Genomic DNA, 142492 nt, shown 5'->3' with positions numbered 1-142492 from the left:
TGTAGAAGGGTGAGGCCAAAATGGCATGACTTGAACACCATCTCGCCGACTAGGGGTTCCTTGAGAAGAGGTTCAAAGGCCTTTCGAGGTACGTGGAGTTCGCCAAAGGGCTTGTAGACGATGGGTTTGACTTTGCCATTATGCTTACATCGAGAAGAACTTCCCAAAGCTCGGCTTGCAGGTGGTTCAAGTGGCTTACAACGAGGCTTGAACCTGTAGCAGAAATTGCTTACAGCAAGTGTACGAGTCAAGTTTTAATATAGATGGTAAGTGAATATCAATATCGTCATCTGGATTGGGTTTCTAGCTCATCAAGTATCACATATACACTAACTCAATTTTATTTAGAGAATCGAATCCGAATGAAAGAATAAAATCAAAGAGAATAAACACGCACTAAAATAAACATAAAACAATGGGGAAAAAGGTCGTAGGGAATTGATTTCACCTATTGGATCTATAAACTAATTAATCAATTACTCAAGATTGAACGAATTATTAATTTCTATAGGCCAAGAACTCTCAAATCTCAACTGCCTCTTCCGATCGCAAGCCAATTCTCCTTACTATTTAATAAACCAATATCCTTATCTAGTTTCTCTAACAAGTAAATGCTTTATTGATAAAGTCTTCTAATGACCTCTAAAAAACTTCTAAATCTCCCGATCTTAAAACCCTTTTAGTTATACATCCCAGTTCTAATTCTAAACAACTTCTCCTGAACGTAAGATTTCAAGTCTAAAATCAATCAATCTATGACCAGTAGATTCAAGGCATTAAGCATAGAGAAGCATAAATAGAACATTCATAAACATTCAATCAAGAAAACTAAACAATCAATGTATAAAGTTCAATAGCTATATCAATCCCTAAGAGAAGAGGTTTAACTTCTCATATTCAATGTAAAACAATAAAATCACAATGAGAAGTCCGTAATAAAACTAGAAAAATCAAGGGAAAGAAGAAGAAATTAAGTTTGGCGTGTCAATTATCCGTCCCCGAAGCGACCTCCACGATCCCGAACCTTGAAAATCTCTTTTCTAAGCTCTCCAATGGTCTCCTTGCCCTCCAAATTGGTCAAAAGAAAGCAAATTGCCAAAAAACCTCTCACAAACTCCTCCCCTCGGTAGTTGCAAAACCCTATTTTTATAAAAATCTATCATGGCAGTGCCATAGCGCTACACTATTTAAAGAATGTGAAATTAAGACTGGAGCGCTGCAGTGCTTTGGGAATAGCGCCATGACGTGTTTCCTCGGGTTTTTGGACTTGATTAAGTGTTGTAATGTCTTCTATTCGCTCAGGCTATGGTTTTACTCTCAATTTGATCAATTTATGTCTCGTTTCCTCTTGATTATTCATTCCTGCAAAAATATATCTTATGTGCATAAATAATGTCATAAAGAAACGAAAACTAACAATTAATTCCAATACAAGTCTAATGAATTGTAGCTCACAAAGTGCGCTATCAGGACTGTCCTCTCTAATGGATCTAAGGCGATTGAGAAGAACGTCCAGAGATACATCAAGAAGCTAGACATTGAGGAAGTTGCCAAGAAGGCTGATGGGACTTTGAGACTTAGGCCTCTGCCTCTTCTTCCATTAATTGCCATTCCATTCCTTTTTTACTGTTTGAATCAAACTTTTAATATCCCAAATTTTCTTGTACCTTAAGGTTTGACACATATATACCTCGGCCTTTTTTTTATCAATGAAGTTTCTTTTTGAAGTTTGTATTGCCTACAAGTATGATCTATTGAATCTTTTCTAACATAATTATTTGGGGCTTAATAGAACTAACTTAATAAGCCAACCTTTGATAATCTAAACTTATTGATAGATTACCAAATTTGATATGGGTAGTTCAAACTTCGAAACTAAATATAGCTCGCGAATTAAAGCGTTGGGTACTTGTTGGCCTCATTTGAGAATAGCTCGATGAGGATTAGCTCCAATACGGTGCTTCGATTGTACTTGTTTTTATTACTCTATGGACTGCAACTCTAAAATTTTAGATAAAAAATAAAAGTTTTATATGAAATTGAATTTGTCAAAATTAAAATTAAAATCTTTTATGTTATATATTTATTTTTTTATGTACAAAAATAAAGAAGGATAAAATAATACCTTTATTTATGTTAAAAAAAACTAAAAATATGAACAAAAAACTAATTTTTATTGTTGTTTGATCGTAATTAAAAGGGTCAAGTTTGGAAAGGTCGAATTGACTGAACCAAAGTACTTGGGACCTACAAAAGAAAGTTAGCACTTCGACGCTTTAGCCAATACATAGTCCAATCTATATTCGAGAGAGAATATATTTCACGTCTTCTATATGAGAGGTGTGACATTCTATTTAAAGAAGCGAGCTCTCGACAACCTAGGACAAAGTCGTCTTGTCGGAAAACATGTCTATTGTCTGTGCTCCCTCAGTTACTATTTAACCTCGACTTGTACCTATCGAAGGTCGATCGGAATATAGAAAACATGGTAGCTCGGACAAGGAGCATTGAGCTGAAGAAACTTGACTTTGTAGAATGATTCTCTAAAGAGCCGTCTCCTAATACAAGTGGCGGCTGATAAATTGCAACAAGTATTTTGAAAATTTATACACAATTCTAGAAAAAAATCAATCCAACCATTTACCAAATATTTATATTCCTAAAGAAATTGGAAACGAAAAATAAAAAATAAAAAACAAGAATGAGAAGAATTAGCAAAATAGGAGAATATTGAAAGCCCAGAAGAAAAGGGCAGAATGTGGGCGTGTGTGTCGCATGGCTGTCGCCATTTTCGAGAAGCGAAAGCCCAGTCCGAGTTCCCCCATGGCCATGAAATCCGTAGACAAATCCAAAGCCGAAGCAATTCAAAGGGTACCCTCTATTTCTCTTTCCCTCTCCTCTCTTTTCCTTTGGGGCTCTCTCAGTCTCTGCTGAGTGCTCACGGCGCGGGAAAAAAAAGCTCTCTTTTTCCCCCAAAACCTCCCTCCCTCCAAAATTAAACCCAACCCATCGCCATCTCTCTCTCTCTAAAACCCTAATTTCCATTTTCCACCACCCCATTTCCTCTATTTCTCCCAACCCATCTCCCCCTTTCCCGGATTGCCGCCGCTTTTGGCTGCCTTTTGTCGCCGGAGGGAGCAGAAGTGGTGGGGCCTTTTGCTCTCTCTCTCTTTGTGTTTCGTTTGTCAATGGCGGCATTACCTCTTGAGCGGCGCCTGAAGCCACCAATTATGGATGGTGAAGACGGAGACGACATCAATATCGATGTCTACAATGCCGGCACTCCGGTTCGGTACCTCTCGCTTGATCATGTCTACTCCACTACGTCTCCGTTCGTCAGTACAAGTGGGTCTTCCAATGTCATGTCCAAGAAGGTCAAGGCCCGGAGGCTTGTGGTGAATCACTTCGACGATCTTAATTTCAAGCCGCCTCGTCTTCTCCATGTCTATTCTCGCCGCCGGAAGAAGCCCCGCCATTCGCCGGTTGAGAACGTCGAATTGGGCCCTGTGAAGTCGGAAGTTCGTGAGATGGATGAGATGGTGAATGGTGATGATGAACATGCAGGCGAGTTCGAAGTTGAGAGGATGTCGCAGAAGAAGAAGAAGAAGAGGGATAAGTTTGGGTGTAATGAGCTTGTTAAATTGGAGGTTGATTCCAGTGTTATTCGTGCGATGAATGGTCCGAGGTTGAGAGACTGCCGCACCCATAACAATAACAGTAGTAATTCTGGACGGAGGAGAAAGCGCAATTCTTCTGGGATGGCTGAGAAGACTATATTCAAATCTCCTTCTAGTAAGAGATGGGTCAGGTACTGCTTTCTGATTTTCAAGCTGTAATTTAAGGCATTGGAGGGAGCAATGGCTTCTTCGGAGCCCAAATGAGTCGTCTTGATTTTTATGTAATTGTTGTTTCCTACTTGGTCTATTGTGTTTACTGGAATATCATTAATTATGAACTCACAGGTTAAGTTTTGAGGATGTCGATCCAAAAGTATATATTGGATTACAATGCAAGGCAAGTCCTGTTTATAATACAGCGTTTGATTTGGATCACCTTTATGGGTTTTAGTTGAAAATAATATGGTTCTTTGGGACCTCACAGATTTATTGGCCATTGGATGCTGATTGGTACAGTGGTCGTGTTGTGGGTTATGATTCAGAGACTAATCGTCATCATGTATGTTCTCACATATTTAATTTTTGGACCTCACAGTGGGTGTTTTGTTTGAAAAAAGTACTTTTTTTTTAACTGTGAATTATGTGTCTTCTCTTGTATTGATCGCACCAGTTGGCTTTTGGTTGTGGTGATCCTACTTATTCTTACACACAAAAATTCGATGTAGATTGAATATGAAGATGGTGACAAAGAAGATTTGATTCTTTCAAATGAGAAAGTCAAATTTTATATTTCTGGGGAAGAGATGCAGTCTTTGAACCTGAGTTTCGGTGTTGATAGTGTAGATAGTGATGCTTATGACTACAATGAAATGCTTGTGTTAGCAGCAAGCTTGGATGACTGCCTGGAACCTGAACCTGGGGATATTGTCTGGGCCAAACTTACTGGTCTGTGCTTCATCTCTTCCCTTCCCCCATTTTTCTTTTCTTTTCCCCATTCTTTTGCATGATTAGGAAGAAATTCTCCATGCACGAAAAATGAAGTAATGTGTGATATTTAAAATTAGGAAAGATAGAGAAGTCATCGTGCTAAGTTTTATTCAGAGGTTGGATTTTGTTCGACATGGGTTTAATTTTTCACATTGTAGCAAATAATGATAATTTGAAATTGAAATATTCATTGCAATTTCTGTTGTATTTAGATCAACTAAAATGCCATAGTTTGGATTGATAGCAAAGCATTATATATAAACAGTTTGGTTCCATTAAATTTTAGTTGTATTGTACCCTCACAAGTCACAAGTACTTCAATGTGATGTTAAATGGTGACATATTTCTTCAATGTGAAGTAGATGTATGCTTGAAATAAGTGGTTTGGCCTTGGAAATGCAAACTTGACACCATATGCATTTATGGTGAAGAAATAAAAATCCACTCATCCAAACATGAGAACTTACAAATATGTTCTTTAATTCTTACAATTAGGAAAAGTGGTATTGACCATGACCCAAGAGTCATAGATATCCAAAAAGGCATATACAAATTAGAGTTCTCAAACTTGGAGGCCTTTGGTAGAGTGGAAGACAGTTATTGTAAATTCATTCCTGTAGAAATTAGAGTTCAAAAGGGAGAAACCACTTTTATCGCCCAAACTGTCACCTTCAATGATTTGAGATTGCTTGTTGGAAGAATGGTTGAAATCCATGGTGGTTCATCAAGGGATGAACTTGTTAGATTTCTTAATCAGAATCAGAATGGTAAGGAAAAATGTCCTTAGTCCAATGGATATTAGAAGGTTGTAGGATTTTAGCTCCATTCCTTGTGTTTCGTAAAAGTACTGATAGGGTGGCTCAAGAAAAAAGAAGACTACGTCTTCAACAGTAAAAAGTAACTTTTGGTTGCAAGGACAATTTGCTCTCTTTGGTGGATGAACTTGGTGATGCAATAGAGGATTTCATGGTTTTGTGCAAGGAGAGCTTACTATAAAGGATGGCCCACAATGCAAAATGAAAACTTGGCTTTGTTCCTTTTCTCCCTAAAATATAGGACTCCTTTATAGGAAAGTCCTGGATTAAAACTTTCTGAAAGAAAGGCAACCGTGATTCCTCTTGGCTCTTCCTCTTCTTTACAAATTTGATCTTGTTACTCTAGATTTTATACAAGAGGACCTAATTTCAACCCCTTCCAGATATGGTGGAGATAGCAAAGATTTTAATGGTGAAGGAGAAAAGCTGTGATAATAATGGTTGAGGACCATTGTGAAAGCTCTCATAGACTCTTTAATGAAGATAACCTTGCTTTAAATGACATTGAAAATTAGAGGTGATCGAATTCACAAATTCAGGGGCAAGACCCAAACTCATCCCTGGTCATTTAGATGGAGGAACAGTTTTCAATGTTGCTTTCCAAATCAAAGTCCCTTGTCCTCTTTAGGGCGAGAGATAATAATTAATTAAAGAACAGTATACTTTATATGGGAAATATAGCCATAAATAGCCTTAAATAAACAAATTTAATACATCAAAATGTCAAGTGAGAAATTTAAAAAAGGGAAGAAAAATTAGAAAACATTAATGTTTTAAAAATAAAAAAATGAACATTAAAAAAACATTTGTACTGTTTTCCCTGAGAAAGAAGAAATAAGGAAATATAAATTATATTAAAAATAAGGAATAGCTAAGAGTCCTCTATTGATGTTAAGAATCCTCTTTTGTGAAAATAAATGACTCTTGGAGTGTAGAAAATCAAGGGGTGGGGCGGGGCTATTTCTGAATGCGTTTGGTATGAAAGCTTGAGAACTTGATTTTATTATTATTCTTTTTAAAATAAGAAATCAAGCTTTAATTGAGATAAAATTAAAGAATATACAAGGTCATACAAAAAACAAGCCTGACAAAAAAGGACCAACCTACAAAAAGGGATCACAATCCAAAAGAATAACACCTTGATAATTACAAAAAGCCTTCATAATTGACACCCATGGAGAGGTGTTAAACTGGAGGGACTAGCATTTCCACAAGGCATTAGGTGCCTGGATAAATACACCACATCCATACAAGGCCCCATTTTTAATCTCAAATTCCCTATTCCCAACCCTCACCTCCAGGGTTTTCAAAATGATATCCCAATTAATCAAGTGAGAACCTCCCCCCTCACCCACCCCCTCTCACAAGAAATCCCTTATGATATTCTCCAAGGCACTGAGATTTTGAACAGGGACATGATGTAATTTGGGATCCCTCTTAACATGGCCGCCTAAATAAGACGTCTTGAATAAGAGTGAGTCTCTCTCCTTGAGAGCCCGATATATTTGCCCATCCATCTTCTCTAAAATCAAAGGATGAACTCAAGGAAGAAAGCTAAATAAATAAATTGCTAAACTAAAATTCAAAAGTGGAAATTGAAATGTTTGGATCATCTTCTGGGATTGTCGGTATGCTTCAGAGATTTGGGATAGATTCTTGGGGACTTTTGGTATGCAGTTGGCTCGTATGAGCTCGTGCAAGCTTATGATGGAGTAGGTGTTGTTCCACTCCTTTTTCATGATAAAGGGGTGTTTTTGTGGTAAGTAGCTTTTTTTTTGCTATTTTATGGAACATTTGGTTGGAGAAAAGTTGGAGAGTGTTTAGTGACATGGAAATCTCCTGGAAGAGGTTTGGCCATTTGGGACTTGGCTAAATTCAATGCCCCCTTTTGGGTTTCTGTCAGCAAGGATTTTAGTAATTATCTCTCATTCTTTTGAACTGGAGCCCTTTTTAATTTGCTTTTCCTTTTTATTTTGGTTTGGGTGCTTTCTAGCTCCTTTTGGCTTGACTTTCCTTCTTTTGTGTTCCCTCTTGTATTATTTCATTTGTTCTCAAGGAAAGTTGTCTTTTTCATAAAAAATTGATAAAGGAAGAAGTATCATAAGTTGAAGAAAGAATAAAATTGTTGGGCTGAAATTGAAGAAGGAAGCAAAATAATTGTTCGAAGAAGGGAAATGAAAGAAATCATTTGGCAAAAACACATACCTACATGCATGTGAGGCGCTTTTGTTGCCAATGAGTGGTAAGGCGATAATAATGCAAAGATGGCGGACTCCTCATTTCTCGTAGTAAAAGTTGTTTTCTTATATAAATTGATAATTCTTATTAAGGGATGATTTATTGAGTTGAATATATTTTTATTACTTCTTTTGTTAGTTAAATGCAGGTCATGCTATGTGGCCAGCAATTATAGTGGATGAATCACTTATTGGTGATCGCAAGGGCTTAAGAAATATTTCAGGAGGAAGAACAGTCCCTGTTCAATTTTTTGGCACACACGACTTTGCCAGGTTTGTGAGATTTCTGGTATAAAATGAACTACATCTGTCTGGTAAAACTTTAAACCAGAAAATGGAGAAAAATTTAGTTTGGAATGCGAATACTGACCAGTTTCTTTATTGTACAGGATTAAAGTTAAACAGGCGATCTCATTTCTCAAAGGTCTTCTTTCTTCTTTCCACCTGAAATGCAAGAAACCACACTTCATTCGGAGCCTAGAAGAGGCAAAAATGTAATGCTATAATTGGTTTGGGTTTTTTATATATATTAAAATGATTGTTGCTCACAAGTCCCCCCATAATTGTTTATCCCAAATGACACTCATACCACTTCCTGAGCTCTCATACCACTTCCTGACTGCTCATTGTTGTTTTCGGATCAGCTCTGTCAAATTTTTGTTACCATGCTAAGTGTATTATCAGACCAACTTTACTGAGTTGGCAGATTACTATCAATATGGTTGTTTCTGCATCCCTGTAATGCAATGTTCAAATAATTACTGGGAAAGTAAATTTTCATAGTAGGGTTCTGTGCATATCTTTTCTCAATTTTAAATTCATCAGCCTCAATATTCTTTACTGACTTATGCGTTGAAGCAGGTATCTTAGTGAGCAGAAACTTCCACCAAGTATGCTACAGTTGCAAAATGGAATTGAAGTGGATGATTCTGCAAGTGCAAGTGGAGAGGAAGAAGTGACAACAGATTCAGGGGAAGAATGCCTAAATGAAGGAGGGATGCCTCGTCCACCCAATGGATATGGATCTTCTCCATTTATTGTTGGGGATTTGGAAATAGTAAGCCTTGGTAAGATTTGAATTGCAATTTTTCCTAATTTATCATTGGATAGTTTAAGATGTTGATTTTCATGCACCCATTTGGGAATAGGCCAGTATAAGATTTGAATTGCTAGTCTTCCTTAGGTTATATAGGTTAATTGCCATGTCAATTTTCTGGAAGTAAGAGAGTGATGCAGGAAAAATGATCAAATTCTTCATTTTTCTTGTGACACATCACACTTAACACACCCTTGAGGTAGATATAGTAACCTTTTGCTGTAACATAACATTAGTATTAATCTTTCTATGAGCAAACATACAAGAACAAACGAAAAAAGTTACTCCCTTTGGTAAGCCATCATAGATCTTTCTATGAGTAGTCACAGCCACAAACACATGTGAGCACCTCATAGAAAAACAAAACCAAACTTCCTTTGGGAATTTTGTTTGCCAATTCATCAATTAAGATAAATGCGTATTTTTATTTTTTGCATTATCATATTTATGAATGTGGTGGCTTTATGGCTAGTCGTCAAAGTATGTGGCATCACAAGGGCTAATTGTATTTTAAGCTTTAGCAAACTATTCAGTAGTTTTCCTCTGAGATTTTTTTTTTGTTCTCAGGGAAGATTGTCAAAGATTCTAAATATTTCCAGAATGATGGGTCTGTATGGCCTGAAGGGTATACAGCTGTGAGGAAATTTTCTTCTTTAACTGGTGGATATTTGAACTTTTGTAATTATTGTTTTTCTCTTGTGGATATTTCCAGTTTATCTTTTGACCGAAATGTTCTCTAACAACATCTTTGTCATCTCTGTTACTTGTTTCCAGATCCCAATGTCCGTACCTTATATAAAATGGAAGTTTTGAGAGACTATGAATCAAAATTTCGACCTTTATTCAGAGTAACGTTGGATAATGGAGAGCAGGTTTGCTAGTTAAATTGTATTGATATACTTGCATTTGCATGTTTAGTCTCTGTTTACTCCATTATGTGATGGCGTCTTTGGTGCTTAAAAGTTGGAACTAAACTTTTACTTTTTCTCTTGCTACCGGATAAATCTGGTTATTTATTTAAATTGGATTTTCACTGTAGAGGTTTTCCAATGGCCTTTTTTCCCATAGAAAAGATGTCAAGGTTACTAATGCAAGCCTTTTCCTCATTTGTCAACTCCTGTGTATTGGTATAGTTTAAAGGATCCTCTCCATCTGCTTGCTGGAATAAAATATACAAAAGGATGAAGAAAATACAACATACTTCTGATGCTTCTACCGAAGGTGGAGGGGAAATTGTATACAAGTCTGGTTCTGACATGTTCGGTTTCTCCAATCCAGATGTTAAGAAACTCATAAAGGTATACATCAATTTGCTTTCCCAATTCAAATTTCTTCCTCTGCCCACTTTTTTTTGGTGTTGCAATTGTATCAATTGGTGCACATGTATAATTTCTGCTTACAATTTCTTTTCCTGCAAAGAAACAATAATTTCTTTGACTGAATAGGATGACAGAGGAGGAACAACACATGCCAAGGAGTTGTAAAGCTCTCAAATTGGCAAAAATATAAATAAAGGGGTATTGGCAAAAAGAATTAGAATGAAAGCTTTAAGACGAGGCTAGACAGACTAGAAGCTTCCATATTTCATGTTCATGTCAGCTTACAGAATAAGGAATAGAAGATTGACAAAAAAGGAATAGGAGATTGATTGCTAGGCTGCATTGATCTATTAGTTAGTATTAGTTGCCAGGCATTAGTCTAGTAGTTGCTCTCTTGGAGCCTTAGTCTATTAGTTGCTTGGCTGCATTAGATTGTGATGAATCTTTATTTGTTTAATTGTGCCTTGTCTCACTCCAGCAATACTTCTGTGCCTCCCTGGAGTGTATCCTGCACTTTGAAATCACTGATTGAAATACACTGTCTTTTTCCTCATAAAAATAAATGTAACTCTTCATGAGGCCACATATGTGGATATATATCTCGGGTGAGGTGGGGGCTGTATCCATCATGTCTGAGAAAAACTTACCGCTCTCTTTTTTTTTGTGCTTGAAATAAACTATGATGTTTCAAAGTAAAATTCCTTTTTCATTTTGACAGGGGATTTCTAAATCTGGACTTTCTTCTTCCAGATCCTTGAGCAAAGTAACCTCTAAAAAATACAAAGATTTTCCCGTTGGGTATAGACCTGTTCGTGTTGATTGGAAGGACCTTGACAAGTGCAGTGTTTGTCATATGGATGAGGTGAGAGCTGGTTTCTAGGCCTCCATATTCATTTAACTCCTTTGCTTTTGTAATAAGTCATTTTATAGAATGAAAAATTTCTTAGCCACAGTAAAGTAACTAGTGGCGTTCTTTTTCTTAAATAGCCTTCTGTAATTTACCTTCATAAATGAAGTGTTCAATTCCCAATCAGTGTGTATTTTGTAGGGTTTGTTTTTTTTTTTGAGGGGGATAAATCAGCTATTGGGAAAAATATTGTATATAAATATTTGCAAATTATTTTGTATTCGTTCTATTATTCTTAGGAGGACATTCATCCTATTCATACCTTCTTTACATATTATTGGGATAAAATAAATTACTCCAGACAAACTTAGTTTTTTGTAAAATTTTGTGGTCGTTGACGGTGAATAGCCTTTAATTGGAGCACTCTTCAGAATTACTTTTGTAATATTCCTTCCTCCCTAAAGCAATTTTTTTGATAGGAAACGGGACTTTAGTATTAATCAAGAAAGAACGTTCAAGAAAAGTGGGATGAGATATCCCTTGAGCCTAGAGGATTACAAAAAAAAATTCTCAATTGGTGTAAATTTGAAAAAAACCATAATTACAAAAAGTCTTAAAGCGCGAACCATCTTGAAGAATGAATTTTGACTAAGTTCCAACAAAAATCGCTAGGCATTCACCCCTTTGAATGTCCTCACGTTCCTTTCAAGCCCCATAGAACGGCCACCACCGCATTAAACCAAAGAATTCTGGAGTTTCCTGAGCAATTTAGATTGGAGGCCATTTGTGTGATCCCTATTTGGCATAGAATCCTTGTCACTATGGCCTCTAGTTTGTTATTTTTGTTTGGGTGTCTATCCTTGTTTCTCATTATGAAAAGGAAAATAGGAAAAGCTGTTACAGGTGAATGATAGCCTTTTTTCTGGGTTGTTTCTCTTCTCCAAACTCACAACCAAAATATGCTCACCTCATCGTCTATAGCATTCCTGTATTTGAAACTTTGTTACCAAAGTCTGCTTAACACACTCCTAATTTACTCTCCTTTGTGCATTAGACCATGCTGTAGAGGTTTTTTTTTTTCTCTTTAAGCAGCCATGCTATTGAGACCGAGTAAAGGGCATGAATGGGTTTTTACCTCCCCTTGACATATATTTTTCAATTCTAAAAAACTGTCTTGTGATTGCCACCGTTAGTGCTGTATAAGTGATTTTCTAATCGAGCTTACCCTTCTTTTCAATAGGAATATGAAAATAACCTCTTCTTGCAGTGCGACAAATGCAGAATGATGGTATGTTACCCTTTTCTTTTCATAATTTTAATTCAAAATCTCATGTAAAGTGGTTTCCATTTAGGTGATTTTTTGCTCCAGGTTGCAATCAAGAATGATTTTGATCCACGAATGCGTTAAATTTAATGAAGTATAAATGTATATGTATAGCCGTAGCAATTAGTTAGAATGTCACATCTTTAATTTCACTGGTTTATGTGGATTGCATTACTTTAGCAGCATTCGTTAAATGAAATTTCTTGCACGGATTATACATCAGCTAGATTTATGAGCTGATCCGTTTCCTAGTTTCCTCTGTTCTGTACCCTTTTAATCTCTCTATCCTGCCTTAAAAAAGATATTTTCTATTTTACTTTTAGATTGTCATATTGAAGTGTAACTGGAAACTGTTAATTTGTTATATGTTAGGTTCATGCTAGGTGCTATGGAGAACTAGAACCGGTTGACGGAGTGTTATGGCTATGCAACTTGTGTCGGCCTGGATCTCCTGATTGTCCCCCACCATGCTGCCTGTGTCCTGTCATAGGTATTTGAATTCATACCATTAAAATATCATTTCTGTATATCATCCTTGTGCTGTATTGAATTGTGAATTTATATTTTCCAGGAGGTGCAATGAAGCCTACAACAGATGGACGCTGGGCTCATCTTGCTTGTGCTATTTGGATACCTGGTTTGTGAGTTTATTCTTAGGAGTTTTAGAGAATTGAAAATTATAATATGTATTTTGACTTTCCACATTCTGCAGAAACGTGTTTATCTGATATCAAGAAAATGGAGCCTATTGACGGTCTTAATAGAATCACTAAGGTACCCTCTCTTAGTTTGTTAACGTACAGATTACTTGGACTTTAGATTTCTGCACCTTTTTCCACTTAGAACATTTTAGCTGACACTTCTTAATGCAAAAGTTGGATGTGCTTTGTTTATTGCCGATGTTAAAAACCTTGATTATGCATTTGATTTATTTTGATATAAAATCGACTCATACATAGTCTTCAAATTTTTTTTTTGGCTTCCACGAATATTAATGCCAAAGAAGGATAAAGTAGTAAAAAATAGACATTCAATTGATTTGAATAATGAAAGCAAAATAATTGCAAAATTTATCTGAAATAGAAGTTCACCTAAAATGGGGAACCATGATACTATCCGAGAGAATTGAAATAGAAGTGGTTATCCTAAAAAATATGTGTACTTCTCTCTAGCCAAAGGTAATGCATGATTTCATAAGATCCTAAGACTACTCGATCATACCTTTGAAAATAAATATGAAAAACTAATCGTGCCCTATAAGCAAGAACTAAAATATTGATGTTGTTGGAGATATCAAGATCTCAATTTTACTGATACATCGATAAAATATTGATATTGACAGATTACAAATATTCCTCATTCCTGAAGGCTGAAATAAAAAAATTTTAAAAATTATTTCAATTAATAAATAAGTGCCATCACCTCCTAAATAAGTTACAAGTCTTATGATTAGTATTTATATTTATATTGATAACAAATTGTTGATATGTTTTATATTTCATTGATGTTATACATGATATTGGAGATACAGATTATCCTTAATATCGATATCGAATCCTTTGATTTATAGATATATTGATGGATATTATATTGACAGATATTTCAATCCTTTCCTATAAACTTCTTAAACCATATTTTCAGTTCATGGGTTCCCCTTGAGCTCTCGTTGAACTCCCTTCATGTTCACTAGACTGTTTGGTACAAATTTGTAGTCACTTTTGATTATTTTTGAGAAGCAGCAAATTGTAAGGTGTATAATGCACATAGAAAATGTATGTAAATGGATGAAGTATGCTTATTGATACGGAAACACTATTATCGAATTGGACGTATTTACATTTTGCTCTTGGTAAAGAACCAGGTGGATGGATATGCACAGTTTGCCTTATGCTCTGTGCTGTATAAATACCTATTATTGTCACTGTAATTTATACCTATTTTGCCGTAAAACGTTTGATCAAGTTGCATGATATATGCTTATTTTATTTTAATTTCGTAATCCTAAAATTCTTATTTGTTTATCCTCTTTTATTATAAATTTTAAAACAGGATCGTTGGAAGCTGTTATGTAGCATCTGTGGGGTCTCTTACGGAGCTTGCATTCAAGTAAGCTTGTTATTAATTTAAGCATGGGTGTGTGTGATAGTTGTGTCTTCCTGATTTGATGGGTGTGTTATAGTTTCTTTTATCTTTATGAAAAAATTATTTCGATATAATTATGTGCTTATGAAGAAGTACCTGATCCCTTCTTTACATTTATCTATATTTTTACTTTAATTGTTTCTTACTTTGTAACAGTGTTCGAACAATACTTGTTATGTAGCATATCATCCTCTTTGTGCACGAGCTGCTGGGCTTTGTGTTGAGGTATATTTTCCATCCATCATGCGTGCATTTGTTGAAGCGTTGTCAGTTATATCTATTTGTTTGATGTATTTTTTTTTCGAAGCTTGAGGAAGATGACAGGCTCCATCTACTTGCTGCGGATGAAGATGAAGAAGATCAGTGCATTCGCTTACTTTCCTTTTGCAAGAAACACAGGCCACCATCTAATGAGCGTTTAATGGCCGAGGACCGTATAGGGCAATCTGGACAACAGTGTTCTAATTATACTCCACCGTGCAATCCATCTGGTTCTGCTCGTACAGGTTTGAACACTTTTCTGTTGAAGCAAATGTGTGATAAGTTGCATGACTGTTGGAGACGGTAGATTTTTTGGACTGCATATGGATAGATTTTTGAGAGTTGAGACTGATGGATATTTTAACGTTAAAGTCAAGGTGACTGGTTTTGCCTCTTTCTCATGTGGTGCTCTTTGAACGAGAGATCAGCTACTATCTTTTTTTGGTTCATAGTAACTGGAAAGCCTTTTGTAATGTAACCTCCTTGGTACGATGGAGATAATCCTCATCCCTCTTTTCTGTAGTTCTATTTATTTAAATCAACTGTCTATTTTTTACATAATGAATGATACTTGTATTGTACTCATGATCGAGCTGGAATACAATAGGTTAGCATGGTCATCATGTTCAATTTAATTCAAAACGAGAAAAAGTAGGAACTCTACTCATCAACCTCAAGTATCAATTAGGGGGATAGTGGTTTGAAAAGATTCCACTGGCTGACCATAAGTTTAGAATAGGTGTCTCATGCATGTACCTCTGCAGTTTATTTCTTTCCCTATATCAGTTACGGTCTATCTGGCAGTATTGAATAGGTTTTGTTAGTTCACATTGAAGTTTTTTACCTTATGGATTGTCCTCTCCTTGGCAGAACCCTATAATTACTTTGGAAGAAGAGGGCGCAAGGCACCTGAAGCCCTTGCTGCTGCATCCTTGAAACGCTTGTTCGTTGAAAATCAGCCTTATATAGTGAGCGGTTATTCCCAACATTTGTTATCAGGGAACTTATTGCCTTCCACTGGAGTCCTAGGCTTGAAGTTTTCTCTTCAGAATTTGAAAACCAGTCAGCTTGATCCTCGAAACATACTTTCTGTGGCTGACAAATACAAATTTATGAGGGAGACCTTCAGGAAGAGACTTGCGTTTGGTAAGGATTAAATTGCAATAACTTTTTTTTTAATAAATTATATTTATCTTAGTGTATTAGTTTCATGTGTCTTTCTTAACCAGGAATGAGCACTAATCATTTAAATCAGGAAGTTTTCATTTCAATTCTTGAACTGATTGTTAGCAATGAGATGAGAAGTAATGAAATATTTTTATTCATGTGATTTTAAAGTAGTCTTTTAGTGGGCTGGTTGTTTCTATGGTTATGAAAGGTTTCAATGGGTTTGCCTTTGATTTTTGAAGGCTCAGTATATTATCATCCTTTCGGAGGCTTTCTATCTTGACCAAGACATGATCTATTATTTTTGAATTGTCACATGTTGTGATAATAGATCTTATAAATAAATGGTTTTCTGTTTGAAATGAAAAGTTTTATGATATTTGTGTTGTGTTCTTTACTAGTTGGGGTTATTTTATTTTTATTTTTATTATTTATTTTTGTAACTACACTGCAATTTTTAGCTCGGCTTTATTATTATAAAGTGCAGCAAGTCTGTTTTAAATTGCATTATTGGCTGAAATATCGATAATTTGAACGCTTGGAGCTTTGAGGTTATGTAAGTCAGGTGAACCTAGCTAGTTGCACTGCCATTTATTTATTTCTCAAGAGAAATCATGGTTATGTTTTTTTAATTATTTTATTATTATTTATTTCTTTAACGATCACACCTTTATGGTTATACAACACATGTTTACATGAGAATGCATTTGACGAATTTTCATATCCATCTGACTGGCTTTATTTCAATTGGAATCACTTTTGGCTCTAGGGAAGTCTGGGATTCATGGATTTGGAATCTTTGCTAAGCATCCGCACAGAGCAGGGGATATGGTAAGAAAATGTTACTCTTAGATTTTTCCTGGCTTCAGTAAGTAAATAAAATTTTATCCCTTCAGGTAATCGAATACTCCGGAGAGATTGTTAGACCTCCCATTGCTGACAGGAGAGAGCGTTTCATATATAATTTATTGGTGGTAAGTTCATTAATAATCATTTATCTGTCTGCTCACCTGTCAATAACTATAGGTTTCTATGTTATTGATTTTTATTTTTTTTATGAGAAGCCAAGCTTTCATGAGATACACGAAAGGAACTACTAGGACATACAAAAAACTAGCACATCGAGAGGAATTCGAACTAACGAAAGACTGCAATCCAAAATAATAAAACTTAATTGATAATTATAAAACAGTTTAAGCCCATAAAGAGGTCAAACGTTTTCTATGTTATTGATTCACAATCATATGTTGTCTTGATCAGTTAATGTTAAGTGGGTTGTTCTTGTTTGTGGGATAATCATCTGTCAACTCTACTCATGCATTTTTCAAATCATATCTTCTTATCTTTGTGTGATCAACTAGATTTTTTGCTTAACCTTATAAAGTAGTAGTTCCTGATGATATAAGATTGGTTGTCATCATAATTTGTTTGGTTTGCTGCCATTTAATTCATGTATAATGGTTTTTCTTTGATTTAGTTGAAGTAGAATAAAATTGTTTTTCACGATAGTATTAGTTTTGTTTCAGCTTTCTTGTAATCCGACTGTAATAGGTGTTCTTGAGTTGTAACATTGTCTAATCAGGCAAGTTTTTCTTAAGGATATTGTGGTTCTTATGATCCACTTATGAGCTGATTTAAGAGAGTAAAATCAAAGGTAGATAGATCTTCTTTTAATTGATTAGGATTTCAAATGGTGATTTGATTTTGGGCTGTGGAATCTTTTGAAAATATAGTTTTAAATTGGTTTTCTGGATGGAAGTGAATTGTGGGTTTGTTGAATTTTGTAAATTTAAGAGCGTTCCTATATGTATCCTTCGTCAGATTTTTGCCTTCTTCCACTGTTTAAAACAGACTTTGAAAAGTTAACTGAGTTCCATTTATTTCAGGGGGCTGGCACTTACATGTTTAGAATTGATGATGAACGAGTAATTGATGCTACAAGGGCCGGAAGCATCGCTCATCTGATCAACCACTCTTGTGAGGTTTGTATTACTTTCTTTAGTTATTTCATTTATTTTTCCTTTTGGCCTTCAAACTTGATCGCATTCTTTATCTTTATGAAATGACCTAATGAATAGATGCCTACAATTACCTTATACCTGCAGTGTTTTTTTGAAGATCGAATGCAAGTAGCCAAGACCCCGGCATGCCGTTTGATAATGGATTTGTTTTTAGTTTTCTATTTTAAAACAAGGGCTTGTTTCTTCCCAATTTCTTTGGCATGTTTTTCACCTGTCTTAAAAACATATTTCACTTTCTTAGCCTCAAAAACAAGTTTTTAAAACTACTTTTTTCCTTTTTCCATTTTAAAAAATTTGGTTTAGATTTTGGAAACGGTTTTAAAAAGTAGATAAGAAAACAAACACGAGCGGTAGTGTTTATACATTTAATTTTTGAAAATTAAAAACAAAAAACAAAATGATTATCAAATGGGCCATAACATTTTGGAGGCTTGGCAAGAGAAACTTAAAACTGCCTCCCTTTTTTTACTCAACTGACCAAGCTGCCTTAAGTGTTGCTCTCTTGGGAATTATATTAGGAAAAAGCAAACTTCATGTAAGAAGAGGAAGGTTGTTTTTGTATCATTCAAGGATGGTATAATTGGGTGCTCTGTGAAGTGCTTAGGTTTAATTTTGACCCATAAAATGTTTTCATATAAATATTTCTCCCTCCTTTCAACCAATGAATCACGTTTATTCTTATTTTCATTCTTTCGATATTTGGGAGTGTCTGATCCAGTTTGCGCACTTGACTATTTCCATTGGACAATTTCCTAACCCTACATCTTGTTGTCAAGAAATTCATTGGATATTAGACTTTAGGTAGATGACCACCATGTTTGAACTCACTCTCTCTAAAGTCCTTTTCTATTTACCTCAGCCCTTTTCTATTTACCACTATGCCAACCAATGATGATTATGAATCAAGTTTATTACTGAATTTATAATGCAGTTGCCTCAGATAGACAAACTTCATTCGTACACCAAAATTGCTACCAATGCAAACTGTCAAACTGAAACCGTTGACAAATCATGAAGAGCAAAAAAGAACCAGTTGCATAATAACACAATGCTAAAATCTAGATGAATGGTGGGGATTGAGAGAATTGTTGTCCTAAAGAAAAGATATTTTACTCTTGAGTGGGGCCTAATGAACCTAGTGAAGGCTTGTATTTTCCAGGAAACTAGACTTTCAGGTCTCATTCACTAGGAAGATTAAACTGCATCCCTGTTTTCAGTTACAGTTTGTTTTCATCTATGAACTTCTATGTTATCAATTGTTAAAGGATCTCAAAGAAAGTTATGCTATGATCATCATTGAAATATCTTGTATGTGCCATTGTCAATTGTTTTTAAATTGGTTTCTCCTTTTTTTTGTTTTGTTGGTCCGTTTCCATTCCTTCAGAACAAGAGATTCCCATTGATTATTAACATTAATGTTTCCTTCATGCAGCCAAATTGCTACTCAAGAGTTATAAGTGTCAATGGAGATGAACACATAATAATCTTTGCGAAGAGAGACATTAAGCGATGGGAAGAACTTACATACGATTATAGGTTATGCTCAAACTTAGTGATTATAACTTATTTTCTGTCATTCTTTACATGCTGACATTTCAATATGCATTCAGATTTTTTTCCATTGATGAACAACTAGCATGTTACTGTGGATTTCCTAGATGTCGGGGTGTTGTCAATGATATGGAAGAAGAAGAGCGAGTTGCAAAGCTTTACGTATCTCGAACGGATTTAGTAGATTGGAGAGGAGAATGAGGCAGGTCAGCAAAACTATAGTTTCTCATTTGATGTCTGTTTTCTTCTTACTCTTGAAAATGCACGTTTGCTTGGTAGACAACCATTTATGCTAGAACAGCTGAATTTGCCTTTGTTCTTTGGTCTGTTTCGTTGGCTGATTGTTCTCTATTTTTCTTGGGCAGAACTACCATATAAAGTTTGCCCATGGAAGCTCACCTCCAGCAAGTTTGCCCGTGACCTTGCCATTTTCGTGACATTTTGCACTGGGAATCGGTTTTCGAGTTCTGGTTGCACAACTCAACGATGTCAAATCAGGCAATCTTCTATCAAAAAAATCACCCAATTTTTTTTTCAATATCATATTTCTTCTTTGTACGAACATAACTTGTGAGAGATGTTGAGTTTAGCAGTCGTAAATTTACGATATTAGCAGCATGCGTCAATAGGAAAGGTTATTCTTAGTGTGGTTAAGATGGGTCCATTGCCCTTGGTTTTGTAGATTTGCCAAAGTGCTTCCATTGTTAACCATTAATCTTCTGTACAGAATACTCTCAAAGTAATGGAAAATAATTGTTCTAAAGCTTTCTTGTTATGCCTTTTTCCCACCATTTCCCACATAATTACTTCATGAAGTGAGCCAAAAAACAGGAATAATTTGGAGTTCCATTATGATCTAGACTTTTTTTGGGGCTATTCTGATTAGATTTGAACCACTACAAATAATTGTTATGCCTTTCTATTAGTGAACCATTACTTTACCTATAACTTCCCTTAGATAATGCTTCTGTTTTTATTCTAAATGTCTGTTTTTCATAATATTGCTCGTGAAGATTTGAACTTCCGAACCATGACAGAGGTTATTATCTTTAACTAGTTAGTCAACTAGATTTTAGTACTAGAGTTTAATGTTGAATGGTATTAGTACTTGCGACGGTATGTAGAGTGATATTAGGTCATGTTTGGGTTTCGATTTCGTGATAATATGAAATTGGGATTGGTTTCTTATTTTTGTAAAGTTATAAAGGAATTGTGATATGTACAATTTTTGTAATGTTATTTTTAAAATCACCACAATCTTTTAGTAGTGCAAATAATTTGGTACATAATAATTTATGGTTGCAAAAAGTATTGGATCTTTATGAAGAGGGAAAAGAAAAAATGAACAATCAAAGGAGTGACCCACAAAATTCAAAGCTTAAACCTCACTTTATTTCAAACTAAGAGCTAAAATAGAACTTCCTTCCTCTTCACTCTGATATTGATTCAATGTTTGTTGGTTTGATTGAGTCTAGATTAAGGGAAAAAGCATATCTTTCACCATCAATATGAATTGAAGCAAGTGAAAAGAAACCATTGTTGGCTTGGTCTTCAAGAGTGGCAAAAAGGCGAGCCCCTACTTTGATGTTAACATTTCTTGGCCCATAGGCCCAACCCTAAACCCAAAATAAGAGAGAGCGGAAGAATTTGGTTAAATTACAAGTTTAGTCCCTCAACATTTAAAATTGTGTCTGGTAGATTATTGAACTTTAAAAAGAGTAAGTCCTCAAATTTTTAATGGTCTAAATCCGAAAAATTAGACCTTCAATCAATAAGGGAGACAGGAAAAGAGTTTGGAACTTTCACGGCTGTGTCTAATAGGTTCTCAAACTTTAAAAAGTGTCTAATAAATCTCCAAATTTTTTTAATTTTGTGTCTAATAAATCTTTGAACTTTAAAAATGTTTAATGAGTTCTTAAACATTCACTTTTGTATTTACTAGACTCTTGAATTTTAAAAGTGTCTAATATAGATCCTTGAAACTTTCAATTTTGTGTTTTTGACTATTACTTTTTGATTTCATGTCTGATAGTTAAAAAATCCTGTTAGACACAAAATTGAAAGATTGTGATCTTATTAGATACAAAATTGAAAGTTCAAAAACTCTATTTTTTTTAAACTAAAGTTTTATTAGACACAACTTTGAAAGTTCAGAGACTAAACTTGCAATTCAACTAAGATGTTTGAGAGAGAGATAATATTAGGTTGAAATTTGCACTGTTGAACTAACTATCTAACTAATACCCACCCCCATAATTGAAGATTCTCTTTGCCCATCTCTGTCCTCATAGTACCAAACTTTTGGAGTAGGTCCTTGTATTTTCCACATGTAAATCATTCTATCTTGCTTCTAAAGCCAGCTTTTGGTAACATAACAAACCCCATTTTTTCCATTTTCATATCCTTAACTACAAGAGCTAACCTCATCATTTTGTTCTCAAGATTCTTTCTTTGCATTTAACCACTCCTCCCTTTCCCTTGTCGAAAAACATGAGACGCGTCGGGAAATTCGCATCTCTTCCCTTCTTCTCCGGTTGCGCTTCTCGCTCCAGTGTCGCAACGAGCACGCCTGTTTCCACGACTCAAACCCGAGAGCTTAAAGTTTCTGAAGAAATAAACCCAAGTGTAGCAAGTAAGACCAATGATATTTCTATTTTTTGCCCCCAAATCTCTTTGATTATCTACCATTAATTTTGGTTTTTTCTTCCAATAAAACAGTATTGGTTTTCATTGTTAGGAAGAGAAGAAAGTGAGAATAGAGCTTCTGAGGAGAAAATGAAGAGCAATTCTTCTGGGTTCTTAGTTGTTCTGCCTAACGTATCAATTGGAGTTCATAAGTTGGTCAGAAGCCTCAAAACTTTCTCCCAATTATTTGGTAAGCAAAAATTTTCTTTGTGCCATGATTATATGTTTATTTGCACTCTCATTTCTCATTGATTGGCTTCAATTTTCTTAACTTATGAAAAATGTATAGGAATTAATTTATATATATACAGAATTTATTGTTTAAATAAGAGGGCGGAGATTCGAAGTTTTGCAACTTGTAAGGAAGACTATTACACATGCTAGAGTTGCCTAAATAAGAATTGTTGTTTAAATCATAGTATATGATTGATGCTAAAGATTGCAAATATATCAAGTTAAAGTATACCTATAAACGTCATTTTTGGTACCAATACTTTTAAAAAGTGACCATTTTAGTTCATATTTGCAAAAACTTAACATAAATTCTATACACAATTCTATACACAATAGAAACATGTTAATACAAAGTTATGACTGTATTTCAAGAAATTTATCAAGTGTAGTGTCGTGTTGAAATTGTGATCGGAAAAAATAAGATAAAAAGTAAAATGTATGGACAAAAATAATTAATTTTTAAAAGTACATGGACCAAAATAGACGATTTTGAAAGTACCCGAACTAAAATGGACATAAGATAAAACTATATGAACTAAAATAAACATTTTGAAAATACAACGACCAAAATAAACCAAAGTTGAAAGTAAAAGGACAAAAATGATATTTAAACTTTTTTTCAGTACAAAAATACTCGGTGTGGAATTGAAATCTCCAACGTCATGGAATGAGTATATATTTTTTGAGTTATGCTCATGTTAGTCGTTCTACTGAATAACTTCATTGAAAATTGGACAATGATTTCTACTGACTTTAATGTGGCACTTTTTTGAAAGTTAAAAATATATTCATCTCATTCAAGCTAATCAAATAACACTCGACTGATCTTACTTGAATAAAACACACACTCAATAGAAACTTTTCATAGGAATTTAATTGATATATACATGTATATTTTTTGATATCTTAAGAATAAAATTGAAACTTTTCAAAAGGTTATGAATGACAATTGAAAAACATTGGATATTTACCAGACCAAATGATATGTTTTATGAATCTATACAAAAACAAGTAATTTTTAAATAAGAAGAGTGTGAATATAGAAAACAAAGTTGTTGGTCTACCATTTCTTATATATCAAAATAATCATTTCTATTTGTAACAAGAATCCCAAGTAATTAAAAAAAATGGTAACAGAATTACCAACTAATTTTACCTACCATTTGAGAAAAAAAAAAAAAAAAAAAAAAAAAAAACCCCTTCAAACAACAATAACATTATTCACAGAATAGAAAAAGAAATTCATAATTAGTCTACTATTTATTAGTCTCTTGGTCATATCACTAATTATTTATCCATATTCAATGAGTATTTCTTATTTTCTTTATTTTCTTAGGTAGGTTATTAAAGCATTGACCAATCAAGGTATACTTAGGTCGGTATGCACACGTTTGATCAGTACCCACTAAATTTGAAATCTTAAACTTAAACCGATGGGCCACGACAAATTTAATTATTTATTCCTATTATAGGAGTATATTTCTTGTTTTCTTATATTCTTGGATCATTTTCTTACTAATTTTTGCTCTTTATTGGTTTGTGATGTGCCAAATGAAACCCTAGTTTTGAGAAAAGAGGAAGAGGAAGAGGAAATGGAAATGGAGATTGGATATCCAACAGATGTGAAGCATGTGACACACATAGGAGTTGATGGCTCCACCACTACAAACCCTATAAAGGGATGGGAAAATAATCTCAATAACTTTGTTCCTTCTGAATTTCTCTCTAATTTCCCTTCCATTTCTTTAAGGCAATTTGAACTTTCAATGGCTGCTCAAACACAAAATCCTCTTCTTCATTCATGATTTTGTTTCTTTTCTTTTTTCTCCTTTTCAAAACAATGATATGGTAAAGAGAAAATGATTGTTTGTATCATATGGCGATGGGTTTGTTTATAGCTCGATCATTTGATTGTTTTTTAATATGTTTTTAAATTTATTTTTAGTTCAAGAAGGGGTGGGGTGATTCGAATCTCTCCAATCTTTAGAGAGGTAAGTAACTAATGTCTTGACTAATTGATGAACTATATGTTCATGTCGGCTTTCAAATATGGTAGTAATTCTCAGTGGTGGGACTTAAAATTTTCAAACATATATAATTTGGATGAATTTTATAATTCTAATTTCTTTTAGACATGTTTAGTAATTAATAATGGAAGCTAAAGTAAGTAAGATTATTTTTAGAATTTGAAAATTTAAAGACAAATTGTTATCAAGGAAAGTTTGCAAATAATAATAAAAATGACTGTTACAGAGCTACATAAAATGATACTAAATAATAATACTCTTTTGTTCGAAACCCCTAGTTTATAATAAACACGAAACCAACAAGATAATAAAACACCTCAACTAACCAAACTTAAGCATTCGGGGTGCACAATCATAGCGGAATTCGATCTTTTATCAACAGGTTAGGTAGCGTAGTATGGTTAATTATATGCATCACTCTCGACCTATGTAACATGCTACACACTAAGTAAGAAGTGTAGAATAATTAGTTCACAAGGACGACTTTGTATAACCATTCATCAACGGGAAAACAACTTCCCATATCGATAGAAGGAAAAGGATGGAAACAAGCACACACTTGGAGAAAACAGATGAAAAATTGAGTCGGAGAATTGATCGAACCGACGTCCCTCGATGGTATTTGGTTTAGACCTCCAAAAATCTGACCAACTAAACTGAATTTTTAACAGAAAATTATAAATAAATTAGAGATATATATACGTATATACATTTCTTAAGTTGTTTTTAGCTGCACCAAACTTTCACATGAATTTGTAAAAAACTTCTGAATTATTAAATAATTTTTTCCAACAATATTTGAGACACCTGATAATGATGTGGAGCCTTTTAAAAATGTTACTAAAAAGAGGTGAGGTGATTGAATCTCCGAAGCAAGTAACTAATATCTTGACTAATTGATGAACTTAGGTTCATTCAAATCGGTTAGTTATTCTGAGTTGGTGGATCTTAAAATTTTAGAAGGATGAATTTTATAATTCTAATTTCTTTAGACATTTAGTAATTAATAATGAAAAGCTAAAGTAAATAAAATGTTGATAAACAATATTAGTTTTTAGAATATAGAAAATTTAAAGAGAAATTGTTATCATGAAAAATTTGCAAATATATAAAAATGATTGTTGCAGCTGTATATGATACTAAATAATAATACCCTTCTGTTTAAAAATGGAAACAACAAACCAACAAGATAATAAAACAACTCAACTAACCAAAATTACCAACTCTCACATGGTTGGTTTACATTATTATATATTGTGAGATATTTCATAGAGTTTGGTTTAATTCTATCAAAGATCTCTCGAATTGTAATAAGCATCACAGCGGGATTCGATCTTTTATCAACAGGTTAGGTAGTGTAGTATAGTTAGAGGTGCCACTCTCGACCCATGTAACATGCTACACCAAGTAAGAAGAATAGAATAATAGCTCATAAGGACCACCTTTGTATAACCATTCATCAAGGGAAGCAACTTCCGATATCGGTGGAAGAAGGGTAGAACGAACATACTTGGAAAGCACAATATAATTGAGGATGAAAAATTGAGCCTGATCAACGGGAATGGATCGAATCGGAGTCCGTCGATGGTGGTCGGTTTGGACCTACAAAAAATCAACAGTCAATCGATCGGTCCACCTACCTATAAAAATCAACCAACTAAACTGAATCTTTAAACAGAAAATTAAAAATAAATTTATATATATATATATATATATATATATATATATATATACATTTCTTGAGTTGTTTTTAGCTGCATGAAACTTTCACATAAATTTGTAAAAAAGTTCCGAATTATTAAATAATTTCTTTTTACAATATCGACAATAAATTAAAAAATTTAAGAATATTAAGTATTTATATTTCATATTATCGACAATATTTTTTCTTTTAAAAATGTCATTAAGAATATTAACACGTGGAAAAGAATTTCCACATCCTACGCCATATGAATAATATGCAAATTAGGTTACTCTTAAGGGAAAAAAAAAGTATATAACAGGGTAAATATATTATATTAATTTGGTCCTAGTGTTATTTATGGAAATTTTTTAATTTCTTCTTTATTCTTTTAAAAGTTTCAAATTTATTATTGGTGTGTGTCAATTTATTTCAATAAAACAACATTAAATTTGTGATGCTATAGTCAATGAGAGCACAACTCAGGGATAATCGACATAATCTCCAACCAAAATGTTGTGAGTTCGATCTCCCACCCCTACATATTATACTAAAAAAATATATGATGATATAGAATTAAACATGAACGAACTGAAAAATAAATGTGATGGTAAAAAACTAAAGTTTTAGAGGAGAGGAAAGAGATATATATATTTCAAAAAATGTCACAACTTTTCATTTTTTCTTCAAATATAACATAAACATGTAACATTTTTTTAATTTATTTTACATTACATTTGACTTTGATTTCGATGGTAATTATGTTATTTTTTAAAAAATAACTTTATAATTTAATCAATTTGAACTCCCTCATCTAATCGCCTTATTTGCCTAGATCAAAGGAGTAAATATGCATTTTTCTTTTACAACATTATATTGCATCATTAATATGCATTTTTCTTTTACAACATTATATTGCATCATTAATAAGAGGAACAACAAATCAAACCTACGCCATCCACATAATAATATATGGGGTGGAGATTCAAACCTCCATCTTTTTTATAGAAGAATTTTTTAGTACAACGTATGGAGGGTATAGGAGTTTGAATTTCCAATCTCAAGAAAAGTAGTAAATCCCAATTACGGTTGAGCTGTGCTCATATTGACATCTTTTTCTCCTCTTAAAGTACAGAAATTAAAATGAACAAAAGCTAAAAGTATTGAAACAAAAATAGACGTTTTGGAAGTACATGGACCAAAATATATAGTACTTCAATCTTTTTTTTTTTTAATTCAATAATTACAGAAGGGAAATTAAACTATCGACTTTATCCACTTAAACTATACTCGAATTGGCATATACATTATAAACTTAGTCTGGATTTTATTTATTAATAATAAATATTGTGTAATACGCATCAAGAATATAATGTGAACAATTTACAAGAGAAAGTAAAAGAGATCTGAAGTATTATTATGCTTTAAGCATTAATTTAGGTTTCACCACAAAACTTATGAAGCCATCCATCTACATAACGTAACCTCCACAGCATGTTATGTATTTAACCTATTGAACCCGCCATTGATATCTACCTCTCAACCTCACCTCCATGGCTAACCTCTCTAACTTCGTCCACCGCTCGTCTCCACCGCAACCCGCCACCGGCTCACCTTCCCTTGAGTCCTTAGAATTTTCGATCCAAGATGTCATCAAGCTCAGCGAAAAACGACGAAGATGGCGAACTCTCTTCGCTGCCCCAATCCAAACAAACCGAAACCGCCTCGACACATCGGCGCCATGGCAAACCCAACTAGTTGCATTCCTCGAATCCACTCCGGCTCATGTTGTCACTATTATTCTCCTCTTAATGGATCTCACTATCACCGTCCTCGAACTTTCCTCGTCGTTGATATCTTGCAGCTTGTCCGCAAATCATAAGGTTCATATTAAATCATTACTAAATCCAAAAGTTTAAGTCAATTATAAAGTCATTATTACATTTAAAGGTTAAATTTACAAGTTATCTATTAATAATAATAGGTGATTGGGTGATTGAACACTAAAGAGATTCATAAACTTTCAATATTGCTAAAAAGTGTCTAACTTTTAATCTTGTGATCTATCATATATTTTTTAAAATTCAGACGAGAAACTTATTAGACATAAAATACTTGAATTTAAAGAAAAATATTCAATAAATAAAAAATTAATTTATTAGACACATATTAAAGTTTAAGGACCAATATATTAACCATGAAAGTGTATGAATCCTATTAGATAATTTTAAAACTTAGGAGTTTATCATTTAACATAATTTAAAACTTTCATATATATTCTTGATAGAAGGGAGCCAAAGAAGTTCTTTACTTCCATTGGGTGGGTATTGCCATCTTGAGCTTGCTCTCGGCGAAGACGGTGGCTCTCGCGGTGGGGCTTGGCGGGTTGTTTCTCCGACAACCGGGCTGCATCGTGGACGGGGTGGTGGCGGTGGTGGCATTGGTTTTGGAGGTCGTTGCGGAGAGGAAAGGTGGTGGAGTGATAATTGTGGCGAGCTTGTGGAGGTTAGTGAGGGTGGTTGAGAGTGTGTTTGAGCTTAGCGACGATGCCATTGAAGGGAAGATTGAAGCAATAGTTTTGGAGTTGGAGAGAGTGGAAGAAGAAACGAGGAGAGAAAAAGAACAAGAGTTGAGATAGTTTGGTTAATTATTTTCAATATTGGAGTTAGTTTGGTTGGTTGATCTTTCTGTAGGTACAAAATGATATTATTTATTTGTAATTTATTTGTTGATAAATTTTGACAAATCACAAATTGTTAGGTAATAAAAATTATATGTTGGAGGTTAATTAAAATATAACAAGTGTCTTACTAACACACTTGGTGGATCAAGATCAACAAGTTCATAAGGTTTCGTTGCTGATATATGCGACGAAATAATTGCCGTTTTGTTCTTGGGACCTGTGGGTTATAAGTCCACCACACTTCGGTTGCACCTCTGATTTGTTAAAAATTAAATGTGTATTTAATATTTAAAAATACTTTAAATGGGTGACAATCTACATTGTCATTTTTACAAATACAATACAATAATAATTTTTCAAATATAGAAAATTATAAAATATTTCAAATCTATTTAGATATTTATAGAAATTGGAGCTATTCTTCTCCTTTCTTTTTCAGTGCAAGGAATGTTTGGGATCTTTTCACCTTGAGGATTCATGATGAGACAACCGTCATCTTCTTGCTCTTATAGCTCCCCCGAAATTTAGGGTAAAACTCAGTAAAACGTATGTAGTACGCTGCAGAAAGCGACAGACATGCTCTAGCCGCTCCGGCATTTCTCCTCTAATTCTGCTACTCCGGCAACTTCTCTAGGTTCTGGACAATTAATTCAAAATAGGAAAAAATAAGCAAGATTTGCATCAATTCTTTTAACACAAGGAATTAGAACATGATAATTAACTTGTCCGCTCAATTCCTCACCTCTATAAACAATTTGGTCCTTATGGTTTTTAAAAGTTTCAATTTAGTCTCCCGAATCATCTTGTTGTAATTAAAAAAAGAATTGAAAATTATCAGAGCCAAGTTTCGATCTTGGGACCTGTGGGTTATGGGCCCACCACGCTTCCGCTGCGCCACTCTGATTTATTGAAAATTAAATGTATATTTACTATTTCAAAGACACTTTAAATTGGTGAATATCTACATTGTCATTTTTACAAATACAACCGAATAATAACTTTTCAAATATAGAAAATTATAAAATATTTCGAATCTATTTAGATATTTATAGAAAATGGAGATGAGACAACCCTTTTTATAACTCCCTCGAAATTGAGGGCAAAACTCAGTGTAGTACAAATATAAGTAAAAGTCCCACGTAAAACTTGTCCATGTAGGTTATGGGCCCACCACATCTCCGCTGCAGCACTCTAATTTGTTGAAAATTAAATGTGTATTTAATGTTTTAAAAAACACTTTAAATAGGTGACAATCTACCTTGTCATTTTTACGAATACAACAGAATAATAATTTTTCAAATATAGAAAATTATAAAATATTTCGAATCTATTTCGATATTTTCACGTGATTCACTTTTTATCCTCATATATGTATCTTGATATACATTAATTGCAGGAGAAGTTTTAAGACTATTTTAGTGTTTCCCATAATAAATTTAAAATTATTAATATATACCTATATTTTAGAAATACAACAGAATAATAAGTTTTCAAATATAGAAAATTATAAAATATTTCGAATCTATTTAGATATTTTTACGTGATTCGCTTTTTATCCTCGTATATGTACCTTGATATACATTAATTACCCTCAATATAAGAGAGGTTTTAAGACTATTTTAGTCTTTCCCATAATAATTTTAAAATTATTAATATATACCTATATTTTATTTACTTTTTCAAAGCAAGAGAGAGTTACCATTTTTTTATTTATTACGAGAGTCAAGTTTCCATCTTGGGACCGATGGGTTATGGGCCCACAACACTTCCATATTTGTTGAAAATTAAATATGTTTTTTATATTTTAACCTATTATGATATATATTCAGTTTAATTAATATCTGAGTGAATTTATTTGGAATTAAGATTTTGAACCATAAAATTATTAAGAGATTCAGGGTAAGTCTTTAGCAAATTTGAAAATAATATATATATATATAGATATATGTACGTATATAGGTATATAGGTATAAAATTATTTTTTTCTTTTTGTGTAACATGTCATTCTCATTTTTTCTCTCTAAAAATTTAATATTTGTCTAAATTTTTTTCTCTCTGAAATTTCGTTTTAACAACTTTTTGTTCTTTGGAAAATATATCAAACTTTTCTTTATCTACTATTTTTAGTTTTTCTCTTGATCATTTTACTCTCTTTCTAATTTTTTTTCTTTGACTTTTGCTCTAAACTATACTCTTTTTCTGAAAAAATTTTAATTTGGTTAACTTTTCTCTTGCTAAAATTTTATTTTCTCTAAATATCGTTTTTTCTCTCTAAAATTTTTCTTTTAAATATTTCATTTTATCTCTCTAAGCTTTTATTGTCATGTCTCTACAAGATCGGGTTACTTCTTTAAGTAAAAGCTTTTATTGTCATTATTAAAGAATTCTATTTTCTCTCTAGGTACATTTTGAAAGTATAGAAACTAATTTAACCAAGTCTAATTTTTCTCTTTCTGTTCGAGGTACTAGTACATCTTTTATTGTCTTACTTGGTTTATGTATACGATATTATTATCATTATCATGGAGCTGATTTTTCTGTCATCCATGATTTTAAGATACTTGTCAATAAACAGTTTCAACTTAAAAGATTTAGGCTCTTTAAAATTCTTCCTTGGTTTGGGAGTGCTTCAAATTCTACTGGTATTTGTCTTTCTCAACGACATTATTGCGTGCTTACTTTACTTGAAGATTATCATCTCCTTGGTTTTAAGCCTGTTGTCCTTCCCATGGATCCTTATAAGATCCTCATGAGTAACAGACTATGGTATCTAGATCTTCAGCAGTGGCCGAATATAGAGTTTTAGCTCATGCAACTTGTGAATTAGTGCAGTTGGTCAGTCTCTTGAAGGATTTTTCAAGTGTGGTTCCTTCCTCCAGCTATGTTGTTCTTCGATGATATAGTTGCAATACACAGACTTTTCATGAGAGGACCAAGCACATTGAATTAGACTGCCATTTTGTTCGGTTCGAGATAAGGTTTCTGATGGCTTTCACCCACTCGTTCTCAGTTTCAACTAACGTCAGACTTGTTTACTAAGCCTTTGCCCATTTCTGTATTTTCCTCTTTGATTTTCAAGATGAGTTTATTGGATATTTTTAGTCCATCTTGGGGAAAGTATTGAGTTAATTGTAATTAGTTAGAAATTAGTTTCTTATCTTGTTAATTAGTTGCTTCAACCAATTAATAAGATCAGGAGAGAGGAAGTCCCACTTCGTTAATTCAGTAGAACTTATTAGTGACCAAACAAATTTTTGTTTTTGTTTTCAATAAAGAAGAAAGTACGAGGAATAAGAAACAGTTATCTAGTGGATGCAATTCTATTTTATTTATTAAGAAAGAAAAAACAAAAAACAACAACCTTACAAAACGAATCCAAAGATGTTAGACATTTAAAGTTACTAAAAATAAAAGCGTTTACAAATAAAGGTTAAAAATTATTTTGGTCCCTATACTTTCTTCGATTTATTTTAGTCTCTATATTTTAAAAAATGTATATTTTGGTCATCTGTACATTCAATTTTAATTCATATTAGTTTATAATGTTCCGTTTCCGTCCTCATACTTTTAAAAGGTAACTATCTTGGTCCATATTTTCAAAATTTTAACACCAAATTCTACGAATAACAAAAACTCTTTAATATAAAATCTTGATATTACATTTTAAGAAATATATTGAACATAGTATCGTGTTAAAATCTTGATAGAAAAATGAGATTAAAAATAAAAAGTAGGAGGATCATAAAAACGAATTACATATTGATAAAGTACCTGAACTAAAATGAATTAATGTTAAAAGTACAACGACTAAAATAAATCAAAATTAAAAATATAGGGATCGAAATAGTATTTTAACCAAAAATAAAATAGCATCGTGTCAAGACCTAAATGGAAGAAGTAGGTAGTGGGAGTGGGATAAAGAGTTTAGGAAGATGAGTTTGGGAATTGAGAGGGAATAAAAATAATAGCATGCAGGAGGCCACGTGGCGGACAGAGCATGCGTTTATGTGATGTGTTGGCGGCCACGTTCGCACACCAACAGACGCTGACGTTGACATCCTCCCCTCTCTATCACTTATTACCCCAAGACGATAACTAATATTCCTTTCAATTTTTAAACAATTATTCAAATATATATATTTATATATGTTAAATTATATATATAAATATTAACTTACGCACCATTTTAATTTCATTCTTATGATTTTAAAAAATATTAACTTAAATAAAATTATATCTCTAAACTTTCAATTTTAGAAAATTGGATTCTGGATTTATTCAATTTCTACTAATTCAACCTTTAATTTTAAATTGGACCAGCTACTTCAATTTTGGTCGTAGGAGAAATTGCAAATAAATCAATCATTCTCTCATGCTACACAAATTAGTTTTTCTCAAAGCAATGTACAAATATACAAAATAATTAAACTATTAAATAATTTGACCAAAACAAGGACGAAAACACAGCTCCAATGTCATTTTGTATTAACCTAAATTAATTTCATACCATACATATTTTTCATGACAAGTAACCAATCAAAACGTACTCTCTCAAAAAAAAAATTTCCTAAAAATTGTAACATTTATTTAAGTTTTACATAAAAATTAAAACAATTTCGTATAAATATTCAATACAATGAAATTCAAAATTTAGGATAAAATTTGATAGACTGTGTCGAGTTGATGGGTAAAAAAGTTGGTTTTCTTGTAAAATTATGTAGCAAAAATGAGGTACCACGAATCACGAACAACGAAAAATACGAGATTTGACAAAATATAAAATATAATTATAAATTTAGAAAATTGAAAATAAAACATAAATTCTTTTAGAAATTTAACAAAGATTTTTCACAAAAAATCCACTAAAAATCTCACTTCCAAATTATCTATGAATTATGGCAATTTGTACGACCATGAGGTGTTACATTTGGACACTGATAATAGATAGAAAATAGACACATGCGATATTGAGAATTAAGTATGTATGAATATGAATCAACTTGACACTTGTAGATACTAAGTAAATGGAAGAAATTTCATACTGAGTTAGACACGGGATTAGGATTATTTAGACATTTCATATTTTGACACCTAAAGACATCTATCACATAATAGGTTTTTTTTTCCTCATTAATAATTTTTGGAAGTTTCTTTTCGTTTCTATAATTTTCTAAAAATATCACTAAATTTTAAACTCCACGGTATTCAGTCCACTCCATACTCCACTCCATACTCCATACTGATATTATTATTCCTCAATAATAAAATAATTACTTTGTTCTTTTTTTTTTTGTTTTTAAATATTATTTTGTCGTCATCCATGTTTTGTCCAGAAAAGACGCGGCGAACCGCAACCCCGCCACCTGCTTCCTTATTCGCGTGTCCAAACAACCCCCAATCTCCATCTCCTCCACTATATAAACAAACCCTCCCTCTTCGTTCCCCTCGTCAATCCCGTAAAAAAAGAAAAGGAAAAAGAAAAAAAAAACCCTCAAATGGCGAGAAGAAGATTAATCGCGGCGGCGATCGCAATCGCGGCCGTGACGCTGGCGGCTGCGGCGGAAGGATACGGCGGAAGATTGGGCGGAAGGACGGAGATCGAAGACGTGAGAACGAACGAGGAGGTGCAGGAATTAGGGCGATTCTGCGTGGAGGAGTACAATCGGCGGAGGAACGGCGGCGGAGAGGTGAGATTCAGGGCGGTGGTGGCGGCGGAGAAGCAGGTGGTGGCCGGAATGAAGTATTATCTGAAGATCTCCGGGAGCGTGAAGGGGGAGAGTGAAATGTTGTTCGATTCGATCGTGATTGTGAAGCCCTGGCTTCGCTCTAAGCAACTCCTCCATTTTTCGCCCTCCACAATTTTGATCGCCAACAAATTTTGAATTTCTGTGTTTTTGTTGTGTGTGAAGTTTGTGAAAATGCATAATAAAGAAAATAAAAATCGTGCTATGTAATGTAGCTTTTTCTTTTTTCGACATGTTAGGACAAAATAGTTTTAATTATAACACTTGAGCTAAGTTCTAAGCTTATTCGGTTAACATTTTTTATAAAAATGTCCATATGGGTATTTTGTTAATATTTTATTGGTACTTTTATGTATGCGAGACTTCGACATATCTCAGCTATAATTGGCACTCCACCCCAAATTTCTATCCACATACATAAAATTAGATAATATTTTTATTTTATCTTAAAAGATTAATTACATATAAAGTCATTAACAAAGTATCACTAATAGGAATTTTATGGTTTTTTGAATCTACGGCCCTTATTACTTTTTTTTATGAGTACTAAAAAAATAAATAATTACTTTTGATAGGGTAAACCATATGGTTTGGTTTCATTTTTCGTTTGGTACTTGTGATATGCTGAATTTCAATTTGATCGTTCTTACTTTTAAAAATTTTGAAATTAGTTTCAATAGTTTAAATGAAATTTCAACTAGATTAAGAACGATTGCAAGATTTGGCTAAATTATAATAATTAAATTAAATCTTCTGGAATCATAGAGATTACACTAAAATTTTTCAAAATCAAAACTGGGACCTCTGGGTTATGGGCCCACCCACGCTTCCGCTGCGCCACTTTGATTTAATATTTTAAAAACCATTTTAACGGATGATAACATTCATTATCATTTTCACAAATACAACAACAGAATAATAAATTTTCAAATATAGAAAATTTTTATTTTTTTTTATTTTTTTTTGCATATTTAGCCTATTAAAGGAAGAGGTAGAATTTTTAAAAGTTTTTTTTATTATTTCTTATAGTTTAATTTTTGGGACCTATGGATTATTGGCCACCACGCATCCGTTGTGCTACTATAATTAAATATGTTTTATATATTTCAAAATATTATGATATATATTGAATAATTTAATTAATGGAATTAAAAATTGAACCATAAAAACTTTATGATAAAATTGTTTAAAGACTCATGGTAACTCTTTTTAGCAAATTTAAAATTGTACCTGCATACATATTTTATTTACTTTTTTAAAGGAATATATAGATTTGTTCAAACAATCCTTCAAAATATCTCTCCCAATTACAACAATTTTTAGCGTCAACAATTTTGTTTCTAACTATTTAATTAAATCTCACAAGTAATCGTTAGAAAAGTGTTAGTATGGTAACAAGTACAATTCGGGAGACTAAATTGAAACTTTCAAAAACCATAAGAACCAAATTATAACCACGTCCAGTCCATACCTGAAATGTTGACATTTTCCTTTGTTAACACATATTACAAAAAATTATATTTCTTGCTTTTGAAAAGTAAATAAAATAGGGGTATATATTAACCACTTTAAATTCATTATGGAAAAGACTAAAATAGCCTTGAAACGTCCAGAGTGAGCCCCTAAACGATGAGTTCGAAACATTTGTTGCAACATCAAAGAGAGAAACATAAAGGATCCAAATATTTGAGTTTCCACAACAAATGTGGACGAGAATTTGATAGTTGTCAACATATGAAAACATACATTTCAATAAAGCACCTTCTATCGCTTTTTCCCAAAAAAAATTAAAACAAAACAAAGAATGAAACCATGAGATATTTTAAGCATAAAAATCAACAAGTGAAACTTCCAATTATTTGAAATTGAAAAAAGAGCACATTACTTTTTCTTTCCATAAAGGAAGAAGAGAATCACAGTTTTAGTTTCCAGTTACTAGACATTTCTACTTAACCTGGAGAAAAACCAACCTAACCCACACAATTTAGTCAATCAGTCAATTTTTTCCAAGTTCAAAAAGAGGAGGAAACAAAGTAAAGATCAAACCCAATTGAATAATAGTGCCAAAGATCCAACAAATTAGAAGAGTAAGAAGAGTGTTGAAGCTATATCCATTACTTAAGAGATAAGAGAGTGAATTAAAATCTTAGAATCTAAATCTACATCTCACTTGGATTACTTGGCTAAGAAAAGGATTACATACTAGCACACAATCTTACCACTTAGATTAAAGTAAATAGTTTGGTTTCTTTTTTTTTTTTTCTTTTTTTTTTGCTAATGACAAATTTGTCCAATTATTGTGTTTGTAAAAGTAGTGAGACAGTTTAGGCATCATACTCCCCTTGGGCAAACTTGTTCTCTGGATAGAATACAGCCACCACTTGGTTCCCTCCAAATTTTCTTCCATTCAGACCAGCTCGAGCTTTCGTTGCACTATCGATGTCCGCATACTCCAAAAACACCTGCTACAATTTAAGCCACGAGAACAGATCAGATCTAAGTGTCCGTGCAGGCTTACGAACACCCTCTTGGTGTCAAAAAATTGATAGGGGAGTAAATATTCTAGGTAAATAGCAACCATAATAAAACCACACTATTCTTGAAACGAAGGGGGGGGGACCAAACAAGAACCACAATGGGAAGGGATCCCTTTTTTCTAGGACAAATTTGATGAAACGGAAGAGATCTAAGTGGATGGTGAATGAAAAGGGAAGCTGAGATTAGATTTTCACAATTTTAACGTCTCTTTTAATCCGATCATTCTAGATATCATTACTAACCCTTGTTTGCAGGACCAAGAAACTAAAGGATAAAAACTAATTTCCTAAGGAAAGAAAATGGAGAATATGGTTGTGTAAGGTGCAAGAAATTCATGCCTTTCCAACTCCAGGTGCCATATCGTTGGGTCTCGGACGTGGGATGACGACATTCACTAGTGTACCTGCAAAGACATAATGAAACCATTTGAAACCACAAATTTGCAAGATCGATTAAGAAACACATCAGGTGGGTGGTCTAAAGATAAGAAGGTTATGGAGGCTTCTGTCTGTAAGTTATTTGTCTGATTCTTTCTACCAGAATGTGAGGACAAGAAAAGGCTGTAAAACAGATATATCACACACAAAAAACAAACAAGAAACAGATAAGTATGCATGAAGCCTTGAAGTTCATAACTAAAATATAGAATCCATGATGAGAGGTATACAATCAACCAAAGCATTAGTTTACCAAATTTCCCGCCTTCCCCTCGCATGTCTTCCATGATATCTTCATAGTCTTCGTCATTAATAAGCTCTTCGGGAGAAACAACTTGTGTAAGACAAAGAACCTTGGTGGATACAGCCCCTGGCTGTAGCATCAGCTTCTGCAAGAGAAGCTTAATAAGACGATGAATCACCAAGATAATACTTCACAGTTATAAATTACCATACTACAAGATATATGGCCAATAAAAATTTTTTTGTGGATAAGAAACAAACTTAATAAACACAAAGAAAAAAAAGAACAACCTCAGGGCCGGGGGATGAGAAAGCCCCCTCCCGACGAAAAGCTAGTGAATCAAAGCTTTCCAATCTTGAAGGATCAAGGATAAGCTGTAATTACAAAAGAATTTCTTGTGTTTTAAACCCATAAGGACATTATAGTAAGCTGAACACTATCTGAAAATTTGAAAGATAAATCAGAAGGGGCTACAACACCCCAAAACATTATTGATTTCTCTACCTCCAAATATTCCAAAGCAAAGCTATAGAACTACTTCTATCGGTCCAAATTAAGGGCATGTTTGAAATGATTTTAGAATTAGTGATTTTTGTGAAAGCAATTCTTATATAATTATTTCAAGGTCTTTTTGTAATCAGCCCTATGATCTCTTTTGTATATTTCATATCATCAATGTCATACTTACCAAAAAAATTATTCTTATTTAATATTTTTTAAGTAATTAAAAAGACTAATGTTTGATTTCAAAAGTAATTCTAGAATTACCAAATTAATAACATACATTTGAAAATTTATTTAACATCATTTATTAAGTAATTACAATATTTAACACCAATTATGAAGTAATTAGACTGAAAAACATGACATATATAACTAAATAATAAATCTCAATAATTTTAGAGAGAAATAAACTTAGATAGGGGAGACTAGAAATTGAGAGATAATAAAAAGTTTAGAGAAACAAAATTAAAGATAAATAAAGTTAGAGAGCAACAAAAATTTTAGAAAGAAAAAAATAAATTTTCTGATTTTCTCAAAATTTAAGGTGAAATAGAAAGGAAAATTTTGAAATTTAAAACAATAACCATTTCAAAAGTTAATTTTTCAAATTTTGAAATTTAAAACAATAACCATTTCAAAAGTTAATTTTTCTTTTTAACTTAAATTTTTACCGAAAGTCACTTGGAGAATTACCTCCCAAGTGATTGATCCGGAATCACTTAAAGTGATTTCATGAATTATTGCCAAACATGTCTATTTTAAAATGAAAGTGATCTAGCCAAAACCACTCCCAAACATGCCCTAACAATACTCTAATAGAAAGTATTTCATTAAACCACCTCCAACTTTCTCTAACATGCTGAGCCTAGATTTTTTGTGATACTCACAGCACACTAGCAAACCTACGTTCAATACATATTTCAGGTCTTATACTTATTGATTCATTCATGCTCACATTACCAAGTACCTGTAATGCAAATAAAAAGTATATTCTATTGGTCATTTACCACTCAAGTATTGGGATATTCTATTCCTTTTAAAATAAATTTACAAGTTTAGAATATACTAAGCATTTTCCGTCCATCGGGTCACTCCAAAGAACCCGTCTGCATGCTGGTTGAAGCAAAAGGTTAGATAAAACAAGCTTGATGCAAATATGCAGTTATCAATTTTCCTTAAGTTTCTCGGTTGAAATATGAACATTATATGTCTTTTATATCCGTGAGTGAAATATAAAAGACTATATTATATGACGAGGTTTCAATCATATATGCCTATCATAATTTGTTTTGTTGGAATATGGCACATGCACGTGGAATTCATTTAAAAAACCACATAAGTAATACAGGAAAAGCCAGAAACTTTCACTCACCTGCAGTGCAATTTGCTGCTGTGCATGCAAAAGGACACTTTCTTGTTCTGGTTTCGGTTGGTTAGCTCCCTGATTCGCACGCCGAACCGTGAGTGTCTTGTCACCCATTTTAATACCATTGAGGGCTGCACAGGCTATGTCTGTGACTGAAAGATCTTGGTAAACACAAAATGCGTAGCCTTTAGAATTTCCAGTCTCTCTATCTTTCACCAGATCAAAACCTCGTAGGGGCCCAAAAGACTCCAGCAACTCTCTGACCTGAGCTTCTGTGAAGTAATAAGGAAGTCCACCCACAAAAATGCGGTCTGGCCCCTCAAGACCACCAGCAGAACCTGGTGTTAGACCAACAGCAGCTAGGTTCAGATTTGGATTCGGCTGGCTGGGACCAAGTGTTGCCGCAAGTGAAGGATTGTAATCACTAGGTCTTCGCACCTTAACAGGCGCTCCCTAATTCAGAAAAAGTAACAAATTAGACATTTGTTTTCCTGGATAATTTTTTTTCGAACATAAGATATGTACACGAAATAATCGACAACAAAACTAAGTACCTCAAAGATGATCCCATCCAAGGCCATTGCATTGCTGGCTTCCTCAACAGATCTCATCTCCACAAATGCAAACTTTTTCTCATGATTTATGTAAACATTGACAACCGCATCTCCTATAAATGATGGACGATCATCATACAAGTTGATTAACTTGACATGGCAATAAGAACCACCAAGATAAACGTGTCAATAGAAATTGAAAAATCACCATACCAGGACCAGCAGTGTTTCCTCCTATTGCAGCCATAACCTGACTGAAAAATGTTGCAACAGACTGCAAACAACAATGAACTTTGTGAATAAAATATGGTATCCTACTATATGGAAAAATGTTTCCAGTATGTCTTAACCAATTAACTAAAAAACCTGGCAAATAAATAGAAAAAAATACGCCAATACACTCGAGAAAGAAAGACTACCCAAACAAAAGTTCTTCAAAATTTTCCATAGTAAAGTCAACACAGATATGACGATATTTAATATTTGTTGATACAGAGTCATAATATTAATGAAAACCAAAACTCACAATCAAATTAGCTAAGGAACCACACCTGGATGCATGAATGGCATAGAACTCCAAAACAAGAATATATATGAAGATACGGAGTTCAATTAAAAAATCTAATAAAATGCCAATCAAATAAGAGAGACAAGAGGTGCAACAAAAACCTGTTCATTGGCTGTTGGGGGTAGCCCTCCCACATAAACACGCCGGGCATGCCTGGTAGCCTGAAAACAAACACATACCACAGTTTTTCAGGTTCGTCAAATTACAAGGAGAGGTACAAGGCACTAAATGATTACCTGTTGGGTCATTGCCTGAACTGGCATAACAGGAAGTGCTCCAAAGGGCTGTATGAAAACAAATAAATGGCAAAACGAGGTAAAATATGATCAATACATACATACTATCAAATTATTGGTATGTCATTTGCTTTGAGATTTTGTATCATTCCATTCTTTTTACTAGGGGAGAAGCAGAATTACCTGACCCGTTGCCAATGGAAACATCGTAGGAAACATTCCAGGAATAGCTGGAGTTGCCCCAGGCATCTGGCCTGCTAAAGTAATTAGGCTAAATCTCAGAAAATAATCACAATTCAACCCAGTAACATTGGCACACGCATAATATTTCAAGTATCACCTGAACCTACTTGATGCTTCATGAAACACAATATGGTGTATAACTTAGTCTCTTCCAATAAATTTTTTAAGCATAAAAATTTTATACATGTACAAATTCTGAGTAATATTTGTAAGACTACCAAAAAAGGAATAAGTTTCCAGATGAGGACGAACAAGATCCATCTAACCCGTGCATTGGTCCTTCTTGCATATAAAAGCTACAGAAGTCAGCTCACGCCCATTGTCGGCACAGAGGGGCAAGTAGCCCAACATTGTCTTCTCACAACATTGGACGATACATAGAAACAAAACAACAAACAAACACCAAACACAAGCAACAAAAAACCAAAATACCTCTCAGTTCCAGAATGAGTGTACCAAGTAAATAATAAATAATTATATAGCCCATCCAAAGATCACATTTTTAAACGGTTACATATGCTGATGAAGGAACAAAATATAGCTTACCCAATGACACCATGCAATTTGTTGTCAACTTTCCACACTATATCCAACAAAGAAAAGCAGTTAAATAATACAAAAGGATATTCCAGTGTGCGAGGATTTAGGTACCTGCAGCAGCAGTTGCACCAGGCAATATTGCAGTAGTGGGAGGAGCCATGTCAAAACCACTAATTCTTTTGCTGCGGATAAAGGGATGTCAGCATAACAAGTTCAAAGACCAAACAAGTAGAAAGGCACTGAACCATGAAATCTCATAGTTAGGGAGAGCACACACAACCTGTATGATGAAGAAGAAATTCAACTTAAACTACAAACAGTGTGGGAATATATGTAACTTATGGAGCACTTACAAAAGCAAATAAAGATAACCTGTCGCTCACGTTAGAATGCTGTACGATTCCAAACCATATAACTTGCTTTTAGAAAAATGACACTCAATACACCTAACACAACTCAAATACAAGATATGAACATCCCTTAGAGAACCATGACAACTTAAAAGAATAAAATAACAATTATTTATGGTCCAGAGGAAAATGGAACTCTTAACTATACACCTCCTAAAATTGAAACGACAGACAAATATTTCAAAGCATTCCACATACTAACTAATGTTCTTATCATTTTTCTGTTCAATTTTTTAAAAAAAATAATAAGAAAAAAAATTCATTGAACGAAGGAAATATATGAGGCAAAGGCCTCTTCATCAATTGGTACAAATCAAAGAAAGACCATAATTACAAAACTCGTGATGAAAGGAACTCCAAGAGAGAACAAAAAATACAGTTCTCCCACATGACCTTCACTACTTTCTTCGTGGAATACTGACCTACACAAAATAGTATTCTCACTATCATCATTATTAACACGGGAATATAATATTAGTAATTTTTCAATGTGTGGAAATTGCAAAAAAATAAATGCAGTTGGAGAAATGCCAGAGAACCATAACAAGCCAATCTTTAACATTACAAACAATAACTACAAACAGTGCTACAAAATTTCTACAAAAACCATACAGTTGACCTAAATAACAACATACTAATCAACAGCTTCTAAACATATTCTTGCAGCTCACATTTACCCGCATGCCAAACCTAAACCCAAAATACAAAGGGAAAGCCCCTCCGTTCAGCAGCATATAATTACAGTAAAGAGTCATAATATTAAAACCTACTAAATTTCAATTTTCAACCCATAAACTTCAGATAGATGCACAGAATAACAATATAAAAGAAAAATAAAGCTATTGACTTCCATAACCAACCTTTTGGATCGTGATCTTGACCGTGATGGAGAAGGTGACCTTGACCTATGCTCAGATATTCCCTTTGAGCGAGAACGAGATCTACGTCTATGTCTGTCTTCTCGGTCTTTATCATAATCTCTCCGCCTGTACATAAAACAGACCAATTTACTTGCTATTACATCCTTGGTGAAAGTAATTTTAACCCAAAAAAAGTGTTGGCATGCCACATAAAGTTTCTCTAAACACTACATGACAATGACACATCATAAGAGCTCTAAAGTGCAAAAAGTAAGAGCCGAGAATGTGTGAGGGTCCTATTGGGGTTAGTTTGGGAATAGTATTATCATTATAGTTAGGGGCATTATAGTAATTAGTTAGGGGTGAGTTTGTTATAAGTAGAGGTAGTAGGAGGGAAGGAAGGCACCTTGGAGAATCGTTTAAGGGGAAGAACTTAAGAGAGTTCTAAGGAGAGAGATAGCCCTCTCCAAAGGCTATTGGTATTGTAATTTCTCTTTTGATGTTGCAATATAGTTACTTAGTTTCGTTTAGTATATTCGGGTTTCTAACAGAATGCATTATGGAAAACAAGCTGAGCAAATAAATACAGAACACATTATCTGTAGAACTATAAAATGTATGCAGAAAGCAATGATGTTGAATTTGCATTACCTATCAAAGTCCCTACTCCTGTAGTAATCATCATCATCTCTACTTCTGCCTCCCTCCCTTCTCTCACCTCGATCCCTGTGACGGTCTCTGTGATGACGGTCACGATCCCTATCACGGTCCTTCTCACGATCCCTATCCCTATCCTTCTCCCGGTCCCTTTCCCCATCCTTACTTTTCTCCCTATCCCTTTCTCTACCTCGACCCCGATCTCTCTCCCTGTCCTTCTCCCTATCACGCCCCTTTTCTCTTTCTTTATCCCGACTTTTTGAAGACTCTCTTTCATAATCTCGAGAACCATGCTGCAAAAGAATAGTACATCGGTAAGATTCTGATTTTATCACTTATTCTATAAGAAACTATTTCATTCATAAAATGAACTATAAAAATGAGAGGAAGGAAAGTCTCAACCCAAGCTACGAAAGAGAATACGAGAATGACTTTCAATTACTGTATAGCTGCCCAAAAAAACTTGTTGTGTTTAAACCAAGTAGCAGCTACGAAAACAAATTTGAACCCACAAATAGAGGTATTTTCCTCATCTGTTAAGCTTTTGTTTCATTTGGTCTATATGATGCAAAAAAAAGGACAGTGTCTCAGAATAGCACTTACAAGAACCACGCTGCAAAAGAATAACATTCACGATATTTTCTCAATGTTCCATCGTTTATGAGAGCATTCAGATTAATAAAGTAAATTTAACTGCAGATTCTCACAGAAAAGCTAACATGGGAATAGCATACACTTACCAAGTGAACAAGAAGAACAAATCATTTGACATGAACAATGCATCACTTTAGCAATTTATTTCGATGGAGCAAGAAACAATATAATCATAACAATAATCATTGTGTAAGGTTAAAAAAATACCATGGAGACAGGACGTAAAAGATAAAACTTATGTTACAACACAACTTTAACCAGAAAACACATATCACATAGCTTGCTGGCCATATAAGTCTAAGAAGACCTATTGAGAGGTGGTGCAGAATTGTAGCAAAAAAATCATACTCATTAAATTTCATTCCATCAGACCCAGGAACTAGACACATGTAAATGGAACTGACAATATCATATCTGATCATTAATCAACATAACAGACAACTAACAACCAACGCTAGCCAACGGTCTTCTAATTGCTATGAAACTATGGTCGCAAGTTCAAGAACACTACGTCAGGGCAGGGGATCTACCAACAGTTGAAACACCAATTGCTCTAAATTTCACTTGCTATATGTGCACTGATAAAAAATACATATTCAATCAAAGAAAACATAGAAAACTATTTTACGTAAAATACAATTAAATCTACCAGTTCTCAACTCCCAAGATCTTACAGTCTTTTAGATTCTTGAGAAAAGATGTACATAGCCGAAACAGATCCAACTCCTACTATCGACCCAATTGACTAACCGCAAGCTAAATCAGTCTCCCAATTTTTTTTCCCTTTAAAGTCTCGGAGAATTAACTTGAAGACGATGTTTCAGTCCTTCAGAATACTCAAAAAGTTCAAACCACGACAGAATATCGAACTTCAACAGTCCCACTGATGACTAAAACTAAGAATATGACAATAAACTTGAATTTGCAATCCGAAAAATTTCAGCTTAGGAGCACCACCATCGATTCCCAAAATCAGAGCAAAACCGTAAAACAACAAATGAATTATGCACGTATTATTTGAGTGTGAGTAAAATACCTGAGATTTTGAATCACTGTGAGTATCGTGGCCACCATGGCTGCCGCCACGAACTTGGGGAGAAAAACCATCGCCATAATTGTCCGTGTCTTCTCCATTACCTTCGTATCTCCCGTCGTAATCTGTCATGTTTAAATTTTGCGTACGATCCACCGAATTTCCCTCTGGTATTTGGAATTCGTTTCCCGATAAAATTTTGCAGCGAAAATTGGGAGAAGCAAAGCCAACGAGAATCCTAGGGTTCGCATGAGAGTTCCCTCTGCTTATATATCAGTCTCTAAGTAGTAGCCCTCGTAGAAAGAGACGCGGCGAGGGGCATTTGTGGTAATTTTCTTTTACAATCATTATTGGATAAATTTTTTTCCTCAAAAAAAAAATTACTGGATAAATTTTGAGATAAAAAAGCTTAGGTTAAAATTGTGTTCCTATATTTTTAGCCTCGGTTTATTTTAGTGTTTGTACTTAAAAAAATGTTTATTTTGATCCCTATACTTTTAAATTTCGTTCATTTTAGTCCTGTGATTTGAAAATGTTCATTCTGTGCTTTGAAAATGTTCATTTTAACCCTTTACCTTTAAAAAGTTATCATTTTAGTCCCTCTTTGCAAGATTTTAACACAAAATTTACACCTAAAGAAAATAATTTAGTATAAGGTAATGTTTATATTATAAGAAATATATTGATTATAATGTGGTGTTGAAATTATGATAGAAAAAATAAAATGAAATGACCAAAATGGTCACTGTTTCAAAGTACAGGGACCAAAATGAACATTTTCAAAATATAGAAACCAAAATGAATCAAAGTAGAAAGTATAGGACCAAAACGAACATTTTAAAAGTAGACTAAAATGAACCAGAGCTCAAAGTATAATATTTTAACGAAAAGCTTATTTGCTAGAGAATTCAGATTCTTTTTTTGTTTTTAAGTAAAATCAAGGATTCAATTGTTTGTCATATTTATTTTCGACAATAGTTTTAGAATTCCGTGATTCTAAAAACTTTTTTATGTTTCTATATTTTCAGATTCTAAATTTGAAATTTTAAAAGGTATAGTTACATAAAAATAAAATAAAAACTTTTGATAAATATACCTTTCATGTCATGAATTTATTATTTTTGTTAAATTTAAATAGGTAAAACCTAATATATTATAAATCGTGTAATATTGTAAAATTAATTTTACAAAATTTATAACATGTTAATAAATTAATTAATAATATTTTAGATTGAACATAATATTTAATTGGTAAATATTACTTATTGGGATTGGTGGAGCCAAATCGACGCGGAACCAGTCGGGACGAAGCAACAATGAAAAAAAAGGAAGAAGCGAAGTGCTGCAAGTTAAGAAGGTCGAGCAAGCAGCGACGCGACGCTGTCGCGATGAGGGGTGTGCGGACGTTTTTCCGTCGACGTTATAAAAGCTATAGTTTTCCATTTTATGGTTGAGCAGCCGAAGTTAGAGTGGTTTTTGTGGCGTTTCAGAGGTGGCGGCTCGAAGGTATTGACAGCAAAAAGGCATAGCAAGATTGACATCATTTGGGATAATTAAATCTTATTCTATTGTGAGTGTTTCATTTCTGTACCTAACTATAGTGTGTTATGATACTTAGAAATTATAGGGCTTTTGTTTAGACAGAGTGAATATTTGAGGGGAGATATTTTGAGTGCTAATACCAATCTCATATTAGTGGAACCCACATCTGAACGGAAGACTAGATGTAGCCATTGTTGGGTGAACCAGTATAAAATTCATTGTGTCATCATTTTTTCCCCTCTAATCTCTTATTGTGTATAATTAGCTTTGGTTCGCTGGATTTAACTGTAGAATAGGAAATTATGTAGAGTCTTAATTTCCCAACGATACTACTTTACAAATATATAAAACTAACACATGAATAATTTTTAAATTCATATTCGATTTTCCAATATACTACCAAACACGAATTCAAAAACATCAACTGATAGTTGGAAGGTGCACGATAGTGAAGATCAATCTAAAAAAACATTGCCTGAAAATGAAAGTCAACTCTTGTTTTATTGAATCTGTTATTTTAGATTTCCATTTTCTGATAACTAACTATGTCGTCTTCATGAAAAATAATAAATTTTATTTTAATCCTTAATTTTTGTACTTATTACTTTAATAAATGTACTTATTACTTTAATAAACTTTCGAATATTTTAATTTGAAAAAAATTACAAAAACTATCATAGACTAAAGAGGTACTACAATCGATTCAATCTGATCCATTAGGCTCCTAAATTTATAAAATTGTTGCAACTGAACCCTTTAAGATTGTAAAATGTCCAAATCGCCCCTGAACCATAGGGTTCTAACCCTCGAACTATTAGATTCTTACCATTAAACTTAGATTCTTTACATCAATTTTTTTTTAAGTTCAATATGTCAACTCAGCATCAATCTGATAATCAAAATTTTTTTAATAGCTAATATTATACTTTTCATTTTTATAAAGTTAAAAAAATATTTGGGCATAATTGTAATATAATTTGAGGGTTTGATTATAAAAAATCTATAGTTTGCGAGTGGTTTGTGCATTTTACCATCTTTAGTTAAATTTTTTTAGAGGGACGATTGATCAATTTTAAAGTTTAAGGGTGTGATTGTAATAATCTCTAATAATTGATAGCTAATTCCTTTTATTTTTTTTCGACCCAAACAAGATGTGAAAAAGAAAAACTGTCTCAATAACTCTCTTATTCAAAGTGAACCCCACAACAATAATAAGAATAACTCCGGTAACTAGATGATAAATTAACTCCAAGAAAGTTAAAACACATTTATGCTTTGATTAAAGGAGAACTTGTTCCTATATTCAAGATTTCGAACTCTCCACGGCCTAATTGATCAAACTAGATTGAAAGATCTAAACATGCATTCTAAACACAACAATACAAAGAAAGTTTAAGGCTTGAGAGAGACTAAACTTAATCTGAAATTTAATTCATCAAATGTTGTTTTTTTCATGGTTAAGTATACGTCTCTATTTATATTAATTGAAAGACACAACTCTTGGCTAACTAGTCTAAATTCAACCTACACCAGTTCACATACTAACCTTATTAAACAATAATACATGAATTTAAATGATACATAATGCATTAAATATGACTTTAAGCTTCTTTGATGAAAAGAGGTCTCTCCCGACGCTTTTATAAAACTTCGAGATAGATCCCGACGTTTGGCATGGAGTCTCCCAACAACCATTTCTCAATGAAAAAGAAAAAATGTTGGTGCAAAACTTTTTGCTCTACAATTTTCAGACTTGCCAACATTTTTTTTTAATCGGAAAAGAAAATGTACCTTACATATATACATGGACAACTCTTCCGATTGTCACTTGATTTTGACAATCAAATTCGTCATAACACTCATAATTATCAACTTTACGAAGATCCCATGGTATTCCGGAAGCTCGCAGCATTGGTCCCGATAACCCCCAATTTATTACTTCTTCTCCACAAATAATGCCTACTCCTTCAACTCGTTCTAAAAAAATAGGATTTTGTGTAATAAGTTTTTGATATTCAGCAACCCCGGTCAAAAAAGAACCTCATAAAAAATAAAAAATAAAAAATAAAAGAGAGCTTACCTAAATTTATAATAGACATAAACTACTACTCTAATAATAGACTACTACTCTCATTGTCATAGGCTACTACTCTCATTGATCAACCTTTCTTTTATAAATTATGAACATATAAAAATATCTAAAAAAATATCACTCATTTGAAAGGATTATGAACATATAAAAATATCTAGAAAAATATTCATTTGAAAGGAGTGCTATATCTATCTAAATTTTTATGGGAGGGGTGGGATATAATTTTAGGGTGGTTGAAACTTTTGACTAAAGTGGAACAGCTGACATTGCGAGTAAATAGAGAGCCTCCACCTGAGTCGGTTGTTCCGAGTCGAAAAACGTGCCAAATTATCTTTAGGTTTTAAAGTTTCATGGATCAAATCTCATCAAATATTTTCTACTCAGCTCTAGTCATACCATAGCAATGTATTTTGTAGCAACTTATAACAAGTTATACCATTTGAAAACTTGAAACTTCTAAAAAAACATGGTTGAAAACAAAAAAAAAAAAAAGACAAAATCCCAAATGGATCAAAGTAAACTTTTTTTAATTTAACGTCAAGCTATGACCATATCAACTGATCAAATTGAAAACTCATCGTACAAAAATCAAATGACATTTAACTTGGCTTTCATGAGTATTTTTTTGACAAAGAAAATGAAACTACAATATATTGATTATTTTTTGACAAAGAAAAATAAACTACTAACATAGAGTAGATTTTGTTAAATATTTTCTCCTCAAGTCAATTCTGCACCGCCCTGTCAAGATGGAAGCTGGGTTCGAGCCCCATAAGTGAGTAGAAAACATCTCTTAAGAAGCTTTAAAAACTCATTCTATAACATTCTCATATCATTTTTTTTCTTTTGTTTCCTAGCACTTTTTAATAAATAGAACTACATATTCTACTATTTATAGAGAAACAAGAAAAAATAGATTGATATGGCCTAACATTTATATTCTGATTCAAGAATGATATTGTATATATTTTTATTTCCAAAATTTCAAATAGAGAAACAAACCTGATATGGCCTAACATTTATATTCTGATTTAAGAATGATATTGTATTTATTTTTATTTCCAAAATTTCAAATAGGGAAACAAAACTTATAGATTCAAACAATATCTGTACTTATGTTCTAAAACAAATTAAAAATGAAAAAAAAAATTATTTTTGTTATTTCTAAAATTTCTATAGAATTTTAAAAATAGTTAAACAAAAAAACAAAAATAGTTATTTTGAGGCATAAACAAAGATAGTTATTAGTGGTGAAACAAGAAGCATTAAATAGTTGTTAATTTTGAGTTATGTTCTAAAACAAATTAAAAATTAAAAAAAACTTGTTTTTGTTATTTCTAAAATTTCAATAGAATTTTAAAAATAGTTAAAAAAAAACAAAAATAGTTATTTTGAGGCATAAACAAAAATAGTTATTAGCAGAGAAACAAGAAACATTAAATAGTTGTTAATTTTAAGCTATGTTCTAAAACAAATTAAAAATGACAAAAAAACTAGAGAATTTTAAAAATAGTTAAACAAAAGAACAAAAATTAGTTGTTAATTTTCTTAATAAAATTTTGAAAACGTTACCAAACACTCCATTTAAGTAAGAAAAAAATTCTCTTAAAATCTTAGATCAAGGTTCAATGAATTTCTTTTAACTCAATGGTTAAATGAAAATAAATAAATAAATAAATAACTCAAAGTCAAAAAAATAAAATAAAAAATAAAAAAAAACACCAATAGAAGCTACAATGATATTTTTTTAAGTTCATAAAAAATGGGCGTAGAAATTCAAACCTCTTAACAAACTTGAAAAATGTAATTATATCAAACTTTAAAAATATAAGTTCCAATTTTATTATCCAATAAAAGTAGTTTTTGGCAAATAAGTACTTATTCACTACATTAAAAGACTCAACCTATAAAACCAACACCCCCAAGAGAACTTATTGGTTCATTTCCACATCCATATATACACATTCTATGCATTATTATGCACATCCAAAGTATTAAACCATACCATATCTTTTCTCAAACAAACACTCTCGTAGCCGAGGCCACGATCGTTGGCATCGTCGTCTCCCTGAGCTCCGTCTTCAGCCCTTTCCCCGCACCATTTGCCAAAGGGTGCACGCCGTGCTCTGGCCCCGACATATACTCCCTCTTCTTCCTCTCCTCCCCGAACGAAACTCCATACCGCTTCTCAACGTCTGCAGTCAACCATCAACCATAACTCTCTACAAAACACCTCCTTGCTTTTAAGATTATCAATGGTGGAGGCTTTCTTACCTTGCGCTAGATTCTCGTCGAGCTGGCCATCCCGAGTCAGTGCCATCATCAACTGTGGGAGGCCGAGCGGTAGAATGTCACCTCGATCAACCTTTTTAGAAAATGATTAAAATTAGATTTAATTTTATCCAATTTAAAAATCTTGATTTGAATTTAGTAATGCTACGAGATGTTCTCATGAAATTTGTTCAAATCAAATTACTTATTCAATCATACACGCTAATAACCTAAACACTTTGATTTAAACATCTATCATCGACCAACTGATTTAAGCACCAACCAAAAAGTCGAGCTCGAAACCCTACCACATATTGTCCTTCAAAACTAAATAGAAATCATGTAAACTCACATGAAGGATATAAAACTAAAATTATCGAAATCAAGTTCAAACTATTGTGCACTATGATATTGAAACTAAATTGAAATCCACAAAACTAAAGCCTTAGAAACCTAAGTTCAAAACCAACAAAAGTTTATACTCTTTTAACTTTTACATATAATGGTTTCTGACTCTCTATAATTTTGGAGAGATGACTAGAACAACTAAATAAAAGTTTGGAAAGTATTTTGTGTATTTAGTAAGATTTTTTTCCCTTTCATGAAGGTTTTTAAATGTTTCGGAAAAATAGCGTTTATTGAAGCTCATATTTGTAGCAGTGGTACCTGCCAGAAATGGAACGTCTTGCCATAGGTCTTGCAAACTTTCTCGAGATCGAGACGTTCGATGGGGCCTGGCACGTTCGGCAGGAATAGAATTCCGCTCTTGACCTCGTATTCGTGCGAGTGCCAGAGCGGCTTCTCGTCGTCGGGCAACGTCAAGAACAGATCCTCTGATATCATGTACTCGATCCCTATTAGTCTTGCATCTTTCTCCGGGCTATCGAAGATCAAGCATTGTCGCACCTCCTCGTTCAGGTGCGCGCAGTAGTGATGCGCCTCCACTTGGCGCGACATGTCATACGAGTAGAAATGAAACCTAATTAACATGTCGCAAAAAAGAGGAAGAACTTGATAAGTCTTATATTAAGTGAAAAGAATAATCCATCGTCATATTCTCAGTCAATTCAATTCAATTTGAGAGGGTAATAAATATCTTATTCACCTAGATATATAAAATATTATACTCATTTGTAAAATCTTACCAATTTTGGAAACTTTTTTTCACACGAGTGCTCCTAAATTTAGGATAAAATTTCAACTATCCTCTACCTTTAAATTTGTTTAAAAAAATACCTATTTCATCAACCTTCTTAATGAAAAACATGTAAAAAAATCTTAGCGTAGATGATTTCAATTATACCCCTAAATTTTGTAAATTAGATTGTTTCAAAAGTTTCATTTTAGCACTTAACATTACCCAATAATAATAATTATGTCATTTCCAGAGACGTTCAGACACATGACCTCCTACCTCCTACTTTGATACAACTTAAGCATAATGAAGAAGAAAAAAACGATGCAATGATTCAAACACCTGATTTTTTGCGCTAATATCATGTTAAAATAAGATAAATCGCCGCTAAACTAAAGAATTTAAGTTTTTTCTTTTAAGTTTTTAAGTTGATGGGTTGGATATCTCAACAGAAATTACGATTAAAATAAGTATCTTAATCCAATTGAACTATATCTTTGACTTCATTTTAGCACTTTAACATTACCCATGTCTAGAATTTTAAAAAGTTAAAAAGATTAATTAACGTTGATGGGTATATTATTTTGTATATTATTAGGAAGGGACTTACGCGCAGAGGTGCTGGTGGATCTGGTTGATCGGCCGGAAGCCTTGGACGGCGGCGGTGGCGGTTTCCAGGACGGCGGTGCCGGTCTGAGTCGGCTCGCCGGGAACTTCCGGATGCTTCGACATTTTTTCTCTCCGGTCAATGTTAATTTTTGCCCTTCGGTTTCTTTCATTTTATTCCGCATGCGGTCCTGCACGTGGCACGAGTCGTGATTCCACGTGCCACGTGCCTTCAGTTTCAGTCCACGTGGCTTTCTCTACTCTCTGACGTGGCCACGACATTCTGCTTCTTACTTTATTTGGAAAGGGAAGCCGAAGAAAAATAATGAAATAATGAAGTAAAATGAGAAAAGTTGAAAACTTTTCGCTATTAATTAAATCTTTGTTAGATTTTAGTGCTGTATTTTAAAAGTATTTATTTTAATTTCTGTATTTTCTAATTTTATTTTAGTTCAGGTATTATTTTAATTTTTTTTATTTTTAAAAATGACCATTTTAGTCTCTTAATTTTATTATTAATCTCATTTTTTCTATCACAATTTCAACATTATACTATACTTAATAATTAATATATTTCTTAAAACGTAAACATTACTAAGAATTTTCTTTTTCTTTGGATATAAAATTTTAAATTAATTAGGAGGTAAGTCTTGTTTTTTTTTTCTCTCCTCAACTTTAGGAGCTTACTTTATTGACATACAGTTAAGAAAGTATGAAATGCTATAATAATTTATCTAAATCAAACGGCAGGGTACACTAATTAAAGGGAATAAATATAGTATTTTAGAAAATACATATTAAATTATTTTATTTTGACTTTTCAAAAGGATCTATTTTAGATCTTGAATTTTAAAAAAATGACTGTCTAAAAAATTTGAATAAAGGTTAATTTAATTCCTTAATTTCAAAATCTTACATTTTTCAGGAAAATCCATTTTAGATATATAATTTTCTTTTACTTAGGTTAACATAAAGATGACATGATATATTGTATAATAAAATTATGTGCCGTGGTAACTTTTAAAAATAAAATTACAAAATCAGTTTGAACATAATTTAATGAATAAGACAAAAATGAATAAAATTTTAAAGTACAAGACTAAAATGAACGAAAGTTAAAAGTACATGAATCAAAATGAACGTTTTTAATATATGAACCAAAATGAAATAAAGTTAATATAAAATAGTAATTAAACAACAAAAAAAATTAAAAATTCAAGTTGTCATGTCACCCAAGTTTATTATAAAATATATCATGCGATCTTTTTGTTGGGTTGAATAACAAAAAAATTAAAGTTAATTGGAACATTTTGAGGACAAAATTTTAAGATTTTGAAAATATAGATGAAAGTAAGTATAGTATATTGACCAGTTGACTCATGTTCATATCAATAAGGTATTATAATAAACTAGTATACTTTTCCAGTCGAGGTATATCAAGGAAGATTTTATTCGATTTGGCTATCACGTGACATATCTCAATGAAGCTACATACATCATCAATAACTTCTCTTTCAGATTGTACTAGTCACAACTATCGTTGTTATACTAGAATGGGTAGAAACGAAACATGGCTTGATATAATTTTGTTGTCAAAATATATTGATCATCAAGAAGACTTTTTTATTAGGAGTGGATAAATAAAAGATTTAAAAGAAAGATCAATTTAATCGAAGTCCTTTTAAAAGTACGTTTATCGAAAAGTTTCGCGTAGCTTTCTCTCACCATTAATGGTTAGACTTTAGGATATGACATAAATACATAACATTCAGTATCGTATATGATATTTGTTGTAATAATTATAATATATCCTTTAAAAGATGTTCAAAAAATGTTTCCTTTTGAAGGAATTCTTCATTTAGATCTCAACCTTGGTCAAAAATCACCAAGAGGGGAAGGAGAATTTTCACAACTATAGTTCCACAACTTGGAATTTAAGAGATGTGCATTTTGAAGGACTTTCCAATGGTCTTTATGTATAAACTATTGAAAAGACTTTTTCAAAGAGAAAAGAAAAAAACTATTGAAAAGATCCTCAGGGTCGGTTTGGTATGCGATTCACATTCTGTATTTAATAAATCAAATAGATTCAATAAATAACTATTTGTTAAATTTGAATTCGAAAACTGTGATCCAAATAGTAGAAATTCTGCAAAACATTTTTAATATTTTCAGATTCTGGATTTGAAACTTTAAAAACGTAGAATTACATAAAGAAAGATAAAAAATTTGATAAATATATTATATCCTGATATAAACTCATTTCATTTTTGTTAAAATTAAAAAAATGTTAAAATATATAATATTGTAAAATAATATTTTTACAAAATTTATAATATATATACATTAATAAATCAATTAATATTATTTTAGATTTAGTTAAGTATTTAGTTAGTAACTAGCACTGGCTTACAAAACACCTTGAACAATTTATTAAATTGAGGTTCAATTTCTAAACCTACTACCAAACACATATTTGAAAACTCATGTTTTCATTGAATCTATTGTTTTCAGATCACTAATAAAATGCATTTTTAGTTTTATGTTTTTGAAAATTAAAATTACTAACCACTAGTTTCACCTATATATATTTCTTTTTTCTTATCCTCAATTGTTTTAAAAACGTTTCAAAATATAAGCCAAATTTTAGAAACTAAAAAAAGTAGTTTCCAATAACTTGTTTTTGTTTTTAAAATTTGGGTAAAAATTCAAATGTTTTTGGAAGAAAAGTGAAAAATATGTGGAGAAAACAAGTATAATTTTTTAAAATAGAAAACTAAAAATGAAATCGTTATCAAACAAAGTTGAACTCTTACGTCATTATTTCTTTTTCATTTTTGTTCTAATAAATTATTGTCGTTAATGTCACTAGTTTTTTTTTTAAATAAATGTCACTAGTTAAATGTTGATGTATCATGTTCATCGTAATAACAAATGATGATTGGAAGAGAAAATAAGCAAGGATTATAAGAAGAGTGCTTGAAAGAGAAGTGAATTTTAAAGAGATTTATTCACATATACGTTGTGAATATATCTATTTACAGCTTGTCTTTGAATCGAGAAATTTAATTACATAACAAATTCTTTATTTACTTCATTTAATTTGTCGTTCTAATAAAGTGTGTAACTTTATGTGTTAAAGTTACACATGTAACATATGTAAAAGGGTTACATATGTTTTAAAGTTACTTAATGTTTGTGGGAGATATTACATATTTGGATAAGTATATATAGTTGTTGTTTTCATTTACTTGAGATATCTAAGAATTCTCTATCTTTTGTCGTGTTCTTATTTGTGTTGAGAGCAAGTATTTAAAAGTTTTGTCAGATCCGAGTAGTTCGAGGTTGCTGTTCTACTGAAGTTAGTCATAATATTCTACTGAAACGATTATTATAGTCTGCTAGCAACTTGTGCAGCAGTAATAATATTTGTTTTCAGGTTAGTGTTATTGAAACATGTCTCGACTGAATTCATGTTTATTGAACTGTCAAATTCTGTAATTATTTGTAGCCAAGTTACGTTGTAATCATATTCGCTAGTATTACACAGTTTACATAGAAACTCAAATTTGAATGATTCCAAATAAATAAATTAACAATTATTTATAATTGCATGAACAACAACTCCTCTACAAGAATTTAATTTCAGAAAATAAAAGTACAAATCATTGATAATTAACTCTATTCATATCAAATATGTAGATAAATATCATGGGTAGAATATAGATGGTATAAAAGTATTTGATTGTTGATATTAAAATTTTCTTCTGTAATTAAAGTTAACATTAGCTTAGTTCAACGGTAATTGGCACCGGTCTTCGATCATGAGTTCAAATCCCCCGCACCACTTATTGTACTAAAAAAAATTACAATTAAACAAAAATTTTAAGAATTTCACAAATCCTCCGTTAATTTCTTTCAAACATAACATCAAGATCTTACCATGATTTGGCAGGACGAGGCAATAGGCATCAACGGCATAAAAAAGTAGGCGTTCACCGATTGGATAAAATAAATAACGAAGTACGTACCAAAAAATTTGAGGCACACAAATGAAATATCTAATTTACTCTTTTGTATCATTCATTGTCACATCATATCAAATCATCACTCGTTAGTCCAATTAATATATCAGATCAATAATTAACTAACAATATTAACAATAAAGACGCCAACTTAAACATAGATCAACTGGTTTAGGCATCTATCGCCAATTCTGACCGCACACTTTTTTTTTAATATTTTCTTCGAGGTAAATAGGTCTATAAAATTTTCATCAAGTTTTTCAACTAATAATGAACCTATTTGTTAGCTTTGATAATACAATATTAATTAATCATACTCCATCATTGACTCAAAGATATATTTTACTAAAAATTCAAAGTTGCATTCTTTTGCATTTAATTACATTACATGCACAACCTTTTGCAAATAGTTCATAATTAAAGCTATGACTTAATAGATCACATCAATTATATTTTTAAAATAAGATGCTCGATGTTACTTTTTAATTATAGATTATGCTTTTTTTTTCTTTTAATTTTTAATTTTTCTCTCTCTCTTTTGCTGCAAAACTAATAAACTAACCTTTAACTTACCCAAATTGAACCAGTCTATTTTAATTAGATATAATTAAATTGATTATCATTTATATTAGTCAAAATTGGTTTATCTCTTTGATAACTTTTTAGACTTTTTTTTTTCCTTTAATTATGTCAACCTCCCCTCCTAAAGTTACATAATAAGTTTACTCCATCAAATCACAAGTCTCTAAACTTTGGGTTATAATTTTATATAATCTTTACTAATGATATTGTTGACTACATGTTCATTAGGAGAATATTTACTAATTTTTCAAAATATTATGAACAAATTATAGAAGAAAATATATAATAAAAAAGGAGTTGATGCGTTACTTTTAAAAGAGGTTGTATAGTACATACCATTTTATTTTGTCGGGTTCCATTTTAGATTTTGAATTTATAAAATGCCAATTTTAGCTCCAAAATGTTTTAAAATAAGACCCCTTGATTTTTTAAAATGTTTATTTTAACTTTAAAAATAATCCTTTTAGTCTTTGATATATTATTTTGCACATAATATTTGATCATTCAATAATCGTGACTCCACATAGGTAAAAGTAATCAAGTTTTACATTTGTTAAAAGTAAATCAAAAAGTGTGGACTAAAATAATTAATTGGATTTAACTCCCGACGCCAGCATAACTCAACTAGTTAAGACACCTATTTTCGATCAAAAGATTATAAGTTCGAATTCTCATCCTAGAGCAAAATGTCTTAAATGAGGTTCATGTTTAGGGAGAACAACAGGGTGGGACGGGGCCATCCCCATCCCTGTCACGTTGGGGATTTTTCCCCATCCCCTTCCCATCCCCAAAATTTTGTGGGCAAGGACGGGACGAGATTCCTCAATTGGGGATGTGTTCTCAACAGGAAACCCGTCCCAACTCCAGTCGAGCTCACCATTACTTCACCTTGAAAAAATTTATTTATTTTTTTAAGAAAGATTTATAAAGAAATTGAGCTACTACTAGTACAAGAAGAAATAAAGCTTGAGTTCTTTTGTTTAAAAATTATAAAATTATATAAAATAATTAATATATAGTTATGTTGTTATCTATAAAAATACAAGATATTAGTAAAATATTAAACAAGGCGAGGACACCTCCCCCTATCCCCTCCCATCCTCGTCGACGAACTCGAACATGATCTCCAATTTGACCATGTCTTCGGTCAAATAAGGAATTTCCTAACCCGATCTGGTTGGATACCTGCGGGGATCAGATCCCATATAGATTTTTTTTTGTCATACATATTCATGTTAAAGCAGTGTGTTGAAGATTTAAATATTCGGTTAAAAAAAGGGTCAAAGTAAACCTACTTGAGAAAGAAAAAAAAAGTTTGTTACCAAATCATGACAAATTGATGGGTACCTTATCATATTCAACAGCAAAATAAAAAAGGAAAAAAAATTGAACTTTCTTTTCCTAGAAGTTTGATTTTGGCATTTGAAAAGAATATCTTTTAGGTTGAAATTTTGAAAAGTAAGGTGGGAGTTGGTATTTGGTAATCGAATCGGCGGAGGCAAAAATTTGACTTCCAAGGCACCTTCCGCCGCCGTTTCCGCCGCCGAGTCAAACCACGTGGGGCCGCCGTCGCTCCGCCGTATCCATTTTTTTCACCACAAAAATTTTCCATTTTTTCTCCCCAAAAGTCGCAATCAATTTTCCCCCCCTCTCACTTCAGCAACGAAAACCAGACCAAATGTTTTTCAGTATTTTTCAATTCGTATTTGGTCTGCTGTCAGTCTACGATGAATCGTATTTTGTCTGGTCAAATTTGGGGGCAGGTCAAATTTTCAGATCTGTACCTACTTCTTCTTCTTCATCTTCTTCTGACCCATTTGAATCTTATCGTGTTGTTCGTGTGGTTGCTCCGATTCTTGGTTGATTTGATTTCATCGTTCCGCTATGCCGGCGTCGGAGAAGCCCGTTGAGATTAGGGCTTTGGAGTGTTTGGGGCGTGGGTTTGATCTGACGAACGATTTCCGGCTGAAATTTGTGAAGGGGTATGGCGGCGGAGGGCGGAGGTTGGTGGTGGTCGACGACTCAAACAGAAGAGATATGGTGTTTCCCGACGGAGCTGTTGTTCGGGGAGTTTCTCAGGACATTCGCTGTGATAAAGGAGATCGAATCCGCTTCAAATCCGACGTTCTTCAGTTCAATCAGGTTCCATTTCTTTAGATGCACTTTTCATGTGCTTGATCGTGGACATTTTTTTTGGTTTGATTACGAGTGTTTCGCGAATTGAACTTCGCCTAACTTATCAGTCTACTGCGTGAGAAATTTTTTTTCATTTAATCTTATGGATTCAAGTTTAAAGTTCAATTCAATTTATATGTTGAGTGTTTTGCTTTTTATCTGTTTAATTGATCTGTTTCTCTTAAAGAACTGGAAGTATGAAGAATTGAACACAGTCACGAGCTCTCTAGAGCTCTGTGGATGTTCATATATCAAGTGAACAAACCAATCTCTTGAAGATTTTGCTGGATGTTAATTGTTAATTGTTTTGGTTTTCTGTTTTTGAAAATTAAGCTTGTAAATACTACTTCTACCTATTTGTTTCTTTGTTTTGTTTTCTTCTTTTCTTTTCAATAACATTTTTAAAATCCTAAATCAAGATTTGCAAATTGAAGAAAATAGTTTTTACAAGCTTTTTTGTTTTTTAAACTTTGGCTAAGAATTCAAATGTGTTTCTAAGAAATGTGAAAAGGATCCGGAAGAAATATTATCAAACGAAGTCTCAATTATTAGAGTTTGAATTACTCGAGAATGCAAATTGTACTGGGAAAACATGTATATTTAAAATTTGGTCGCGCCAGATGTAAATTTATGCATTTCAAAACATGTATATTATACCTCCTCTATATCTATCATCTAAACCTACCTCCATAATGTAAATCTAAAATGGACTTTCCAAGTTTTCTTTGGTGGCTTCTTGGTGTGCAAGAAGTTCGAAAGTCTTTTGCAACTATTCTAGTAAGAATCTTTGTTGTAATTGGCATTTTTTTTTTAATTTTATCTTTGAAGACTTAGAACTGGTGGCTTTATTGTAAAGGTCCTTGTGATTTAGCACAGGGGAAACTTCTTCATCTTCCTTAAGGAAGTATAAAACCTTTAAAATAGCTGTCACATTTCGTTAATGAATAGTTTCTTTTTTATTTTTGTTTTTAATAAAAATTCTGACTGAGTTGGACTGCTTTCCCATTTCCCAATACAATTCTTCAATTAAGATTCATATGTTTGCTTCCATGCATCTTCTATGCAGATGTCTGAGTTACTGAATCAGAAATCTTCCATACAAGGAAAAGTTCCTTCCGGCTATTTTAATTCTATGTTTGGTTTGAGTGGAGACTGGTTTCATGATGCTGCTGATGCAAATCATCTTGCTTTTGATGGTTATTTTATTGCTCTATACTATTTGCATTTAACGGCGTCTCCACTCGTATTACAAGATGAAGTGAAGAAAGCTGTTCCATCTAGTTGGGATCCAGCATCATTGTCCAGGTACTTTCAATATATTGTGCTTGCCTTTTCTTTTCATATTAAGTTGCTGCCTGCCCAGCTACACAATTCCTGAACCATTTTTTTATTTGCTAAGAATATTGTTTTATTGATACGAACCCAAAAGAAAACTATCAGTTACCAACTGAACCTTTGATGTGATGACTGATGCAAACTAATTTCACAAGTTGTGAAATTAGATATTTTTTTCTAACAAGATATGAAAATTTCATTGATAAATGAAAATAAAATAAAAATGTTCAAATATTACACTGTGTGAAATTAAATAGTAACAAACACACACAAACATACACAATTCTTGATGCATTTTTTATTTGCTTAGATTCTTCCCTTTTTGACATGAACTCAAAAGAAAATTATAAATTTTTAGTTGTATTTAGTAATACACACTAATTATTAGACAGTGATGAGTGATTCTCTAGTATTCATAACAGTCGCAGGAATAAGTAGTTTTGTGGTTATGACAAAACTCACAACACTCACATAGCTCCATCTCCTCCTTACACACACCAAATTAGTTCATTGCCATGCAAAATTTCTCAAGGTGTCCTTTCCTTCCAATTTAACGATATCGAGTTGGTTGTAGCAATACCATCAAGTTCCTAATTTTTGTGGGTGGATATAACTGATTTGTATTGAAAGAAAAGAATGTGCAATGAGAGGAAGGGAGGTCTAGTTGTCAATCCTATACCTGAGAAGCTATAAAGATTATAGAAACTGTCCAATTAGCCCCACTTAAAAACAAAAGAGATTGCATTAGGCTTCATTCAGGATTAGTTGAACTCGTGGCTTTTGCTACACTCTAATATAAAGCCATGCTCAGTATTTTGCTTCTTGAGTTCATTTTTTTTAACTAATGAATTTTAGTAGGCAGGTTCATACAGACATATGGGACGCATATAATAGTAGGAATGGCTATTGGAGGTCAAGATTTAATTTCAGTACGGCAGAGACCTTCCTCACCAATACCTCCTGCTGAGCTTCGGAGAAATTTGGAGGATCTTGGAGATGTTCTGTTCTCTGATAGAAGAAGTCCCTCTGCTCTGTTAAAAAGAGATGTTAAGGTAAGTCACTAGTAAATGTAAACAAAAATTTATTTAATTCCTTTCCTAAAAAAAGATGAAATATGATCGAGAAAGTATGTTGTTAATGAATAACGTCTTCTCTTGTAGGTTCCAGAAATATTTACGCGAATTTTACAGTCAAGTTCCATACAGTTGGCTAGTATTTCGGAAACATCAAGCAAGGATGTAAGTCGAGAATGAAAATCTGAGCTTGCTATGACAAATGTTTCAATGTAATCTCCTCATGTTTACTCTCTGCATAACAGGGAATCACCTTAATTTGTTCTAAAAGAGGAGGAGATCCTTTCCTGCACAGTCATACCAGCTGGCTTCAGACTGTTAGCTCAAAACCAGAAGTTATTTTATTCAAATTTGTACCTATTACTTCTCTTCTGACTGGGGTTGCAGGCAGCGGCTATCTCAGCCATGCGATAAACTTGTACTTACGATGTAAGCACCGCCATGCTCATTGTAGTTGTTCACTCTTGTTTCGCCTTACATTTTTATCTGTTTCATTTCCAGTCGAGCTACTTGCCCATTTATTATTTCTGGAGAAATAGCCTTTAAAATATACACAGACCTTAATGTCGCTTATAACTATAGGTAGAATTCATCAGACACATTTAATGTGAATTAATCATTTTTGTCCTTCAAACGGGATGTAAACGAATAATCCCTAAAGGTTAACACTTCTAGTTGCACTTATTGACTTCTCTGAACTGATTGAGCCTGGCCTCTACTTGTGTTGATTTATTAGTTGATCCTCCAAGTATTTTATCCCAAAGTAGTATTAACCCTGAATTTTAATTCTAAATGAGATTAAAGTTGTTTTTCACTGATTAAGATGAATTGATTCTGCAATTATAGATAAACCTTCTTTGGGAGACTTACAATACTTCTTGGAGTTCCAAATTCCGACACAGTGGGCACCGAACTTTTGTGAGTTGCCTCTTGGGCATCAGAGGAAGAAGGCCACTTGCCCTACCCTGCAGTTCGCTTTTATGAGTCCCAGGATGTATATAGCCTCCACCCAGGTATTCAATTTTTGCTATTTGTATTCTACAAAAGCTGCATGCATCATCACCATTGGAGAACATAGTAATTAGGAAGTTTTGAATTTGTTCTTGGCACAAGTTTTGGTTGTCAAAATGACAAAGTGAGCAGGGCCAGTAGTAGATCGAGAATGAGTACTCTTCTAGGTTTTATACCCAGCATGAGCAGCAGAAACAGAGGGAACCATAAATGTTGCTGCATTTTTCTTCAGAAACTATCTCAAAATCTTAGATTTTGTTTGAGAATTATTTTTTAAAATGTACATCTAGTTAAATGATGTTTTGAGTCACTGGTCTTTTTCTTATTTTATTTTAATGTTCTATCATGGATGACCTATTTCCTTGGAATAAATGGTACTGTTCATCCTTAAATATTGATTTTAATGCGTACAATAAATCAATAATCTTGCCAAATATCATTTGATTACAGCTATGTGATTCTCATTCACTATTGACCTCATTTCTGTATTTGAATTTTCCTTTCAGGTCACGAGTAGTAGAAAACCATTAGTTGGCCTTCGCCTGTATTTAGAAGGGAAGAAATCCAACTGGTTGGCTCTACACGTACAACATCTAACCAGCCTTCCAACAGTCATGGCTAGTTTGATGAGCTCCTCCGACGTAGCAAGCCGGTGCCAATGGAGAGGCTCCGATGATGGGGACTGCAACGGCCAATTCCTCGAACCTGTCAAATGGAAAAGATACTCAAATGTGTGCACCTCAGCCGTCAGGCACGATCCCAACTGGTTGCAGCAAGATGGAAATGGTGTTTACATTGTAACAGGAGCTCAGATTATCAGCAAGGGGAAGTGGCCGAAGACAATACTTCACCTCCGCCTGCAGTACACCCACATGCCCAACTGCACCATTCGAAGAACGGAATGGGCTGCCGCCCCCGGAGCGTCTCGCAAGTCGACTTTCCTCACGAATTTAAGCACGACATTTTCGTTCACACAGCGACCTGCTGCTGACAAAAACAAGCAGGTCCCCGGTGCTCTGAACTCCGGTGTCTATGGAGAGGCTCCGCCAGTCCCAGTTCGATCTAAAAAGCTTCTTAAATATGTCGATACGACCGAGGTGGTAAGGGGGCCGCATGACTCTCCGGGACACTGGTTGGTAACAGCTGCTAAATTGGTGACTGAGAGTGGTAAGATTGGTTTGAATGTAAAGTTTGCATTGTTAGATTACTGTTGATTTATCAGTAGGCTTTGTTTGTATAGTGGAGATCTTCATCAATTTTGTTGGGTTAATTATTTTCACAGTTTTGTTTGGGGTGGCATAGTTAATATTATATGATACAAGCTTTGTTTCTTGTACAGTGGAACAGCTACAGGGCTTTTTTTCCCCCATTAATTTTAAATTTGTTTATGGAAATGATTTTTTTTCCAGACAATTTATTTTATGTTTTTGGAAGTAAAAAGTAATTCGATTTTTTATGGTATGTAGTAAGTAAATCTGTTGTCAGGTTCTGCTATAATTTAGAGAGCATGAGAATCAAAATGAAATGGCCTTTGAACAATTTTTATTCATTTTCAACTTTGATTTTGATGGCCAAATGCGATGTTTCGAAAGCTGTTTGATCTATTTAAATAGTTAAGTGTATATCGAGATGAAAATTCTATTTCATTTTGAACTTGCGTTGAGTTAATGTGTAACTTTTATTATTCAAAGAAAAAAAGAAATTTTGATTTCGATCAAAGTTGAAAAATGTACCTTCATGGTTAAAAAAACACGAGAAAATCCTCCCTTCATGTAGTTTATAATGTAGCTATGGATACTAAATTATTACGTGATATTTTGTCTTTGACAAGATTTTTTTTTTTTTTTACAATAAACTAAATTGTGATAAATTTCAGATTATAGCTTAAATTATTGATTTAACCTGCTTGGTGACGTTATTGGTTTTTTTCTTTTTCTCGTTTCTCATTTTCTATTTTTGTTTCCCCTTTCCTATGTTTCAATCAAGAAAAATAGAACAAAATTTAGTAACTATTTTTTGAAAATATGTTTGGTAACCTTTTTTTTTTCTTTAAAAAAATAGTTTTATATCAAATTTAAAATTTAAAATTAAATCTTCAAAATTTCCATGTTATATTTATATTTATCTTTTGATATTTATTACATATTTTAAAAGTAAAAAAGGGACAAAATAATACTTTTATCTATGAAAAGAGACAAAAAAACAAAAAACGATTTCATTGTTTCTAAAATTTAGTTTCTTAAAGATGAGAAACAAAAATAAGAACAGTTACCAAACACTTTTATTTTTGAATTTGAAGTGAAAAATAAAAATTAACAAATGAAAAATGAGAATATTATCAAACATGTCCGAAAAGTGTAATTGTTATATCCTTAAAACGAATGTGTTCTTTAATTACATTCATTTAATGTTTGGTAGAATGATGATTTGTCAAAAGCTGCAAAAAAACAAACATGAACTGAGATTCCACATGAAAGATAAACAGCAGATTTTGGAATTCTCTTTTCACCACTGAAAAATGTAAAAAGTGTATGAGTGCGCTCAATGAAATTTACATACAGTTCTTTAAAGAATCTCCTGCTCCCTGGAAGAAGAAACAAGAAAGTGTGAAATCAGCAACAAATATGCCCACAAGAGAGATGACTACGGCCGACGTTGTCGACTCCCCGACTCCCTTGGCGCCCCCGGAAGTCGTAATACCCCACGCACAGCTCACAATAGATATGATAGCACCAAAAACCTGTGACTTGATCATCGCGCTAACGATATCCCATGGTTTTAGAGCTCTCAGAGCTGAATCAAAGATAATGTTGATGCTAACACCATAAACACTGTCAGCCAAAAGGGCACTTGATGCCATCCCAACAGTGAAACACATCAGAGTTAGAATTGGAAGAGCGATGCAGGATGCAATCACTCTTGGAGTGATGAGATAATCGACGGGGTTCGAACCCAAGACTCTTAACGTGTCTGTTTGCTCGGAGACTTGCATTGTTCCCAACTCTGCAGCATATGAACTTCCAATTCGTCCTGCAACCACAATAGACGTAATCACAGGACTCAGCTCCCTCGAGAATGCGAGTGCTAATACGCCACCAACAGATCGGTTTAGTCCTAATCTAGTGAATTCTCTGACAAATTGGATAGTAAAGGCCATGCCAACAAATGCAGACGTCAGAAGGCAAACCCCTACAGATCTTGGCCCTACTCTCTCTAATTGTTGGAGAGTGTTTCTCCAATGGATTTTACCCTTTAAAGTCCTCATAATGACCTGCCCAGTTAAAAAAAGAACTGATAGCCCCCTCCATAGATATCTTGGAGGTGACCATTTATTCCACAACTCTCCTATAGGATTAAGCACATGATTAGAATTGATGTCTTCCGACATTGAGGCAGAAGGGCACCCGTCTTCTGCATTTGGAACTGCGTGCAATCTCTTTTTGCTCAGAGGCGTAGCAAATCTACGAGTCTGAGGTCCCATAAGTACAAGTTTAACAAGGTTGCTTGAATGCAAGTTTTGCACATTCTTCCATCCATCATGTTGTTTAGAGCTGCTTCTGCATTTTCAGGTAAAAAAATCATTTTAGAGCACAAAATAACAAAGGAAAATTGAGAGAGAGAAAGAGAGAGAGAGAGATACTTGATAGAGAAGTAAAAACGAGGATGGGGTTGACAAGCTATTTGCATTGGACCGGTTTCCTTCCTGGAAAGAACAGAGATTCAAAATCAACGTTACAGACGTTTCGTGAACTCAAACTCATCGAAGTTAGAACGACTGCATCGAATAGACTCCCGAAAGATAATATAACCAAAAATAATATAGGATAAAGAGATGTGCTGCTGAATAACTCAATTCAAGTTGAAACTGGGAATACAAGCACAAGAAGAAGCAGTGTCTATCCCATTAAAGAATCTTATCTCCGAAAATAGAATGATGTCTCATGATAAAGCCATCCTATCAATACAATAATAATCTAGGATTTCAAGCTAAGGTACAAGATGAAAATGATTGGCTAGTGCAACACCTAAATAGAAATTCATTTGAAAAATCCAAGGAAAAAACATCTTTTGGACATCAAATCATTTTCCAATGTACCACAGGCAGAGAATAGCAGCAGATTCTTTAATGGAGGCATACCATAAGATTCAATGTAAAAAGAAACAAACAAATCTAACTTCAAAAGTTAAAACAATCAACTTTGCATTAGAAATCAACTTCATTTCTTTCTTTATCATCAATCATTGAATCCAGCTCTACCGCATGCTTCTACTATGACACAATGCAACATTTAAACAAGCTATTCAACGATTCACAATACAAAAGAAAAATTCATTCAACACTTTACAGTCCTATATAGTCAAGCGAACATATATTACGAAACATATTACCCATAACAGAACCATATCTCATACAATTAATGTTAAACACAAGAACAAACAAGCAAACAACACACAAATCATACAACAAATCAAACATCCAGCTACTTACAAGGGTCCCAACGCTCCTAAACTCTAATCAACAGGCACCTAAAACAATAGAGACAAGGTTTCGGGGTCAGAAACGAATTCGAAAACACTTGAATCGAACCAAAAAGAGGATTTAAACGAGGCATTACCTAGTGACTCATGTTGAAACAGCTTTGATTATGGCTGGATCACTACAGATCTGAGGTCGATAAGGATTGGGCTTGATACCAACAAGAAGTGTGTATCAGAAATTTCGGACCGTCGCAGAGAGGAGAGCCGTCGCCAGGTCCGCCGCTGCCGTCGCCGAGGTGCTACTGCGGAGGGTGTGGTCGCCGGAGAGGGGAGAGAACGAGGGGTGTGGGGGCGGCTGAGGGATTTCAGAGAGAGAAACCCTATAGTTTCAAGAAGTGATGATGACGTCATGGGTGTGGCTTTGTGACCTCATAAATAAACGATTTAGGGAAGAGGAAATTGAAATCTAAAATAAGACAAAAAAGATACGGTTAAATTTCTAAAGTTTTTGAGTTTAAGGTTTAATTAAAAATCTTTTTTTTCCTATATAAAAAAAAAATCTTTTTCCAAATTTCAAATTTCGGAATTTAATTTATCAAAAAATTATAGAGTCCAACTCGAATCTAGTTAACACACCAAGAAAAAAAATTGAGCGAAACATTTAAGCGCTAAATTAACTAAGTTAAAAACGATCGTTGCAACATAAGTGATCTAAAAGTACTGAACATGTCATTTGAGTGTCAAAACGACCTCATACATGCTTAAAAATGAACCAAAACTAACCCCTACAATATGAACTAGTTAATAGTTACAAAAGTGTTTAAGTAGCTTCAAAGTATCATTTTGATGATAAAGCAACCCAGGACGTACCTTAAAATCGTCTTAGTGGCCTAAAAGTACTGAAAATGTCACTCGAACGTTCAAAAGACTTACTAAAATAAACAATAATCACTCTTAAACTCAGGCTAAATGCAATCCAAACTAGCTACAAATGTGCCTAAGTGGCTTAAAAGTCACCAACACATCATTTTGACGATGAGTAATCTTGGATATGCTAAAAGTGAACCCAAAACACATAGCCAACGCCTTGCACTTCGGACTAGCTTAAAAAGTGTCAAAGTAGTCTAAAAGTGTTCAAAGTATCGTTTGAGTGTCCAAACCATTTAGGACTTAAATTGAAACACACAATTACATATATGTTAGTCATTATATACTTAACATACTAAGAAATAGTCAGCAAAACAGATACTTTTGAAATAAGAAGTCACATATAATCACTTATTTGCATATCAATATCATCCAATTTTGAATTTTGAATGGGGCTTGATCCATTATCGGTAGATAATTCTACATTGTCTACTTCATCGTTTATAAAATTATCATCACTCGTTGATGATAATATCTCTATTCAATGTCCTTGAATAATTTTTTAAGCAACAACAATAGGATCAATATCATCTCTACAAAATGAGTTATCATGAATATATTCACCGACTCCGATCCCACCTTCTACTTCTAACAACTCAACTTGTTCATTTTCAAGGTCTCCTGTTTTTGAAACGTCCCATGAGCGCTTAGACTATTTGCAAAACTTTCCAATTCTTACAAAGTCCAAGATCGTTTACGTAAAAAATCTGTTGAGCCTCATTAGCAAGAATAAATGGACCATCTCCATACTAATAATGAGATGTATTGATTGACCTAAATCCTAAATCCACTTGCAATCTATGTTTTTTAGAATATGTGTCGAACCAATTACACTTAAAAATGATCATACGTCTTCTCTAAATTTATCCCACATCGGTAAAGCAACTAAAAAGAGGGGAAGATCATACGTCTTCTCTAAATTTATCCCACATTTGCTAATTGACCTTCCTACTTGGGCCTCTTGAAATTCTTCAAAGGAATTATTCTTTTTTTGTTATGTCTCCAACATCTCGATGTGTAGTATCAGACACTTTTTAAAATTCAAGACCTATTAAACACAACTTTAAGGTTTAGAGACCAACCTGGTAATTTAAAATTTTTTAACTTACAAGACAGAGATATATTTTTTTTATTTTTTAAAATGTCTGTGCATAGGATTGTGTACAATTTTTCTGTTATTATTTTAAATTTTCCAATTTTACACTCCATCTTTTAATAACAATCTTTCATTAAAATGTATAATGAAACATAAAAAGAGAGGTAAAATTGAAACCTTAAAAACGTGGAAAAGACAAAATTAAAACCAATTGCATATGTTAAGAGTCAATTGAAAAAATCAACCACTTATGTTAAAAAGGCATTTTGGGGAAGATTCTAAAGAATTATCAAGTCTGGAAGATTTATTAATTTTATAGAAAGAAAAAAAAAAGCAATAGAATTCGTGTTCGTTAATTAAATGGATAAGATACGTATTACTTTCCATAAATCTCATTTGTTGGAGTTATGAAAAAAAAGGCTCTCTTAGGAAAAGCTTCAAATTTTTTTTTCTTCCTTTGTTTTTTATAAGTGTGATTAAAGCACGAGTCTTGACTTCACTCAATTTTGTGTTGGTTTCGAGTAGATATGAAACACTTGGATCAACGTGTTTAAAAAACACTTGGGTCCGTAGTTGAGTGATACTTTGTAGAGGGCTTTTGATTTCACTTGGTTAGTCATTTAGTTAGAGTGACTTCTCATTTGGTCGGACTACAATCTATTTAGATTTTATAGTTTTTTAGTTCACCTAATTGGATTACAATGACTCACGAGATAATGTCTTCGGACTGTTTTAGAAATTTTGAATTAGTTAGAAGTTAAGATTATGTGGACTTAGTTAGAAGTTGTTTTAAAGTTGTTTAGATTTTGTGTTTAAATTTAGCAAATAAATCTCCTTTTTTGTTAGGAAAGTTAGGAGGTTATTCCTAGATTTTGTTTCCTCTTGTAACCTATAAATAGTGCCTCTATTCCTCATCTTTGATCAATCAATTTGAGAATTTATTTCTTCTCTTTTCTCGTGTATGTCTCTCTGGTGTCTCTATCCTTAGTTTTTATGGTATCAAAGCTAGGTTTAGATTGACACCAGAATGGTTAAAACAGCCATGATGACTGATGTGCGCAAGGATGAGAGTTCCGACGGATCGAATACGACCTCAATTTCTCTCCCTAAAAGCACATCCACGACACTTCACATCTCTATCTCTGAAAACACTTCGCTCTTCGCTCCAAATTACCTCTCCAAAACTCAACGGAAAAAATTTTCTGCAATGGTCTCGATCGGCCCTCCTAGTTATTCGTGGCCGCAGTCGACTCGGGTACATCAATGGCACGATAGCAGAACCAGATGAAGCTGACCCTTCTTTTTCCGTGTGGGATGCACAAAACTCAATGGTCATGGCATGACTCATTAACTTGATGGAGGAGGACATTAAAGAATCCTTCATCTTTTACTCAACAGCAAAGGATCTTTGAAATGCGCTCACTATGGCTTTTCTGATTTTAATAATTCGGCTCAATTGTTTGAATTACGCAATAAGGCACGTTCCATACAACAAGGTGAATCCGATGTCACCCAATACTACAGCTCATTACGTAGGTTGTGGGCGAAACTTGATTTATGTCTCAATCTCGAATGGGAGAACTCGAAGGATGTTGAACGCTTCCGCAAACACGTCGAGAAGAAACAAATTTATGATTTTCTTGCAGGTCTTCGTCCGGAATTAGATGATGTGCGTGGCCGCTTACTTGCCACAAAGCCAATCCCAGCCATTGACGAAATCTTCGCAGAAGTTCGCTGGGAGTCAAGCCGTAAACGTGTGATGATGGGTGATACACCCACAAAACCTCTGTCCCTCTCACTGGAATCATCAGCTCTGGCGGCACGAGGTCCACCACCACCTTCATCCTGATCTACTCGTCGGAACAACCTATGGTGTGATCATTGTAAGCGCACAAACCATACAAAAGATCGGTGTTGGGAACTCCATGGTCGTCCTCAACGGAAGAATTTATCAGGGGATTATCGGCCACCTCCACCTACAAATACTCCACCTTCTCGAACCAGCTCCTCCAGCTATCAAGTGGGCCCTAGTGTGTCAAACTCCCAAGATTTGGCCACCTCTCTCCCTCCATTTTCGAAAGCACAACTTGAACAGCTCTATGGCCTCTTAACACCGCCGGTTGAGTCTACTCCTTCATCAAGTTTTATGGCACAACGAGGTATTTTTAATGCAGCTTTAACAAGTCAGCAGCATTCCGATCAGTGGATCTTAGATTCGGGTGCAACTGATCATATGACCGCTTTTCATGATATGTTTACCATGTACTCACCCAACCCGATTCAGACACATGTCAAGCTTGCAGATGGGTCATCGGCCATTATTAAGGGCTTTGGTTCTGTTATTCTTAGCCCAAACATTACATTGCACTCAGTGCTCCATGTGTCTAAATTATGTTGCAATCTAATTTCTGTTCAGAAGTTGACTCATGATTTAAAGTGTCAAGCCCTATTCACTGACTCTAAGTGTTTGTTTCAGGACTTGATAACGGGAACGACGATTAGCAATGCTGATGGCTTTGAAGGGCTCTACTACTTCAGAGGACCAAGTCTAAGAAATAAACAAGTTCTCTAGGTTGGTAGTGAGTCGAATTCTAGGGAACACCAAATTCTACTTTTACATCGCCGTTTAAGGCACCCGAGTTTTCAGTATCTTAAACATTTGTATCCTTCACTTTTTCATAAAGATGACCTTTTTACTTGCGAAGTGTGTCAACTTGCAAAACACTCTCGTACATCTTATCCTTCTGTTGAGTATATACCATCCAGTCCATTCACAATGATTCATAGTGATTTATGGGGGACGTCTTGCATCAAAACTATGTTCGGTAAACGTTGGTTCTTTACCTTCACTGATGACCACACTAGGGTTTGTTGGGTCTATTTACTTAAAGAAAAATCAGAAACTGCATCAATCTTTCAATAGTTTCATTCTCTCATTCATAATCAATTTAATACGAGAATCAAAATTCTTCGCATAGATAAGGGGACATAATATTTTAATCAAACATTGGGAACTTTCTTGTCTCAAAATGGAATCATTCACCAAAGTTCCTGTGTCATTAGCCCCCCCTCCCAAACAAAATGGTATAGCTGAAAGGAAAAATAGGCATCTTTTAGAAACTGCTCGTGCTCTCATGTTCACCAATTCTGTTCCTAACCGTTTTTTGGGTGATGCTGTCCTTACTGCTTGTTATCTCATTAATCGGATGCCCTCTCGTGTTCTGAAATTTAACACTTCACTAGAAATCTTACTCACTATCTATCCACAAATCCAATCTGTCCTCACAATTCCCCTCAAAATATTTGGATGTACTGCATTCACTCATGTTTATGATCATGAACGTCACAAATTGGAGCCAAAAGCCAGAAAGTGTGTCTTCTTTGGTTACTCTCGTACTAAAAAAGGTTATAAATGCTATTTTGTCCATTCACCAATAAATTTTACACTACCGTGGATGTCACATTTTTTGAGTCTCAATCTTTTTTCTCCCTAAATTCCCCTCAAGGGGAGACTGAGCCTATTACAAGTAGTCTTGATGGAATTTTTGGGAGATTGACGATCTAAATACCAGAATTGGGTCCCCTCAGTCAAAAATACCTGAGATTGATGGTCTAAATACCGAGTCACCTCAGCCAAAAATACCTATCCCGATCGTCCCAATTACTCAGATAGAAGAGTCAGTTCCTATTATTTCCTGTAATAATGAAGATGATCAAGTCAACCCAAATCGAAGTGACAAGCAACCTGAGACTCTTGTTTATTCTCGGCGACAAACGGTTCAAAGAGGAGTGGAGCCACCACAGCCTCAACAGCAAAGTCATGTATCCATCTCGTCCTTAGGTACTGAACAATCTACCCTTGTGCCTCAAGACAATACTAATGATCTTGATCTTCCTATTTCACTTAGGAAGGGTGTGAGATCGTGTACTCAACATCCAATTGCTCGATGTATTGGTTATAGTCATTTATCTTCAACAGTTCAGACCTTGGCTCTCAATCTGGAAGCCAATGAGGTACCAAAATCCATTAAAGAGGCTATGAGCAATCCACAGTGGAAAAATGTGGTAGATGATGAAATGAAGGCTTTGAAGCTTAATGATACGTGGACAGTAGTTGATCGTCCTCAAGATAAACCAACGGTAGGATGCCGATGGATCTTTACTATCAAATATAAGGCTGATGGGTCCATTGAAAGGTATAAAGCAAGATTGGTGGCTAAATGATACTCTCAGACTTTTGGGGTAGACTATCAAGAGACATTTGCACCCGTTGCAAAATTAAACACAATCCGTGTCCTCTTGTCCCTTGCTACAAATCTGGATTGGAAACTACAACAACTGGATGTCAAGAATGCATTCCTCAATGGAGATTTGGAAGAAGATGTGTACATGGACCTTCCTCCTGGATTTGACATTGATAAGTATGATGGAAAGGTGTGTAAGCTGAAGAAATCTCTCTATGGTTTAAAACAATCCCCACGCGCATGGTTCGGACGATTTTCAAAGGCTGTTTGTAAACAAGGATATACCCAAGCTCAAACTGACCATACAATGTTCTATAGGCACTCTCAAGGTAAGATCACCATCCTCATTGTTTATGTCGATGATATTATCGTCACAGGTGACCATCATGAAGAAATAGAGAGACTAAAATAGGCACTTGTAAAGGAGTTCGAAATAAAGGACCTGGGAACACTTCAGTATTTTCTAGGGATAGAAGTTGCAAGGAGCAGAACTGGTATATCTGTATGTCAAAGAAAATATGTACTAGACCTCTTGAAGGAAACTGGAATGCTTGGATGTAAACCATCTGATACTCCAATAAGTCCCAATCATAAGTTGGGAGAGAGCCTAGATGGGATACCCGTTGATAAAGGGAAATATCAGCGTCTTGTTGGAAGATTAATCTATTTATCCCACACTAGGCCAGATATTGCATTTGCAGTGAGTATTGTAAGTCAATACATGCATGCTCCTACTGAAGAACACATGGAAGCCGTGTATCATATTCTTAGATATCTTAAAGGAACTCCAGGGCTTGGATTATTTTTCGGAAAGGATGATGACAGAAAGATTAAGGTGTTTACAGATGCTGATTGGGCTGGTTCTATTCAAGATAGGAGATCTACGACACGATATTGTACCTTTGTATGGGGTAATCTTGTTACATGGAGGAGTAAGAAACAATCAGTTGTTGTAAGAAGTAGTGCTGAGGCTGAATTCAGGGCATTATCTCATGGTATTTGTGAGATAATGTGGCTGAAACTCATTCTCCAAGAACTCAAGATCAGGTTTGATAGTTCAATGGAAGTCTATTGTGACAACAAGGCTGCAATTGCTATTGCACACAATCCAGTGCATCATGATCGTACTAAACATGTTGAGGTTGACATGCATTTTATCAAGGAGAAGATTGAAGAGAAAATTATAAATCTGATGTATGTTCCATCATCAGATCAAGCTGCAGATATCCTAACAAAAGGACTCTTGAGACCCGTGTTTGAAAGGTTGTTGATCAAGCTGAAACTGTTCAATCTGTATATCCCAGCTTGAAGGGGAGTGTTGAATTAGTTAGAAGTTAAGATTATGTGGACTTAGTTAGAAGTTGTTTAGATTTTGTGTTTAAATTTAGCAAATAAATCTCCTTTTTTGTTAGGGAAGTTAGGAGGTTATTCCTAGATTTTGTTTCCTCTTTGTAACGTATAAATAGTGCCTCTATTCCTTATCTTTGATCAATCAATTTGAGAATTTATTTCTTCTCTCTTTTCTCGTGTATGTCTCTCTGGTGTCTCTATCCTTAGTTTTTAAGAAACTTATTTACACAAAATTTAAAATTTTCTAATTTTACACTTTTAGATTTCTGCATGTATTTTATCCTTATTTATTGCATTTACATTTATTATAGTTATTTGTTTTAATTTCATAAACTATTATCATAATCCTTTAATTATTGTGGATCTAATACTAATTTTCAACACAAATCTCTTAATTCACTCATTCAAAACCTTAATTTACTCCTTCAAAAAGATTGATTTTCCATTAATTCACTCCCACACTGGTGCTCGGACAATTAAAAATCACAGAAACATCTTTTGAAGTCTCAATGAACATATATCCGCATATTCAAAATCACAGTATATATCCACTTATATATCCGCATATATACATTCAAAATAACTATAGTATATATCCGCATATATACAAGTTGAGTTATAAGATATATCCTAATCAAACTCACTATAATATATATCCTCATATATACAATAGTTCACACGAAATCAAAAATTCAAAACAACTGTTGGAATGCAAACCTTTCGATTGAGATAAATGAAGACGAACTACTCTTGCGATGGAGAAAAACGGGGCCGGAGATGAGGCAGGCAGACGTCAGCCGGATACGAAGGCAGGTAGAAACGACGGAGAAGAAGAAAGGACAACAATCTCCTTTCGAACCAGATAAATGGAGACGAACGACGGAGAAAAACGGAACCGGCCGAAGAGGAAGGCAGATAGAGACAAATGTTTGGAGGAAGAAGTAAGAGGTTTTGAAATGGATGGTTTTTTAGATTTTTGGGGTTTTTAGACTTTCTATTTTGGAAAGTATAATTAAGCACAGAATTTAAATTGTAACCTCCCAATTTACCATTTCTAGATTTAAAAAATTATTTAATATTGAGTGTATTAGTAATTTGTGTGATGGATAACATCCTATTGTTTAATGACAAAAGTGTAAATTTTATATATTTCAATCCTTTTTATGTAATTATGATTCTTAAATAGACTATCAATGTACTAATCTCACATGTTATCTTTTTGGTATCTTTTGGTCTCACTTAGGTGGGTCACGTTACAATCCACCTAATGAATTTTGCATATCTTTTAATTTTTTTAACAAGCACTTTTATTTATCTAAAATTACTTGCGAAACTATACCAATCACATGCTAAATTAGTAATTTTACTTTTTTATAATATACTTTTTAAAAGGTTTTCAAAATCTATCCAAATTTCAAATCATAAAAGTAGTTTTAAAAAACTTATTTTTGCTTTTTAAATTAGTTAAAAAATCAAATATAATTTCAAGGGAGGTTAAAAGCATAACTTTTTTTTTTAGAAATACAAAACTAAAAACGAAATTATTATCAAATGCAACCTACACATCGTCACTAAAACTAAGTACCACATCATCACACGTATTTTTACACCAGTCCAAGCGTAGCTCAAGTAAATAAAATACTTATTACCATTCCTAAGATCGATGGTTCCATCTCTCACACCAGTATTTTTACCGACGAGTTGCTATTACGACCTAAAACAGAGATGATATTAAATAGAAGATAATGGGGAAATTTGAAATTTTAACCCCTCCCATAATTCACTTTGGATTTATGACCCCATTATGAAAAAACTAATCTATGATCCCACTCTTCCTTATTTATTAATAATTTCATAATTTTTAAATGTGAAATTACAGTAGTACCCTCATGTTTCAAAATGAACCATCTCTCCCTCCACGAATCTCTTTCCAATCTTTATTCCCTCTACAAATCTCTCACAATAATTAATTATAACCCTAAAAAATCTATCTTTTAAGAGAAATATCTAACTCAAATAGTAAATTAAAAGTTTAATATAGAAAAAATAAAAACGTACATAATTACATAAGATTTTTGCATATTTAATTGCAAAAAAAAGTCAAGATTACAAAAATCTCACCAATATTGCATTAAATGACCGAGATTTAATTGATAACAATAGGGCTAAGAGGAGAGAGAATGCAAAAAAAAAAACTAAAATTTTCGGATCCCGGACCAGGATTGCAGAATCTCGGAGCGGGTTACTATTCGGTCAAATGCCTGATCCCCCTGTGTTGTCATATGCTCTAATGGCTTGCGCTAAGATTGCGAAATCTTTCTGCTGACATCTTAAGCAAGTGGCAGTTTTGAATGGGCACACGTTCATGGCTGATCCATTGTCAACCATAACCATTGGCACCCTTTTCCCAGTGATCACTTTAATATGTAAGGCTTTGTTATGGTTCATTCCTACCTTCGACAGATCCTTATCCGTTCAAGTGATAGTCTTTGCCATCTGGATGTGGAAAATTATTTTGACGGATCCGAGATCCACAAATTTCAGTTTTTTTTTTCTTTTTTTTTGCATTATCTCCCCTCTTAACCCTTGTTGTCAATTAAATTTCGAACATTTATTGCAATTTTGACCCGACATTTATGAAATCTTAATTTTTTTTTTTGTAATTAAATCCGGACAAATTTTGAATTATTCCTACTATGATCAACCTGGGTGAAAAGATAGAATGGGCGTAGGGTAATACTTCCATATTGATCTGAACCAATCCATATGCTCCCATTTTTAATAAGATTCCGGCTAGAAGCATACAAGTACTGTAATGTGCCTCTCCGTGGGTATCTGATAACCATGTATGTAAGGGTATAATCGGTGATTTGACAACAAAAGCAATAAGAAATCCGATATAGAATATTATTTCGAGTTATAGAATATTCTTGGATCATGCAAATATTTTTTTCACCCTAATTTAATTATTGGAGGATTTAATCTACAAATTTTTTTTTTTGTGTATTCGTTTGTTAAGTAATTGATTCCTAAATTAATCCATATTAGATTCAAATTTAAAAAAATTGGTAAAGGTTGGGAGAAGGGATTGGTGAATAATTTTACTTAAAATAAATAAGGATATTTTGGTAATTTTACAAAGATAAAAAGTGGGAGGGGGTAAAAAATTAGAACAGGGTCACAAATTAGGTTTTTTTTTTAAAAGGGGTCAAAAATCCAAATAAATTATAGAGTTAGGAGCCCCAATTCCCCAAGATAATGGATGGAACATGATGATGATATGATGAGGATCCCATATGATTTATAGTCTATAAGAGGTTTACTGTATGATTCCTCACACCAAAAACATCAAATAGACTGAAAGAAAACAAAACAAACACAATTGAAAGAATTGTCATTTTTTTTATTTTTTATTTTTTATTATCATTATTTCCAAATAGGTTAGCAATTAACCTCAACTATGTTCTTTTTAACTCATACATTCATAGTTTCATGAAGTGAACCTTTGGCAGTTTGAGCCTCCAAAAGCTTTTGCAGAGCAGCGTGACATCTGAAAAGAAAAGGAATAGAATTGCAAAAGAACAGCCAGAAGTGAAGGAAATTGGACAAAGGCCAAATATATGTGGGAATCTTTTTCCATTTAGTCCATTGTGTATTACCATTTTTCAATTTAGTCCTTCATTGTTGGGAGTGTTGTGTTAAAATTAGCTCATGAACTTAGATGACATAATAATTATTGGGTTGGTGAAAATTAGAAGAGAAGAAAAAGGTTATCTAAGAGGAGAAAACCCAAAATTTCTTGGAAACTCATAGGCATTCTATACTTTCCTCTGTTTTTTTCCTCCTCTAAATTTCTATCAATTTACTGGGTATTATGTCATGTAAGTGTATATCAACTAATTTTAACATTGACCAACGGAAGGGACTTAATTGAAAAACGTTAAAACATAGACTAAATTGTAACTTTTTAAGAAATAGAGACTAAACTGGAAAAAAATAATACCTAAACATTAGCCTTATTACTTAATAAGGTGGAAGTTTAGAAGTGTACCTCCAAGGAAGGTGATCTAGGAACATCGAATGTGATACAACAATGTCTCTGAAGCTCTCTCTGTTTGCAATATAAGCTTTGTAACCATCTGCGCCATCTTGGCACCTCAAGTTGTTCAAGAAAGGTAAGGTGAACCTTCTTTCTAGAGGAACTATATGAATTAATAGGCCAGGAAGATACACATCTGAGAAACTCTCGGTTGGTTTATCGTTTTCGGATCTTTCAATGGCTTCCATGAATTGAGATACCAGATCATCAGAATTGGAGAACTTGTTACGTTCAACCGTGATGATGTCATCTTCGGTTTGATTCTCTGCCAAGAGAGAGAATTCTTGGCCCTCTTTCTTGTTTTCTGCAGTTATGGCAAAATTATTTTGTCATTACCAATTGGAAGAAATCAGTTGTCAAATGTATGGCTGAGGGAAGGAAATAAGAATTTTGTTTTTTCCACATTGTAACCAATTAGCTTAAACCTTTGGAGCAAGAGGTCTCAATATTGGTAGTCACTTGTCGGGCCTGTGCTAATTTCTAAGTCTACTAGTGAAGGATAGTATTAAAAATCCGAATATACCTAACCAATTAGCTTAAACTTTTAGATTTATTGGTAATTTAACGTTTTTCCCCTTCTAATCGCTTAAGCTAGTATGCTCAAATCACAACTTATTAATTTAATCAATTTCCTTTCCACCATAAAACTAACTAATTTACCACCGATGGTATACTTTAACTCCACTACTAGACTTCTCAACTTCTTCCCATACGGCAGAAAATGATCGTTTTATATTAACGGCTTTTTAGTAACAAATGTTTGTGACTACTTACCTCTAGTCTCATTCTGCTGATAACTTGAGGAGATCCCTAGGTCATCTGCCTCAATGTGCCTCGCATACTTGTCTGATTGAGAATTCTTTCCTTCACTCCCATTTCTCTGTTGGTTATTTAGATAAAGGAACCTACGAGCAAGCTCAAAAATTTGAGTTGATTTATCGTTGCTATCTTGTGACAATGCTTTGATTGCAGCTGCACGAAGGCGCATGACTGATCCACCCGAAAGTCGAGATGAAAATTCATTGCTGAACACAATACTGCAGGAATTTTCAGAGCATATGAGGAATGAAATGGAAGATAAAGAACCTTCATCCTTTTAGTCCATCACTGGGAATTGTGGTCATTTACAATACCTTGTCACAAATTCTGAACATGCACTTGCTATAATTGAATCCACACATGGAAGTGGCCCATATGCATAGACATGTAAGTTTGGAAACTGACGGTATAACTGTGTACAGAGATATGATATTTGAAAACAAAATTACTCTAAAACTCTGAAAGAGATGAATATGTTAGGATCCTTATTACAAGAAAATGACAATGTACTGCAATATCAAAGAGAAATTATAACATCATTAGCCTTTCGAGAGAGTAGTCTCTCTCCAAGTTCCTCACACTAGACTATTCCCAAAATCTCCCCTCCCCTCCCTACTTCCTCTGTTTAAACCAACTCGGCCCTAACTAATTATCGTAACGCCCCCAACTAATATACTAATAGATTTGATTAACAAATGTGACTTTTAAATTCATGGCTATTTCACACTAAACAAAAAAGTACTACTCAACTCAAAAGTTTAGAGTCGAAAAACTATTATCCTTTTATCACTCCCTAAATGGAAAAAAAAACAACACACATACACGCTGTAAAAGAAAGGAATAGAGGTTGTGACATACTCTTAGTCCAAGTAATGCTGCAATAGCACCTCCTAAGGAATGCCCTACGATGCGAACCTCATAACCATCACACTCGCACCCGGGACCCAGCAATGAAGAAAGAAGACCGCATGGTTCAGATCCTGCCCCTCAATTCACTCAACAGTCATTCCAAATTGGTAAATCATACAGAAAATAAATTATATACTTTTCTGAAAATTCTGCCGATTAAAGAACAAGTGTATATAAATAGAATCAGTAGTGCAACAAAAAGTTATATCATATATTACTTGAATTTTCTCAACTTGCATATGACATAAAAATCAGCATTACGATACCACAAATAAAATAAAAATCAGAAAATGCATTAAATATTTTATGTCTCAACTCGCATATCATATTTATTTATTATTTATTTTTTATAAGAAACAAATTTTATTGGTGGCAAGAAATTACAAGAGGAACAAATTCCGATAAAACTTCTCCAATTGGATAAAAGAGAAGAATAAATATAGTAATAGAATAGAAGAGAGCATTTATACCAAGTAACAACTAAGAAAACTATAGAATAAAAAATAGGGTAGAAGAAAAGCTTTGTGTCTTTACTGGTTCTTTGGCTCGTTCTTGCCAAGTAACCCAGAATAAGGCTTAGACAAAGATCGTCCAAAGAAGCTTCTTTTCCTTTTTGAAAGGGTGATTTACAAGAACAAGAGAGAGGAGACTCATGGAGACATGTGGGAGAGCCGTAAACAAACTGAAGCATAAAGAAGATAATCCCAAAATTTTGTAGCATACTCACAGGATATGGAAATGTCTCGTTAAAGTTTAAAGAATATTTTCTCATATTAAGCACCACTGGAGAAATATTCATGTAAGACATCCTATGTTGGATCTTTAACACTCCGGAAGAAAGAAATTTATATTTTCAGTGTAGCGTTCTTTCTTTTTTTGAACAAGATACGAACTTTTCATTGAAGAAATGAAAAGGAACAAAATTGTTCAATTATACAAACTCCCGTAGGAGTGAAGAAGAGAATAATAAAGGCAAAAACAAAAATATAAGAGTCCCAAAGACAACCAAAATCAAACTTAGAAGGGAGATATAAAGCTTTCCCAGTTACAACATATCATATTAGGAGAATAATTTGAGAAAGAGGCATCTAGAGAACACCAGTGTGAAGCTTTCATCTTTGCAATGCGGTAGCATTCTTCCGGAGACTTCCTTTTCTCTTCAAATATTTGTTGATTCCGCTCAAACCAAATTTCAGAAAATAAGGCTTTGACACCATTTACCCATAGAAGCCAAGCTTTAGGGTTTAAGCCCAATACACTTAGGAGCTGAATGATGTTATTTGGGACAGCTTCATCAAACACCCACTGTAACGAGAATGGCTGGAAAAGAAACTCCCAACAAAGCTTGGAGAAAGTGCAATAGAAAAATAAATGAGACAGCTGTTCATCGCTATTCTTACACAATATGCACATGGAAGGAGACAAGAACATGCTAGGATTCTTCTTTTGAAGAATGTTGGCTGTATTCACCTTTCCAAAATCCAAGTAAGAATGCTGACCTTTTTGGGGCTTTTAGATTTCCAGATGGCTTTGAATACATCCTGTAAAAAGCTCGAAGAAGATCGAAATGCTGTGCATAAAGAATTAACTGTGAAAAAGCCGGAAGGATCAAGCACCCACTTCCGTTGATCCTCGTTAGAGTTCAGGGAGAAGTGACTGAGGGAGGATAACAACTCCGAAAAGGCTTCAATTTCCTCATCCTTCAACAAGCACCTAGTTTCAATTCTCCAAGATTTAGTGGTTGAATCCCACCAATGATTAAAGATTGAACCTGTTGGGCTAGAAGAGATTCGATGTAAAGATGGAAATCTGTCCTTCAATGCTCTATCTCCCAGCCAAATATGAAACCAAAAATCAGTGCGCTTACCATTACCCACCGTGAGGAACAAAAGTGTTCCACTTTGTCCCAATGCTTATCAATTTGGAACCAAGGACTACGAACACCACCAGACCGCTTCTCCAAAGTCTTCCAATCGTATGTATCTGAGCCATATATGCTTACAATGACCTTTCTCCAAAGGGAGGATGGTTCATTGCAAAAACGCCAGCCCCACTTTGCTAACAGAGCTCTGTTTTTTTGCTGTAAGCCACCAATCCCCAAGCCTCCCGCCTCCAATGAAGAGGAAGCAATGTTCCATTGGACCAAATGCTTCAAGGGAGCTTTCCTGTTGCCTTCCCAGTAAAAATTCCGCATCCTTTTTTCCTTGTTTCCTTGTCTGTAGTAGGTCATTCTCCTATATAAGAAGACCTAAGTTACATGTTTGAATATGGTAGTATATTTTTTACTCTCTCAAATTGACATATAAACATCTATTAGTTGTCTTTTTAAAGTTTGATACTTTTTATTTCTTTTCTTGTTGTAGTATGGTCTCCTATTCCTTTATGTAGTAGGTTTCCTATTTTTTTTAGTAGGTCTTTCTCCTATAAGAAGACCAAGTTGCACTATTTGAATACTATTCTCTTAAATTTAACATGAGAGCAAGGAGGTCTTGGGTTCATTCAAACCAGAAAAATCCTTGATCGGCGCACCCTACTTACGGCAAGTGCTTTTGTTCTGACAGGTGAAGATTTCTGGACGCGCTCACTGCCTCTGTTTGCACTGCTCGACGCTGCCAGTGGATAGTCTTCTTCGTGGTTCCTTACCGTCACCGCTCACTACGTCACACCATCGGAACCCTAAACTACCGCCGTCGCCGGAACCCTTGATCGGCGCACCCTACTTACGGCAAGTGCTTTTGTTCTGACAGGTGAAGATTTCCGGAAAAGCTCCTCCGTTTCGGGGTCGTCACTGCCGAAGGGATCGTCTTCACGCGTCTGTTCACCGCCGGCCGATCATCGCCGTCTGTGCAGGGTCGTCTCCGGCTAATCTTGTGGGTGTTTGGGTATTTAATTTCTGCTGCTCGACGATTACAAAATTCTAACCCTAATTTTGATTTGCTCAACATTCTGGTCTATCTCTGGTTCGGGTGGTTCAAGGGTTGGTCGGGTCGGACCGAACCCAGTTTGGTTCAACTCTTTAGATTTATTCCTGTTCTACTCTGATTCAATTTGAGGCTCAAATTGGTCAATTAAAGACTCAGTAGGGCTCAATAAGTTCCAATTGAGTTCAGTTCAAGACTACTTGGCTCGATAGGTTAGTTTTTTTTTTAAATGGTGCGAATTTCGCCTGATGATTAATAGTTCTTGTGTATCCTTGGCACAAACAGGTATTTATCCTACGGCTTTCTCTTGTAGTAACTCATCTCCGTGGATTATAGATTCTGGAGCGTCTGATCATATGACAAGTTCTTCTCATCTATTTAATACATATACTCCTCAATATTCCAATGAAAATATTAGAATTGCAGATGGCAGTTTTTCTTCTGTTGCAGAAAAAGGAACAATTAAATTGACCTGTAACCTTTTATCTGTTAACAAACTTTCTAAAGATTCTAACTACCGTGTTACTTTCTTTGAATCTCATTGTATTTTCAGAATCAGACATCGGGGAAGATAATTAGATCTGCAAGGATGCTTGATGGTCTTTACTACTTTGATGAAGGTTCTTTTAGTAATGAAATAACTCAGGATCTTAGTAATATTAGTTCCCTCTCGATTAAAGAAAAAATTATGCTTTGGCATCTTAGACTAGGACATCCCAGTTCCTCTTTTGATTGTGAAAGTTGCATTCTAGCAAAAGATCACCATTCCACATATTCCCCAAAACCTTACAAAACTTCCAAACCGTTTTATTTAATTCATAGTGATGTTTGGGGTCCCTCTAGAATTAGTACTCATAGTGGAAAAAGATGGTTTGTTACCTTTATTGACGATCATACTCGTCTATCTTGGGTTTATTTAATGACAAAAAAATCTGAGGTGAAAGATATTTTTAAACACTGTTACAATATGATTGAAACTCAATTTCAAACCAAAATTTACATTTTACACTCTGATAATGGCACTGAGTATTTCAATGAAGTTTTTGGTGATTTTTTGAAAGACAAACGTATTGTTCATCAATCCACTTGTCGGGATACTCCTCAACAAAATGGGATTGCTGAAAGAAAAAATAGACATTTACTTGAAGTAGCACGTGCTATAATGTTTTCCATGCATATTCCGAAATATTTATAGGGGGAAGGCATTCTTACCATTACCTACCTAATAAATAGGATGCCTAGTAAAGTTTTAAATTTCAAAACTCCCCTTTAAATATATTTTTCCAACGTCTCGTATTTATTCTAACTTACCTCTCAAGGTTTTTGGGTGTACCTCATATGTTCACATAACTGGTCAATCTTAGTCGAAACTTGATTTTAGAGCTATTAAATGTATATTTTTGGGTTATTCTTCAAGTCAAAAGGATTATAAATGTTTTGATCCTCAGACCAAGAAATTTTTTCTTGTCTTTTTTAGAAAAACAACCATATTTTACCCAAAATTCTCTTCGGGAGAGAAATCAAATGTGGAAGATAATTTTTGGAATATTTCGATTCCTCTTCCTAATACTATTTCTCCTAATTCTACTAGTCCTTTGATACCTAGTGTAGAAACTTCTCATTCAGGGGAAGAAATACTACAGGATGATTCTACTAATCAAGTTTCTGAGTTTAAATTTTATTCTAGAAGAAAATTCAATCAAATAAATGAAGACCAAATAGTTAATCCTTCACATAGCCAATCTGAGACTCCGAGAAATGAAATTGAAAATACTGGAAACCCATCTTCTATTCCTACTTCTTCAACTATTTCACTTGTTGTCTCTGACAGTGTTTTAAAAAGCTCGAGGCACACCAAAGCCCAATAGACCTCTGGAGCTTAAGCGTGAGGCGCGAAAAAAAAAGGGCGCACTATATATAAAAATAAATAAATAATATATATACACTTAAAAAACATATGAAAACCAAACTAGCATACTTCCATAACAAACTAGGATACTTCCATGAGAGAGAGAGAAAAAGAGAGAGATAGCTTACTGTTGGATTGGAGAATTTGAAAAAGGGAGAAAGCTTACTATTTGAGGAAAAAAAAACAAAATCTTTTGGTATCTTTTCTACCTTCTGACATTTACTCCAAACTGCAGCACTCTTTTTTAAAAAAGACCCAACAAAATCTTTTCATATCTTCTGCCTTCTGTCTTCTGCTTAATTTTTTTTATTATTTGCTTTTTATTTCAAAAGCCCACGAAGCGCACGCGAGGCGCATCTATTGCACCCAGTGCCTGGGCGCGCGCGCGCTTTTTCAGTCACTGATCTCTGATCTATCTTCTATTCCTACTTCTTCAACTATTACACCTGTTGTCCCTGACCTTGATGTTCCAATAGCAATTAGAAAAGGTGTTCAAAGGTGTACTAAATATCCTATTGCAACTACATCTCATACCAAAAGTTATCACATCTAGGATAACTGATTTGTTTTTTCCAAGGAATATACATGATGCTTTAGGAGATCCAAATTGGAGACTAGCAGTTATGGAAGAGCTTAATGCTCTGAAGCAGAATAATACTTGGGAGATAGCGGAGTTGCCAAAAGATAAGAAACCGGTGGGTTGTAAATGGGTGTTTACCATAAAATGTAATGCAAATGGGAGTATTGAAAGATACAAGGCCAGATTGGTAGCTAAAGGCTTCACTCAAACCTATGGGATTGACTAGCAAGAAACATTTGCTCCTGTTGCCAAAATTAATTCTATCAGAATTCTTTTGTCTCTTGCAGTTAATTTAGATTGGTCTCTTTATCAACTTGACGTGAAAAATGCATTCCTTAATGGTGATCTCGAAGAAGAGGTTTTTATGCACTTACTGCGAGGTTTTGAAAAGGAGCTCGAATTTAATAAATTCTGCAAATTGAAAAAATCTCTTTATGACCTCAAACAATCCCCGAGAGCTTAGTTCGAGCAGTTTGGAAAAATTGTATCTAGCTATGGATTTCTTCAGAGTCAAGCTGACCATACTAACTCTAAGAATAACAAAATCTCAGTTTTAATTGTCTATGTAGATGATATTATTCTCACTGGTGATGATGAAGCAGGACTAACTGATCTTAAGAAAAATCTTGCAAGTGAGTTTCAAATCAAGGACTTGGGAACATTGAAATATTTCCTAAGGATGGAATTCGCAAGATCGAAGAAAGGTATCTTCATTAATCAAATAAAATATGTTCTTGACTTACTTGGAGAAACGGGTCTACTTGGTTGTAGGATTGCAGAAACTCCTATTGAACCTAACCTGAAATTATAAGCAACTAATGCAGAAGAAGTAAAAGACAAAGAACGATATTAAAGACTTGTGGGAAGATTGATCTATCTATCTCATAGACGACCTGATATTGCCTTTGCTGTAAGTTTGGCAAGTCAATTTATGCATGCACCTGGACCAACTCATTTTGAAGCTGCCTATAGAATCTTGAGATATTTAAAAGGAACTCCTGGAGAAGGTATTTTGTTCAAAAAGAGTAATCATTCTCAAGTAGAAGTGTATACTGATACAGACTAGGCTGGAAGTGCTACGAATAGGCGATCTACTTCCGATTACTGTTCCTTTATCGGAGGAAATCTAGTTACATGGTGAAGCAAAAAACAAAATGTGGTGGCTAGGAGTAGTGTTGAAGCGGAGTTTAGAGCTTTAGCCCATGGAATTTGTGAAGGTATATGGATAAAAAGGATACTTGAAGAATTGAAGTTTCCTCAGACAACACCTATACGGATTTATTGTGACAACAAGGCTGCCATATATATAGCTCATAATCCAGTTATACATGACAGAACAAAACATATTGAAGTTGACAAACATTTCATTAAAGAAAATATTGATACAGGTACAATATGTACTTATCTTCTAACGACAGAGCAAGTTGCTAATGTACTCTCCAAGGGATTTCCAAAGAAGCAATTTGATAAACTAATCAACAAGCTGGTTGTGGAAGACATCTTTAAACCAGCTTGGGGGAGTGTTGGAATATATAAACATCTATTAATTGTCTTTTTAAATCATTATACTTTTTATTTCTTTTCTTGTAGTAAGGTCTCCTATTCCTTTATGTAGTAGGTCTTTCTCCTAATAAGAAGACCTAAATTGCACTATTTGAATATAGAAAAATATTTTTTATTCTCTTAAATTTAACAGTTTATTTGTGAATATTTGCGGTAAATATTAATGATTTGATTATTTTACTCTTATTTTCATTTTATGAATTGAGCCTTTCTCTTATATAAGAAGGCTTTGTATCTCTTATTTTTTGATATATTGGAATACAAATATTTTTTATTCCATCAAAATCAAGTTGCTACATAAGGACAAAAAGTATTTCTCTTGTGCTGCTTGAGAGTACGGACCAAGAAAGACTTGCAAAAGGGAGATTTTGGAAGGTGCGCCACCATGTTCTGTCCGGTAAGATGGGTCGCTGGTAGCAGATCTCCATGGATTCTGGCCATAAAACCCAGATAATGCTCAAACACAAAAATGGATCAATTTGCACCAGTAATGGAGTTGTATATGATGTAAGAAGCCAAATTTCAATAGGTATAAAGTCAGAGGGGTTTTGTTTCACTCTAATGGTGGCCTCCATGGTTTAGACAAGATATGGTCTTCTTCGACGTTTCCTAATATCCACCCCATATGTCCCCGATAATTTTCAATGTGTTGTCATCCCATTCATTTAGGAGAAGATTCTTACCTTTATCCAACCTCCATAGGATGGGATAACTCTTATCTTTTTTGCAAGCCTTGTTGCTCCAAGGTCCAAATTTTAAATTGTTATCGCCCACTTTATACCAATCTTTCAGCCCATATGGTGTAACAGAATTTGAGAGGAAACTAGATTTGTATTGAAGTGTAGGAAAAGATACAAATGGCCAACTATTTATAGGAATAATCCAAGGGACAGGGGAAAAGCTAACAACTTAACTATCTAACTGACTAACTTACCCAAGGCTAACTAAAGTAGTTATTGATAGTTACATCAATTTTCCCTCCCTCTACGAAAAAAAACTCGACCTCGAGTTAAGAAGCTATTGTAAAAGAATCCGGGGCTGCGTATGGATATATATATGTCATATTGAAGATAGGACTAATATTGAAGTCTAGAGGTAGTTGTATTTTATAAGCATTTGATCCATACTTCTTCAATACCGCAAAAGGTCCTCATTTTTTCTTCTGTAACTTGTGTGCAGCACCAGAAGGCAGTCTACCTTTAGTTAAGTGTATCATGACCAGATCTCCTTCTTTGAACTCTTGTTTCTGCCGCTTTGAATCTGCCTGCTGCTTGTACTTTGCGTTTGTGTTTTCAATATGTTGTCGAACCTTGTCATATAATTGTTGAATCTTTTCGGCCATTTGTTCAGCTTCTAAACTAAAATCAACAAAAAGAGGAATATTAGCAAGGTCTACAGTTAGTTTTGCTTCAAAGGGGGACTTCCTTGTGGTTCTATTTTGCATGTGGTTGAAGGCGAATTCCGCTTGTGCTAGGGCCAGATCCCACTGCTTCGGTCTATCACTACAAATGTAACATATGAGGTTGCCAAGAGTGCGATTCGTTACTTCTGTTTGGCTATCCATTTGTGGATGGTTTGTGGTGCTGTATTTTAACGAAGTATCGAATTTGCGCCAAAGTGTTTTCCAAAAGTGACTAAGGAACTTGACGTCCTTATCTGACACTATGGTTTTTGATATGCCATGTAGGCGGACTATTTCTCTAAAGAACAAATTAGCCACATATACTGCATCCGATGTTTTTTTACAAGCCAAAAAATGGGCCATTTTGCTGAATCGGTCCACAACCACTAACACCGAATCATATCCTCTTTGTGTACGGGGTAATCCGAGGACAAAGTCCATAGATAGGTCTTCCCAGATAGTCTTCGGTGTAGGTAAAGGAATGTAAAGACAAGTGTTTTGTTTTGTCCCTAAAGACAAGTGTTTTGTTTTGTCCCCTTATTAGTTTGACAAATGAAACACTTGGAGACATAACTGAAGACATCCTTTCGTAGCTGAGGCCAAAAAAAAACGTGCTCCCACAAGGGTTAGTGTTTTGTCTCTGCCAAAGTGACCCGCCAAGCCTCCCGCATGGAGGTCCTTGATTAGGGCTTCTCTTAAGGACGTATGAGGGATACATAATTGATCCCCTTTAAAGAGATACCCATCTAAGATATGAAACTCTCCTGTATCTTTATGTTGCTGACATTGAGTCCATATCTTTTCGAAATCAGGTTCAGTTTGGTATGTTGTAGGTAAGGCCGAAAAGGCAGTAACTTCACCTTGTAAAATCGTTAGCAAAGAATGTTTTCTACTGAGGGCATCAGCTGCCTTCTTGAGGGTACCATTCTTATGCTTTATAACAAAATTAAACCTTTGCAAAAAGGACAACCATCTAGCGTGCATGCGGCTTATAGATTTTTGTGTGTAAAGGAACTTCAAAGAGAAATGGTCCGTAAATAAGATAAATTCTTGACTGAGCAAATAGTGCTCCCATTGTTTAAGGGCTCTAACAAGAGCATATAGTTCTTGCTCGTATGTACTCCAATTTTGGCGAGAGGGACTTAATTTCTCGCTAAAGTATTCAATCGGATGTTGATTTTGTGATAAAACTGCTCCAATACCAACCTCAGAGGCGTCTACTGCTACCTCAAAGGGTTGGGTGAAGTCCGGTAGTTTCAAAACGGGGCTGTCTGTCAGTTTCTGTTTCAGACGTAGGAAACTCTGTTTTTGAGCTTGGGACCACTGGAAGTTGCCTTTTTTTAGGCAATCAGTGAGGGGGCCCACAATAGTGCTAAAGTCCCTAATAAATTTTCTGTAAAAGGAAGCTATTCCGAGGAAGCATTGGATGCCTTCTATAGTATGAGGTTCAGGTCAATCGGATATAGCCTTTATCTTGGCTGGATCCATTTGTAACCCCTGCTGACTAATTAGGCGCATGAAAGTGCTTGGTGCATTGGATATAAGCCGAATGGCATGACTAGCCACTCGAATAGCCCTTCGTTTGTTTTGAAAGTCGTTTTCCATTCATCCCCTGGGCGAATTCTGATTTGGTGGTATCCACTGCGGAGATCAACCTAAGAAAAGAAGTGGGCACCCCTTAATTGATCAAGTAGATCATTGATTCGAGGGATAGGAAACCGGTATTTGATAGTAATCTTGTTGATGGCTCGGCTATCCACACACATCCGCCAAGATCCATCCTTTTTTGGTGTAAGGAGTGCTGGCACAGCACAAGGGCTTAAACTAATGCCCTTTGGCTAATAATTCAGCTACTTGGTCATGTAAAATTTTGTATCCGTTTGGACTCATGCGATAATGGGGTAAGTTGAGCAATGTAGCTCCTAGAATGAGATCAATGTGATGTTGAATGTCCCGCATTGGAGGTAAAGAATCTTGTGGATGGAGGAGGTCAGGAAAGGTGGATAAAAGCTAATCAACCTCCAAGGGTATTGTAGAGGTAGTAAAAGTATCCGAACTATCAAAGCTTTTTACTATCAAACTCAAAATAGGAGCAGATTGTTGGAACAGAAGTTGTTTTGCATTGCAAATGTGGAAGAGATGGCCTTTTTCCACATTTTTTGGATTTGTAGCGCTGGTTAGAGGGAGTAGTACCACTGTTTTCCCCATCCATGTTACATATGTGTTTTCACGACCCTTATGGATTGCTTGAGTATCAAATTGCCATGGGCGTCCGAAAAGGATTTGACAAACATCCATATCGAGGACGTCACATGTAATTGATCCTTATAGCTATTCCCAATGGATAAGGGAATGGTACACAAGAGTATTAACAAGGACCTCACCACCTTTTTGGATCCAACTAATCTTGTATGGTGTGGGGTGGGGTGAAACTTTGAGGTTTAAGCTTGAAACCAGCTTACTTGAAACGACATTTTTAGTACTACCACTGTCAATGATAATATTACAAACCTTACCATGACAGTACATCGAGTGCGGAATAGTGAGTGTCTTTGTTGAGTAGCTTGTGTCTTAGGGGCAAGAAATTCTTTCTAACACACAAGAAACCTGATCCCTTTCATCGGGTTCAAGGTAGGCAACATCACCGTCGTAATCATGAACACAAGAATCACCCAAATCTTGGTCATCTTCCACAAAGTTAACCATTTTACACTGTGGACATTCATTGGATAAATGACCCACTTGCCCACAGCAAAAACATTTTCCCAATGTGGGTCTATTGTAAACATTGGATGTCTTCTTGGTAGTTTGGTCAGCAGGTTTTGTATCCTCAGGTCCCTTACCTTTGGAAGTGGAGGCAGAACCGGGTGTTGTTTTATCAAAGAGGATGTACCACTTTTAGAAGAACCAATCTGAGCGTTTCCCGACGTTCTTCGTTGGTATTGCACCCTAAACCGATTAGTTTGTTGTTCCTCCACGATTATGGCAGTGGCAATGGCTTCAGATATCCAATTGGTTAGAGCTGAAGCTTTTCTTTAATGTCTGTCCGAAGACCACTAACAAAACGAGCCACTTGGTATTGATCGGACTCCCCAAGTTTAGTTCTTGCTCCCAACCTATGGAACTCCTCGGTATAGTCGGCTATAGATCGTGTGCCTTGTTTGCAATTTTGGTACTGATTGTATAGAATTTGCTCAAAATTTATGGGTAAAATCTGGCACGCATGAGCTTCTTCATCTTCTCCCAAGTGCGGATAGGCACCTTACCAAAACGTCATCTGTTGGTGTCCAGTTGTTCCCACCAAGCAGAAGCCCCGCCTTTCAATTTTAGCGCCACCAGTTTGACCTTCTTGTGATCCGGAGTCGACATGTACTCAAAAAAGCTTTCCACATTTTTGATCCATCGAGAAAGCCTTCGATATCTAATCTGCCATCAAACGGAGGGAGATCGACCTTCATCTTGTACTCACTGGGCTCGTAGGGGTGATAGGGATTGTACTCACTGGAATCAGGATAATTTTGCGCACAATTATTTGGCTTACATAAATAGTAAGCCTACTCCTCTTATTTACTTTCTGCCCGTGTTTATTTTTACTTTATGGAATAACCTCAAGGTGACTTTTTTCCCATTATGCAACCACTAGCTATTTTCTGACGATCACAAGAGTGCATTTTATTACCAGAAACTACCATCTGCAATCCTAGTTGATTCGTATTCTCAAACTTCAATACCAACAAGAAAGGGGATTTCTAGGTGCCAATGACAAATCAAAATGGGGATCACCAAAAGCCAGAAAGTTTAAAGGGCGGCAGTAAAAAACATCCAACATACCATTGTCATCTTTACGATTCCCTTCAATTTGCATATATAAATCCCTGGCAGCCTCAACAATCCCAGAATGTGCATAGTGTGGGAAAGATGAAATAATCTTCTGCTTTACATTGGGTTGAACATGATCGCTACTGCAAGCAAGCAAAGGTTGGAAAAGGTTTCAAATGAAGAACATATATTTCCTGGAGAGAGAAAGGCTAGGATCAAACTCTGGAAGCAACTAAGACATTATAACTGTATAAAAACAACTAATGATTATGGTGTATTTGTATGAAGACGAGACTACAGAACACAGAGTTTGCAGTACCTTCCATCAATAAGCAATTGGTTTAATCTAGCATGTTGAAAAGTAAGAGAAAACCAGTGGAAAACCAAATCAAAATAAGATAGTAAGCTTGTTGCAGATTTTCACTTCTTCACGAGGTAAACATCAAAACATCTAATTGAAACCCAGCAGAATTAATCATTAGATTATCAATTGTATGGTAAGCTCTAGATGATCCAATGTTTACCCCTTACACATCAAACTCATTTATCATTACCTTAACATTCTCCAATCACATTTTCCCAAACAATTTCTACCATTCTAAGTACTCTAAAATCTTCTTGGTGATAAGTTCCAAATCTATGACCTTTGAACAAACTAAATTTGAAATGTAATGTGTGTGTAAATTTTTTTTTTTTTTTTGGGTGGGGAGGGTTTATGAGAGAGAAAGAGACTTCATCAGCCCATCCAAGTCTTCCTCAGAAAGTGCGCACTCCCTACATAGGCCATCAGTTATGAGATCTTCAGGTGTTTCAGTTCCCCTTACAGCAATCACTACACATCTCACATCATGTAGAACCAGAACGAAGTATGCAGCTTCACACTTTGCCTAAAAGAAGATGAAATGAGGCACCAAAAGCTTAGACGGATAACTGGAGTTGAGAAGTTATTGTGCAATAATCACAAACTGAAATAAAAAAAGGAATTTTTTACTTAAAAAACATTTATCTTCAATATAGAATTGCAGAAATAATATGAAGAGCAGAGCAAAATGATAATTTTTTTTACATCCGTCAGTAAGAGCTAAGCAAAATGATTAATATGCAGCTGTCAAGAAGCTATGCCAAATAAGAAACTAGTTTAATATCTTGGTAGGCCATCTAATACTCCTATCATAATTTTTTTTTCCACAAAATGCTATCATTTTTGTTTAATATATCCTGGCAGACCATTAAAGGACCGAAGGTACCACTATCAGTATATGAATAGGGAAAGTACAAGGCCGATGGACTGTTGCTGTTGCTATAGAAGAAAATGAGGCTTTTGAGGTGTCCAAGTTGTCATGCTTGTGTGAGAGTACTATTAGGGTTAGATTGAGAATAGTATTAGTATATTAGTGGGGAAATTATGGTAATTAGTTGGGGGTAAGTTGGATATAAATAAAGGCAGTAGGGAGAGGAGGGGATCATGGGGAATAGTTTAAGGTGAAGAACATGACATAGTTTTGGGAGAAAGATAACCCTCTCTAAAGGCTATTGATATTGTAATTTCTCGTTGATATTGCTATATAATTACATTATCACCTTCTTAAAATAAGGATCCTAACAAATTGGTATCAGAGCAAGTTCGTCCTGAAAAAACCGAGAAAGATGTCACAAAAGAAGTTGGAAGATCGCTGCGAAACAATGGAGAAGGAAGTGTTGGGCCTGAAAGAGATGCTGGTGATGATCAACACACAAGTAAAGGAACAACGATGGGTTTGCGAGGGCACGCAACGTCCTTGAAGATGTTCATAGCTGATATTACAGGCAACAAGACTCCACAACTTGGTGTTAATATGAAAAAGAGTAAATTGTTTTTATTTAACCACACCTTAAGGACAAGGTGTCTTTGAAGGGCAAGTTAGTGGGGCCATTACGGTAATTAGTTAGGGGTAGGTTGAATATAAATAGAAGTAATAGAGAGAGAATGAGGGAATCTTTGGGAATAGTTTAAGGTGAAAAATGGTATAGTTCTTGGGAGTGAGATGACCCTCTCAAAAGGCTAGTAACATTGTAATTTCTTGTAATGACCCTCTCTTAGAAGCAGGGGATTTTGTATGGGGTACTAGCCCTATTCGATTCTACAATTCCTGGCTTAAAGATAAATAATGTGTGCGCCTAATTGAATCAAAGTTGTCGACAGATGCCACTTATGGATGGGCTGGTTTCGTTCTTTATTCAAAACTCAAAAATTTAAAATCCACTCTTAAACAGTGGAGTGAAAAGAAAGTTCAGGATCAGAGGAGGCAGTCAGAGAAGATCACTGCAGAAATTTCCACCTTAGATGCAAAAGAAGAAACTCTCGGCTTATCAGAGGAGAAAGGAGTCTTCGTTCTTTTCTTCAAAATGAGTTACTTGGTATCTTTATTGAGGAAGAACAAGAATTGATTCAGAAATGCAAAATTCAATGGTTGAAAGAAGGAGATGAAAACTCGAGTTTCTTCCATCTGTATCTTGCTGCTCGGAAAAGAAAAATTATGATTACTGAAATAACATACTCTAACGGTTTGGCTTTGTTGAATGAACAGGACATAGAAGGTGCAATCCTTGGTTTTTTCACTCAGCTATATTCTCGAGTCCCCACGCGAAAGTTTTCCATTCGAGGTATCAATTGGCGCCCGATTTCTATGACTCAACAATCTTGGCTGGAAAGGAGTTTTGAAAAGGTGGGGAAAAAAACTGGATAGATGGAAGCGGTTCAACCTATCTCGTGGAGGTAGATTGACTTTGTGTAAATCAGTTTTGGCTAATCTCCCTACTTATTATATGTCCCTTTTTCGTGTGCCAAATGATATTGTCAAGATGATTGAGAAATCAATGAGGGATTTTTTATGGGAAGGTAATTCCAAAGGACCTTTGAAGCATTTGGTCAATTGGAAAGTTACTTCTCTCTTTATGGAAGATGGTGGTCCGGGCATTGGTGGTATTTCAAGGAAGAATGATGCTCTTCTAGCCAAATGGGGCTGGCGTTTTGGTCGTGAATCCATGTCAATTTGGAGACAAGTGGTGGCAAGCATTTATGGAGTTGAGCCTCATGGGTGGTTTACGAATTCAAGGAGAATTGGGGGTTCCTGTGGTCCATGGAGGAAAATTTCTGCACAGTGGAGGAGTGTTGAGGACTGTCTCCTACAAAGTTGGTTGTGGCAATAGGGTCTACTTTTGGAATTCTCGTTGGGCTACTCATAGTCTCCTACAAAGCTTTTCTAGAATGTTCAAGCTTTCTTTATTACCTCATGGCTCTATTGCTGATTTTTGGGACAATGATACTGGTTCATGGAACATTATTCTGAGAAGACCTTTGAAGGAAGATGAGCAACATGAGTTTGCTGGCCTGCTACAGGTGATTAGCTCTTTTTCGATTACTAATGAGGAGGATCAAACAGAATGGAACATCGATCCTACAGGTGTGTTTACTGTAAATTCAGTTTGCAGATTGTATAATTCCTCGGCAACAGTCACTCAGCAACAGACCTCTGCCTCCCTATTCTTTCAGCTTCGAGACGATTTGGGGCAATGTCGTATTCAAAAATCCAGAGCTTTTGGCCTTTGGATTTTGGAGTGGGTGTTATGGCCTTCCACTGGAAGTCGTAAAAGTGTTCTCGTACCTACTGGCTCTAAAGGGGATGGATGACAAGTATTCTGGAAGATGTTAAAAACATTTTCTACAAGGATAATGGAAGCACAAGCTATGCAGATGGTAAGAAACATTCATCCTGTCATTGGGAATACAGTCGAGGAACAGCAGATCCGGGGGCCCTTCAAAGGGAAAGAAAAACTGAATCAGAAGTCGCATTCAAGAACAAAAAGGTCCTTTTTAGAAGTGGTAGCTGGGAAAAAAGAAAATATGAGTGATAGATCTCTTGGCAATTCTCAAAGGTATGTTTATGAGTCCAAAATAGACAAAGTTCATACCTTTTGGGTTCAGAAAGAAACAGAGGTGTTGGAATTAGATTGGAATCGTCTAATGGTAGTCTCCAAGAGTTGTGCACATGATGATTGGTTAGAGATCGCCAGAGCTTAAAAGAAAGTTTCACACTTGATTGTGTGATAAATCCAATAATGGTTGATGAGGGACTATTGAGATTCTCCGGAGATAGTATTTTTAAGCCTTATGAACTCTTCGGAAGATGGAGGAAGATTGGGAATTTCCATCTGACGCTTGAAAAATGGAGTCCTCATTTGCATAATAAGAAAGATTTACCTCTGTATTATTGGACTTATTCAACCTATGAGGCTATTGGAAACACTTTGGTGGTTTGCTGAAAGTCTCTTCGGAAACTCTCAATATGTTGGATGCTTCCGAAGCTTTCATCAAATTTAAATTCAACCATTGTGGTTTTATTCCAGTCACTGTAACCATTGATGATGAGAAGTATGGTTCCTTCAAGGTCAGAGTTTCTGCCAATAAGCCTCCTTTTCCAGTTGATTATTTTGACCCGGTTACAGGCATCGATTCTCTTTCCAATCCTCTGGATGTTGAACGTTTTTGGAAAATATTGGAAGATGAACAGTCATATATTTCAGAGACGGCTTTGGAAGATGAACAGACAGATTCTGCAAAGCTCGTCTTGGAAGTTAAAGGGTCGCAAGCGGAAGACACAAATTCAATTAATGAATTTGAAACGGAAAACGAGGCGCCAGATTTCTGTTCTCGATCATACAGCTGGAGTTTTAATTGCTGAAGGTGAAAAGTTGGCAGCTATCGAGAAGAATAATGAATTAATCCTGGAACCGTCGCTCGACCTTCCAAATAAGATTAGAGAGAACTCTACTTCCAATAGAAAATATTCATATAGTTACAAAGGAGGCTGGTACCTTTGGAGAGAGAATAGAGCAAGGTGATGTGGCAAATAATATTTTGATCGGGACAGATTTGAATTCCTTTGAAAATCCAAAGGATGTTAATAGCTACGATACTCTTGGGATATATCCTCTGATATACGAAAAGGCAAAAGATTCAGAAGAAATCGTTGGGAATGCAAAATGACCATCCCTTCCCTTGCCCCCATCGAGAAATAGAACTGACTAATCCCTTGCGATTACGGGTTGGATGTCTAATTGTCCAGGCGGTAATGATAGTATCTTGTACCTGAACCGGTGACTCACTTTTTCTAAGTAATGGGGAAGGGGACCAAAACATGCCACTGAAAGACTTTACTGAGACAAAGATGGGCTGTCAAGAACGTAGAGGAGGTAGGATGGGTAGTTGGTCAGATCTAGTATGGATCGTACATGGACGGTAGTTGGAGTCGGCGGCTCTCTTAGGGTTCCCTCATCTGGGATCCCTGGGGAAGAGGATCAAGTTGGCCCTTGCGAACAGCTTGATGCACTATCTCCCTTCAACCCTTTGAGCGAAATGCGGCAAAAGGAAGGAAAATCCATGGACCGACCCCATCGTCTCCACCCCGTAGGAACTACGAGATCACCCCAAGGATGCCTTCGGTATCCAGGGGTCGCGGACCGACCATAGAACCCCCGCCCCCCCCCCCCCCACGGGATTAGGAATGCGAAGTTAATTTTGATTAAGGAAAAGTCGACTGCAAAAGAGGATTTAAAATCAGATTTATTATCCATGGGTAATTTGAAAAGCCCCATTTATGAGAAGATTCAGGTCTTTAACGACCTCAACCAAGTGGCCCCACTTTCTTGTCCAGCAGATTTTGGGAAATCCAAACGACTTATGCAACCACTGCCCTTTCATTATGTTCGACGCACTTCCAAAACTAACACTGCCATAGCTATCAAGGGCGATAAATCAAGGGACTCAATTAAAGCAAATTTATTGGAAGCTTTTAATGAAGAAAGAGGAATGCCTAACGGTTCATCTCCATCATTACAGAAAAACAGTAAAGTACTCCATCAGTCTCTTTCCTATGGTTTGATTCATTCCACCAAAGATGTCTTAGCAGTCAGTTCTACGCCCCTTACCTTTTCTGATGAAGAAGATGACTATGTGATTAGTGTAAGCAGTTTAGACTCTCCCGCTGCCTTAGAAAGTTCTACTCATTTGGAGGATCTTTCACCGTTGATTGAAGATGTTCGCAAGTTATTTGTTGACAAAGAACCAGTAGGCGACATTCCTCCGTTTTTTAAAGAGGTTGGCATACCTCTGGTCTCCATTAACCCTTCCTCGTGAAAATCCTTTCTTGGAATGTCAGGGCCTGAATAATCAAAAGAAACAATTGAAGATCAAACGTTTCATTCAAAACCATTGTCCTGAGGTGGTTCTTTTGCAAGAAACAAAGCTGCAGCAAGATGATAACATGCTCATTAAATCCTTATGGAGTTCAAAAGATATTGGCTGGTCAAGCATCACCTCCTTCGGAAAATCTGGAGGAATCCTTATCTTATGGGACGAGACCAAAATTAGAGATAAAGAAGTTCTCAAAGGGGGGTACTCCTTAACAATCTTGATTTCCAATGTTATTGATATATGGATAACAAATGTTTATGGTCCAACAGACTATCGGGAAAGAAAACATCTTTGGTCTGAAGTTCGCGATTTATCCTATTATTGCGACAATGCTTGGTGCCTTGGAGGTGATTTCAACATCACTAGGTGGTCCTCAGAAAGATCTTCAGGAGGAAGAATTACTAGAGGCATGAAAAACCTCAACAGCATCATTGAGGAGCTAGATCTCTTAGAGATCCCCTTGTCAAAAATGGGCGAGGACTCCAATTGCTCTTTGTTAGACCGTTTTCTAGTATCCAGGGCATGGAATACTCTTTTCATCAACTCAAGAGCCTTTAGAGCAGAAAGAATTACTTCTGATCATTTTCTGGTATTCTTGGAGGCAGCGAATTTCTCGTGGGGTCCTAGTCCTTTTCGTTTTTTCAATTCTTGGTTGTGTGACAAAGATTGTATCAGGTTAATTGAATCTCAGCTTGCAGTCAACACCTCGTACGGTTGGGCCGGTTTCAGCTTAGCTTCCAAGCTCAGAAATCTTAAAACACCCCTCAAACAGTGGTATGTGCAACAAGAGAAACTGAAAAAGGCAAGTGAAAGGAAGATTATTGAAGACATTCTTGCTATTGACCATTTAGAAGAATCTGTTGGCATTTCAGCAGCAGATAGGGAGAGGAGATGTTCTCTAAAGGCTGATCTTTTAAACCTGTATATAGTAGAGGAAAGGAATCTGATCCAAAAAAGCAAACTTCATTGGTTAAAAGAAGGTGATGAAAATACTGGTTTCTTTCACAGATATTTGGCAGCCAGGAAATGAAAGTCCATGATTTCAGAATTAGTAGATGAAAGAAGCTCCTCCTTAGTCACGCAAGAAGAGATTGAAACAGAAATTATCAACTTCTTTGATAAGTTGTTTACTAAAGAACAGACCACAAGATTTTCACCAAGAAACATTGACTGGAGGCCTATTTCCAACCAAGATCGTTTGTGGTTGGAAAGGCCTATTTCCCTTTCTTTTATTGTTAATAATTGGGATGTTTTTATTTGGCCTTCTAATTTTGTTGTTTAGATTCTGTATTTTTGTTTTTACGTTTCTTTTTCACTCTTTCGAGAGTTTGTATCCTTGCATAATTATTGTTCCTTTTCATTTCATCAATGAAAAGTTCGTATTTTGTTAAAACAAAAAAAAGAAATATATTTACAAGGACTGAGACTACTATTTTTTACCCTAGGATTGCAACAACAGCCTGACCAAATCAATCATAAACTCGTACGAAGTCTTGGAATGTTGGAACTTGAACAATGAATAAATAAGATAGGAAAAAAGTTAGAGAACACAAAACATAGGAATGCAGTTCATATATGGCAACCAAGTCGTTCAACAATCTTCAGTTGCTATAAGAAGTGCTTCTTAATCTGACCATGATCATGGAACAATGAATAAATAAGAGCAACAATAAATGAAATTAAACCCAAACACTATCAGGCCTATCACTATTAAAGTCAGAATAATTTCCATGCTTGTGAAAGACAAATATAACAGTGCTAAAATAGAATCACCTGGTTAACACGCCCCTTCCGGAGTACTTCAGGAGATAGCTTGACATATTTAAGAAAGGCTGCAGCATGGCCTCGCCACCAGTTATCACCATGGAGTATGGGTCGCCTGTAGCAGATAATTTTTTTTGGATAAGATAAAGTGAAACATGGCAGATAAATTTAATACGGAGAAATGAGAAATGGAGAAGAAAATGTTAAAAGATGAAAGAGAAACATATGTACTCAGAATATCTTAAACCATAGAATAATACATTTACATTACACATTCCTTTTAGCAAAATTCTAGTTCAAAAATTCTAGATAAAGGAACTACTTGTTACGAGTCCATGGAGTCAACATCCCTTGCCGATAGAGCCATACACAAGGAAATGAGCAAGGGTTTCTTCCAAAATCAAGCAGTGGCCCCTACACAACATGGCTTAGATGTAATTTTCTCATTACAAAAAAACCTTATAAAAAAATCAATTGATATACCGTGTAAGCAGCTTCAGCAAATTTATGAAGGACAGCAGCATCCCGAATTTTATCTATAGGAGCCTCCATTAGCTCTTCCGAAGATTGTGTTGATTGGCCATGCCTTTGCAATAAAGCAAGACCTAAAGCAACATATTTTAGTGTTATTAAATATTTTTTAATAAGAAACAAACTGTGAAAAGGAAAATAATGCTAGAGGACACAAACTCCCAAAGGAGCGAAAAAGAACAGGAAAAAACAGTCAAATGAAGAAAAAAAATCAAAATGATATTAGAGAAATAAAACAATGATGAACAAAACATCTAAATGAGAACATAGGATTTAAACAAGAGAATCTTCAATCAAAGGAGAAAGGTTCTGATCTGCTCCCTCCAAACTTTTGGTACCAGAAGTCTATCCATTGTCTAGAGAGGCAGCTTCCCCCATAAAAAGAAATTTCTTCAAGCTTTCGAAATCCAACAATCCAGCCAAGCAGAAACCCTCGCACTTAGGGTCTTTTATTTTTAAAAGAAATCAAATGCATGCACCGCAAAAATCAGAATGTATGAGATTTTTTTTCTTTTTTTGGAAAGAATCTCAACAGTCATATTTCCACCAATTCTTTCCCTCCCACGTCCTTTCTTCTTCTATTCCTTCGCATGCACAAAAAAAGCCCAAAAGTCGTATGCCTCTACCCTTCATCTGCTATCTTTCCCCCTCTGTATCTTTTCCTCTCTTTGCAATTTCTCCAGCCACAGTCTTGCTTGCTTCCCGTCTGCAATTTTTTCTCCAACTCACAGTAAGCTCTCTCTCTCTCTCTCTTCTTTGATTTCTATTCCTCCGACACTATTTTCTATTCTGTTCTTTTTTCTATTGATTACAATTTTACATAGATTTTTAACGAATCCAAGAGTTATAATGTTTTTGAATCTTATTTGACTTTTATATGTTTTATGTGTGTGTGTATATATATATATATATTTTTTTTATCTATTTTTATATATAGTGCACCTCGTGAAAAAAAAATCCTTTTTTTTTGCGCGTCGCACTTAAGCTGTAAATATCTATTGGGCTTTAGTGCGTCTCAAACTTTTAAAAACACTGGGTACAGCTCGAGGAGCACCATCGCTACTGTATAATTTTTCAAAAAAAACCCAAGATTTCTTGTTTAATTTCTGCATGATTTGCAAGAACAACCCCAAATTCATTATGAAGCTCTGAAATAGGAGTCTTCCCTTTTCTAGCCGCCAAGATTCTATGAAAGAACCTTGAATTCTCATCACCTTCTTTCAGCCATCTAAGCTTGCACTTCTTAATCAGATTTCTCAAAAGCTACAGTGATTATCCGTCTTCTTCTTTCTCCAGTGAGGGGCCAAATGATCATTTCAAACTGTAACCTTGAGACATAGTAAAAGTTTTTAGTCTTACAGATACTAAACTCACTTCTGGTCATGTTCGAAAAAGGAGTTCAGATTGGTAGCTATAACATATCCACAAGTTGTTCTTCAAACCAGGCCAGCAGTTGCAACTTCATGGGCATACCACACGTCTTCCACATAAACCAGTCATCTCCAAACCATAAAAAGAATGCGAATTTTCCACACTGCAACTATTAATTTCCATGATAAAACAAAAATAAAAGAACTAAAGACGGAGGCTAAAACCACACAAACACAAATCTGAAAGGTGGCTAAGGAAGCAAAACTAGAGATGAAAGAAGAGAGAAAGGAGGGAGGGGGAGGTGAGAGAACAGAGCATTTTTTTTTTAACAAGAAACGAACTTTTCATTGATGAAATGAAAAGGAACAAAAATTGTTCAAGGAAACAAACTCTCGAAAGAGTGAAAAAGAAACAGAAAAGAAACATAAAGACCAAATAAAGACATCCCAATTGTTACAAATAAGAGAAAGAGAATATTGTGAGAATGGCTCAGAAAGAGAACACCAACGAGATGCTTTGAGCTTGGCGGATGAGAGACAATCAAGTAGAGATCGTCTTTTGCTCTTGAAGATCCTTGAATTCCTTTCAAACCAGATTTCTGAGAGAAAACTCTTCACCACATTAATCCATAAAAATCTTGCCGACGGTGACAAATGTGTGATTCCACTTAGCAATTGAGTTAGATTTGCTTCAGCCTTCAAATCAAAAACCCAACTAATCTTGAACTGATAAAAAGAGAAATCCACCCTTGAGTGCAATAAGAGCAAAGAAAGAACAGATGGTCAATATCTTCCCCACTTGATTCACAAAGAACACAATAAGAAGGGAGTAATGAAGCTGTGGGAAGTTTCTTTTGAAGCACATCAGCAGTATCTAACTTCCTTTTGAGCATAATCCAAGAGAAGATATGACTTTCCTTGGGCTTTTAGACTTCCATAAGGCTGTAAATAATTCCTTAGGCATCAAAGAGGAATTATGTAATCTGCAAACTGAATTTACAGTGAACACCCCTGTAGGATCAATGTTCCATACTCTTTGGTCTTCCACATTAGTAATCGAAAAGGAGCTGATCACATGTAACAGACCAGCAAACTCTTGTAGCTCATCTTCCTTCAAAGGCCTTCTCAAAATAATATTCCATGAACCAGTGGCCATATCCCAAAAATCTGCAACAGAACCATGAGGTGATAAGGAAAGCTTAAACAATCTGGAAAAATTTTCCTTTAATGGACTATGAGTAGTCCATCGAGAATGCCAAAAATAAACCCTACTGCCACAGCCAACTTTGTAGGAGACGAAGGCCTCAATACTCCTCCATTGTGCAGAAATTTTCCTCCATGGACCACGGGAACCCCCAATACTCCTTGAATTCGTAAACCACCCATGAGGCTCAACTCCATAAATGCTTGCCACCACTTGACTCCAAATTGACGTGGTCACAACCAAACCGCCAGCCCCATTTTTCTAAAAGAGCATCATTTTTCCTTGAGATACCACCAATGCCCAGGCCACCATCTTCCAAGCAAAGAGAGGTAATTTTCCAATTGACCAAAGAAATTACCATTTTGAGTCTCTCTGCTAGTACTTTTGCCAACACCTTGTATATTGAAGTAGAAAGGCTTATTGGTCTAAAATTTTTGGTCCTAAGAACGTTCTTTTTTTTTTTGAACAAGATACGAACTTTTCATTGATAAATGAAAATGAACAAAATTGTTTAAAGATACAAACTCCCATAGGAGTGAAGATACAGGAAATAAATAAAAGTAAGTATTAGAAGAAATAAAAACCATAAACTTAAAGAAACCTCCTTAAAGGGGAGTTATAAGAGCCTCCCAATTCGTACAAAGCATATTAGGAGAATAAGAAGAGAAGAGATCGGAACGAACACACCATTGGGAGGCTTTGAATTTGGCGATTGAGAAACACTCCATAGGAGATCGATTCTTGCCTTCAAATATTTGTTGATTTCTCTCAAACCACAATTCGGAAAGAAGAGCTTTTATTCCAAAAGCCCAAAGCATATTAGTTTTAGAGCTTGCTTGCAGCCCACTGAAAAGCTGAAAAATGATTTGAGGCACCTCCAGATCCCACACCCATGAAACTTCAAACATATATAGGAATTTTTTCCAACGGACCACTGCATAGCTACATGAGAAGAAGACATGCCTTTGGGTTTCCCCACTTGCTTTGCACAGTAAACAACATGATGGCTGCATCAAAGAATAAAGATGTCTCTGAAGTGTTAACTTTGCCCATTAGAAGAATCCAAACCATGAAATTAACTCTCTTTGGACAAAAAGGGTTCCATAGAATAGGTAGTACTTCCTTAGGAAAATTAGAAACCGAATGCCGGAATTTGCTCAACGATCGAACTGAAAATAAATCCGAAGCTTTTAAACTCCATACTCGATGATCTTCTGAATCAGTGATGGAGGTTGAAGAAAGCAAGGATAAAAGATTTGCCAATTCAATAACTTCATTATCCTTCAATGATCGCCTAGTTGGCAGCCTCCAAGAATAACCAGTGTTATCCCAAGCATCCGCAATTAATACCTCTAATGGAAAACTTTCGTGTGGGGATTCTAGAATAGAGCTGAGTGAAATAGCCCAAGATTGCACCTTCTATGTCCTGTTCATTTAGTAGAGCCAAACCATTAGAGTCTGTAATTTCAGTAATCATAATTTTCCTTTTCCGAGCAGCGAGATACCGGTGGAAGAAACTCAAATTTTCATCACCTCAACCATTGAACTTTGCATTTCTGAATTAGTACTCGTTCTTCCTCAATAAAGATATTAAGTAATTCATTTTGAAGGGAAGAACGAAGACTTCTTTCCTCCTCCAATAGACCAAGAGCTTCTTCTTTTGCATCTAATGTGGCAATCTCTGCAGTGATCTTCTCTTACTGCCTCCTCTGATCTCGAACTTTCTTTTCGCTCCACTGTTTGAGAGTGGATTTTAAATTTCTGAGTTTTGAATGAATAACATAACCTACCCATCCATAAGTGGTATATGTTGATAACTTGGACTCAATTAGGTGCACACATTCTTTATCTTTGAGCCAGGAATTGTAGAACCGAAAAGGGCTAGGACCCCATACAAAATCCCCGGCTTCTAAGAAAATTGGAAAATGATCAGAGGTAATCAGCTCGGCTCTTGAAGATCTTGAGTGTGAAAAAGCTCGTCCCAACCTTTAGTGATAAGGAATCTATCCAACAAAGAATGAATTGAATCATTTCCAGGTTTTAACCAAGTAAACTTTCAGAGGAACCTCCAATAAGTCCAATGATTCAATTGTGGAGTTGAACTTTTTCATAGCCTTTTGAAGAACGTTCTGATGTCCACCGAATAACGTTAAAGTCACCACCAAATGGTGACCAGGCTTCCAGACTTACCGTATGAATTAAGCACGGCCCACCCAACGTCTCTTGAACTCCATAAGGATTTAATAATGGTTCGATCCATTATTTGAATTTTCGATTCTTGTATAAAGATCACGTCCGGACAATGTTTCTTCACAAAATTCTTTACCTTTAGTCTTTTTTCTGCCTTGCATAAACCTCTTATATTCCAAGAGAGGATCTTTATTATTCTTCAGATAAAGGTATCAATGTGATACCAGCTTCTTTGAATAATGAAGGAACCGGTTGGTCTTCTGTAGACAAATTATCAAAGAGAGATTGAAAATCTTCCATAAAAGAATCTTCACCCAAGACTTCATTGGAGATATCAAGAGAATTTGAGATGTAGGATGAAGCATAACTGCTGATACTAATTTCAGAATTGCTGCCGTCATCCATATTATTCTGGTTTGAGAATCGAGACACCCCTTCATTGGTGGAATTGATTACTCCTTTAACCAACCGATGAGACATCTGCAGAGAATTGATGGTTGTTGGGTTAAACTCCCTTTCCTCATTAAATGCACTCAACAAATTAATTGTTGGTTCATCCTTTAAATTAATCCTTTGAAACTCCTTAGAATTCCTTTGTGTATAAAAAACAGGTAACGGAGAGATACGCCCGTTATATCGCTTGGATTCCAACGGACAGGATTGCCCTTTGAGGCTCCTTCCTTCCAGTGAAATAATTTTTTGTGAATAATTGCTATTATTCATAATCTCAAGATCCTCTACCTTTTCAGACTCTCGCAGGAAAATCCCAAGATTTTCCTAGCTGTGAACTATCTTCAGATTTTCAGAAGAATTCAAATTTGCCTTGATTAAATCGTCCTCTGCCACCTCACCCTGCTCCAATCTCTCTCCGTAATCTGATGGAGATACCGAGGTTTCTCTTTCCTTATTTGAAAGATCAACCGTCGCTCATTTATGTGATTAGTAATTGCCTTACTAATTTCAAGAGAATTCAAATTGAAACTGCCCATCACCTTTTCTTGCTCTAATCTCTCTCTGCATTTATCATCGTTGAGATTAACTAAGAGCCATTCGATATTCTCTCCCTCCTTATTCTGAATATCAATCGTCGGTTCTTTAAGAATCTTGGCGTTCTCCCCAGATAAAACTGCCTTTTCATTTTCGTCGTTTAATTCCCCAACGTTTGACGCTTCAATTTCTGTTTCAACTACCGAATTTAATATTGCTTCTTCCTCCTGCGTCTGTTCATCTTCCAAATCGGTTTCTATAGTATCTGAATTTTCATCTACTAGAATCCTTCGAAATCTATTAACATCTAAAGGATTTGAGAGTAGATCCATGTCAATATTTGGATCGGATGAAGCGGCTGAGTATGGAAGATTGTTAGCAGAAATTCAAGCCTCAAAAGATCCATATTTTTCATCAGTAATCTTCACGATGGCCGGAATAAAGCCACAGAAATTAGGTTCAACCTTGATGAAGGCTTCAGAGGCTTCCAACATGTTAAGAGTCTTCGTAGAAATTTTCAACAAACCACCAAGTTGTGCTCCAATCGCTTCAAAAGTTGAACGAGTCCAATAATATAGTGGTAAGTCCTTAATAGTTAACCAACCACCATATCCATGAATGAATTCCTTCCTGTTATGCAAATAAGGACTCCATTTTTCTAATTTCAAATGAAAGTTCCCAATCTTCCTCCATCTTCCATTAAGTTCAGAAGACTTGAGAATCCTATCACCGTTAAATTTTAGAAGTCCTTTTATCAGCCATGATTGGATTAATCACACAATGAAGTGTGAATCTTTCTTTTAAGGCATTAGCAATCGCAATCCAATCGTCCTATTCCAATCTAATTCTAACACCTCTGTTTCTTTCTGAAACCAGTAAGTTTGAACTTTGTCTGCTTTGGTTTTCATTTTGTTTGCTGCCGACCTTTGTATGATGCCTATGGTGCTAGCATCTATTTTCCTTTTTTCCCAGCTACTACCTCTGCATAAGATCTTTCATTCTGGACAGATATTCTTCTCTTTGGGAGGACCCCTACTTTTCTTTTCTTCGTCAAAGTTCATAATCGGGTGAGCTCTTCTTACCTTCTGCATTGCTTGTGCTTCCGTTAATCTAACAGAAAAAGTTTTCAACATCCTCCAAAGTACTTGCCATCCATCCCTCTTGGAGCCAACGGGGATAAGAATGCTCTTGCGACCTCCTGTAGAAGGCCATACCACCCACTCGAGAATCCATAGACCATTAACACAAAATTTTTGAATTCGACATTGCCCAAGATCGTCATGAAGCTGAAAAAATAAGGAAGCATGGATCTCTTGCTGAGTAACTTCTTTCATATGGTTTTCAAACCAAAGTAATTGTGAAGAATGCAAAGTCATCAAAGCTTTTCTTGATACGTCCTCTAGCATAAACATATCATTTTCGAGCCAAATGCAGAAAAAAGAACCATCGATGCAACAACTACTTGCTTCCATCGTGGATTGAAACCGGATGATCTCTTAAAATGATGCTAAGAGTAAGCTAGGGCAGGCTAAGATGGAAACTTTCACCAAAGAAGAAACCGAAAGGAGGAGGAGAGAGAACAGAGCATTTTTTACCAAGCTCTTCCTATCCTGCAGGAGCAATACAAATATATTGGAAGATAAAGAACAATCAACCCGAGAGCCATCGTTGAACAGCATTCAGAACAACAGAGCATTTTTTACCAACCTCTTTTAGAAAATTTTAGTTTTCTCTCTTTCTTTTCTTTTCCCTTCAAGATTTACTCCTTACAAAGTTTGTATATTTGAACAATTTTGTTCCTTTTTATTTATCAATGAAAAGTTCGTAGCTTGTAAAAAAAAAAAAGAATGCATATCTATTTAAAAGATCCAAATATGTAACAAATGACATATAGCAAATGCAAATGACATAAAGACTATTAAAAGATTGTGCAGAATTTCAACTAAACCTGCCAAAAATTCCAAATGCCCAGTGCCAGATGAACGATAAGCAACAAGATCACCCAATAATTGTGCCACCGAGGAGACCTCGTCTTCTTCCATGACGCTCCTAAAACATAATGCCAGTATAGGAAAATTAGAAAGAGTAACACAAATATAGAGCATATACGTATTAAAAAAAAGAAAAAGAAAAAAGACATACAAGTATTTGGAACGTCCCAAACAGCATAATGCCTCACGAATTCCATAATCAAATATCTCACTATAATGTGCCTTCCATGCATGATCTTGAGTTTCATAAAATGACCTCCACCTTAGAACATCCATACCAGTGAAACACTGAACCAGTGCAACAAAGCACACCAAGATTGTAAATAAAACCAGTAACTTTCGTCTCCACCATCTATCATTTGAAGCCACCCCTGCATGTATCACATGTGTACAACAGAATTTCAAAGTCTTAAACACTCGTGCACAAGCACACAAAAAATTAATCTACAGAAAAAGTTAACCATTTCCTTTTTCAATTAATCTAAGGAAAAGCAGATTTATCAAAGTACCCTTGGTAAGGTTGGAAATGGAAGTTCTACCATGTTCTAAAAAGACTATGGATTGGGCAAAGATCCTTTTGTCTTGCTTTCCCTCTACTGTTTGCGCTATCAGACTCAAAAGAAGCATCTATAGCAGATTTATTACGGGACCACCAAAACAATACTTTGCTATATGTTTTCTTAGGAATTAAAAGGAAGAGGAAATCAGGGAATGAGCTGCTTTGATCTCTCTTATTTCATCAGCTCACCTTTTCGACCAAACTGATTCGTGGGTGTGGAACCTTGAAGAAAAAGGAGATTCTCTCTTCAAGATCCTTGATTAATAGTTTTACATGGTAGATGTTGGTTTTATGTATTTTAGTAAATATTTATTAATTATCTTTTCTCTTGTATTATCTATAATGAGTAGATAATTGTTGGTTTATTATTTGTAAATATTAGTTGTAATATTAATTGTTATTTTCTTTTAGGTATTAGGCCTCTCTACTATATAAGAAGTTATGTAATTCTTCCCAATATACTATTTTAGAATATAATATTTTATTCCTTAAAACCAAGTTAGTTGGCATCAGAGTCAAAATAAACCCTAATATCCTAGTCACCATCCCTACCTTTAAACCCTAGCCGCCGTCATTACCGTTGCCGGAACCCTAGCCGTTGTTATCCAAGAACGGCGCATCCTACTTCCAGCACGTAGGTCACTATTCCGGCATTCGTCCTCTTCGGCAGTAGTGTCGTTCGAGTTCGTCGTTCAAGGGGGATCTTCACGGGTTTGTCGCGGATTTTCTGGGCTTGGTATGTCGACGTCGTGTGTTGTTCGCCGTCGAGATCTGTTGCCGTTTGCTACTGTTCGAGCCTCGCGCCCATTTTACGCCACCGTCCGCTGCTGTCCAAGCCGCAGCCGTCCGCTGCTGTCCGAGCCATCGCCGTCCGCTGCTGTCCGAGCCGTCGCCATCCATTGCTATTTCGCAGATCTGATTTTGTGATCGTGGGCTATTCTACAAAACCTACATCGGTTGGCTTTGTCCAGTTTGGTTGGCTCGACCCGGTTCATCTGGTTCAGCCGGTTCGGTTCGGTTTTGTTTGCTCGGTTCGGTTGGGTTTTCCCTTGTTATCTGCTTATATCCTCTCAAATATCAATTTGTGCTGTGTTCTGATTTGACTCATTTTGACCTTTGTTGTTGAAGAAATTGTTGAAATGACCCCAAGTCTAGCGGAATATGAGGGTGACCGGGAGCAAGTTTGTACTAATAGTGTTGACTCAAATCCAGTTAGTAGAGAGCATCGATCACAATGGCTAGAGTCCAATTTGGTATTTGGTAATCTTTGTATTTCCCTGGGGCAAACAAGCTCATCTCCGTGGATTATTGATTTCGGAGCCTCTGACCATATGACTAGCTCTTCTAAATTATTTGAATCATATTCTCCAACATATTGCAATGAAAAAATTAGGATTGCCGATGACAGTTTCTCTTCTATTACAGGCAAGGGAACCATTAAATTAACCGAAAATATTACTCTTCAATCAGTCCTGCATGTCCCTTAATTAGCTTGCAATCTTTTATCAGTTAGTAAACTCTTTAAAGATTCTAACTGTCTTGTTACTTTCTATGCCTCTCACTGAGTTTTTCAGGACCAGACCTTGGAAAAGACGTTTGGATGTGCTAGAATGTTGGATGGCTTCTGCTACTTTGATGAGCCTTCTGGCGGTACTAAAATAACTCAGAGTTTTAGTAGTAACAGTTCTCTCTCTGTTAAAGAACAAATTATGCTTTGACATTTTAGACTAGGACATCCCAGTTTCTTTTATCTCAAATACATATTTCCAAATTTGTTTAAAGGAGTTGATTGTTCTCAATTTCATAGTGAAAATTGCATTTTTGCAAAACATCATCGATCCACATATTTGCCAAAACCTTACAAGTCCTCCAAACCGTTCTACATAATTCATAGTGATGTTTGGGGTCCTTCTAAAGTTTTAACTCATAGTGGTAGACGATGGTTTGTAACTTTCATTGATGATCATACTCGATTGTCTTGGTTTATTTATTGACAAACAAATCCGATATGAAGGATGTTTTCCAATGTTTTTACAATATGATTGAAACTCAATTTCAAACCAAAATCAGTATCTTGCATTCTGACAATGGAACTGAATATTTCAATGAACATTTGAGTGAGTTTTTAAAAAATAAAGGTATTGTTCATCATTCCACTTGTCGGGATACTCCTCAACAAAATGGTATTGCTGAACGGAAAAGTAGGCATTTACTGGAGGTTGCTCGGGCCATAATGTTTTCTATGAATGTCCCGAAGTATTTATGGGGAGAAGCAGTTCTCACAGCTGCCTACCTAATAAATCGCATGCCTACTAAAATTTTGAAGTTTAAAACTCTTCTTGATGTTTTGAAATAAAATTTTCCGACAACTCGTTTGAACTCTGATTTACCCCTCAAAGTTTTTTGGTGTACCACGTATGTGCATATTCCTAGTCCGTTTCGATCAAAATTAGATCATAGGGCTATTAAATGCATTTTCTTGGGCTATGATTTTAGGAAAAAATGGTATAAATGTTTCGATCCTCAAACAAAAAAATTACATATGAGTATGGATGTGTCCTTTTTGGAAAATCAACCTTTTTTTACCCAAAATTATCTTCAGGGGGGAAAACTAAATTTAGAGGATGATAAAGATGATAATTTCTGGGATATAACTGTCCCTCTTCCCAATGTTATAAGTCCTAACTTTACTAGTCCTTCAATGCCAAGTGTAGAAAATTCTCATTCAGGTGGAGAATTACTACGAAATGATCAAATTGATCAAAATTATGAGTTTAAGGTTTATACTAGAAGAAGGCCAATTCAAACAAATGAGGACCAGATAGCAGACTCATCACATACCCAATCTGAAACTCCGAGGAATGATTCTGAAACTCCAGGTAATCAATCTTCCATCCTTATTACTCCAAATATTGAAAATCTCTCATCTGTTGTTTCTGATCTAGATGTTCCTATAGCCTTAAGAAAAGGAACTCGAACTTGCACCAAATATCCTCTTGCAAACTATATTTCCTATGAAAAGCTGTCAAGTAGTCATAAAGCCTTTACGTCTAGGATAACTCACTTGTTTATTCCAAGGAACATACAAGAAGCCCTAAATGATCCAAATTGGAAACTAGCTGTTATGGAGGAGATGAATGCTCTTAAACAGAATTGTACATGGGAGATAGTAGATTTGCCAAGAGATAAGAAAACTGTGGGGTGTAAATGAGTTTTTACAATCAAGTGTAATGTTGATGGTAGTGTTGAAAGGTACAAAGCTAGACTAGTTGCAAAGGGATTTACTCAAACCTATGAGATTGATTATTAGGAAACTTTTGCTCCTGTTGCTAAAATCAACTCCATTAGAATACTTTTATCCCTAGCTGCAAATTTAGATTGGGCCCTTCACCAACTCGATGTAAAAAATGCATTTCTAAATGGAGATCTTGAAGAAGAGGTATTTATGAGTTTACCACTAGGTTTTGAAACTAATCTTGGGAAGGACAAAGTATGTCAGTTAAAGAAATCTCTATATGGAATCAAACAATCTCCAAGAGCATGGTTTGAAAGATTTGGTAAAGTAGTCACGAGCTATGGATTTCTTCAGAGTCAAGCTGATCATACCATCTTTTATAAACGTTCTGAAAAGAATAAAACTGCAATTTTAATTGTCTACGTAGATGATATTATTCTTACAAGTGATGATGAAGTAGAATTGGCCACCTTAAAGAAAAGGCTTACAAGTGAATTTCAAATCAAGGACCTAGGAACGTTGAAGTATTTCCTAGGAATGGAGTTTGCAAGATCTAAGAAAGGTATCTTTGTTAATCAAAGAAAATATATTCTTGATTTACTTGGAGAAACAGGTTTACTCGAATGCAAGGTAGCTGAAACTCCTATTGAACCTAATTTGAAATTGGAAGCTGCAAAAAAAGAAGAAGTAAAGGATAAGGAACGATATTAAAGCCTTGTGGGAAAACTCATTTACTTGTCCCACACACGTCCAGATATTACTTTTGCAGTGAGCATGGTAAGCCAATTTATGTACTCACCAGGATCAGTTCACTTTGAAGCTGCCTACAGAATTTTAAGATATTTGAAGGGAACTCCAGGTAAAGGTATATTATTCAAAAAACACAATCATTTAAAGGTTGAAGTTTATACTGATGCTGATTAGGCAGGAAGTATAATAGATAGAAGATCTACTTCTGGTTTTTGTTCGTTTGTTGGAGGTAACTTAGTTACTTGGCGAAGTAAAAAATAGAATATAGTGGCCAGAAGCAGTGCTGAAGTAGAATTTAGGGCTCTAGCCCATGGTATTTGTGAAGGGATTTGGATAAAAAAACTACTTGAAGAACTGAGAGTCTTTCATAAGGCAACCATACAAGTTTACTGCGACAACAAGGCTGTCATCTCCATAGCCCACAATTCAATTCAACACGATAGAACTAAGCATATTGAAATTGGCAAACATTTTATAAAGGAAAAAATTGACACGGGCGTGATATGCATTCCTTATCTCCCAACAATAGAGCAAACTGCTAATGTGTTAACAAAAGGACTACCAAAAGTACAATTTGACACGATGATTGACAAGCTGGCAATGGAAGATATTTTTAAACCAGCTTGAGGGGGAGTGTTGGTTTATTATTTGTAAATATTAGTTATAAATTAGTTGTAATATTAATTGTTATTTCCTTTTAGGTATTAAGTCTCTCTTCTATGTAAGAAGGCTATGTAATTCTTCTCAATATACTATTTTGGAATATAATATTTTATTCCTTAAAACCAAGTATAATTGTATTTTAGAGATGTGTCTCACCTCTATAGCAACCTAGTATTTTTACCTTTGAATATGAGAAATAATTTAATATTGTAGGGATCAGAAGATGGCTGGAAAATGTTGGGGAAACTAACCTTTAAAGGAGAGTTCGCAACCCAAAGATGATTCCAAAAAGAAATCCACTGACCAGAACCAAGTTTGAAAGAAGAAGAGAGTTTTGCCTTCTTCCAAATTTCCAATGCTTAGCAATATTCATCCAAGGACATCTGAGACAACCATATTCACCTTTTCTGCTGTAAACCAACCAAAGTTACCTGAGTCGTATACTTTCCCCAACTTGGCACAATGAAAGGGGTTCTAAGCCAAATCGCCAAATTCATTTGGCTAATAAGGCGCTGTTTTTCTTGGAAAGACCACCAACTCCCAAGCCACCATCTTCTACATGCTTAGAAGTAATATTCCAGTGGACTGATATTTCAGAGGCCCTTGTTAGTTACCTTCTCATAAGAAAATTCTCGTTCTTTTCAATTTGTTACAAAACCCCAAGGGCATGTGAAACAAAGAAAGATAGTGTTAGAGTATAGATATTAGTATATTTTATATTCTTGTATTAAAATTAATTTGTCTCTTACCTTCTCCTTATAGGATTAGATCAACCTTGTATATTTGTCTATATATATAGACTTTAATAATGAGAATACATCACATTGTATTCTCTCCGACCTTAGTCTCTACAGATAGTATAAAGGAACGTTGGATAACCCGAATTGCACAAAGTTAATCTTCCACCCCTAGAAAGTTGGAAACACTTCCATCTACCCAGCTTTTTTTATATTCTTTCAAGAACCGGGTGCCAAAAGTCGAGATTTAGGGTTGCCACCTAAGGGCAAGCCTAAATACAAAAAGGTAAGATTCGACCTTACAATTGAGAAAAGAAGCACCCTGTTGTAATCTTTGATCTTGAATATTGATATCACATAAGGCTTAACTTATTCCAATTAACATCTAGGCCGAATAACATTTTTTTTTTTAATAAGAAACAAACTTTTCATTTTTATGAAAAGAAAAAGACTAAAATATTCAAGGATACAAGCTTCCAATAAATAAGGAAACTTACCAGAGGTTAGTTGGAAAATTAATATATATCTCTCATACAAGATCAGATATTGCATATGCTATAGGAGTGGTAAGTCAATTTATACATAATCCAAAAGAAGCTCACCTTCTAGCCGTGTACCGAATACTTCACTATTTGAAGAACTCTATTGGGAGAGAATTATTGTTTAAGAAAGGCAAGAAACTTAATCTAGAAGTTTATACATATTCAAATTATGTAGGATCGATAAACGATAGGAAATCAACTTCTAGCTATTGTACTTTCTTTCTTAGGTGGAAACTTAGTAAAATAGAGAAGTAAAAGGCAAAGTATAGTTGCAAAATCGAGTTTAGAAGCAAAATTTAGAGCATTGGCATTGGGCATTTGCGAATTACTCTTCATAAAAACTATTTTAAAAGATTTGAAGATTCCATGAGAAGGGCATACGAAACTCTACTGTGATAATAAGTTGGCCATCAATATCACACATAATCCAGTTCAACATAATAGAACCAAACATGCTGGAGTTGATATACACTTCATAAAAGAGAAGTTAGATATGAGCCAACAAATAATCAAATAGTAGATATCCTTACGAAAGGATTAAACAACAACAATTTTGAGTATTTGGTTAACAAGTTGGGAATGGAGAATATTCATTCACCAGCTTGAGGGGAGTGTTAAATCATATTATCTTTTATTTTCCTATTGCATTTAGGTTTTAACCAACTAGGATTTCCATGTCTAATAGGTAAGTGTTTCCTTATCCTAATAGGCAAGGGTTTCTTTTTCCTTTTTAATTATTTTTTGTAGCGGTTATTTATTACCCTTGTATCAACGCTTGAAAATACAAGTAAGAATTATTTCCTCTCTTCTCTCCCCCTCCCCTCCTCTCCCCTCTCACAAGGATAATATTTAAATTATGTGTAGTAATTAATTGTTCATTTTTACTAATAATAAACCAACAACATCCACTTGTATTTTCAAGTAAGAATTATTTCAAGTGTCGAAAATACATCCACTTGTATCAACACCTAATTTAAATATTTACATCTAATATTTACTAATAATAAACCAACAATATCCACTATGAAGAATAAGAGAATGCACCCACCTTACCTAAAGCACAACCGCCTGGAGTTTCAGCATGAGCAATGTAGTAAGCCATATTGACGATAAAGTAAACTGCACCCACACATTGCAGCATTGTAATGACAAGAGCAAAACGGGTCCACCAAAGCCATCTTTTATAACTCAACTGTTCATCAAACAACATATTGAAAATAAACACATCAGCATCATTATAGAAGCAAACATAAATAATGCATTCAATTCTTTTAGATAAACACTGTTGAAGGCAGGACTAATATGTGCAAAAGATCATTTTTCTTCTATTTAAATCTCTTTTGCATATGGTTCTTTCAAAATTATAAATTATTTTGCAGGAGCTCTCTTAGCCTAGTCTAATCCTCGTTTGTACCTTGTTCTTTTCTTAGATAGCTTTTAATGGTTCTTGGTCTTATTACGTTATCCAACTTCCGTCTCGATAAAATACTCTTACGTATTTGTATTAGGGCTGTATAACGTGAAGATTATAATTACTTGAATTAATGAGCAGAAGATATATTCTCAGCTCCTTTCAACATGGTATTAGAGTGCAACTTCGATCTCCAAGGAGCAAAGTAGTATCATTCACAAACCACAGCCACCAAGTTTGTTTGCAGCATGAATCAGCCATGGCTAAGATGCCCAAATCTTTCGGCAACGTGAAAATTGGACAATCTACTTCAGGAAATGGTCCAACTCAAATTTTTGCAGCGATGAGTGATGGGTCTTTCATTCCTACTGCCGAGCATACATTAAACGAAAATAACTATCTAAAGGGGTCATAATATGTGATGACGTTCATATGTAGAAAAGGTAAGGATGATTGTTTCACTTAAACAACAACAGTACCAACAGTTATTAATCCCATATAAAGTCTGGAAAGCTGAAAACATGTAGTGTCCTGCCTAATCAATTCTATGACAAATGAGAATAGGGAGAGTTTTTTGCTTTGCTCGAAACTTTGGATGCTAATGAGTGAATTTTTAATTTGGAGAATACTTGTGAGTCGTTTAAAATTTAAGTCTCCTACATGACCTAGGACAAGTGGAAATGCCTGTAACTCAAATATTTTAACATTCGCAACAACCTATACGAGTATACTCGTTGGGAATGAACGGGAGACCATTAAGTACTAGAAAACTATAGAACAGAAAAGACCTTTAATTTTTTTTTTTTTTTTTTTAGGAGAAAACCAGCTTCCATTTCTACCATGACAGAAAAAGGGGTCAAACCAAGGGGGAGAAAACAAAATTTGCACAAACGATTTCAACTTTTGGTAATAAAAAATAATGGAAATTACAAATAATTTTGAATTATGTGTCAACCTAAGCCCAACTCAATTTATCAAGACTTTAATAACCTCCCTTAAAGGTTTTAGGTTTGAATCCTCCTAACATTCTTTAAAAGAAAATGAATTACAGACCTAAAGGAAGCATTAAAAAGGTGCCACTCAAGAAAAGGTCTTTCCCTTAGAAAGGAGGACCAGAACAACTTCCCGCATCATCTCACAAATGTTTGAAGCCGAAAGTCTACCACAAACAACCCCCACACTCAGGAAGGTGAAAGGACAAAACTACAAAATATAATTCAAATCCTCCACCCTGCTTTTGCAAAAAACATAAATTTTTAAACTAAGAACAAAATAGGAAGCTCTCTAAAGAATGTCTATCATATTGGTCTTTCCTAAGGTTATGATCCAAGCAAATGCTCGTATCTTTTTTGGGATTTTCAAGTTCCAAAAAAAAGTAGAGAAGAACAAGCAATAAGGAGAGAGAATTGAGGAGGATACCATCCGTCTAAAAAAAGATCTAAAAGACCAAAGACATTAAACTTTATAACTGGTGGTAGGAACAACTTACTAAATGAGAGGTGAAAACGAGGCAAACTCCTCAATCTTGCAATCAAAAAAGGCCGTACGAAAACAAAATTCAAAAGATGGAAGACCTACGAGCAAATGACAACAAGATAAGAAGATTTCTAAAACATGCTAATGTGTGAATCAAAGAGAATTGCATTCCAAGAGGACTTGTATTGAACCAATGGTCCTCCTAAAACCAACACCTACTGCTATCCCCAACATAAAGGGTAAAAATAGCATAAACTCGCCTTCCAAGGACTTGCGAAGGTGCCCTTAGAAATTGAATTGGTATTCCAGTTATTGGATGAAATTATGAAACTCATACTCACAATTATCCAATGTCACAAAGCCAGGGCTTATAAAAGGAACCTCCATAACCATCTAGAGAGAAGGGAGAAGGGTTGTGTCTTGCCACCTAAATTTCCTATTCCAAACCTGAATTACCTCTCCATATATAAGTGCTCCAGAGTAAATTTCCTATTCCAAACCTCAATTACCTCTCCATATATAAGCGCCCCAGTGTAAGAATGTGAGGAGTTTGGAGAAGATCACCGAAACTTCTTTTGGAAATGCTGTAATAGTGGGGGAGGTTCAAACCTTGTGAGCTGAGATATCATCACCTTATCCATCTCCAAAGGTGGTTTTGGTGTGGGAAATCTTAATTCTTAAAGCAAAAAATGTGGCCTCATTGCCACATGGGGTTCAAAATCCATGAATGAGAAAGACGCATTGTGGAGAAAAATCATCGCCAACAAATCTCACCTCTCTAAAGGGGAAGACGCTTTTAGCCTCAAAAGCCTCAGGCTTCCACTACTAAGCATTGTAGGCTAGCTGATAAATGGTACGAATTTGTGCTTGGAAAAAGATATAAGATTTTGTCATGGGAAGATCCTTGGATCATGGATATCCCCCTTCACATGGCCTATCCAAGTCCTTTTAGGGTTGCTAATTCTATAGATGCCTTCATTTGCCAATGTTGGTGTCATGCCTATAAGGGGTGAACCTTAACTTCAGAAGGAATTTGGCTGGCAGGGAGGTTGAGGAATGGGCCTCCCTTTCAACCTTTCTTGTTGGGTGTTTTTTAAAGAACAAGGAGGATAAGAAGATGCGGTCCCTTGAAGGCAATGAGCTTTCTTTGTGAGATCCTTCATGCCGAACCTTAGTGAGAAGCAACCTGACCTTAGCCAACATTTTGTTGATCTTATATGGAAAGTCAAAGTCCCTAAAAAGGTGAAGGTCTTTTTGTGAATTTTTGCTACGAAAAGGTTGAATATGTGTTGAAGAGTACAAAAGGGACTCCCTCACACTAAAATTTCCCTTAGTTGTTGTAATGATGTGTGGGAGAATCAAGCTCATCTCTTTTACTATAGCTCGTTTGCTGCAACTTTCTAGGATATTTTGTACAACTTTTAATATCAATTGGTGCTTCAGGAAGAATAGCTTAGATGCTTTTTTCCAGCTCCCATATGATACTTGCTTTAATGGCGAGCTAGACCCATTTGGTCATATGTGATGGTGGCTCTTTTGTGGAGGCTTTGGTAAGAAAGGAACAAAAGGTTCTTTCAAATGATTGGAGCTCCCGTGATATTGGTTGGAAAAACTTTAGATGCTTCGAGCTCATCAAGGGGTATCCTTATTATGTGGAATGACCCATCTTTTCAAGTTTCTTATGTTACTTTGGGGTCTACACGGTTACTATCCATCTCATTCTTTTTTACGGTTCAACGTTTTGGCTAACAGGTGTGTATGGCCCATCAAACTCAGAGGAAAAGCCCGCTTTCTGGGGAGAGCTGACTGATCCCTCCTTCCTCTGCACTAAATTCTGATTTTAACTCTGTTAGGTGGACACATGAGAAATCAACCTATCACAGGCCAACCAGAAATATGCACCACTTCAACTCCTTCATTGACCTTGCTGGTCTACAGAACCTTCTCCTTACAAACGGCCTATATTATTTTTTGAACAAAATACGAACTTTTCATTGATAAAATGAAAAGGAACAATAATTGTTCAAGGATACAAACTCTCGAAAGAGTGAAAAAGAAACGTAAAAACAAAAGAGAACACCAATGAGATGCTTCGAGCTTGGCGGATGAGAGACAATCGAGCAAAAATCTTCTTTTGTTCTTAAAGATCCTCAAATTCCTTTCAAACCAGATTTCTGAGAGAATTTTCTCTTTACCACAATAATCCATAGAAGTCTTGCCATAGGTGACAAGTGTGTGACTCCACTTAACAATTGAGACAAATTTGCTTCGGCCCTCAAATCAAAAATCCAATTGATCTTGAACTGATCAAAGAGAGAAAACCAGCCTTGATTGCCATAAGAATAATGAAAGAACAAATAATCAATATCTTCCCCACTCCGATTCACAAAGAACACAAAAAAAATGAAGCATTGAAGCTATGGGAAGCTTCTTTTGAATCAAATCACTAGTGTTTAACTTCCTTTGAAGCATAATCCAAGAAAAGATATTAACTTTCCTTGGGCTTTTAGACTTCCATAATGTTGTAAATAATTCCTTAGGCATCGAAGAGGAATTATACAATCTGCAAACTGAATTTACAATAAACACCCCTGTAGGATCAATGCTCCATTCTCTTTGGTCCTCCTCATTAGTAATCGAAAATGAGCTAATCACCTGTAGCAGGCCAGCAAACTCATGTAGCTCATCTTCCTTCAAAGGTCTTCTGAGAATAATGTTCTATGAACCAGTAGCATTGTCCCAAAAATCAGCCTACATAGGTGGTCCGATTTTAGGGACCCCCCACTCTCACTTTGATTGATAGATTTTTGGCTACTAATAATTTTCTTTTGAAATTTCAGAATGCGTCTGTCAAAAGATTGAGTCGACCTACTTCCGATTATTATCCTCTTCATCTCTCTTTTGGCATGACAAAATGGGGCCCCTCTCCATCGGCCTATGTATGTGGTCCGATTTTAGGGACCCTCCACTCTCACTTTGATTTATAGATTTTTGGCTACTAATGATTTTCTTTTGAAATTTCAGAATGCGTCTGTCAAAAGATTGAGTCGACCTACCTCCGATCATTATCCTCTTCATCTCTGTTTTGGCATGACAAAATGAGGCCCCTCTCCATTTAGGTTCAAAAACGCTGGGATGCAACACCACTCTTTCCCTCCTCGGATCGAATATTGGTGGAAGAACACCCCCCCAGAGGCTGGCTGGGCCATGGTTTCATCATGAAACTTAAAGGGGCCGAAAGCGATGATCAAAACTTGGAGTAACACAACCTTTGGTGGCTCTTTTTCTTTTTCTTTTTTGATAAGAAACGGAGAATTAGGGGATGTACAAAAGAGAGGGGAAGAGCAAACCCCAATGCCAAAAGTTACAAAAAAGGTTTCCAGTTGGCATTTAGACTCATGAAACTAAAATTACAAAACAAATTATCAATGAGGTGCCAAGAAGAGACAAAAGTAGGAACAACTTCCCAGGAATGGACTATGAAGTTTTCTTTCCCTTTGAAGATTCTTTGATTCCTCTCATACCAATCCTCCAAGCCGTAGCAACCACTGCATTACACCAGATAATGAAGACTCTTTTTTTAAGGGGGCTCCAATTAGCAACTGAAATAAGGCTTCTTTACAGCTTTTAGGGAAGCACCAAATCACCCCGAACTCCTTGAGCAATAAATTCCACAGAGAAATAGAGAATTCACAAAGGAAGAAAGTATGTGCATGTGATTCCTCCCCTTTTTTGCAAAGAATACACCAACTAGGAGAAATAGCCAACTTTGGCCTTTTCAATTGCAGCCTGGCACAGGTATTGAACTTCTCTTGGATAAGGATCCAACAGAAGACCTTCACTTTTTTAGGTATTTTAGATTTCCATAAGCATTGAATTAACTCATTAGGAAGAGCACTATCCTGCTCCGTACCCTTGTCCATCAGCGAATTCACGATAAAGACCCCATCACTATTTAGGCTCCAAATTCTGTAATCTTGTCTCATCGATGGCCTTTGTAAGGAAAGAGTTTGCAGCAACAAGGACAACTCAATCACCTCTTCATCTGTAAGGTTCCTCTTAGCTCTAAGAGTCCAGTATATTTGAAGACTCTAGTCGTTCGTCACTTGAATGCGTCAATCTTGCCAAATTCAAAGCCTCTCAATGGTGTGCTCTATCTGATGCTTTCTCTTCCTATTCTCCTAATATGATTTGTATAAATTGGGAGACCTTTATAACTCCTCTATAATTTTGTTCTAAATTTTTCTATTTTTGTTTTCTTTCCCTCCTTTAGGAGTTTGTATCCTTGAACAATTTTTGTTCCTTTTCATTTATCAATGAAAAGTTTATATCTTGTTCAAAAAAAATTGTCTAACCATAGCCTCTTTCTGCTGGGAAACTCTGAAGCAGCGAGGAAATCTGGAAAACAAAGGTCCATCCCCTGTCCAATTGTCGTGCCAGAAGCGAATAGAGTTGCCATCACCCAACTTGCACAAATACCATTTATCTACCTGTCTACAGCATTTGGCTATGCTTTTTTAGGGGCCTTTGTAGTGACTAGGAGAGATACAAAATGGGATCCACATGTTTTTTGAGGTTGCATATTTGCTAGCAATGATTTTCCGCCACAATGCGTCGGGCTCATTCATGTATCTCCACCCCCATTTAGCTAACAAACTCAGATTTTTAACTTCCAAATTGCCCACACCCAAGCCACCTTTACTGACCGGCAGAGAGGTAGCCTTCCAATTTACAAGATTGGAGCCTTGTCTCTTTCGTTGCCTTTCCACAAGAAGTCCCTCAAGAGTTTCTCCAACTTTCTAATAATAAATTTAGGACAAAGGAAAACAAAGAAACAATAAAGAGGCATATTGGCCAAAACCGAAGTAGTTAGAGACAATCTCCCACCTCTAGATCCCAAGAAGTTCTTCTGTTTTGAAAGTCTTGAGCAATTTTTTTCTTCAATTGGGTCCCAAAAGAGACCGCTTTTGGGTTACCTGCCAGACTTAGGCCCAAATAATTCAAAGGCCAATCCCCTACTGCACATCCCCACAAATCAGACATACTCCTAACTTCCTCTTCTTGAATATTTATCCCAAGCAAGGTGGTTTTGGCTAAGTTAACCTTTAAACCAGACATAAGCTCAAAGAGATGCACCATACTTCAAAGATTCATAACCTTTTGGACATCATAATCAGCAAAAGAATAGTATCATCAGCGAACTGTAGATGGTTTATATTAATATCATCTTTTCCAACCACAAAGTCTTTCAGCAGCCCTTTCTCCTAGCCCAGATCTAGAATGCTACTAAACACATCGACTACAATGACAAAGAGAAAAGGCGCAAGGGGGTCGCCCTGCCTCAAGCCTCTAGAAGCTCTAAACTTTCCTCTAGGCCTCTCGTTTATGAAAATCGAGAACGAAGTATTAGAAATGCAGCCCTTTATCCAAGAGGCCCATTTATCACCGAACCCTTTTCTTCTCAAGACTTCCAGCAGAGACTCCCAATCCACCATTTCATAGGCCTTCTCAAAATCCAGCTTAAAAATCCACCCTTGCTTCCTTTTTGTTTTGTACTCATCAACAACCTCATTAGCTATGAGGATTGAGTCAATTATTTGTCTTTCGGCTACAAAGGCTGATTGATTTGGCGAAATGATCTTGTGAATAACCCTTTTGAGTCTTGACGCAAGAACTTTTGCCACTAGTTTGTATATGCAAGTAACCAAGTTGATGGGTCTATAATCTGCTACAAAATATCGTCTTTAAGGATGTTCCAAAACCTTTGGTAGCATTGCACAACAAAAAAACCAACTCACCTCAGAGCTCACCATTCTGGACGACTTAGAGGAGAAAGGGCTCCTAAACTCAGTTCAACATACCCAATGGAAATCTATTAAAATACAGCTCCTTGAGGTGGTGGCAAAGGAAGAGCCTTTTTGGCGCCAACATTGCAAAACTAATTGGCTACATGAAGGAGACAACAATACATCTTTCTTCCAATCGTATTGTGCCATAGAAGAGGCGGAGGAGCACCATTACTGAAATTCTCTCCACGAATGGTACCAGCCTTATTGAAGAGAATGACATTGAAAAAGAATTTCTGTCATTTTTTTACAGGTTATACTCCAAGAAGGAGGGACATAGATTCCTACCACACCCCATGGAGTGGAGCTCCATCACCCATCAACAAAGTACAGCGATTGAGCAACCTTTCACTGATTGAGAAACATTTCACTGAAGAGGAGGTTTGGCATGCTATCAAAGAATTAGGAACAAACAAGTCCCCTGGACTGGATGGATTTACTGCAGAATTCTACAAAAGGTTTTGGAACATCCTTGAAGACGATATTTTGAGAGTGTTCCAAGACATTTTTAAGAATGGGATTATCAATGCAAGCCTTAATGAAACCTATGTTTGCCTCATCCCAAAGAAACTTGATACTAGACAAGTAGGGGATTTCCGGCCTATAAGCCTCATCTCTCGCTTATACAAGATCATAACAAGGGTTCTTTCGTAAAGATTAAAACGATTGCTGCCACACACAATCACGAATACGCAATCAGCCTTTGTGGCTGGAAGGCAAATTCTCGATGCATCACTAATTGCCAACGAGCTTATTGAGGATCGAGAAATACATCAAAAGAAGGGAGTGGTTATCAAGTTAGACATTGAAAAGGCCTTTGATAGTGTTGATTGGGACTTTCTTGATGTTGTTCTTGAGGCTAAAGGTTTGGACACATTTGGAAAAAGTGGATCTGAGGTTGTGTTTCATCTGCAAATTTCTCCATCATTATCAATGGTCGTCCGAGAGGAAAAATCATTGCATCTAGAGGCCTAAGGCAAGGTGACCTTTTATCATCTCTTCTTTCTTTTTTTTGATTGCTGACATCTTTAGTCGTCTCATGTCACATTCAGCTAGCTACAACCTCATAAAGAGATTTGACCTTGGAGACAATTCCTTGAACATACAACACCTTCCATTTGCAGACGACACCATCCTTTTCTCCACGTATCAGGACACTTCCCTCAACAATATGTTCACATCAGCCGACTATTTAAGGAGGCATCCGGACTTTTAAAATCAACCACCAGAAATCAGAAATCTTGGACATAAACCTAGATGACAGTGAGCTCTCAACCTTAGCATCCAAGTATAATTGCAAAAAGGGATCATGGCCTACCCTCTACCTCGGTCTCCCCCTACACAGCAAGCCAGAAACCCTCTCCTTCTGGGACCCTTTGGTTGAGAAAGTTAAGAAAAGATTACACTCATGGAAAAACTCCTTCATCTTCAAAGGTGATAGACATACACTTATTCAAGCTACACTAGCAAATCTCCCTACCTACTACTCTTCACTCTTCCCCATGCCTTCTAAAGTTGCCAACACCTTAGATAGTCTCTTTAGAAGCTTCTTATGGAAAGGTACTAAGGAATCAAATGGGATGAATTTAGTAAAATGGGACATCACCCAGCAACCGCTTTTGGTGGGGAGTTTGGGCTTGTCCAACATGAAACAGAAAAGCAACAACCTACTGGCCAAATGGATTTGAAGATATTTTAAAGAGAGGATGGCTTTGTGGGATAAGGTGATTTAAACAAAGTATGGACTTTCTTCCTAGTCCCTTAAACCTATCGCAACCACTCTCCCAAATGTGTCCAAACCTTTAGCCTCAGGAGCTGGTTTTTGATAGGCTGGCTTATAAAATTGGTGATGGCAGCACCACCCCTTTCTGGACAGTCCTTTGGTTGGTCAATGAACCTCTGAAACAACACACGCCACTTCTCTACACCTTATCTTTGAAAAAGGAGGATTCAGTTCGGAATCTTTGGTCTGTAGACAATAATTGCTGGAATTTGAGGTTGAGGAGAAATCTAAAGGATGCTGAAATTGTCAAGTGGGCAACCCATTCACACAAGCTCTCTACGGTTCATCTAGCCACAGAGGTTGACATCCTATCTTGGAAACTAGAACCAAATGGCATATACTCCACTCACTCTCTCATCAAGGATGTCGCACAGCCTTGTCATATTACTCCACAACGACTGTATGAAGGCATTTGGAGAGACTCATACCCAAAAAAGGTGAAATTTTTCCTTTGGGAACTTAGCCATCGCGCTATCAACACCGGTGACAAGCTCAAAGAAGGATGCCCTACATGGCTCTCTCTCCCATTGGTGTGTGATGTGCCAATCAAACCAAGAAACCCAACAACACCTATTTGCCACCTGCCTTTTTGCAACCAGATTTTGTAACTTCATCCTTTACACTTTTGGATGGTCCACTGCATTACTGATGGCAGAACTTTATGTGAGCATTTTTTTGGATTATTTGGAGAGAAATAAACCAATGCGTCTTCAACGACAAAACTCTCCCTTTTGATAGTTTTTTTTAAGCTATAGTTTTTACCGTCATTAATTGGTGTAAATCCTCCCCTATGTTTCATAACTATAGCTACACTTCCCTCTTAGCCAATTGGAAGTGCTTCATGTAATCCCTCTTACGAGACTTTTATAATTTCATACAATCAATGAAATTGTTTCTTTCAAAAAAAAAAACAGAGGATTGAATCTAGTTGAGACTCCTGCTGGGATCTAGTCAAACTCTTTGCTTCTACTTGGTGCTTTACTTCTAAAGCGTTTTGTAAGTTTCCATTTGCTGCACATTTTATGCCAATTAGAAATCCTTTTTGTAACCTCTTGACTCTTTTGAGATATCTCGTCCTCCTTTCATATGGCTTTTGTCCATAACACAAGATTTGTTTCCTATCCAAAAAAAAAAAAAAACAACAACAACAACAAAAAAGAATTAATCCTATTCCCAACCCACTTCCTCACAAAGTTTGACACAATATTTTGAAATCTCTCATTGCCTTTTCGAACTTATCCTTAGTCAAACTTGGAATTTTGAAGAGAAAACGGAAATACAAAGAGAATCACTCAACTCGTATTAGAACAAACCAAAAGTAGCTATTGAGATAGATAAAATGATAAATAGACTCCGGATTCATTTTAATCACGTGAGGAAGAAAAGCAACAAACCCTTTAACTTAATTTATTCAACTCGCAACACGAAAGTTCAGCTCGTGCTTCATCTCTAAAACCCAAAGATCGTCCCTAAAACTTCCTTCGCCAAATTCAAATTAAAGAGAAAAAGAAAGTGGAACTGGTCAAATACCCGTCTCTCGTGGCGCAGAACGGTGTTGACAACAGCGGGAGAATCACCCGGAGATTCGAGAATGGTTCTGGCCGTAGCCTCCTGAGCAATGCCGCTCTGAACCATGGCGACGATTCTGATGCAGGAAGCCACGGAGACGGCCAAGAATGGAAGGACATATCGGCGTCCGCAAGCAGGAAAAACAACGATGACGAGATAGGCGCCGAGAATGATGACGGCGGCGTTGGAAATGGCCAACACGATGGTGGAGCACCGAATATTGTCCAGCTTCGACGACGCCCCCATAGCCTCCGTTCTACTTCGAATGGGACACCATGGCGATCGGATCGAGGGAATGGGTGATCGAATTTGATGCTCCGAGATCGAACACGAAATGGGGAGAATCAATGGTTCGTGTAACCCGCAAATTTCTTCGCCGATTCTCCGCTCCATTTTTCCAACGAACTCTTCTTCGCAACTCCACTTTACGCGCGAATTTACAAAGAAAGTTCGCCACTTTGACTATAGAAATAGTGTAATCTAAACAAATAAATAAATAATTTGGATATACCATTTTGTATAAATGAACTATTCAATTTGTAGATATGCATTCATTCTTTATTTATTCAAATAAATAAAATTTATCTAAAATATTTAGTTTTAATCTTGGTAACTAGTAATTAATTGCCATTAATATTAACTTTTTTTCCTTTATTAATATTTTTTTTCCTTTCCAAATGAGAGGAAAATAAAAGAAAATAAGGGAATGATGAGACTACTATACCATCATCGTCAACTATATTAATCATTTATTCTATTAAATACAAAATATTAACCCAATATTTTTATCCTAGACATATGGTGGGAATCAAACCTGTGTCTTCTCCTCAGCAGCATTCAACTATATCTGCATTTTTTTTATTTACAATGTATAGCATACATCACTGTAAAGCTAACCTATTATACTAAGCTATTAATACAAGATTAATAGTATAGTATGATATTTTTATATAATTTTTATATATTTGATTAATTATATAGTTGTTATATAATATATTGTTTTATATAGTATATTTGATGCTATACTATTTTATAATACTTGTAATTAATTTTTATAATTAAATTAAGATGATTATATACTTTTTTATATATAAATACTTTATATAATATTTATTAATTTACTCTATCTTATTATTATGTAATTTAAGATATATTATTTTTATGTGAATTATGTGAAATATATTATATTTTTATAATACAAGTAAGATACCCTCCCTCTAATTTATATTTCTTTATTTTAATTTTTAAATTTTAAGACTTATATTGCATTTTAACGTGTCGAAATAATTATTACAAATAAATTTTTATTTAAAATTTTTGTTTTTTAATTTAAAAAGTTGGACAACAACAAAGTTATTCAATACTATTTATATTTAATGGTATCCAATAGTTGAGATGCTTAGTTGATAGCAAATTCAAAAAGAAATGTACTTGGATCAACTTATTAATAATTCTCATCATATTTGGAATTAATATCATGGGATATAAATGCACCAATAAGATTTACATTATTGGGTATAATTAAGGTTGAACAATCCAATCATATAAATTTACTGAAACTCTTCTAATTAGATGCTTTAAAATGTAGGACATTCTATTAAACGCTTCATTAGCTACTTTGTAACTATGCAACCCCATAAAAACTTATTAATTTCATCATAACCCGATAATAATCACATAAAATACTATTTTGGAGTGAGAGCATGGAGAAACGATTTATGAAACATGAGCAAAAGTGAGAAAAAAGATAAATAAATTTTAAAAAGTGGCAAGAGAGAAACGAGATAAAAAATAAAGAAATACGTTGAAGTGAACGGGTATGAATGAATGTACCATGCAAAATAATAGTCACATCATGCGATGAACGATTACTGTTTTTCAGAGTTGAGCACGCGTGAGTTATTGTCATACCACCTACTTTAGCGACAGCTTGCTATGAACACGTTTATAAACATGATATTAGCATCACACATAGTTCATCTAATCATTAGCACCTAGTGGAAATATATCATTAATCATATCGGTCACGACTAACCACTCGTAGATATGCCAACTTGGTAAGTGGGTTGATTAGCTAATCATACTCCCTTTAATCCTCGATTGCTACACTTGGTCTAGGTGGCCATACCACATAATGCCAAACCATGCACCAAAATGTGTTATAACACCTTGTTTTCATATTTTTATTTTTAAATCACCAACTAAATAAATCATGAATAATCATGGTGCTTGCATAGTCGACAGGGAGAAAAGTACATTCGCCTTAAGATTAAGAACAACATTTTGGGTTAGAAAAAACTTTAATAGGTATGAACTAAGTCAGCCGGTAAAAGATTTGGACCATTTGCTTAAAAAACCCAAATTAAACTCCTTATTTAGATACCATTTGATAATTATTCTGTTTCTCAGTGGTAGATTAAAAAAATCAAATTATTCTGTTTCTCAGTGCTAGATTAAAAAAATTGTAAGTGGTAAACATTATTTTCATTTATGTATTTCTTTATTTTTCATCTATTTGTTTAAAACGTTTTTAGATTGAACTTAAATTCAGAATGTATTTTTATTTTTTAAAGTTGAATACGAATACAAATGTATTTCTAACTATATTAAAACATATCAAAAGAGTTATATAGTAAATGGTAAGGATATATTTACAAGAACTCATGGTATTACCTCCCACGAGGTGAGGTCGTAATTGAGCTATCAAGTTAAAAAAATATAATTTTAGACAACTAAACTATAGTTTAACGAAAATTGACATGTAATATTTATGATCGGAGATATCTTAAAAAGTAAAAAGAAAAAAAACCGAAATGATTACACTTTTACCGGTTCGATTTAATTTCTGGGTGACTCTTAGTCTCTCTATTTCGCTCCGTGATTCTCTGTCTGTCGCTTCGTTTCTAATTCCGTTTGAAAGTGGAAAATTGAAATTAGGGTTCTTGTTACAGCACCTTTCGATGTCAAGCTATGAGCTCCAATTGGAAAATTTGGACGAAACTGATCTTCTAAAGTTCAAAAAGTAGGATCCAACCATTCAAAGAGCCGACCCACGAACCCTTTTTTCACTCAAGTTTAAATGTAATCACTTCCTTTCCACTCTTCGTCGATTTCTTCATCGTCTTATTTGTAATGTTTATTCTGAAATACAAGGTTGCATATAAACGGGAGAGGTATCTGAGTCATTATAAATTTTTCATTTTATACTTTTTGATTCAGAATAGAAGAATGCTCCTCTTTCATCTCACCCTTGGTCAATCTCCAATACTGATTCATTTTTTTGTTATTTTTTTACTTTGGAAGTTTTAAAGATTTATATTGGATGTAGTATAGCGTGGTGTATCTAGAGTGTACGTCTATGTAGCTAATGTAATATCAGAGACCATTTCTAGAATTATGAATGGGAGGACCCTGAAAATCAGATTCAGTATACTGTAAAAGAGTGTCATGAATAGTTGTAGAGGCTTAAAAGGAAGTTCTTGACACGTGTTCAATTGATTTTTATTGATTGAAAAGGGAATATTACACTCAAGCAGAACTTGTTGAGCAGTAACGGAGCTATGCTGCTCCAATCTTCTATCCCAAGTTTCAAACAAGGAGACATTATTTGAAGAAGGTTGAGAAACAGAAGAAGAATTACAATCGGTTGGCATTACAACTTGTGGATGAGCTTTAGGAAAGAGAGATTCTTTAATTTATGATCAGGAGCTCTATGGCAAGGGTGAGCTTTCAATAGGTTGAACTCGTACAATCCTTCATGCAGTTTCCCTTGGATTTGGATAGGTGCTCTAGTTTTTTGGTTGTTCACGACACATATAAAGGGTGAAATTAAAAGATTGCACGATTATGTCTAGCAAACTAGCTTACACCTCTGGAGTTTCAATTCTTCCGGTGGGTTTTCTTTTGGGTTTTTTTCCTCTTGTGTGGTTCTCCCTCTTCTGAACACTATTTGTTTTCTTCGCTGTGGAAGGTGAGATTATTTGTTCGCTAGGTCTCGCGAGTTGCATGCGAGGACTAACAGTTTAGCACTATTAATTTCATCCAGAGAGCTTCCTCCATGCAGTTGGGTTCACAGTGATGTGTTCCGTTTAAATGTGCCCTAGAGAGTTTGGACAATGTGCTTTGGAGATGTAACTTTGCTACCGACACATTTTTTGATGACTTTCAGTGTTAAGTTGAACTGGCAGACCGTAACCTGGCTAAGACCATAAGTTCAGAAGGAGGTTCCGCATTACAAAGCTCTTCTTTTGAAATGGCTTTGGCACTTTGTGGTGGAGAAAGACAGTTTGTGGAGACGGGTTATTGCTGCCATTTATGGCGTGGAGTCTTTTGGGTGGCTGGCAAAGTCTGCAAAAGGTTCCTCTATTGGGAGGCCTTGGATAGATATTCAACGTCTTCGTAGTGAGTTTCTCAAATCTCTCCTTTTTTAAAGTTTCTTCGGGTACTACAATGCGTTTTTGGGAGGATTCTTGGATAGACACGGTTCCTCTTTCCATCTCTTTTCCACACCTCTATGTGCTTTTTTTAAAGAATGAGTTCTCCATAGCAGATTGCTGGGCTACTGAGGCTTTAGAAGAAATTTGTTTGAGAGGGAGTTGAACAGATGGGCTGTTTTCACGGAAAAGATTGCAGGGGTGGTCTTAGGACTTGGTAGAGACAGATTGTGGTGGAAGGCAGATAGTTCTGCGCCTTTTTCGGTCAATTCTGCATTTTTGGCCCTCACGTCCCCCTCCCCTAGATTAAATTTGTCTACAACTAATCAGATTTGGAACTTCAGAGTCCCTAAAAAAATTTCCTTTGGACTATCTATTACAGAGGAACTAATATAGCTGATAAGCTTCAAAGAAAGTTTCCTAATTGGGCTCTTTCCCCTTCTATTTGTGGTATGTGCTTAAGGGATTTGGAAATGGTGGATCACCTTGTTTTGCATTGTACTTCTGCGACCAAGGCTTGGTCTTTTATTGCTTCTCTTTTGGATCTCTCCTGTGTCTTCCTAGGAGAATTGAGGATTTTATTTCAGAAGGTTTCCGAGGATCTCAGCTCAAAGGGAAAGCTAGTGTCCTCTGGAATTGTGCGGCCCAGGCTTTACTTTGGCTCCTTTGGAAAGAAAGGAATAGTCGCCTCTTTGAGTATATTTTGACTCTAGTGGATTCTTTTTGTCTAAATATTAAGCATGTTGCTTCTTGGTGGGTTTCAATCCACAAGATTTTTTTTTCTTTTTTTTTTTTGAAGTTACAGTCTTCATTTGATTTTACACGATTGGAAAGTTTTGATTGCATCGTTCTTTAGGGAGGGTTTTCTCTACCATCTGCCGCTAGGTTGTTTCCTTTTGGGATGGTTTCTGTTTTATTAATACACCTTTCTCTTGTTTCTTATTAAAAAAAAGGAGGAGGTTCTGCATTAGATTCTCCAATCCTAAAACTTCTACCAAATGAAATTAGTATCATTGACTATGGATACCTGGTTTCCTAGGTTGGCTGACATACGTTTGGCTCAGTCTATTGCTAGGGTAGAAGAATGCGATCTTGTATTACCTTGTAACACAACACACACAATCTTAAACATCGAGGGGAGTAACATTTATCAGAATCTTAATGGGATGCTACATGTTTGTCAGGCTAACAATTGGCTGACATTATTTTGGTTCGGTCTACGACTAGAATGGAGGAATGCGATCTTGTAATACACACATATCTTAATAGGATGCTAGATGTTTGCCAAGTCATTTGGTTCAGCCTATTGCCCGGATAGAAGAATGCAATCTTGAAAAACACACGCACACAATCTCTAACAGTGAAAGGAATGGTGTTTATCAGAACCTTAAGGGGATGCTTTACGTTTGCCAATCTATTAATCTCAAGTAGATAAGGAGGCGGTGTTCATCAGAATCTTAATTGGATACTAGATGCTAATGAACATGGATTCTGCTTATAGAATTCAAGAATATTTTCAGCTACTTCCTGTTCTGCTTCCTATTTGCCATGTAGAGTATGAGCCTGATAAAATGAACTTTATCAATGTTGTCGGTGTAAAACTGGAGTCTACTTGCAATGCTGTGTTTGTGTTGAAAATTACCATTTATGCTTCTGAATCATCGTTCAATTCCGAGCTATAGACTGGGGAGGAGGAAAAGAAGTAAAATTGAATGAAACCAACACATTCATCATTCTTGGGGAATTAGTGCAATGCGGAAGTTCTGTTTTATTTTTGTTTGTATTCCAGAAGCTTGCTCATTTATTTGTACATGTTACAGTTGTTAGTAATTCAATAGCTGATGCATGCAATCTGTTGATAGGTTCAAACCAGGTTTACTTATTCCTTACTCTGTGTGTTGATATCTGTGTTTGTTAACCCCATTTTTTGTGTTTTTGAATTGTGGCAGTTAGTGCTTGTTTGTCCGACAATTGAGTGCTATAACAACCAGTCAACAAAATGGCCTACGAATTGACTGAGCAAAAAAGTGAGCATTAGATCACAATGTATTTGCAGCCTTAGTGTGCTTTACTCATTGCTGTTCGGTTATATTCAGAGGCATCTCTTTTATTCTTACATATTCTACATTCTTGGAAATTGGATTGGTCAACTAGAAAAAGAAGTCTCTCTTTCGTGGAGTTTCTTCTCTGAGTTGGTGGATTTTTCAAGAAACTCGAGAATACTAGTGCTGTTGATTCAAATCTGCAATATAAAACGGTCAATAACTGCATCTTTTTCAAACGCAGAAGTTGGACTTGGGCTGATTGGTTTTGGCTTCTTTTTCACATTTTTGGGTGTAATCCTGTTCTTTGACAGGGGATTGCTTGCTTTAGGAAATGTAAGTCTCTTCCATAGTTTGATACTGCTTTCTGTATTTATCAGGATCTTATTGTTTCCAACTTTCCTAACGCTTGTGCTCCCATACTCTCTCTCTCCCCTCCTGTTTTCTTTCATAAAAAATATATCATGTCAGATATTTTGGTTAACTGGAGTAGCACTTTTACTTGGTTGGCGTTCTACGTGGAATCTTTTTACCAGTCGAGCAAATTACAAGGTATGAGAAATTACTAATCAAGATTCATGCCAGATTTTAAATTGGTGTTATATATGACCTAGTTTTGAAGATGCTAGGAGGACAGAATGGCAGGATGAAAAGATAGTGGCACGATTAGCTAATTGCAAATGTAGATCATGTAGATTTGCAGTAGTTAATGAGTCACGTAACTTAGTATGAGACCTCTTTAGATCTTTTTAGTACTGGCTTCCTTCGTGGTGCTTCTCATATCGGTCATGCAAACATTTGAATGCACATCAATGAAAGGTTTTGGTGAAAGGTGGATAAAAGGGATTATTTACATCAATTCACGTTTATGTAAGTGAATGTGCATTTATATGGATACAGATATTCATTTAAGCAAGAGTAGAGATATGATTTTCCAATCATACTTCTCAAGGGGACGATAACTCCAAAAATAGCATGATTTTCCAATTTATGTAGGGTTATAGATGCAGATAATTCGAGTGAAATCTGTTTTAACTATTTTGTGGCAGCTATGGATGGAAACAACTTGGTTAACTTCCACAAATCTAAATAGAGATATCTTAATTGTATTGGACTGGTGAGGATTAGTGTTTCTCATTCATTGTTATGTCACCATTTTTATTTATGTTATCCCATCTTTAATCATTACCAACTGGAGAGTTTCTTTTCTTCTCTCTTTTTCCTCTTTTCTATCTCGACTTTAAGACTGGGGAGGATGCTTAGTCCTCTCCTAACTCTTTCAACATCCTTCCGTTAATAATAACTGTATCAGTATGTGCAACCTTTCTTGCGAGTACACTGCATTTCTTATTTTAAAAGAATAAATATTAAGAATGATTCTATATGTTATAGATATCTGGGCTAAGATTCTGCCGGTTATTCTTCATGAAACGTTAGTTTTGGAGTCTAAAGTTTTTTTTTTCCAGGGTTCTGCATCTTTTCTTCTTGGGCTCTTCTTCATTTTTGTTCGCTGGCCCATAATTGGAATACTCTTCGAGATATTCGGCTGTTTCGTTCTCTTTGGGTTAGTTTCTCGTCTAAATTTGCATCCACGAGCTAAATATTATTACAACATCTCTCTTACACACGATTTCTCTAATGCAGTGGTTTCTGGCCCTCCATCAAAGGATTCTTGTACCAGATTCCAGTTCTTGGGTGGATACTTCCGTACCCCATCATGGTAAGGTTTAGTTACATTGTTTCATATGCCTCTTAGATTTATTAGTTCATATGCCATGTCTCCTAGAAAATGCTTTATCAATTCATTCCTGGTCAATAGGCTGAATCTATTAAAGTGGCCATTACTAGAGGGTAACATTATATACTTCCCCTCACGATTAAGGCAAAATAGCGTGTATTTTAAAATAAATTTGGTTTCCTGAAATTAAATCTTGGTGGTTTGATTATTTTTATTTTTATTTTTTTTCCATACTTCAGAGTTATTTGATAATCATACAATGTTGAATCGTCATTTGAGTTTGACTGCCAAGACGAGACTTAAAAAATCTGCAATTTGCCTTATTAATATTACATAGAAGTTAAATAATCTTTTCTAAAGATGTGTTATGGATTGAAGAACACCTATATTTTTGAATGGTTTAAATTCTGTAATAACTTTGGTTGGAATCTCCCAGCTTTCTCAACTTGGATTCTATTTTTGTGATTGGGGTCCAATTATTAGCCTAACATATCTGGTACTCAATAAAGTCGTGAATTTAATATTTCAGTTAGGCCAATAGGTGGCCCAATAAGTGTCAGACTCATGACTGCTTGATTATATTGAAGAGAGCCTTTACTCCTATCTCCAACCTTCCGTGTTAACTTTCCAGGGTCTTATTATTTGTTTGTTTCATACGAAACGATTATGGCCAAGTACCGCTCGTCTCTTTAGGTGTCGGTATCTAAAGGTCTTCGTTTCGTAGCTACTCTTTTATATTGTACTCGAGCCTTCTTTTGTATTAGACTTCCCTTTTTGTATTTCTCATTTGTATGCTTCTGTTTTGATGAAAGCTTGGTTTTCTTAATTAAGCATTAAATCCGACGATAGAGGAGTTATGAGGAATTTACAGAAAGACGACCCAATTTGGTGGGGTTGTTGTAACCACAAGAAAATAGAAAAAAAAAAGAAAAGAAAGAACAAGCTACATGAAGATGGGTTAAAAAATCTACTCCAACCCAAAGTCCACCAGAACACTTTAATTTTCTCTAGGGCTTTTCTGCTTCCAAATTGCTTTAGACAGAGAAAGCTCCAGTGACCAGTGCAGTGCCTTTTCTCTAGTCTAAGTAGGAGCACAAAGACTGAAAAGTAAACAGCCTAGGGCCCTCCTAGAGACATCTTCAATCCATGTTCAAAAGATGTCTCCTCTGTTTAATGTCCCACTTCAAAAATACACATCATTTTGTTTATGTCATGATTGGATGAATTTTTGACATGTGGAGAACGGGGATGTTGTCTGTCTACTGTTGTAGTTTCTGTTTCATAACAGTTTTTTTTTTCTTTTTTTTTTGAAAGTTTACTGTCACTTTCTACTTGTCTAATTTTTCACTTTTTAAATTCATACTTTTTATTTAATTTTAGCCGGAATTCAAAGGTAACATTTTTTTTAGTTTGTTTAGGACTTTTTTTGGTAATGTTATTGTTTATTGTGTTTGATAACTATTTTTTGTTTTTTGCTTTGAAAAAAGAAACATAAACATGTTTGGTATATTTCTTATTTCTCATTCAATCAAACTGTAAATTAATTTTTATTATATATGAAAATTAATTTTTATATTAAATATTTAATTTTGTAATATTATATTTAATTTTTAATATTTATTATGCATTTTATTAGTCGAGAATGGTAAATTAATGTTTTTGTTTATGTTTTGGAAGGAATTGAAAAAGCGGGAATAAGAAACAAGAAACTTGATTTTGTTGTTTTGTTTCCAAAATTTTTATATAATTTTGGAAATGTTGCTTAAAAATGAGAAATGAGAAATGAGAAACACGAGTAGTTACAAAAAAATTAATTTTGGAGTCTACTTGGTTCTTTTTGGAGTTTAGTCTTCGCTCTTGGTGCTAAGGAATGTTTTTTTCCTTGTGCGGATGTTGGCTCTGGAATCAGTTTGGTTTTCCAAGTTTTGTAGCAAGTAGTTTTTCTGAGTTCTGTTTTAGAATGTTTTCATCTTTTTCGAGCTTTTATTGCTCTTATTGCACTATTTCTTCGTTATTTTCTCTTCTCTCTCTTATGTTTTCACCCCTTTGAGGTTTGTATCTTGAACATTTTTTCTTTTCATATTTCAATGAAAAGTTGTTTCTTGTTTAAAAAAAAAAAAGAGAAACCTGAATAGTTACAAAACACTTATATTTCTCAAAAACCAGAAACTAGAAACGAGAAATAAGAAATGGAAACATTACAACGTGTCTTTTAAATTTGACTAAGTTTTTAAAAGCATGGTGCAAATTGTTAGTAAAACGAACACGATTTTGAAACAGTTAGTAATAGAACAATGTGAAACAGCTCTTAGATAACCATCATGGGTTGGCATAATGGTCCCAAGGGGTCTAGGTAAATTCTAAAAAATTTAGAGAGAATGGGTTCAAATCATGATGGCCACATACTTGAGATTTAATATTCTATGAATTTTTTTGGCAATCAAATGTAGTAGGGTTAAACGGTTGTCCGGAGATTGGTCGGATATAAAAAAAAGAAACAGAATAAACCTTAGATTTTCTTCTATGTAATATTCCATTTTGAACAATTAGGTATCTGGTGTAGTTCCAAAATGCTGACACTTAACAATTTCAGATTCTTGAAAGCCTGTGGAGAGGAACTGGTTGATCTTCATCGCTTGAAACGAGCTAATCTTACGTTCTAATGACTGTTGACGACCCACTAATTCGATCATTAAGACACTTTGTCTTCAGAGGGAAGATTATGAAGGTTAGTACATTGATTCTCATTCTAGTTCTCTGAAAAAATGACATGGTGTAGTAGAAGATTTTGGATATAACATGTACATATGTACACTTCCCATACTTTTTTGTTTTTGGTGCTGAAGACAGTGCAATTCAGCATTAACATCAATGCCAATGGATATTTCCCTTTTTTGTGTGTTTGAAGTAATAGATTCAAACTGTAAGTTTATACTCAATTCATCATTTGGTAATGAGGTTATTAGTTATTACTTCAAAGTTGTTTGTTCACAACGGCCATTGACAAAAACATTTTCAACGTAGTATCTTGGTTGTGTGCTGGCAAAAAGAGTCTCATCAAACTTTCCAGGGTTGAATTGTTTTCCGCTACATGCATCAAAAACTAAAACTAAATCACAAGCCGATGATAAAAGTGATTTTGTAATAAGTCAAAAGTATTTTAGCTCCCGAGGGACAGTCCAATTGGCAAGGACTTGGAGTTTCTTTGTCATATTAGCTTAGAGGTCTCAAGTTCGAACCTTTTAGCGAGTTTAGTACAAAAATTCTTATATTTTATTCAATTTAGTTTTTTATATATCTATATGTGTGTGTATATTTTTTTTTCCCATTTTACCCTTCTCATCAATGAATGTTAAAATTGGTTGGGTTTAAGGTTATATGATATAATACTGAAATTTAAAGGAACAAGTAGACTATCTAGAAAAAAGTCAAAATTTCTCTCTCGTTTTCGGATAAGGCTTTCCTATCCTTCTTTTTACTGTCCATAGAGACTCGAATTATAAGTCAGCTTTGGAGGATAAGTTAGAAATGTTCATCTATTATGTGGTCAAATTCTTTGAAAGGGAATGTGTTCAAACCTCATGATGACCAGCTACCTTAAGAATTAGTAATTCTTATGTGTTTCCCGGTATCAAATGTCGTAGGATTAGACGATTGTCTAAGGTTTAGACAATTTTACAAAAATAGTATAATTGATTAAATTGAAATTTTTTAAACAATGAGATGAAAAAAAATATTTAGGGACTAATATATATATATATATATATATATAAACTTTTTATTATTATTTATTTATTTTAATGAAGTTGTGTTTAAAAAGTTTTTATTTTTTATTCATGACTAGTGATTTTTTTTTAGTACATGGGGTGGGAGTTCGAACTCTTGGGAATAATTCAACTGAACACAATTTTATGAGATTCACTGTCTAAACTAAACATGTATTTTTTATAGTAAAAAAACTTATAAACTCTTTTTTCTTTGAATCTCAAATTCTTCTCATTCAATCTTTGGATAACTATACAATACATTAAAAAGTTAATAAATAAGATCTTGAGGCAATCATGGTGTATTGGTTGTGCATTAAAATTAGAGCAAAAAGAAATATATTTTGAGATATTTTCAAATCCACAGAATTGATTTCATGACGTTTTTGTTTTTTAATTTTTGAGAAATATATGCGTTTAGTAATGGTAGATTTGTATCTCATTTTTCATTTTGAAGATTTTATTTTATTTTTTAATTTGTGTAGTTGGAAATAACAAAATCAATTTTTTTATTTGTTTTTAGTTTTTTTTCCTTTTCAAAACATAAATATAAATAATATATATATTTAAGAGAATGGGAAACAAGAAAATTATCAAACATATTTATGTTATATTTTATTAAAAAACAAAATAAAAATTAAGAACAAGAAACAAATTTATATTTCTATCTACTTAAAAAGAGGAAAAAATAAATAAGAACAAGAACAGGAACGTTATCAAAAGCCATTGCCTACTTGGCTCCCACGGGGACAAGAATTAATGACTAAGAGGTTGGAGAAGTGCTTTGGGTTTGCATCCCCAAAAAAAGTCATGTGGTTAAGGAATTTAATGTATTGAGCTGCAAATTGTGTTGGGAAAATTATCTGATACGGAAGTATTGATACTTCTTTCATTCACTATTTGTCAAGTCAGTATCATATATATATATTTATTGATTACAACATTGTGGGGTGGAGGTGCGAACTCATGACCTTCAGGTCAGAAATAGGTGCCTAAATCATTTGAGCTATACTCGGTTTGGCAAGTCAGCATCATATTAAAAATGATGTGAGGCTCACAAATATTATATAATTATTTATAAAGATAAAACCATAATGTGAATAAAAGAAGTAGGTACTCTCGCGATACTTAAATAAATTTTTCCGAGGAAAATGGTGCACCTACTGCTTCTTTGAATTAAATTCATCTATCATTCTGAGTAAATGAAACTTTGTTCATAAATGATACTCTTTGGCTCAAAATTCAAGGTCCAAGATAGCAAATTTTTTCTCCTTTTTCCAATTTGTCGTAGATAGGACCTATTTTATTTTAAATATCCATGTATTGTTGGTTGTGGAAATGACCACGATGAAGTAGAAAGTTAAAAGAAATAACGTGAACGTGAGTTAACTCACTGGTTAGGATATTTTGACAGTTTAATAGTTAAGATATTTTATTCATTTCCTAGAAATCGAAGACTCAATCCTCTATCCCCACAATTTGCTGTATTAAAAAACAATTAAAAAAATAGCAAATTTAATCACAAAATTACAAAAATGATTGAATGGGGTTATGATTAACACGAGTTATACTAATAATCCTATGATTGTTATTAAATAAAGGTTAAATGAAAAGTTTAATCTCTGATAGAGGAGACTTTTTAGTTTTGTGTTTAATAGCTCCCCCGCTTTTAAGGTAAGTACCTTTGTTTATACCATAGATGCAGAGTGGTGGATCTAGAATAAAAAAATGATTGAACGTAGATGTGTATCAATTTGATAAGTATTGTAATTTTAACCCGTGTTGCAAACCTTTCGATAGATTTTTATTAGAAAAATTATTTAAAAAAATATTATCATGTATCAAATAAGTTAGAAAATATATATTTTTGGTATAAAATAGTTGATAGGATTTAATAAAAAACGATAATAAAATTGATTTTTGGGCTTTTAAATTTGTAAGTTTTGGTAGAATTATTTAATTGTACAGTGTGTGTATTAATCCAACATAATTTGAGAAATTTGATTAATAATAATTTGAGAAATTTAATTTTATTAATTTAGTGAATTTTTGTGGATTTTTTTTATTGAATAAAGGGATAAAAGTTAATGATTTAAGGGTACGAATTTAAATTTATTAAAAAGAAAAAGTGCCATGATATAAATTTAATTAGACATATTTTGTCAAGAAAAAAAATTAGACATAAAAGTTAAAATTATTCATTATATTTAGAAAACCAAAAGAAGCTGACACTCAAAGTCGATCACAGAACAATAAAAATATATTAAACAATCAAATGAGACTCAAACAATAAAACTATATCTAGAAAAACAAAAATTAGTAAAAAAATATTTAAATAATAAATTCAATAAAAATATATTAAAAGAATAAAAAATATATTTAAAAAATAAAAACTAATAAAAATTATCACTAAACTATACCATCAAACT

At 34.8% G+C, this 142492-nt stretch overlaps 10 protein-coding genes, 1 long non-coding RNA gene and 1 pseudogene across 33 annotated transcripts; 8 read left to right on the top strand and 4 right to left on the bottom strand.

Moving 5' to 3' along the window:
* The first annotated feature begins 2768 nt into the window (after positions 1 to 2768).
* On the top strand, positions 2769 to 20159 carry LOC111018552 (histone-lysine N-methyltransferase ATX2). 3 transcript variants are annotated; one of them, XM_022294683.2, is made up of 25 exons: positions 2776 to 3808; positions 3963 to 4014; positions 4102 to 4176; positions 4343 to 4562; positions 7806 to 7929; positions 8046 to 8150; positions 8518 to 8723; positions 9320 to 9412; positions 9527 to 9624; positions 9886 to 10050; positions 10790 to 10933; positions 12159 to 12206; positions 12615 to 12732; positions 12814 to 12879; positions 12955 to 13016; positions 14292 to 14348; positions 14541 to 14609; positions 14692 to 14890; positions 15516 to 15791; positions 16582 to 16643; positions 16709 to 16786; positions 17699 to 17794; positions 19266 to 19369; positions 19444 to 19586; positions 19750 to 20159. In XM_022294683.2, exons 1-24 carry the CDS (start codon positions 3189 to 3191, stop codon positions 19583 to 19585), a joined length of 3279 nt encoding a protein of 1092 aa, XP_022150375.1. In that variant the 5' UTR covers positions 2776 to 3188; the 3' UTR covers position 19586; positions 19750 to 20159. The 3 variants fall into 3 exon arrangements, 2 of the variants coding, with proteins under 2 accessions (XP_022150375.1, XP_022150373.1); XM_022294681.2 differs by having other exon boundaries at positions 2778 to 3808; positions 19444 to 19590; XR_015792201.1 differs by lacking the exons at positions 19266 to 19369; positions 19444 to 19586; positions 19750 to 20159 and having other exon boundaries at positions 2769 to 3808; positions 16587 to 16643; positions 17699 to 17761.
* A 1302-nt stretch (positions 20160 to 21461) lies between these two features.
* LOC111018544 (CRIB domain-containing protein RIC4) lies at positions 21462 to 24225 on the top strand. Its single transcript, XM_022294664.2, has 3 exons — positions 21462 to 22016; positions 22122 to 22259; positions 23867 to 24225. The coding sequence occupies exons 1-3, from the start codon at positions 21875 to 21877 to the stop codon at positions 24106 to 24108; spliced, it is 522 nt and encodes a 173-aa protein (XP_022150356.1). The 5' UTR covers positions 21462 to 21874; the 3' UTR covers positions 24109 to 24225.
* Positions 24226 to 27481: 3256 nt separating this feature from the next.
* LOC111018597 (voltage-gated hydrogen channel-like protein) lies at positions 27482 to 28788 on the top strand. Of its 2 annotated transcripts, none has more exons than XM_088126719.1 (2): positions 27482 to 27894; positions 28302 to 28788. In XM_088126719.1, exons 1-2 carry the CDS (start codon positions 27565 to 27567, stop codon positions 28647 to 28649), a joined length of 678 nt encoding a protein of 225 aa, XP_087982845.1. In that variant the 5' UTR covers positions 27482 to 27564; the 3' UTR covers positions 28650 to 28788. The 2 variants fall into 2 exon arrangements, with proteins under 2 accessions (XP_087982845.1, XP_022150455.1); XM_022294763.2 differs by having other exon boundaries at positions 28299 to 28788.
* Positions 28789 to 34124: 5336 nt separating this feature from the next.
* CYS2 (PHYTOCYSTATIN 2) lies at positions 34125 to 34669 on the top strand. Its single transcript, XM_022294720.2, has one exon. The coding sequence runs from the start codon at positions 34190 to 34192 to the stop codon at positions 34574 to 34576; it is 387 nt and encodes a 128-aa protein (XP_022150412.1). The 5' UTR covers positions 34125 to 34189; the 3' UTR covers positions 34577 to 34669.
* A 1803-nt stretch (positions 34670 to 36472) lies between these two features.
* LOC111018596 (splicing factor U2af large subunit B) lies at positions 36473 to 45538 on the bottom strand. Of its 9 annotated transcripts, none has more exons than XM_022294754.1 (14): positions 45286 to 45537; positions 43590 to 43888; positions 42939 to 43064; positions 41780 to 41850; positions 41069 to 41142; positions 40886 to 40933; positions 40751 to 40810; positions 40295 to 40355; positions 40082 to 40194; positions 39534 to 39980; positions 37948 to 38031; positions 37667 to 37802; positions 37315 to 37379; positions 36473 to 36900 (listed from the first exon to the last, which is right to left on the bottom strand). In XM_022294754.1, the coding sequence occupies exons 1-14, from the start codon at positions 45412 to 45414 to the stop codon at positions 36763 to 36765; spliced, it is 1851 nt and encodes a 616-aa protein (XP_022150446.1). In that variant the 5' UTR covers positions 45415 to 45537; the 3' UTR covers positions 36473 to 36762. The 9 variants fall into 9 exon arrangements, with proteins under 9 accessions (XP_022150446.1, XP_022150447.1, XP_087982533.1 ...); XM_022294755.1 differs by having other exon boundaries at positions 41069 to 41139; XM_088126407.1 differs by lacking the exon at positions 43590 to 43888 and adding an exon at positions 41675 to 41711 and having other exon boundaries at positions 45286 to 45426.
* Positions 45539 to 48431: 2893 nt separating this feature from the next.
* On the bottom strand, positions 48432 to 53066 carry LOC111018598 (oil body-associated protein 1A-like). 2 transcript variants are annotated; one of them, XM_022294765.2, is made up of 5 exons: positions 52933 to 53066; positions 51854 to 52166; positions 51191 to 51281; positions 50922 to 51111; positions 48432 to 48801 (listed from the first exon to the last, which is right to left on the bottom strand). In XM_022294765.2, exons 1-4 carry the CDS (start codon positions 53052 to 53054, stop codon positions 50933 to 50935), a joined length of 705 nt encoding a protein of 234 aa, XP_022150457.1. In that variant the 5' UTR covers positions 53055 to 53066; the 3' UTR covers positions 48432 to 48801; positions 50922 to 50932. The 2 variants fall into 2 exon arrangements, with proteins under 2 accessions (XP_022150457.1, XP_022150456.1); XM_022294764.2 differs by lacking the exon at positions 48432 to 48801 and having other exon boundaries at positions 50735 to 51111.
* A 5926-nt stretch (positions 53067 to 58992) lies between these two features.
* LOC111018588 (MACPF domain-containing protein At4g24290) lies at positions 58993 to 64551 on the top strand. Its single transcript, XM_022294738.2, has 7 exons — positions 58993 to 59677; positions 60777 to 61015; positions 61908 to 62097; positions 62206 to 62283; positions 62364 to 62547; positions 62965 to 63131; positions 63636 to 64551. Exons 1-7 carry the CDS (start codon positions 59420 to 59422, stop codon positions 64341 to 64343), a joined length of 1824 nt encoding a protein of 607 aa, XP_022150430.1. The 5' UTR covers positions 58993 to 59419; the 3' UTR covers positions 64344 to 64551.
* A 1049-nt stretch (positions 64552 to 65600) lies between these two features.
* ABCI14 (trigalactosyldiacylglycerol 1) lies at positions 65601 to 68008 on the bottom strand. Of its 2 annotated transcripts, XM_022294644.2 has the most exons (4): positions 67746 to 68007; positions 67619 to 67656; positions 66770 to 66832; positions 65601 to 66686 (listed from the first exon to the last, which is right to left on the bottom strand). In XM_022294644.2, the coding sequence occupies exons 3-4, from the start codon at positions 66814 to 66816 to the stop codon at positions 65681 to 65683; spliced, it is 1053 nt and encodes a 350-aa protein (XP_022150336.1). In that variant the 5' UTR covers positions 66817 to 66832; positions 67619 to 67656; positions 67746 to 68007; the 3' UTR covers positions 65601 to 65680. The 2 variants fall into 2 exon arrangements, with proteins under 2 accessions (XP_022150336.1, XP_087982463.1); XM_088126337.1 differs by lacking the exon at positions 67619 to 67656 and having other exon boundaries at positions 67746 to 68008.
* Positions 68009 to 74422: 6414 nt separating this feature from the next.
* Positions 74423 to 75184, top strand: LOC148209996 (secreted RxLR effector protein 161 pseudogene; annotated as a pseudogene).
* Positions 75185 to 78501: 3317 nt separating this feature from the next.
* Positions 78502 to 128560, bottom strand: LOC111018550 (lipase class 3 family protein). Of its 3 annotated transcripts, none has more exons than XM_088126400.1 (14): positions 128048 to 128560; positions 117055 to 117193; positions 109667 to 109886; positions 109473 to 109573; positions 101726 to 101847; positions 101565 to 101656; positions 101252 to 101357; positions 93979 to 94133; positions 93259 to 93389; positions 81002 to 81129; positions 80458 to 80555; positions 80099 to 80361; positions 79277 to 79628; positions 78502 to 78775 (listed from the first exon to the last, which is right to left on the bottom strand). In XM_088126400.1, exons 1-14 carry the CDS (start codon positions 128477 to 128479, stop codon positions 78700 to 78702), a joined length of 2415 nt encoding a protein of 804 aa, XP_087982526.1. In that variant the 5' UTR covers positions 128480 to 128560; the 3' UTR covers positions 78502 to 78699. The 3 variants fall into 3 exon arrangements, with proteins under 3 accessions (XP_087982526.1, XP_022150369.1, XP_087982527.1); XM_022294677.2 differs by having other exon boundaries at positions 81002 to 81123; positions 128048 to 128559; XM_088126401.1 differs by lacking the exons at positions 117055 to 117193; positions 128048 to 128560 and adding an exon at positions 110025 to 110257.
* Positions 110257 to 115504, top strand: LOC148209995 (uncharacterized). 2 transcript variants are annotated; one of them, XR_015792197.1, is made up of 3 exons: positions 110547 to 111499; positions 111649 to 112953; positions 114936 to 115504. It is a non-coding gene; the product is annotated as an uncharacterized LOC148209995 (long non-coding RNA). The 2 variants fall into 2 exon arrangements; XR_015792196.1 differs by having other exon boundaries at positions 110257 to 112953.
* Positions 128561 to 130935: 2375 nt separating the features above from the next.
* Positions 130936 to 139192, top strand: LOC111018595 (Got1/Sft2-like vescicle transport protein family). 7 transcript variants are annotated; one of them, XM_088126756.1, is made up of 7 exons: positions 130936 to 131167; positions 134469 to 134546; positions 134809 to 134897; positions 135033 to 135113; positions 136028 to 136125; positions 136206 to 136281; positions 138893 to 139192. In XM_088126756.1, the coding sequence occupies exons 2-7, from the start codon at positions 134519 to 134521 to the stop codon at positions 138923 to 138925; spliced, it is 405 nt and encodes a 134-aa protein (XP_087982882.1). In that variant the 5' UTR covers positions 130936 to 131167; positions 134469 to 134518; the 3' UTR covers positions 138926 to 139192. The 7 variants fall into 7 exon arrangements, with proteins under 7 accessions (XP_087982882.1, XP_022150442.1, XP_022150445.1 ...); XM_022294750.2 differs by having other exon boundaries at positions 130939 to 131167; positions 134806 to 134897; XM_022294753.2 differs by lacking the exon at positions 130936 to 131167 and adding an exon at positions 131216 to 131259 and having other exon boundaries at positions 134806 to 134897.
* The last annotated feature ends 3300 nt before the right edge of the window (positions 139193 to 142492 follow it).

This window comes from Momordica charantia (genome assembly GCF_013281855.1).
Source record: "Momordica charantia cultivar OHB3-1 chromosome 7 unlocalized genomic scaffold, Mcharantia_2.0 BLBB01000007.1, whole genome shotgun sequence".
NCBI lineage: Eukaryota > Viridiplantae > Streptophyta > Magnoliopsida > Cucurbitales > Cucurbitaceae > Momordica > Momordica charantia.
This window is presented reverse-complemented; position numbering and strand designations above follow the sequence as displayed.

Coding starts and splice junctions, on each gene's coding strand:
- LOC111018597 (XM_022294763.2), top strand. CDS start 27,565: ATGGCTAACCTCTCTAACTTCGTCCACCGCTCGTCTCCACCGCAACCC. Junction 27,895..28,298: donor GCTTGTCCGCAAATCATAAG/GTTCATATTAAA, acceptor TATTCTTGATAG/AAGGGAGCCAAAGAAGTTCT.
- LOC111018550 (XM_088126400.1), bottom strand. CDS start 128,479: ATGGAGCGGAGAATCGGCGAAGAAATTTGCGGGTTACACGAACCATTG. Junction 101,848..109,472: donor GCATTTGGAATTTTTGGCAG/GTTTAGTTGAAA, acceptor ATGTTGCTTTAG/GTCTTGCTTTATTGCAAAGG. Junction 101,358..101,564: donor ACTCCATGGACTCGTAACAA/GTAGTTCCTTTA, acceptor TATCTGCTACAG/GCGACCCATACTCCATGGTG.
- CYS2 (XM_022294720.2), top strand. CDS start 34,190: ATGGCGAGAAGAAGATTAATCGCGGCGGCGATCGCAATCGCGGCCGTG.
- LOC111018596 (XM_022294754.1), bottom strand. CDS start 45,414: ATGACAGATTACGACGGGAGATACGAAGGTAATGGAGAAGACACGGAC. Junction 43,889..45,285: donor ACAGTGATTCAAAATCTCAG/GTATTTTACTCA, acceptor ATTCTTTTGCAG/CATGGTTCTCGAGATTATGA. Junction 39,981..40,081: donor TGGATGGGATCATCTTTGAG/GTACTTAGTTTT, acceptor TTTCTGAATTAG/GGAGCGCCTGTTAAGGTGCG.
- LOC111018552 (XM_022294683.2), top strand. CDS start 3,189: ATGGCGGCATTACCTCTTGAGCGGCGCCTGAAGCCACCAATTATGGAT. Junction 8,151..8,517: donor AGCCTAGAAGAGGCAAAAAT/GTAATGCTATAA, acceptor GCGTTGAAGCAG/GTATCTTAGTGAGCAGAAAC. Junction 14,891..15,515: donor ATCTGGTTCTGCTCGTACAG/GTTTGAACACTT, acceptor TCTCCTTGGCAG/AACCCTATAATTACTTTGGA.
- LOC111018544 (XM_022294664.2), top strand. CDS start 21,875: ATGAGACGCGTCGGGAAATTCGCATCTCTTCCCTTCTTCTCCGGTTGC. Junction 22,017..22,121: donor AATAAACCCAAGTGTAGCAA/GTAAGACCAATG, acceptor TTTCATTGTTAG/GAAGAGAAGAAAGTGAGAAT. Junction 22,260..23,866: donor AACTTTCTCCCAATTATTTG/GTAAGCAAAAAT, acceptor ATGAAACCCTAG/TTTTGAGAAAAGAGGAAGAG.
- ABCI14 (XM_088126337.1), bottom strand. CDS start 66,816: ATGCAAATAGCTTGTCAACCCCATCCTCGTTTTTACTTCTCTATCAA. Junction 66,687..66,769: donor CGTTTTTACTTCTCTATCAA/GTATCTCTCTCT, acceptor CTGAAAATGCAG/AAGCAGCTCTAAACAACATG.
- LOC111018595 (XM_022294750.2), top strand. CDS start 134,519: ATGGCCTACGAATTGACTGAGCAAAAAA. Junction 134,547..134,805: donor CGAATTGACTGAGCAAAAAA/GTGAGCATTAGA, acceptor TTTCAAACGCAG/AAGTTGGACTTGGGCTGATT. Junction 135,114..136,027: donor CCAGTCGAGCAAATTACAAG/GTATGAGAAATT, acceptor TTTTTTTTCCAG/GGTTCTGCATCTTTTCTTCT.
- LOC111018598 (XM_022294765.2), bottom strand. CDS start 53,054: ATGTCGAAGCATCCGGAAGTTCCCGGCGAGCCGACTCAGACCGGCACC. Junction 51,282..51,853: donor AGACGTTCCATTTCTGGCAG/GTACCACTGCTA, acceptor TTTTCTAAAAAG/GTTGATCGAGGTGACATTCT. Junction 51,112..51,190: donor CGACGAGAATCTAGCGCAAG/GTAAGAAAGCCT, acceptor GGTTGACTGCAG/ACGTTGAGAAGCGGTATGGA.
- LOC111018588 (XM_022294738.2), top strand. CDS start 59,420: ATGCCGGCGTCGGAGAAGCCCGTTGAGATTAGGGCTTTGGAGTGTTTG. Junction 59,678..60,776: donor ACGTTCTTCAGTTCAATCAG/GTTCCATTTCTT, acceptor TCTTCTATGCAG/ATGTCTGAGTTACTGAATCA. Junction 62,548..62,964: donor GATAAACTTGTACTTACGAT/GTAAGCACCGCC, acceptor CTGCAATTATAG/ATAAACCTTCTTTGGGAGAC.